This window comes from Musca autumnalis, unplaced genomic scaffold (assembly GCF_047663935.1).
Source record: "Musca autumnalis isolate F117 unplaced genomic scaffold, ASM4766393v1 scaffold_1, whole genome shotgun sequence".
Taxonomy (NCBI): domain Eukaryota; kingdom Metazoa; phylum Arthropoda; class Insecta; order Diptera; family Muscidae; genus Musca; species Musca autumnalis.
In genome coordinates this window covers 61965115-62099474 of record NW_027411644.1, presented here as the reverse complement: position 1 = coordinate 62099474, position 134360 = coordinate 61965115, and the positions used below count along the sequence as shown (strand labels likewise).

The window sequence follows — 134360 nt, the reverse complement described above, 5'->3', positions numbered from 1 at the left end:
TACTAAAAAGAAATTGGATATAGATAGGAGACCTCTTTAAAGCCTCCAAAAAGGGGCTCTCCTATAGACAGAAGACCGCCTAAGAGGGTCTTTTATAGATAGAGGACGACCTAAAGGGATTCTTCTATTAATAGAACACCTTGTAAAGGCGTATATCTATAGGAGTCTTTTACATATAGAAGACTTCACAAAATGCCTTTCAATAAGTAGAAGACCTTCTAAAGGATTACATATTTTCTTGATGGAACACCTAAGTGAGCCTTTTTTATATATTAGACATCCTAAATGGGTCTTCTGTAGATAGAAGAACTCCAAGAACTATTTTTTATAGATAGAACACCTCCTGCTGGAGATATATGTAGATAGAAGAACTCGTAAAACGATTTATAAATAGAATACCTCCTGAAGGGACCTTCCGTAGACCAAAGACTTCCCGAAGTGGTATTCTATAGATAAAAGACCTCCTAAAGAGTCTTTTTATAGACAGAAAGGGTAATCTACTGATGGAATACCTCCTAAAGCTAAAAACACATCCAACGTTTGAGTAAAGTTTTGTATCATTTCTGGTAGAAGAATAAAGACAAATTGATGCAAGTATGATTAATATGATTAAGCAGTGCAAGTATGATTAGATGCTCATGGAGCAAGTATGATTAATATGATTAAGCAACAATACGGGTAAAAAACTGGTAAAAAAGTGCAAGTATGATTAGATGCTCATGGAGCAACAATACGATAAAAAAAATGGTAAAAAAGTGCAAGTATGATTAGTTGCTCACGGAGCACAGAACGGGTAAAAAAGTGCAAGTATGATTAGATGCTCATGGAGCAAGTATGATTAGTATGAATAAGCAACAATACGGGTAAAACTGGTAAAAAGTATTTTGAGTATTTTGTATAGATGGAACCAATGTCGGATTTGAACTCAATTTATTTGTTTTGTCGTTATGTTCACCATATTTTTGATTAATAATTAGACAGCGGAATCCTATGCAAATGCATATATGAAATCCGTCCGCATAGGTCCACGTCTTCATATAGCCCCCATAGAACGGTACATACCGATATTCGGTATTTTGAAAGTTGTAGCCTCAATATCCCATCGAAATGACTGAAAATTGATATTTAGTCTTCGTTACGTGTATAAAACACTCCACCTGAAATTTGTCGGCATAGGTCCACGTCTTCATATAGTCCCCATAGAATGGGACCTCCCGATTTTCGGTATTTTGAAGGTTGTATTCTCAATATCCCACCGAAATGACTGAAATTTGGTATTTAGTTTTCGTTGGGGGTATGAAACTTCCTACCTGATATTTGTCGGCATAGGTTCACGTCTTCATATAGCCCCCCTTGAACGGTACCTCCGGATTTCTGGTATTTTGAACGTAGTGGCCTCAATATCCCTCCAAAATGGCTGAAATTTGACTTGTCTGAAGAGAATTTTAAACAGAAAAATTGTAAACACAAACATTTTTGTACCTATTATTGAAATATTTGTTGCATAATTTTGCATATGTCATATGTTTCGATTGCAATGTAATCAGAAGCCATAAATATGCCCAGTCTCAAAATTTGACATAAATCGGACCAAAAAATTCCATAAAATTCCGCTGTCTATTAATAATGCAAAGAATCGACAATTGCCTCTCTACTTACTTCTTGTTTCTTCTTGGTGTTTCGTGAACTGAGATTCTCTTCAGTTGAAAGTTGCCATACATAAAACTACCAACGCCACTCAACCATAATAGCTATCGATAATCGACCTCAAAATTTAAAAAAAAATAATTTTTTGTAATACATATAACATTAGGTTTGTCCTTGTACTTTCTCAGTAAATATTACTCAGCAACTTCTTTTTAGAGAGTTAAGCATTTTATACTCTTTCAAAGTAAAAAATTTAAAAAAGTAAAAAAACAACATTCAGTAAAAATTTTCAATTTGATTAATATTTACGGTTATGATATTTGAATATTTTAAACTTTTGACAACTGCCTAAAGCTACAAAATGTTACTGAACAAAATTCCTTCAGTAAAAATTATATGTTCTCAGTAATAAAAATTTCAAAACAAGTTTCTCAATTCATTCTCTTTTACTGAACATTTGTGTAAAAAAACAACATTCAGTAATAATTTGTAATAATTATTACAAATTATCGAGTACGCAGACACACTTATTTATGGTCTTTAGAACATCTCCCCAAAGGTATGCAATATAATATAATTTCGATTTTTTTCTGACAGGTATAAAGGGTATTTCCAAAAATACAAATAACAACGTTGTTTGTTGTTTTTCAAAATTAATTAATTGGCAGCCCTTGTCTTTTATTAATCTACCAGAAATGGCACAAAACTTTACTCAAACGTTGGATGTGTTTTCAGCTTAATTGTCTAAAATATGAATATGATACCTTCTACGGGGGAGATCTTCTATCAATATATTTTGAAACTCTTTTAGTCGATCAGCAGAAGGTCTTTTTATCGTCTATCTAGAAAAGACCCTTTAGAAGGTATTCTATCATGAAGTGGTCTTCTATTAATAGAAAACGTTTCTGTTTCCGGCTTGACAATTTTGAAGGTGTTTTATAGAATTTAGTGCGTGCGGAGCTCTTGTAGGCCTTGGCGTAAAGTTAGTGCCGAGGAAACTATCATCAGTACCGTAGCATGTCCGTCTGGTTACCCTAAAATTTGTAACAATTTGTACCAACTGTTGCTGGAAGTCGTCTGTTAACACAAAAAACCAGCAAAAGATAGCGATTCGAGAGAGACATTTTGACAGTTCTTTCACTGAAAGTTTGATAATTCTTGCTGGACAAATTTCTTCTAGCAGCAATTAGCAATTCTTCTTCTTCCTGAAAACAATCAATCATCTGTTTTTAATTTGTTGTTGATTTATGTTTGTGAAAATTAAAAACAATTTTATTGTGGAAATAACATAGTCTAATTGTATTGTTTTATGGAGAACAAATTTGTAAAGTGGAAAAATACTTTTGTGTTTCATTTTCTTTTTTTATTTTTAATAAAATACAACGTGCTTGCTTCCTTTATTGGCGGACTTGCTTTCTGGTTTTTGCTGGGAAGGTGTCTGATTAATTTTTACAATTTTCTAGCAAAAAAAAATAAAAACCCCTTACTCTCTGAGAAAGTTCTTGCTGGAAAATTCTTGCTGGGAAAGTAACCAGACAGACTTATTGATTACCTAAAACGGCTGTTAGTCCCAATTTACATTGGGCGAGTTTACTTGCGGCAATTGTCATTTTGTAGGAGAGAGAGGTGAGGCATATGGTAACCCTTTGCCTCTCAGCACCCTCTCTCACCTACAAACTGACAATTGCCGCAAGTAAACTCGCCTAATGTAAATTGGGACTTATGTTTGGTTTACATTCGGCGTCTTTTCGTGATTTCGAAGGCGTTTCGTGATTTCGCGTGGAATCAAGCAAAAATTATCATGATTTCGCATACAAAAATGAAATCATCTCATTTCGTGATTTCAGCGAAATCAACATCGAAATCGCAGTACACATGATATACAACCCTGTTATTGCCTGAAAAACTACCAAAAGTTGCAACACTTTTCACGTATCACAATAAACAAGGTAGATAGTCAATTGATGCAACAAAAAAATTTAGTATCAAAATTTGTAAACTATGTGAAAAAATATTAAATTACTTTGTCACAATGCTATTTTTCAGTGTGTTATTGCACTTTTTTTTAATGGTAATGCTAGAAAAAAGATCGAATTGTCAAAAATTGATTCCCCATACAAATTGCAAAAACTGCAGCAAATCAACGTATCAGCTATCGTATTTAAATGATAATGAACATGTTGCTAGTTTCTACTATGCCAAAATTGTACGGCAAAAAACATTAGAATAGGGTTTTATTCGGCGCTGTTTTTGTTTAAAGAGAAGTGCAAGTCTTGCTAAATTTCGGAGTACGGGAACGCATTTTTAGCACTAAACGGGAAAACTGCTGCAAGTTCTGAACACAACTTTTATCTATCAAAATTTATTATTTTGATGTCTCAACGATAAAATCATTTTTTATTTTTTCATTTGTTATTACTATACACAATTAATACGATATATAGATAATTTTACGATAATTTTCGAAATAAAGTTGTAAAGTTCTATATTGTCGTATATTTTTGATGACTAATTCAATTTACAACAACTTGTTTTGAAAATTCATGTTCGATCAGCTGCGCATATGCATCTACCTTGATCATTGTGATATGTTTGAAATCAACAAAAAAATAAGTGTAAGCACCCTGATGTATTTCAGGATTTCGTGAAATCCAGTGGATTTTAGAGCGCAAGTGTAAACTTGGAATTAGACTATACAGTTATAACATGTTTAAGTGCATTATCTCGATTTATTTGACGTACATATATTAGGTCTGTTCGTTTACTCAATAATTTGTACAAATTCGTACAAGTCCAGTAACTTCTTTTAATCGCATTGTACTGTAGAGTAAACGAACAACATCCAGTAACAATTTGTACAAATTGTAAGTAAACGAACACACATATTGTATGAAAATGACAACTTAATTCGACTGGATTTGCTAAATCCACAATAGTATAGTCTAATATGCTGTTTATATTAGAGCTTTTTGCAGGGTTAACCTTCTTTATGAGGATTTGTTTGAAATATAAGCAATGGAATTGACATTTAAAACCCAGTCGGTTTGTTAAATCCGGTTATATATAAACGGGGTATAAACCAGAGATGGCCAGCAACAACAACTTTCCTATGCCCGCAGGTATAGGCAAAGCGATCGTACTCACACGTATAGAATAAACATCTTCGTGTGGCTTCGTTAGGTTGGCGTGTTGTTTACGTTGGTTTTGTAATGTAATGCTAAGTTTACATTTACGAAATCCACTCGATTTCAACTGTGAATTCCATAGCTCAAACGTCAAATGAAATCTCATCTCGATTTCATTTGACGTTTAACCTATGGATTTGACAATTGAAATCGAGTGGATTTCGTAAATGTAAACCAAGCATAATACTAATGTTGGTCGTTCGCATTTTTTACTCACACAAGCGCAATGTATAATCTGCAAATGTGCGTTTTTGGCCATCAATGGTCTAAACCTTGGTGGAATAAGAAAGTGTTACATCAAATCATGTCAAACGTCAAATTTGCACACAATAATGCATTACCGTGAATTGCTTGTTTACATTTTGTATGTGATTTTATTCAAAATAACGCATTTTGACAACTGGAATGAAGATCAGCTGTTTTGGCGTTACACCTTAATATTCCACCATGGTCTAAACGTACTATAACGTTTCAAACGTGACCGGAGGATAGCTGCTCGACAGTATCAAAGGCTTTTGAGCCGAGCGCCACCATCAGTATTCTATCACACGGCGGTTTCTGGTCGAGTCCTTGACAAATATATGTGGAGATGGCGTGCAGCGCTGTTGTCGTGCTGTGCTGCTACGGAACCCATACTGATGATCGCCAACTGGATAAAAAATATTACGGGCGACAAAAACGAAATAGGCCAGTACGATTCATCTTCCTTCCTTGCCTGGTATCACCGTGTCCATTTTCTAGACTTCTGGAACTATGTGAGTGGTTAGCGACAGGTTAAGAACTTTTGTGAGATACTCCACTCCCGGCACATCCAGCTGTTTCAGCATTACCATGGAGATTCTATCAGGGTCCAACGCTTTGAAATAACTTGCGCACCTCTTCGGATCAGGCAGCATAACGTCGCCAAACTTCCAGGGTTTTACTTCAAGACCATTGTTGTGTGCCCACCTCGATAGTTTAACTAGATCTCCTTGTATGAGTTTCGATACTGTTTATGGGAACTTCCTGCTGATCATTATGGTCATGTCATCAGCATAAGCTATCGATTTTATTCGTAGTTTATCAAATTTCTTAAGTATTTCGTTCAACACCAGAAGCCACAGCAGTACAGCAGTGGCGGTAGAACGCCGCCATGTGGTGTACCCCTGGTGACAGACTTCCGAATGGAGTTCTCACCGATTTTTGGGTAGATTATCCTGCTGTTGAGCATTCCGTCAATCCAATTAATCAGTATAGAGAAAACACTTAAGTTAGAGAGTGCAGTATAGATGGATTTAAAATATTCAATAAAATGTGAAAAATTATTATTTTTTTTAAATTCCAATAATTTATATACATTTCCTTATTTGTTTACATTTTCCGGTGACAATAACATTACAAACAAAAACAATTTTCTATGTGGTTGTTGTTGAGTTGTATTTGTTGTAGTATTTACTTTACCCTCTTTGTTCTACCATGTACGTATAAGGAGCATAAGGCCATATCATGTTTAAGCGCAGGGAATATCTGAATATGGAATCCCGGCAAAAAAAGTTTGGAAGTAGTGCAATGCAGAGTTATGATTTCATTACATCTTTCAATGCAATCCACACGGAGTTATGAAAAATGCACTCCGTTCGACATATTTTAGAAGCACTAGCTTAAAGATTCCTATACGTAAGACATTTTGTTGATCCCTACAAAATACAGTGAGTGTCAAAAATATTCGGTTTAAAATTTCACCAATAATAACATATCAGTATTTTAGAAGCCCATGCCCAATATCCAAAAAACCAAATACTTCAAAAAATGTTGGTCCTGTGGCAATTAAAATGTGTATGTAACATGGACCCATGGCAACCCTATAAGCGAGAATAACAAAGAAAACGTTGTTAACTATTTTTTCAATGCGTCAAAAATATTCGGTTTTTGCAACTTTTGTTAAATATTTTGCCAAAAAACAGGTCTTTATCGAACCTTTTGCGCAATATTAGTATACATTTTAATAATTGCGAGCAGAATCTTTATAAGGAGAAACGCTATCTCAGAAAAGGGAAAACTGGTCATATTTCATTATAAAAACAGGAGAAATAAAAGGAAATTTTGCTTATTTTTGAATATTTAGTCGAATAAGTTGAAATAATGTGCAAAAGTCACGAAAATATAGAAATAATCGATTTCGTGAAACACATAAGCCAGCCAAAACCAAGATCTGGGAGGGAAGGTAGAGTTTCTTGAAATTGGTCACTGAGTCCTAAATGACTTTCAGAAGATAGAAAATATGCACTTACATTCCAAAAAATCGTAAGAATAAAGCCTTTCCTTTTATTTCTGCTGTTTTTATAATGAAATATGACCAGTTTTCCCTTTTCTGGGATAGCATTTTTCCTTAGCGCTAAATTTTAATAATTTGCTATAAAATATAATATTTTTGTACGCAGGAACAATGATTCTGCTCGCAATTATTAAAATGTATACTAATATTACGCAAAAGTTCGATAATGACCTGTTTTTTGGCAAAATATTTAACAAAAGTTACAAAAACCGAATATTTTTGACGCATAGAAAACAGGGTTAACAACGTTTTCTTTTTTATTCTCGCTTATAGGGTTGCCATGGACCCATGTTGCATACACTTTTTAATTGCCACAGGACCAACATTTTTTTAAGTATTTGGTTTTTTGAATATTGGGCATGGGCTTCTAAAATACTGAAGTGTTATTATTGGTGAAATTGAAAACCGAATATTTTTTGACACTCACTGTATGTCGCAGTCTTTTTTCCAAATACAGAAAAGGGTGTCTAAAATTCTAAGTATTAGTTAAAAAATAAAGAAATACAAAAAAAGTTGGAGAATTTTTATAATTTGTGTTAATATAATAAAGTTCTTAATATTGTTGTACGCAAATAATAAATGCATTTTATTTATTCTGGAATATTTTGAAGTGGCTTGCATTTTTATAGCATCTTTAGACTGCATTTAAATTCAATCCAAAGCACCGCATTAAAAGCCGTGATTTGGATCGAAAATTGAGTGCATCTTAGCTGTGTGCTGTGGAAGCAAAATGGAGTGCATCCTAGCTGCGCGCTCTCTTGTAAAATTCATAAGTGAATTCATTTTCGATCCAAATCACAGCTTTTGATGTAGTGTTTTGGATTGAATTTAAAGGCACTCTTCGGAATGCATTTTTAGTCAGTCTAAAGATGCAATAAAAATGCAAGCCATTGTAAAATATCCCAGAATAAATAAAATGAATTTATTATTTGTGTAAAACAATAATACAAAAAAAATTATTATAGCTCTGTTCTAGAACTAAAAAGTTTTTACAATTTTTACCATTTTTACACCTTTTGCGTTCCCGTACACAAAATTTATATGAAAATTGTTTACGACTTTTACAACTTTTACCACTTTATAAAGTACAGGAACAGGCCATATATAAACACAAATAAAAAAAGTTTCCATTAAATTCAATCACATTTGAGTTTACTTTTTCCGTTCTCCAATCAATCCATGCTCATCTGATTGTGCTTCATCATCCATTTCTGTCACTTGAATTACAGCAAAAATGTTCGCAACTTAAGTTTTTATTTCTTTAATTAACAAATTCTTAGAAATGTATACACTCTCTTATGTTTAGAATAAATGATTTCACCAGCGGTGGGTAGGGATCAACCAACTATTTTTTTTTTTTTTTTTTTTGTAGGGATCTCTAAAATAAATCTTATAAATTGTATCCAACGGAGTGCATTTTTCATTTTGTGAAATCATAACTCCACATGCACAACTTCCAAATTTTTTTGCTGGGTACATAAGCACAATTTATACAAATTCTCCGTTAAATTTAACGACGCCGAATGTAAACCAAGCATAACTCTGCATTGCACTACTTCCAAACTTATTAATTATATATATATATATATATATATATATATAATATATATTTAAACATTTATTTCAAGTCTCATTTATGTATATCAAACTTGTTTTAATTGCGGTATTCTATTCCTCTATCTCCTCTTCTACCTGCATATACTCAAATAAATTCTCGTCATAAAAACAGTAGATTCTATTTGATGTATACGGTATGTGCTTGATATTTGAAATCGAGTGAAATACGTAAATCTAAACGTACTACTTTTTTCCCAATAATATTACGTTTACATTTACGAAATCCACTCGATTGTAACTGTCAATTCCATTGATAAAACGTCAAATGAAATCCAATGTATTTCAGATGAGTTTGACAGTGGAAATCGAGTGGATTTCGTAAATGTAAACATGGTATAACAAAAGATGTTGGTTTGTTTATTTATGAGCAATGGCAACTCTAAACGTTGTAAACACATTGAACCGGCATTGGCGGCATTGGCATTGACAAATCAAATGAGTCACTCTCACCTTCAACAACAACGACTGAGTTTCAGCAACTTCATTTCAGAAACCACAAAGGAAGTCAAACTGTTTCACAAGTACAGCATTAAAGTAATAATTAAACAAAGAAAAGGTAATTTTAGTACGAATTTCATATATTTAAGGCAAAAATAATGAAATAACATTGACATTTAGTATAATCATGGCAGATCCACGTCTGAGGCAATTAACTATTAAAACGGGTGTTGTCAAACGGTTGACAAAAGAAAGGACCGTCTACGAAAGAGAAATTACAACAGAACGTAATCGTTTGGAAAAATTCAGGGCAGAAGGAGCAGATGATCATGTATTGAAGAAGCAGGAAGAAGTTATACAGGAGTGTCTTATGATGATACCAGATGCACTGAGAAGGTGAGCGAATTGTGTGGTTTAAAAGATCATATTTTTGTAATCAAAAATCATGGAGCAATTTGAATGTTCCCATTAAGCTCTGATCAGGGCCAGTTTTTTCCACAGGCATGATTACAATATATATAACATTTATTGCAGAAGTCCATACTTCCCGAGATATGGGCCTCTGAAGTTCCGAAGATTGCTTTGTATGTAACTTCGCTATTTTTGAACGGATAATGATAATATGGTACTATTGTAAAGCTTAAGGAATATACTATCATATTTATATATTTTACTATAAATAGACGGCCTTCGGCCGGAGATTTAAGACTTTCTCCTATGGACAGGTGCAAATCTAGGGAACGGGAACAAAATTTACTTTAAAATCATAAAATTTTGTGTAAATTGTCGGCCTTTAACAAGGGAATTTTCGGAACTTCAGAGGCCCCTATCTCTGGAAGTATGGAGTTCCGCAATAAATGTTAAATACATATATTTGTGATCAGGGTGACGAGACCTACCTGTGAAAAAAATTTGGTCCCGATCCCAGCTTAATGAAAACATTCAACTTAAGCCAAAATCATTATTAATATTTCAGATTAAAGGAACAGGTGGAAGTTTTGGAAAAATTCTTGGCAGACGAAAAGGAATTGGAAGAGTCAAAGGAATATCAAGCAGCTGCACAAGTCTTAGCGGAAGCAAAAGAAGTCATAAGCAAATCATAATCCATAAAACCCTGATTTTTTTAGTGTTTCTACTTAAACTATTATATTTTAATGTTTAATTTAAATGAACATTTAACAAAGGAAAGAACTCTAATTAATACTTAAAAAAAAAAACATTCAAACATGTCTTCTACTCACAAATCAGACAATTGCACAACTCAGGTTAAATTGGAACTCAAAAAAATCATTGAAAATATAGCATTACTTGAACAAGCTCAAAACGAATTAGATCATCAGGATAGCCTAGAAGTGCTAAGGAATCAAACAGAAGAACTTCTAAGGAATCTCGAAACAAAGCCTTTGGAAAAATGTGCAGATAAAATAAAGAAAATTCAAAAAGCAAGGATACGGAAAAAGTTTAAAAAGAAACAATGGCAGGGAAAATTCAAAAAACAAGAGCCTACTGATGAGGTCACCGACGTAAAACCATCAGTTAGCCAAATTAACAAAAAATATGCACCACCCATTTCACAGTCTCAAAAATCTCATTACCACTTAAAAAGTCTACATGAATGTCAACGATTTCTAAAAACCTTCGAACTTTTGGAAGAATTACATTTGTCACGTGGTCAAGATCCCTCCAAGACACGTGAATTTTCCCAAAAATTGCAATATTTAAAAATTGTTTGGAACTCATTGTTACAAGAAAAACAAAATGACAAATTAAATACCGAACAACAAGTTCAAGAACAATGGAATCGTGTACTATTTGGAATGTCAGAAAAAGCTATATAGAGGGTAAACCAAATGTGAAATATTTCCTAAGAAAAAGGTATGATTGTAGATGAATTGAATTTGCGTTATTTCTTTAAGTTAATTTTCTTTTGTTACAGGCATATTTGGGATTCTTATATTAATAAAGAACATGGTACTTCCATACCCATTGGCTGGGTTTTGCCACCTAGCAATCCTAATCCAAAATGGGCTGAATATTTGGAAAAATGTTAATGTTAAATATAAAAAAGAAATAAAAACAATTGTTTTGTTCTGAATAACCATTACATCAGATCTGAAGGAAGTCTTAATTACAATGGGTGAGTACATAGTACCTTTATTGATTGAGTATCATTAGGTCGATGCCATATTGGCGGTTATTTCCGGTCACAAGAGAGTATATATTAGTTTGCTGAGTCATTTAGGGATTTCTTCGCAGCTTACCAAAAGGTTGTTATCCCACACGGGATTGTAGCAACAGTATCGGTCTCCAGGTACATGCCTTGCAAAATTGTCCCAATGCTCTTAACTGATTTCATAAATAAATCGAGCGATTCATTCTTCTCAATTAACAGATGACTATATTTAATATTCCCATTGGGATCAGCCCTATCAATAATCACATCATTCGGGACTAAGCGTCGCACATCATTGTTCATATGCAAGGTTCCTGCGAAGATCCGGGCTTTCCACTGACTTTGCACGCCTTCGCAGACTTACAAGATTGCTGCGAAAATGCAGCAGAAGGTCTCAACACCTACTTAACATCCACAAGTTGAGATTGAGTTACCAGCGAAACTGTTTTCTTAAGACACTTTCCAAAGGAAAGGGTGCTTCTTAAGACACTTTCCAAAGGAAAGGGTGCTTCTTAAGACACTTTCCAAAGGAAAGGGTGCTTCTTAAGACACTTTCCAAAGGAAAGGGTGCTTCTTAAGACACTTTCCAAAGGAAAGGGTGCTTCTTAAGACACTTTCCAAAGGAAAGGGTGCTTCTTAAGACACTTTCCAAAGGAAAGGGTGCTTCTTAAGACACTTTCCAAAGGAAAGGGTGCTTCTTAAGACACTTTCCAAAGGAAAGGGTGCTTCTTAAGACACTTTCCAAAGGAAAGGGTGCTTCTTAAGACACTTTCCAAAGGAAAGGGTGCTTCTTAAGACACTTTCCAAAGGAAAGGGTGCTTCTTAAGACACTTTCCAAAGGAAAGGGTGCTTCTTAAGACACTTTCCAAAGGAAAGGGTGCTTCTTAAGACACTTTCCAAAGGAAAGGGTGCTTCTTAAGACACTTTCCAAAGGAAAGGGTGCTTCTTAAGACACTTTCCAAAGGAAAGGGTGCTTCTTAAGACACTTTCCAAAGGAAAGGGTGCTTCTTAAGACACTTTCCAAAGGAAAGGGTGCTTCTTAAGACACTTTCCAAAGGAAAGGGTGTTTCTTAAGACACTTTCCAAAGGAAAGGGTGCTTCTTAAGACACTTTCCAAAGGAAAGGGTGTTTCTTAAGACACTTTCCAAAGGAAAGGGTGCTTCTTAAGACACTTTCCAAAGGAAAGGGTGCTTCTTAAGACACTTTCCAAAGGAAAGGGTGCTTCTTAAGACACTTTCCAAAGGAAAGGGTGCTTCTTAAGACACTTTCCAAAGGAAAGGGTGCTTCTTAAGACACTTTCCAAAGGAAAGGGTGCTTCTTAAGACACTTTCCAAAGGAAAGGGTGCTTCTTAAGACACTTTCCAAAGGAAAGGGTGCTTCTTAAGACACTTTCCAAAGGAAAGGGTGCTTCTTAAGACACTTTCCAAAGGAAAGGGTGCTTCTTAAGACACTTTCCAAAGGAAAGGGTGCTTCTTAAGACACTTTCCAAAGGAAAGGGTGCATCTTAAGACACTTTCCAAAGGAAAGGGTGCTTCTTAAGACACTTTCCAAAGGAAAGGGTGCATCTTAAGACACTTTCCAAAGGAAAGGGTGCTTCTTAAGACACTTTCCAAAGGAAAGGGTGCTTCTTAAGACACTTTCCAAAGGAAAGGGTGCTTCTTAAGACACTTTCCAAAGGAAAGGGTGCTTCTTAAGACACTTTCCAAAGGAAAGGGTGCTTCTTAAGACACTTTCCAAAGGAAAGGGTGCTTCTTAAGACACTTTCCAAAGGAAAGGGTGCTTCTTAAGACACTTTCCAAAGGAAAGGGTGCTTCTTAAGACACTTTCCAAAGGAAAGGGTGCTTCTTAAGACACTTTCCAAAGGAAAGGGTGCTTCTTAAGACACTTTCCAAAGGAAAGGGTGCTTCTTAAGACACTTTCCAAAGGAAAGGGTGCTTCTTAAGACACTTTCCAAAGGAAAGGGTGTTTCTTAAGACACTTTCCAAAGGAAAGGGTGCTTCTTAAGACACTTTCCAAAGGAAAGGGTGCTTCTTAAGACACTTTCCAAAGGAAAGGGTGCTTCTTAAGACACTTTCCAAAGGAAAGGGTGCTTCTTAAGACACTTTCCAAAGGAAAGGGTGCTTCTTAAGACACTTTCCAAAGGAAAGGGTGCTTCTTAAGACACTTTCCAAAGGAAAGGGTGCTTCTTAAGACACTTTCCAAAGGAAAGGGTGCTTCTTAAGACACTTTCCAAAGGAAAGGGTGCTTCTTAAGACACTTTCCAAAGGAAAGGGTGCTTCTTAAGACACTTTCCAAAGGAAAGGGTGCTTCTTAAGACACTTTCCAAAGGAAAGGGTGCTTCTTAAGACACTTTCCAAAGGAAAGGGTGCTTCTTAAGACACTTTCCAAAGGAAAGGGTGCTTCTTAAGACACTTTCCAAAGGAAAGGGTGCTTCTTAAGACACTTTCCAAAGGAAAGGGTGCTTCTTAAGACACTTTCCAAAGGAAAGGGTGCTTCTTAAGACACTTTCCAAAGGAAAGGGTGCTTCTTAAGACACTTTCCAAAGGAAAGGGTGCTTCTTAAGACACTTTCCAAAGGAAAGGGTGCTTCTTAAGACACTTTCCAAAGGAAAGGGTGCTTCTTAAGACACTTTCCAAAGGAAAGGGTGCTTCTTAAGACACTTTCCAAAGGAAAGGGTGCTTCTTAAGACACTTTCCAAAGGAAAGGGTGCTTCTTAAGACACTTTCCAAAGGAAAGGGTGCTTCTTAAGACACTTTCCAAAGGAAAGGGTGCTTCTTAAGACACTTTCCAAAGGAAAGGGTGCTTCTTAAGACACTTTCCAAAGGAAAGGGTGCTTCTTAAGACACTTTCCAAAGGAAAGGGTGCTTCTTAAGACACTTTCCAAAGGAAAGGGTGCTTCTTAAGACACTTTCCAAAGGAAAGGGTGCTTCTTAAGACACTTTCCAAAGGAAAGGGTGCTTCTTAAGACACTTTCCAAAGGAAAGGGTGCTTCTTAAGACACTTTCCAAAGGAAAGGGTGCTTCTTAAGACACTTTCCAAAGGAAAGGGTGCTTCTTAAGACACTTTCCAAAGGAAAGGGTGCTTCTTAAGACACTTTCCAAAGGAAAGGGTGCTTCTTAAGACACTTTCCAAAGGAAAGGGTGCTTCTTAAGACACTTTCCAAAGGAAAGGGTGCTTCTTAAGACACTTTCCAAAGGAAAGGGTGCTTCTTAAGACACTTTCCAAAGGAAAGGGTGCTTCTTAAGACACTTTCCAAAGGAAAGGGTGCTTCTTAAGACACTTTCCAAAGGAAAGGGTGCTTCTTAAGACACTTTCCAAAGGAAAGGGTGCTTCTTAAGACACTTTCCAAAGGAAAGGGTGCTTCTTAAGACACTTTCCAAAGGAAAGGGTGCTTCTTAAGACACTTTCCAAAGGAAAGGGTGCTTCTTAAGACACTTTCCAAAGGAAAGGGTGCTTCTTAAGACACTTTCCAAAGGAAAGGGTGCTTCTTAAGACACTTTCCAAAGGAAAGGGTGCTTCTTAAGACACTTTCCAAAGGAAAGGGTGCTTCTTAAGACACTTTCCAAAGGAAAGGGTGCTTCTTAAGACACTTTCCAAAGGAAAGGGTGCTTCTTAAGACACTTTCCAAAGGAAAGGGTGCTTCTTAAGACACTTTCCAAAGGAAAGGGTGCTTCTTAAGACACTTTCCAAAGGAAAGGGTGCTTCTTAAGACACTTTCCAAAGGAAAGGGTGCTTCTTAAGACACTTTCCAAAGGAAAGGGTGCTTCTTAAGACACTTTCCAAAGGAAAGGGTGCTTCTTAAGACACTTTCCAAAGGAAAGGGTGCTTCTTAAGACACTTTCCAAAGGAAAGGGTGCTTCTTAAGACACTTTCCAAAGGAAAGGGTGCTTCTTAAGACACTTTCCAAAGGAAAGGGTGCTTCTTAAGACACTTTCCAAAGGAAAGGGTGCTTCTTAAGACACTTTCCAAAGGAAAGGGTGCTTCTTAAGACTTTTCCAAAGGAAAGGGTGCTTCTTAAGACACTTTCCAAAGGAAAGGGTGCTTCTTAAGACACTTTCCAAAGGAAAGGGTGCTTCTTAAGACACTTTCCAAAGGAAAGGGTGCTTCTTAAGACACTTTCCAAAGGAAAGGGTGCTTCTTAAGACACTTTCCAAAGGAAAGGGTGCTTCTTAAGACACTTTCCAAAGGAAAGGGTGCTTCTTAAGACACTTTCCAAAGGAAAGGGTGCTTCTTAAGACACTTTCCAAAGGAAAGGGTGCTTCTTAAGACACTTTCCAAAGGAAAGGGTGCTTCTTAAGACACTTTCCAAAGGAAAGGGTGCTTCTTAAGACACTTTCCAAAGGAAAGGGTGCTTCTTAAGACACTTTCCAAAGGAAAGGGTGCTTCTTAAGACACTTTCCAAAGGAAAGGGTGCTTCTTAAGACACTTTCCAAAGGAAAGGGTGCTTCTTAAGACACTTTCCAAAGGAAAGGGTGCTTCTTAAGACACTTTCCAAAGGAAAGGGTGCTTCTTAAGACACTTTCCAAAGGAAAGGGTGCTTCTTAAGACACTTTCCAAAGGAAAGGGTGCTTCTTAAGACACTTTCCAAAGGAAAGGGTGCTTCTTAAGACACTTCCAAAGGAAAGGGTGCTTCTTAAGACACTTTCCAAAGGAAAGGGTGCTTCTTAAGACACTTTCCAAAGGAAAGGGTGCTTCTTAAGACACTTTCCAAAGGAAAGGGTGCTTCTTAAGACACTTTCCAAAGGAAAGGGTGCTTCTTAAGACACTTTCCAAAGGAAAGGGTGCTTCTTAAGACACTTTCCAAAGGAAAGGGTGCTTCTTAAGACACTTTCCAAAGGAAAGGGTGCTTCTTAAGACACTTTCCAAAGGAAAGGGTGCTTCTTAAGACACTTTCCAAAGGAAAGGGTGCTTCTTAAGACACTTTCCAAAGGAAAGGGTGCTTCTTAAGACACTTTCCAAAGGAAAGGGTGCTTCTTAAGACACTTTCCAAAGGAAAGGGTGCTTCTTAAGACACTTTCCAAAGGAAAGGGTGCTTCTTAAGACACTTTCCAAAGGAAAGGGTGCTTCTTAAGACACTTTCCAAAGGAAAGGGTGCTTCTTAAGACACTTTCCAAAGGAAAGGGTGCTTCTTAAGACACTTTCCAAAGGAAAGGGTGCTTCTTAAGACACTTTCCAAAGGAAAGGGTGCTTCTTAAGACACTTTCCAAAGGAAAGGGTGCTTCTTAAGACACTTTCCAAAGGAAAGGGTGCTTCTTAAGACACTTTCCAAAGGAAAGGGTGCTTCTTAAGACACTTTCCAAAGGAAAGGGTGCTTCTTAAGACACTTTCCAAAGGAAAGGGTGCTTCTTAAGACACTTTCCAAAGGAAAGGGTGCTTCTTAAGACACTTTCCAAAGGAAAGGGTGCTTCTTAAGACACTTTCCAAAGGAAAGGGTGCTTCTTAAGACACTTTCCAAAGGAAAGGGTGCTTCTTAAGACACTTTCCAAAGGAAAGGGTGCTTCTTAAGACACTTTCCAAAGGAAAGGGTGCTTCTTAAGACACTTTCCAAAGGAAAGGGTGCTTCTTAAGACACTTTCCAAAGGAAAGGGTGCTTCTTAAGACACTTTCCAAAGGAAAGGGTGCTTCTTAAGACACTTTCCAAAGGAAAGGGTGCTTCTTAAGACACTTTCCAAAGGAAAGGGTGCTTCTTAAGACACTTTCCAAAGGAAAGGGTGCTTCTTAAGACACTTTCCAAAGGAAAGGGTGCTTCTTAAGACACTTTCCAAAGGAAAGGGTGCTTCTTAAGACACTTTCCAAAGGAAAGGGTGCTTCTTAAGACACTTTCCAAAGGAAAGGGTGCTTCTTAAGACACTTTCCAAAGGAAAGGGTGCTTCTTAAGACACTTTCCAAAGGAAAGGGTGCTTCTTAAGACACTTTCCAAAGGAAAGGGTGCTTCTTAAGACACTTTCCAAAGGAAAGGGTGCTTCTTAAGACACTTTCCAAAGGAAAGGGTGCTTCTTAAGACACTTTCCAAAGGAAAGGGTGCTTCTTAAGACACTTTCCAAAGGAAAGGGTGCTTCTTAAGACACTTTCCAAAGGAAAGGGTGCTTCTTAAGACACTTTCCAAAGGAAAGGGTGCTTCTTAAGACACTTTCCAAAGGAAAGGGTGCTTCTTAAGACACTTTCCAAAGGAAAGGGTGCTTCTTAAGACACTTTCCAAAGGAAAGGGTGCTTCTTAAGACACTTTCCAAAGGAAAGGGTGCTTCTTAAGACACTTTCCAAAGGAAAGGGTGCTTCTTAAGACACTTTCCAAAGGAAAGGGTGCTTCTTAAGACACTTTCCAAAGGAAAGGGTGCTTCTTAAGACACTTTCCAAAGGAAAGGGTGCTTCTTAAGACACTTTCCAAAGGAAAGGGTGCTTCTTAAGACACTTTCCAAAGGAAAGGGTGCTTCTTAAGACACTTTCCAAAGGAAAGGGTGCTTCTTAAGACACTTTCCAAAGGAAAGGGTGCTTCTTAAGACACTTTCCAAAGGAAAGGGTGCTTCTTAAGACACTTTCCAAAGGAAAGGGTGCTTCTTAAGACACTTTCCAAAGGAAAGGGTGCTTCTTAAGACACTTTCCAAAGGAAAGGGTGCTTCTTAAGACACTTTCCAAAGGAAAGGGTGCTTCTTAAGACACTTTCCAAAGGAAAGGGTGCTTCTTAAGACACTTTCCAAAGGAAAGGGTGCTTCTTAAGACACTTTCCAAAGGAAAGGGTGCTTCTTAAGACACTTTCCAAAGGAAAGGGTGCTTCTTAAGACACTTTCCAAAGGAAAGGGTGCTTCTTAAGACACTTTCCAAAGGAAAGGGTGCTTCTTAAGACACTTTCCAAAGGAAAGGGTGCTTCTTAAGACACTTTCCAAAGGAAAGGGTGCTTCTTAAGACACTTTCCAAAGGAAAGGGTGCTTCTTAAGACACTTTCCAAAGGAAAGGGTGCTTCTTAAGACACTTTCCAAAGGAAAGGGTGCTTCTTAAGACACTTTCCAAAGGAAAGGGTGCTTCTTAAGACACTTTCCAAAGGAAAGGGTGCTTCTTAAGACACTTTCCAAAGGAAAGGGTGCTTCTTAAGACACTTTCCAAAGGAAAGGGTGCTTCTTAAGACACTTTCCAAAGGAAAGGGTGCTTCTTAAGACACTTTCCAAAGGAAAGGGTGCTTCTTAAGACACTTTCCAAAGGAAAGGGTGCTTCTTAAGACACTTTCCAAAGGAAAGGGTGCTTCTTAAGACACTTTCCAAAGGAAAGGGTGCTTCTTAAGACACTTTCCAAAGGAAAGGGTGCTTCTTAAGACACTTTCCAAAGGAAAGGGTGCTTCTTAAGACACTTTCCAAAGGAAAGGGTGCTTCTTAAGACACTTTCCAAAGGAAAGGGTGCTTCTTAAGACACTTTCCAAAGGAAAGGGTGCTTCTTAAGACACTTTCCAAAGGAAAGGGTGCTTCTTAAGACACTTTCCAAAGGAAAGGGTGCTTCTTAAGACACTTTCCAAAGGAAAGGGTGCTTCTTAAGACACTTTCCAAAGGAAAGGGTGCTTCTTAAGACACTTTCCAAAGGAAAGGGTGCTTCTTAAGACACTTTCCAAAGGAAAGGGTGCTTCTTAAGACACTTTCCAAAGGAAAGGGTGCTTCTTAAGACACTTTCCAAAGGAAAGGGTGCTTCTTAAGACACTTTCCAAAGGAAAGGGTGCTTCTTAAGACACTTTCCAAAGGAAAGGGTGCTTCTTAAGACACTTTCCAAAGGAAAGGGTGCTTCTTAAGACACTTTCCAAAGGAAAGGGTGCTTCTTAAGACACTTTCCAAAGGAAAGGGTGCTTCTTAAGACACTTTCCAAAGGAAAGGGTGCTTCTTAAGACACTTTCCAAAGGGAAAGGGTGCTTCTTAAGACACTTTCCAAAGGAAAGGGTGCTTCTTAAGACACTTTCCAAAGGAAAGGGTGCTTCTTAAGACACTTTCCAAAGGAAAGGGTGCTTCTTAAGACACTTTCCAAAGGAAAGGGTGCTTCTTAAGACACTTTCCAAAGGAAAGGGTGCTTCTTAAGACACTTTCCAAAGGAAAGGGTGCTTCTTAAGACACTTTCCAAAGGAAAGGGTGCTTCTTAAGACACTTTCCAAAGGAAAGGGTGCTTCTTAAGACACTTTCCAAAGGAAAGGGTGCTTCTTAAGACACTTTCCAAAGGAAAGGGTGCTTCTTAAGACACTTTCCAAAGGAAAGGGTGCTTCTTAAGACACTTTCCAAAGGAAAGGGTGCTTCTTAAGACACTTTCCAAAGGAAAGGGTGCTTCTTAAGACACTTTCCAAAGGAAAGGGTGCTTCTTAAGACACTTTCCAAAGGAAAGGGTGCTTCTTAAGACACTTTCCAAAGGAAAGGGTGCTTCTTAAGACACTTTCCAAAGGAAAGGGTGCTTCTTAAGACACTTTCCAAAGGAAAGGGTGCTTCTTAAGACACTTTCCAAAGGAAAGGGTGCTTCTTAAGACACTTTCCAAAGGAAAGGGTGCTTCTTAAGACACTTTCCAAAGGAAAGGGTGCTTCTTAAGACACTTTCCAAAGGAAAGGGTGCTTCTTAAGACACTTTCCAAAGGAAAGGGTGCTTCTTAAGACACTTTCCAAAGGAAAGGGTGCTTCTTAAGACACTTTCCAAAGGAAAGGGTGCTTCTTAAGACACTTTCCAAAGGAAAGGGTGCTTCTTAAGACACTTTCCAAAGGAAAGGGTGCTTCTTAAGACACTTTCCAAAGGAAAGGGTGCTTCTTAAGACACTTTCCAAAGGAAAGGGTGCTTCTTAAGACACTTTCCAAAGGAAAGGGTGCTTCTTAAGACACTTTCCAAAGGAAAGGGTGCTTCTTAAGACACTTTCCAAAGGAAAGGGTGCTTCTTAAGACACTTTCCAAAGGAAAGGGTGCTTCTTAAGACACTTTCCAAAGGAAAGGGTGCTTCTTAAGACACTTTCCAAAGGAAAGGGTGCTTCTTAAGACACTTTCCAAAGGAAAGGGTGCTTCTTAAGACACTTTCCAAAGGAAAGGGTGCTTCTTAAGACACTTTCCAAAGGAAAGGGTGCTTCTTAAGACACTTTCCAAAGGAAAGGGTGCTTCTTAAGACACTTTCCAAAGGAAAGGGTGCTTCTTAAGACACTTTCCAAAGGAAAGGGTGCTTCTTAAGACACTTTCCAAAGGAAAGGGTGCTTCTTAAGACACTTTCCAAAGGAAAGGGTGCTTCTTAAGACACTTTCCAAAGGAAAGGGTGCTTCTTAAGACACTTTCCAAAGGAAAGGGTGCTTCTTAAGACACTTTCCAAAGGAAAGGGTGCTTCTTAAGACACTTTCCAAAGGAAAGGGTGCTTCTTAAGACACTTTCCAAAGGAAAGGGTGCTTCTTAAGACACTTTCCAAAGGAAAGGGTGCTTCTTAAGACACTTTCCAAAGGAAAGGGTGCTTCTTAAGACACTTTCCAAAGGAAAGGGTGCTTCTTAAGACACTTTCCAAAGGAAAGGGTGCTTCTTAAGACACTTTCCAAAGGAAAGGGTGCTTCTTAAGACACTTTCCAAAGGAAAGGGTGCTTCTTAAGACACTTTCCAAAGGAAAGGGTGCTTCTTAAGACACTTTCCAAAGGAAAGGGTGCTTCTTAAGACACTTTCCAAAGGAAAGGGTGCTTCTTAAGACACTTTCCAAAGGAAAGGGTGCTTCTTAAGACACTTTCCAAAGGAAAGGGTGCTTCTTAAGACACTTTCCAAAGGAAAGGGTGCTTCTTAAGACACTTTCCAAAGGAAAGGGTGCTTCTTAAGACACTTTCCAAAGGAAAGGGTGCTTCTTAAGACACTTTCCAAAGGAAAGGGTGCTTCTTAAGACACTTTCCAAAGGAAAGGGTGCTTTCTTAAGACACTTTCCAAAGAAAAGGTGCTTCTTAAGACACTTTCCAAAGAAAGAAAGCTTCAGGGTGCTTCTTAAAACACTTTCCGGAAAGGGTGCTTCTTAAAGACCTTTCCAAGGAAGTGCTTTAAGCTTTAAAAAGTCTTCATGTTAAGGTCTTCCAAATGGTTATAGGCTGCTCTTAAGATTGGCATTCGGAATACTTCCAAAGGAAAGGTGACTTCTTAAGACACTCAAGAAAAGGGTGCTTCTTAAGACCACTTCAAAGAAAAGGGTGCTTCTTAAGACACTTTCCAAAGAAAGGAGCTTCAGGGTGCTTCTTAAACACTTTCTGGAAAGTTCGATATAAAGGCTTTTTAAAGGCTTATGTTTTATTTGTTAAAATCCATGATTTGAAGGTCTCCAAATGGTTATAGACTCACCATTTGTATGCCTATGATTGGCATTCGACTAAGAAAAGGGAGCTTCAGGGTGCTTCTTAAAACACTTTCTGGAATAGTTGCGATATAAAGGCCTTTTTAAAAGGCTTATGTTTTATTTGGTTTAAAAATCCATGATTTGAAGGTCTTCCAAATGGTTATAGGACTCACCATTTGTATGCCTATGATTGGCATTCGGACTTAAAATCGACGACATTATTTTGTTCTTATGTCTTATATTGAGAGGACATTAGGGTAAATATTAGAATCCACTATTAAAAAGTCATTATCTTAGTCTTAAAATTCTCTAAAGGCATTTTTGTTTTCAGCTATTTTGGGTTAGAATTCTTTAATTGAAGAGCTTATTTGTTTATCCTAAAGTTTTAAACATCTATAAAGGTCTTTAGTAGTTCTGAAAGTATACAATTTAGATTGACTTTTCGCCCTTAGTCTGTCTAATAAAAAATAGTTGTGGATTACTTAGAATCTAATTTATGTAGGCACCCAACGCGAGTCTAGACTAGCACGAGGAAATCTTATAGCAGCGCAGAAATGGGTGGTATAAATGGATGTACTGATAATCGTTTTAACATTTAAACCCCTTTCAACATCATGTTTGGGAAGTCCACTACATGCAAGCCACAAATAAACACCCCTTTACATACCACCCTATTATACTGTTTATAATTGTTCTATAATCCCATTGATAATAGACTGAGAAGAAGGAGGGAGGATATGTACGTAATGTAATTATTGATAAAGAAAACTAATGACCTTCACCAAATTCAATTATTGCGTGTTGAAAATTGTGGCATGTGTTCAATACTTATTATTGTATATGTAAACGCTTTTTCCACAAAAACTTCTAGACATATCAAAGCAGGGACATCAATTCTAAATCGTCACATTTTTATTTTATAAGATAAAACTAACTACATATATGATCATCCATCAATCATCACCCCAATTGTCGATAGATAAAATCCAAGAAATTCTTTTAACATACAATGTACAACTATACATTCTCAAACAACTTTGTTTTTGCCCAACATCAAACACACCTCAATAGTTCTATAAGAAATACATATAGCTAGTAGTCATAACCTACAACATTCCCATCGACTAGAAATAGTTGCTAAATTTAAATCCACACAGAAAAACTTGTTTGGTTTTTTTTATAAGTATATTTTTTAAGTTATCTCTTGATTTCATGGAATTATTGAGAACATGTATTTTTCTTTTTCTTATAAACTAAACACAAAATGCCTGCAATTATTGTGCCGAGTCTATTTCAAACAGACCAACCGGCAACAATTACAGCAATGAATGTATTAATGCTGTTGTTTTAGTTTAGGAGTTTATTCATAAACCCAGTCAACGGCAGCTGGTTTCCAGTTGACAAGTTCATCTTCTTTGAACCACAAGGCGATTTCCTTGTTGGCAGATTCAACGGCATCGGAACCGTGGATGATGTTGCGACCAACTTGGATGCAGTAGTCACCACGGATGGTTCCAGGCATGGAGTCAGCAGGGTTGGTGGCACCCAACATTTGACGGCCGGTCTTGACAACATTCAAACCCTCCCACACCATGGGAACCACTGGGCCGGAGCTCATGTAGTTGACCAAACCGGGGAAGAAGGGACGAGCAGACAAATCGGCATAGTGTTTCTCCAACAATTCCTTGGAGGCCTACAATAAAAACAAAATATTGATTAGTATAATTGTTGTTAAACAGAAAATGCACATTGGTTTTTTCGCACACAACATAACCTAACATTTTATGTCGAACACACACACAATTTTGCAAATTATACCAAGGTTATATCACACAACTGAAACACTTTCTTTTTGCAGTTAATTGGATTATTAAGGTGCAATTATTTTATCTCAACTTACCCACATGAACTTCATGGCAACTAATTTGAAGCCCTTTTGTTCAAAACGTTCGATGATTTTTCCAACGAGGCCACGTTGGACACCATCGGGCTTAACCATGATAAAAGTACGTTCAGTATTGCCAGCCATTGCGCTTGAAATCAACGAGAAGAATGCTAGAAGTGATGCGATCATGAACAAAAATTTTAGCTTGCTTTTTCCGCTGCCTCGTCTCTGCTGCCGGTTTAATGACGTCGACTTCGATGACGTGCTAAAATTTGTCATGTTTTGTAATTGTGATTGACTGGCAGTGGTTGATTTTTGCGAAATGCCAAATTTTGTTATTGTGAACGATTAAGGAATACTTTAAGACAGACGCAAGGTCTATTTAAAAGTAGAGTTTTATAGTTCATGAACGAACAATTTCAATTGAACGATTTAGGCCCGTTCTTAACCCAGATAAAGCCACTGGTCGTTTAAACGCCACAAAAAATGGTTGCAAAAATTGACGTAAAACTTTGGTTTTTTCAAATATTTTTGTGGGGTTTTTTGCATTTTGTTATGATATTGTCTGTTATCTGTAATTTCGCGGTGATAAAGCGCTTGGCACATACGGTGCGTTGAGCGTCCCGCTACAACCACCACATGAAAAATGTGTAAGTGATGCCAAGTTTTTTGAAAAACAATATGGCTGACGCATTAAAGTTAAACATAATTTAACTGTTTTGTTCACGCGTTGTCCCAAAACAGTTAAATTATGTTTAACTTTAATGCGTCAGCCATATTGTTGTTTTTCACTTAAGCCCTCGGCACATACGGTCCGTTTAGTGACACGTTGGGACATGCGTTGTCCCAAAACAGTTAAATTATGTTAAACTTTAATGCGCCAGCCATGTTGTTGTTTTTCAAAATACTTGGCATCACTTACACATTTTTCATATGGTTGTTGTAGCGCGTCGCACAACGCACCGTATGTGCCGATCGCTTTACACTTTTTTCATGTGCTTGTTGTAACGCAACGCACCGTATGTGCCTGCATTTGACCTACGCATTTCCAGGCAATTGGCCAAAAACCCGAGCTATTCACAAAATTCTACTTCTTTGTAATTTTCGTCTTTTGATGAAAAATTTAAATATGCGATAAAAATTTAATCTGTTTTTTTTTTTTTGTAATTTTCGTCTTTTGATGAAAAATTTAAATATGCGATAAAAATTTAATCAAAAATGTTAGAATCATATAAAGTCAGGGATTTGTTAAGATTATAGTAAGAGTATTTTCCCAATCAAAAACCAAGGGATTGGCATGTAAGGATACATCTATATTACCCTTCAAAGTTTTTGGAACTTTTAAAAGAAAGTCCGATTGCTGGAAAACTATACGTTTTAGGGAAAAAAGTTATTTTTTAAAAAATGCTTAAAAAATCTCAAAAATATAATTTTTATAAAAAAGTTTATGTAAGTTTTCTCGCAAAAAATCTCGGCGCTGAGTGGGCTAAGGCCTGTGTACATAAGCTGCCTTGCCCGATTGCCTTGCTTTCCTGCTTCATTTCTTACATAATAAAAATAAAAGAATAAAGAAGGCCGAGCAAATTTCGAACTGGGTTGCCGTCCTTTTCTTTTTTATTCTTTTATCAGAAGCAAGCAAGGCATGGTAGAACAAGAAAAGGTAGCAGCAATACCCAGCTGACTGAACTGGGTTGTAGTGTTAGTGTCAAATTCCATTCGACATTTTATGTATTTATTTCTATGTTCGATGTATATTAGGGATATATATTTTTGAAGAACAAATTTATTCATCAGAAAAAAAAACTATTTCCCATAAAGACGGCTTCATATCATTGACATGTAACCTCCTCCAGGTCCGAACGACATGCCGCACACTAAAACACCGCTTATAGAGGCGGTACAATATTTGTTAATATGTGTGGTATTTTGTTAAACTTGAAAAGAATAAAGCCCTAATAAACATGTGCTTTTTTGTTTTCAAAAGCAAATGATTGAAACATCTTCTCTTTTTTCAATGAATTACCAGCGACCCGAAACATTTTTGCAAGTATTCTACTTTCTGCGAGAAATTATGCATTTAGTGGAATGATATGGAAACATTCAAATTGAAAATCTAACGAGTTTTCATTCATGTTTTCCAAAATATTCAATCAAATGTGAAAAATTATTAGTTTTTTAAATTCCAATAATTTATAGACATTTCCTTGTTTTGTTTACATTTACGTTGACACTAAAGCCCTCGGCACATACGGTCCGTTTAAGCGATCGGCACATACGGTGCGTTGTGCGACGCGCTACAACAACCATATGAAAAATGTGTAAGTGATGCCAAGTATTTTGAAAAACAACAACATGGCTGGCGCATTAAAGTTTAACATAATTTAACTGTTTTGGGACAACGCATGTCCCAACGTGTCACTAAACGGACCGTATGTGCCGAGGGCTTTAGTGACACGTTGCGACACGCGTTGTCCCAAAACAGTTAAATTATGTTTAACTTTAATGCGTCAGCCACATTGTTGTTTTTCAAAAAACTTGGCTTCACTTACACATTTTTCATGTGGTTGTTGTAACGCAACGCAGAACGCACCGTATGTGCCGAGCGCTTAAGGTTTACAAACAAAAACAAATTCCTTTGTGGTTGTTGTTCGAGTTGTATTTGTTGTAGTATTAACTTTACATTGTATTTGTTCTACCATGCAAGCAAGGTAAGCAGGCCAGGCAGCAAAGCATTACCAGAGATTTATTATTACATCTGCCATTTTTCGATGTTTAGACGTTCAAAGTTAATGGGAAAGAAAATTGAGTTTATGGGTGAGGGGGTACAGAGGAATAAGAAGGGGGTACACACACCCCTGTACTCGCAAATTCTGTTTTGTTTCTTTATTCTTTCCAATTTTTTTTCATTTTCTTTCATTTTATTTTCTCCGCCGGCAAACAAACAACGACGCATACATTTGAATTAAAAACTTTAGTGATGAAAAATAAATTGAACAAAAAATTATCTGTAAAAATTAATAGTAAACATATCCATATGTATAATAATAATACATATGCATAATTAAGCACTGGATACTACGTGAATAACAGCGGTGATATGGAACATTTATCTTATCGAAGAATGACTTCACCGTCCTCAGCCGTGACATCTTCTCTTGGTACGATGCAACATCATCTTCAGTGAGTAATTTGCAGAGGACATTCATGTTCTCGACAACTTTTCGAGTCGGTCGCAATGTTCTGTCCAGCTGCTGCTCTCTTCGCTGTCGCACTTCTTTACCAACCAGATGTTGTGCTACACCTCCAAAAAATGATCAATTTGAACTCCTCATAGCTGTATTTTGCTTTTAAGGATGATAGGTGTGAGGAGAAATCCCTGACGTGTTGAAATTTGATGCGCTGTCCTTCAAAAGTTGTCCTAGACGTCGCAGTTTGGGCAAATGCCCATGATACGGAGCACAATATGTGGGCGAGATCAATTCCCCAAGTGACGTGTCGTACTATGTCCAAATAAAAATAGTTCGCCATTTTCAAACGGAACGAATAATGGGAAATGTGTTGCGGCAGCATCACACACAACGTGCACGATACGCAAATTCAGGCGGTTGGCTGCAGCATAAACTACTGGAAGGCATTGTTGCAATTCCGCCGCTGAGTACGTTGGTCTGGCGAAAATGCCGACAATTATTTCCCATTGCCCAGTCAGTAACGACAGCATGAACAAATACTCCGACTTTATTTCCTCATGTTCCACTTTCAACGCGTCGAAGCTGAGGACGCAATACTTCGGTGCTTTTGCATTAAAAATTTTTTGCAACTCTACAGTGGTTGGCTCCTCAAACCCCATTTGCTGCTGTGGGTACACATTAGCCTCTATTAATTCGAGAGGGGGTAAATCGAAACGTATGTACGTGCTGCTGTTTTTTCTGGTAACCTATCCGGGAACCAAAGACATCTATAGCCAGTACCTTTCGGTATTCCCGGTCCCTCCCGGCGGCGTCCCATTATCAATTGGAAATACTTTCCTTGGTAGCTGTTTTCCATATTGCTGTAAAGAAATTTAAAGTGAATCACAGTCAAAAGTATCCACTTCAATTTCTTTCATTAAAACTATGATTTCTAAGAGTTGATTAATGATAGCGATTTCATTCTTTTTATATTGTTACATTAGTGTCTTGGGTTTTGATTTTATTTTTAACAGTTGCAACAAAAATTGCTTCTAAAATGTCAGGTTCTCTTTGTCGAATTAACTAAAAAGCTATTTATGAACTTTGAAAAAAAATCCTCGATCTATGATTGTTAATAAAACAAATGAAATGCAATTAAGGCAATTAAGTATTTTTTCAGTAGTTTTTAAAGCAAAAGAAAATTTTATCCAATTTATATTATTCATTTAATTATATTTTGCTTCATTAATATTTTTATTTTACTCATTTATTTATTACTTTTTTTTTATTCATTCATTCATCCATTCGTTCATATATTTATTATTATTTTTTTTTTTATTTATTTCATTAAATTTTTTAATGAAATTCATGCTAGTGCGGACCAAAACTATTTATAAAATCCACAAGAAAAGGATATATTTGAAATAAAAATACGAAAATTGAACCAAAGTTCATTTATGGAAGTTTGAACCTTAAATTAGAGACCAATGTGGGTTTTGATTTCATTTTTAACAGTTTCAACAAAAATTGCATCTAAAATGTCAGGTTCTCTTTGTCGAATTAACTAAAAAGCTATTTATGAACTTTGAAAAAAATCCTCGATCCATGATTGTTAATAAAACGAACGAAATGCCATTAAGGCAATTAAGTATTAATTCGGTAGTTTTTAAAGCAAAAGAAAATTTTATCCAATTTATATTATTCATTTAATTATATTTTGATTCATTAATATTATTATTTTACTCATTTATTTATTTATTATTTTTATTCATCCATTCCTTGATTCATTCATATATGTATTTTTATTATTATTTTTTTTTTTTATTTTATTCAACGTGGAAAATCATGTTCCGACCAATATAATTCCATATCGAGGTCAGCGTACTCGATGATCGCATCGTACCTCGATTTTGCATACTGCAGGGTCTTCACGGTTGGTTTGCCTTTGCAGTGCTGTCGCAGTTCTCCAAAGAACTTTTCGACAGTTCCATGGGTTGTCAGCCGCATTATTTTGACGTTTCCATAATTATACATATGCATAATTAAGCACTGGGTGCTACGTGAATAACAGCGGTGATATGGAACATTTATCTTATCGAAGAATGACTTCACCGTCCTCAGCCGTGACATCTTCTCTTGGTACGATGCAACATAATCTTCAGTGAGTAATTTGCAGAGGACATTCATGTTCTCGACAAATTTTCGAGTCGGTCGCAATGTTTTGTCCAGCTGCTGCTCTCTTCTCTGTCGCTCTTCTTTACGAAGCAGATGTTGTCCTACACCTCCAAAAAATGATCAATTTTGAATTCCTCATAGCTGTATTTTGCTTTTAAGGATGATAGGTGTGAGGAGAAATCCCGGACGTGTTGAAATTTGATGCGCTGTCCTTCAAAAGTTATCCTAGACGTCGCAGGTTGGAAAATTCGATACGGAGCACAACATGTGGGCGAGATCAATTCCCCAAGTGACGTGTCGTTCTATGTCCAAATATACATAGTTCGCCATTTTCAAACGGAAAGAATAATGGGAAATGTGTTGCGGCAGCATCACACACAATGTGCACGATACGCAAATTCAGGCGGTTGGCTGCAGCATAAACTACTGGAAGGCATTGTTGCAATTCCGCCGCTGAGTACTTTGGTCTGGCGAAAATGCCGACACTTATTTCCCGTTGTCCAGTCAGTGACGACAGCATGAACAAATACTCCGATTTTATTTCCTCATGTTCCACTTTCAACGCGTCGAAGCTGAGGACGCAATACTTCCCCTTCGGCGCTTTTGCATTAAAAAAAATTGACTCCTCAAACCTTATTTGCTGCTGTGGGGGTACACATTAGCCTTTATTAATTCGAGAGTGGGTAAAACGAACCGTATGTACGTGCTGCTGTTTTTTCTGGTAACCTATCCGGGAAACAAAGACATCTATAGCCAGTACCTTTCGGTATTCCCGGTGCCATGGTCCCTCCCGGCGGTGTCCCTTTGTCAATTGGAAATACTTTCCTTGGTAGCTGTTTTCCATATTACTGTAAAGAAATGTATGTAATAGTTGTTGAATTGTTACAAGTATTAAAAGTTTTTATTCCTTATAATTATGCATTAATACCCCGTTTATATATAACCGGATTTAACAAACCGATTGGGTTTTAAATGTCAATTCCATTGTTTATATTTAAAACAAATCCTCATGAAGAAGGTTAACCCTGCAAAAGGTTATAATATAAACATGGCCTTAGAATCTAGAATCTTGGAAACTAGAATCAAGGTTGTGTAGTGCTACTTATAAAAGGATGTGGTTCGTAATATTCCGCATACGAAGTAGCGGACACTTTGCTAATACAATTATATTGTATTCTGTATCAGCAGATTATATAGCTGTACTAAGAAAAGCAGCGTTTAAAACAATGGTCAGTTCATCCTTCAGATGTCTAATTTCCGAACAACTAAGCTGTCATTAAAAAATTAATATACATACAGTTAGGCAAGAAAAGTATTGCAAAAACCAAAATTGTAGAAAATTTCATATCAATTGTTCGTTTATGGCAACAAATTATGTAAAAACTATACGGTTTTTTGTGCAAATCTGTTGCTACAGGTCCTTACAACAATATTGCGTCAAAATATGCAAAGGTTATTTGCGTTTTATAACAAATACGGTCAAAAATAAGAATTAACTACTACTTGGGGGTGACAATAAAAGTATTGCAACGGGAAAATCAGTACTTTAAACTATAAAATTTTTGCAATTTTTTGCGGTCATTATGCATTTTTATGACTTTTGCGGCTAATAATAGATTAATAGTATTGAATGTAATAAAGTTCAGTGATAAAAAATGCGGTCATGGAGGGTCTTCAGACTGGTAAAAAACGCATGGGTCCATATTAACAATAAACAATGACGAATCGGCCACAGGCAAGTATGCCAAGAATGAATATTTGACTCAATATGCATTGTAGGATAATGGAACAATGCAAAACAGTCCGATTTTGGCTTTGAGAACATCGAAATACCTCTGGAAAGTATATGCAAAAAATTGACACCAGTGTAGTATTTTGAAGCAACCTACGACAGAGCACTAGTTCGTCTCTCAATGGTATTGATATGATTTAATTTTTACTAAGTGGATAGATATTATCCTCTGCTATCATAATAAATCCAAAAAAAGCGCCAAATCCAATAAAACCCATCAAATATGGAAATTAAACCGCTACTGGAGAAGCTGGAATACCGAGTATTTTGGTACTATATTCTTTACCATGGAAAATAGTATGCCAAATTGGGTTCACGGATATAATAATGATTGGGAAGACATCCCCACTGACATAATTAAGAAATATTTAATAGTCATTAGTCTGAAAGTCAGAAAAATCGATCCCGAAAGCTCAAACAAAGTCTACTACCACCATTCCAAAGACCAGATCATGACATGTTAATCTTATTTGTGTAAATTGCCGATGTAATATAACAACACAAAACTCTTAAATACATCGGGCCAACATCCTGATATCAATCCTCATAAAATGTTTGGGTCCAATTTAAGAAAAAACTCCAAAAACATCCTCCAACGAAGGATCAAGATTTACTAAAAATTGGGGAACCAGTATCCTTAGAGTGGAACATACCGAACCTTAATTTTTGATTTAACTAAGCTCATTAATGCTCCAATGAATGTCCAAAGTGGATAGACGACGCATTAAGGAACATACCTTTGGTAATTCTCGAAGAAACCCTCGATTTGGCAATTTTTGCAATACTTTTATTGTCACCCCCAAATAGTAGTTAATTCTTATTTTTGACCGCATTTGTTATAAATCGCAAATAACCTTTGCATATTTTGACGGAATATTGTTGTAAGGACCTATAGCAAGAGATTGCACAAAAAACCGTATAGTTTTTACATAATTTTTTGCCATAAACGAACAATTAATATGAAATTTTCTACAATTTTGGTTTTTGCAATACATTTCTTGCCTAACTGTATGTATTTTCACGTAATTTTCATTCTAAAAGCGCTGATAAATACTTTTCGCTTCTCCTGTTTAGAATGCACGAAAATAAGAAGAGCAGTATAAATATTTTTTAATTTTCATTTATTGTGTAATTAATGAGAAAAAGTTCGACAAAATTTTTGGGGAAAATTATCACTTTTGCATAACAAGAAAAAGCGTTAAGTTCGGCCGGGTCGAATTTTTTATATTATAATAATAATAATTATTTTCTTTCCTGTCCACAATTTTAGGCGGAGATATTTTGCGACCACTGATACCTAGAAGAAACTGTATTCAATCGGTCGGAAACCTTATATGGAGCTATATCAAAGTGTGGATCTATGTTCTTGGTGAAGAAGTTTTGTATCACTGGCAACCTCAAATGTCGAATTACATATACATATACTTGGATAAAAAAACGGAAATGGGGGAGCCGCTATATGGGGCTTTACCAAAAAGTGGTCCGATATAGCCCATCTTCGAACTTCACCTGCCTATGGAAAAAGTAAAACAAAACAGAAAAACTAACTTAATACACCCTCCATAGTATCAAGAGAAGTTGGTTATAGAGAGGTACAAAGAGGTGAAAATGGACTGAGCTCAAAAAGCTCAATTTTTCTTCCTAATAGAGCAAAATTTATTATAGGAAAGTTCGAATGTATTTATCTTCGAGACTTGTTTCCTCAATTGCAATTTTTTTAGATTCTAAAGCGTTGTGATTAGGATCAAAGCAATAACCTAGTAAACTGCAATTTTAATATGTATGTTTTTATTCCGTTTGGTTTAAAACAGCATCCGGCAAAAAGGGGCACACGTGCCCTTGATGAGAATAACAACAGAACAACCACCACTCAGTCTTCATTCAGAAGTCAATGAAGAAGGTTCTGTTGTCGGTTGTTTCAATGATTTTTATTTTTAGCAATGCATTAACGCACAAGCTGTTTGTGAAGAGAGCGCGAGAGAGTCGTATGCGTGAGGGCGCAAACAATGCGTTTGTATTGGTGCCGATACCTGGTTTAAAATATCAAAAAAAAACAAAAACAGATTTCATACATTCATTTTCGGAAACAGCTGACTTTCTTGCAAGTTTTTGCAAAATGTTGTTCGACAACTTTCTGCAATTTTTCTTGCTTGAGAGAGTAAAATTCGCTGAGAGACGTTGCTGGAACTGACTGAGTAATTATTGCTGGGAAAGTTATCGTATATAATATGCTAATGGTCAGTTGCTCAATGTTTATCTTATTTTTGTGGAAAAATACTATGATTATTACAATTCAGCTATATTTATTATGTTATTAATATATTAACTATTTTTTATTATTACTTAAGTATGAGGCATTCCCCCATTGGCTTAACTTCATCAATGCCCTCTTTGCAGAAAGTATTGTTTACAAAACGCACTGACAGCTCGCAAAATTTTACTGATCGATACCAATATCATGATTTCATCCCGGCGAAGGAAATTATCAATTGGCTTTTTCAGTTTTGAAATGATGATTTTTCCAACAACATACCCACAGGCAACTGTGATGATGGGGGTTATCATGAATGAAATTTCCCCGTGAGTTTTGTCTTTCCGCCGTTGCAACTTAAGGGAGAAAGTGAAAAAATTCACGGGGAATTGCCGTTCATGATAACCCCCTATGTTATTTCAACTTAATAGAAATCGATGATTTCTTAGTTGAATCGTGCTGTCAGCTTGCAAATATTTTGTTCTGGTGTTTTTTTTTTTTTTTTTTTTTTTTTTTTGGGGGAAAGCCGAAAAGTGAGCATCATTCTCATTAACATGAGAATACTCGATGCTTAAAGAGTTTAGGGTTTCAAAAAAAATCATCATTTCATAAACTGAAAAAGCCAATTGATAATTCCCTTCGCCGGGATGAAATCATGATATTGGTAGCGATCAGTAAAATTTTGCAAGCTGTCAGTGCGTTTTGTAAACAATACTTTCTGCAAAGAAAGCATTGATGAAGTTAAGCCAATGGGGGAATACCTCATACTTAAGTAATCGTATGGTTGAATCTTCAACTAAAACAAAACAAATTTTTTATTATTTTTGCTTAAAATGTAAGAACTTGTTCATTTGATTTAGTTTTTTTTTCATACATTCGCCCTAGATAATCAACTGTTACTTTGCTAAAGATTACTGAATAAATTTTACTAAAAATCCCAGCAAAATTTGAAGGAAGGGGTTCCATGCGATGACGTGGTTTCATAGCATCTTTTGCATTGGTTCAAACCATGTCGTGAAAGATCCGATTTTTTCATTAGCATTTGAACCAATGCAAAGGAAGTCGTGAAAGATCCGATCTTTTCATCAGCATTTGAACCCATGCAAAGGAAGAAGTGAAAGATCCGATCTTTTCATCAGTATTTGAACCCATTCCATCGATCCAATAGAGATGAATTTTGTGTTTTTATGTTTTCTAAATATATAAGATTAATTATTTAAAATAGGCTTGATGTTGTCGGAGACTCGACACCACAACCAACGTTGTAAAAACTCTCGTCGTAATGATAATGTCATTGCAAAGGGTTGGTGAAAATGACATGCCAAAGCATTGGTGTAAATGAAATGTCAAAGCATTGGTGTAAATGATATGCTTTGGATCCAAAAATGAATAGCACCTTTGGGTTCCACGCTCATATAAAATTCATCGATGAAGATGCTAAAAAGATGACATGCCAGATTACTTGCACCCATGATTGAATGACATCTTTGGCATCGAACATTTTGCTGGGATGTAAAAAGACACAACTGCTATCTTGAGAAGTATGGATTTGCGCCAGAAAACATTACGCAGTTCACGAAGAAGTCGGCCGATATAGTATTATAATATATAATTCTTCCACAATGTGGAAAACTACTAGAATCGCCTAATTATGGAATATTTTCGCTTAATCGGCAATATTATTCGCTTTTTGGACATACGGATAACAAAATTGTGAAATTGGGGAAAGGGGACAAATTCCGCACGGAGTTTTTATTCATGATTGCCCTGAATATGTATGAAGTATACCTTGTCCATTCGGGGATGTTGGGAAAATATGTACATGAGGACGATCCATTTTCGTTTTGAAACTAAAATGTTTCCATTTAATCCAAAAACCTTATATGAAATCGGTTAGTCCCAGTCCATGCTAGCCTTATTTCTATAAAATATATACATGAAATTGGGCGTTCTAATATCCAGTTCCCCACTGCAGCAATTTGATAGATTTTTTATTTTCATGAAATTATTTCATTGGAATCGCTATAGTGTGGACCGGGATTTAATGTTAATCCGTACTACCCGAACGATCTTTGTTTCGATAGTGAATGACGACATTGAAAAAACGGTGCCACGAAAACTATTCTACAAGTGGTGTCTTAAGACGCCGTTCGGACTCGGCAATAAAAAGAGCCAATATGAAATGGGGGCATTCATTAAGAGAGAGATAAGCCTCCCTCGAACCTTCAAGGATATTTATTGAACAATGTTTGTCCTAATCCATTAACTGTGTATTTCTCAATCCACGATCGCCATCCCATCTACTACATTCATCAGCATTAATTGCCTCGCATTATTTATTTATTTTTTTAGTTATATTTAATCAGTAACGCAGCAAAAATTCGGATCCGTTAGTCATTATAGCTGTGTTCCAGAACTAAAAAGTTTTTACAATTTTTACGACTTTTACACAAAAAAGTTGTAAAATGTTCACTTCTCTTTAAACATAAATGGCGCTAAATGACGCTCTCTTTAAAACCTTTTTACTCGACAAATTTGAGCGTTTAAAAAATAGTAACATGGATGTCGGCGTCTTTTTTGACGTTTTTTCCATTTTTGCGTTCCCGAACTTTTTGAAAAAACTTTTGTGTGACAACAATTTTTCTCTCTTTTACGAGTTTTAGTAGTACGGGAACAAAGCTAATATTCCGTCAAAGAGATTTGCACAAAAAAAACGTATAGTTATTACATATTTGTTCCATAAACGAACAATTAATATGAAATTTTCTACAATTTTACAGTAAAATGAAATGAATGGAAGAAATAATATGATGAATACGATGGGTTCCTTATAAAATTCTTTAAAAATCCACATTTAGAAAATGGAATGGGTTCCTTATAAAAATCGTTAAAAATTCACGTTTAGAAATGGGAAACCCACTGGATCTATTAAATCCAGTAGGTTAACCTTCAATAGTGTAACCGGGGTATAAGTCCATATTTACATTAGGCAATTTTCCTTGCGGTAATTGTCAGTTTGTTGGTGAGCGAGGATGTTGAGGGGCAAAGGGTTACTTATGCCTCTCCTCTCTCTCTCCTTCAAACTGACAATTGCGGCAAGGAAAATTGTCTAATATAAGGGGTAGATTATGGATAGCAACCCAACTCCAGTTGCGTTGTCGACAGCAAATTTAATGATTGAACTTTTTGTTTCAGCATTGAAATTCATACTTTTTTAAATTCAATTTATAGTTAAAGTTCAAAACACTGATATTGAATGAATTTGATACAATTTCTGTCGTTTCACATATTTTAATTGTATGATTTTCTCTTCTGGCAACGCAGCTACAGTTGAGTTGCTATACATAATCGACCCATAAATATGGACTATTAGGGGCTGTACACGTGTAATAAAGATGATCTACGACAGTTCTGAATGCTTTATATATACATTTTGATTGAAGTTTGGTCTATTTTGGAGGATTTTCAAAAGGTATTTATGTTTTTCCTGAGAACATTTTTAGAACGACCCTATTATTCAATATTATCTTTGACATGTAATTTTCAAAAAATAGACGGCCGAAGGCCGTAAAATTAATACTTTCTCCTATAGATAGGTTCAGATCTCTGCTACGTGATGTGGGTGAAATAGTCGGAAACTGTGATCGTCACTCTGTGTTTAACCACCTTCAAAACTTATTATCTGTACCTCTAAAAATACTTAATTAGTCAATGCTTGGACGCACACTATTCCATGGCGACTTCAAGGATATAGGAAAGACGAGTGCGAGTCTTACTTTTGACATAATGTTGTCCCCGTCCACCACTACACTTCACTACATAAAGCTGATACAATGCAGGGCAAAATTTATGGAACTGGATTTGATGTCTCAGGTAACATGAAAAATTCATTAAATAGTACTTATTTATTTAGTGTTCATTTAATTTTAAATGTACATACATACTTAAAATTACATATATTGTTCCATTTGCTATGAAACATACTGTCGTCCGTCATTGTGTCGTTTTACTTTGCACCGTAGTGTCTAATCTAAGCATATCCATTTCTCCTTGAAACATAATTTCCCCTATAAGTCGCTGAGCAAGTTTACTTTGTAGGGGTGGCATTTTTCGTAGTTTCTCAGCCCATGCTAAACCCAAATGCTCATAGCTGTCAAGGTTTTGATGTAGATGATATCTTTTATTCGCTGTATCTACTTCTTTTTCTTGGTGTCCTTGCTGTTCTTTTTTGAATTTTTTGTTACTTTTATTTAGTGGATCGCTTGTGCTGTAATATTCTTCATTATTATCATTTAAGTCATCTTCATCCTTATCTTGATCGTAAGTGATTCGTTTATAATCGTTAAGCGTTTCATTTAGAATATCTTCATTGTTGTCATAGATGTTTTCATAATCGTCAAGGGTTTCATTGATATTATCCCTGATCACTGGTTTTGCTTCCTTGAGCTAGAAAGAAATATCATGGTTGTTAAGATTGTATTATTAATAAAGAAAAGGACATTTTGAATAAAAAATGTATTTTGAATATACGTTAATGGGATCTGATTCGTCAGATTCGTGTTTGACACATCTTTCAGTAGATATGATACGGTCAATGTGGGTAAGTGATGACACGGGCGCCTTAGTCACCCCTAGCACGCACACGAGCACGAAACAACTTGTTTAGGCCATGTTATCTATTTCCTGAGTAGCCAGAGCCAATTATGAATCTTTGTAAAATGAAAAAAAAGCTTCCACCTTCATATGATTTGTTTTCACGCTTTGCAACCAGAGCGGATGGATGCCTTACAAATCCAAATCCCTTGTAAAACGAGTGCGTTTTTTAGCTAGATGGCAGTATTTATTGACACTGGCCAGTTCAATAGAACCACTTACTTTAACACTGCTTTGTCTACTTTGTTCTTCCGCACATTTATGGCGGGCTAAAGATCCGGTTCCATGTTTACTGAGATGAGCCAAAACAGTTTTACATTCAATGCACGCAACATAACTAACAATGACATTATTATACTCAATAAGTCTGAACCTTTTCCACACATTGCTTTTTCCATCTTCCTTTGGCAAAAGCCTTATACTTGGATCATTATTTCGCACTGCTGCTTTAATTTCTTCTTTTGACATTGTAATTAATTATTTTTTCGTGAAAAACAAAAGAGACAAACAAACCGCAAGTAAATAATGCAATGTTTGAATCTTCTTCTTATCCACAAATTGTAATGTACTGAGAATGATGACGTCATCGCACACACTAACACACACTAGGCATTTATATAAGGTAGAAGTGACAATCAGCTGTATTTTTACTTTTTTGTAAATTTGGTAAATATATAAATGTAATAGGGTCTACTTATGAAATTTGAAAATTCGAAATTTTCTACCGTAAAATACTTTGGTCTGTTCAGAACTGCAAGAATCTACTAATTTTTACTATTTTCTTCGATAAAATAAAGGGAAAATTGTTAGTCGAAGGTCACACTAGAGTGGTTTCACTGAAACTTTTAGGGATTCGTAAATTGAGTTCCCCTCTACAGCAACTTCATGATTTCACTCTAGTATTGACATCGACCTAGGAGCCCTGGATTTCATGAAATTGTTTCAATGAAACCATCTAGTGTGACCAAGGACTTATCGTAGTAAAAATTAGTAACTTCTTGCAGGTTCTGGAACAGAGCACTTATTTTCTCCTAAACGTGTAAAAAAAAGACCTACGACAGTTCTAAATGCTTTATATTAATATTATGATTCAAATTTGTTCTATTTTAGAGGATTTTTAAAATGTATTTATGTTTTTTTCCTGAGAACATTATTAGAACGACTCTATTATTCAATATTTTCTTTGACATTTAGTTTTCAATAACAACAATGTTGTTTTTGTAAATTTGGTAGTTGTTGTAATTCATGCATATACCTTATATAAATGTGCCTCGGTAGGCAACATCATGGTACAATAATACAGGTAGCATTATCAAACCAGCTGATGGATATGTGTCAATTGCATTGAATTGATGTCAAATTTTGACATCTTACGTTACCAACAATTGCCGATACGGCTACCTGTGTATTTGTACCATGGGCAACATGTTCAACATTATCTCTGTTCCTTTACGTTTTTAATGCTAAAAGTGGTAAAAAAGAATACTGTCAAAATTGCTTTCCCATGACCAGTTTTACCACAAAAGTTAGTCCCGGTCCACACTAGCATGAATTTCATTAACAACTTTCATGAAAATAGGCGTTCTTAGATCGAATTCCCCACTACAGCAATTTTATGATCTTACTCTACTATGGAACTCAATCTGGAAACGCATAATTTCATGAACTTTTTTAATGAAATTCACGCTAGTGTGGACCGGGACTTAAGGAACGGAAAAATGGTAGATCTGGCAACAACGTCAAAAAGAACCAAAAAAATCAAATTCCTTTTTTATTTCACGGTTTTTAATTTTGTTTTGTCAGCGTTCATTTTTTTCTTTTGGATTTGTTAATTTTTTCATCATTTTTTTTCCGAAGAAATTTGTCTGGTAGCCTGTGGTAGAAGAGAACGAAATTTTTGTTCTCTCTCTTAAAAATTGCCAAAATTTTTTCCACTTTTTGTGGCTAAGGAACGCTTTGCTGCTTAAAAATGGTAACCTCAGGCAAGTAAAGGAACACAACTATGTATCTCTATAGTCCTTGGTCACACTAGATGGTTTCATTGAAACAATTTCATGAAATCCAAGGTTCCTAGGTCGATGTCCATACTAGAGTGAAATCATGAAGTTGCTGTAGTGGGAAACTCGATTTAAGAATCCCTAAATGTTTCAGTGAAACCACTCTAGTGTGCCCTTCGACATAGCTACACGCTGAAACTTTTATACGAAACTTTCCCATTATTTTGGCGTTTATAGATTGAGTTCCATACTAAAGCGATTTTATGAAATCACTGTATTGGGAAACTCGACCTAAAGGCCTGGGTACATAAATTGCTTCGCCTAGTTGCCTTGCTTTCCTGCTTCATTTCTGACATAATAAAAATAAAAAAATAAAGAAGGCCGAGCAAATTTCGAACTGGGTTGCCCTTTTCTTTTTTTATTCTTTTATCAGGTAAGTAAGGTAAGCAGGCAAGGCAGCTTATGTACTCAGCCCTTAAAAATGCCAAAATAATGTGAAAGTTTCGCATGAAAGTTTCAGCGTGTGGCTTTAGGGTATGCAATGGTATTTTACATGGCGCAATAAAGCCTTCGGCACATACGGTCCGTTTAGTGACACGTTGGGACACGCGTTGTCCCAAAACAGTTAAATTATGTTTAACTTTAATGCGTCAAAAAACTTGGATTCACTTACACTTTTTTAATGTGGTTGTTGTACCGCGACGCTCAACGCATCGTATGTGCCGAGCGCTTAAGGACGTGTCCTGTTAAGCTGAAAACACATACTACGTTTGAGTAAAGTTTTGTGTCATTTCTGGTACAAGAATAAAGAAGAATTGGCAGCACTTGGTCTTTTATTCATCTACCAGAAATGACACAAAACTTTACTCAATCGTTGGATGTGTTTTCAGCTTTAAAGAGACAGCAACATCAAAAAAATCCTTCAAGCTATCAACATTTTTGTTTGCTTTATTCACAATAATGCATTTAGACAATTAGAATGATATTTTTTTGTGCTATGAAACGATACTCCACTTTCGCAGTGAGAGATTAATGTGGCGATCCTGAAGATACAAAACGCTAGGTTAAGACCTCTGCACATACGGCGCGTTGAGCGTCGCGTTACAACAACCACATGAAAACTTCAAGAACAAACATGGCATCACTTATGGGCAAAATACATACGGTCCGTTGTGCGACGCGTTGAGCGTTGAAAACAACCACATGAAAAATGTGTAAGTGATGCCAAGTTTGTTCTTGCAGTTTTCATGTGGTTGTTGTAACGCAACGCTCAACGCGCCGTATGTGCCGGGGCCATTACACATTTTTTCATATGGCTAGTGTAAACTACATCTAAGCGATACATTTGTCTGTATAAACCACAGGATTTACTAAATCCAGTTATATGTAAACGTAATTTAATATAAAAAGATGCTGGGTCTGACAATTCAACCAGTCGCCAGGGCGCTTTAGTTTTAGTTTAATTATTGTGAAAAAAGAAGAAGAGTGTGAACCATTCAAAATACCGCCTTTTTGTTTGTTTATTTGCAAATCGGGCAAATTGGAACGGATAGTGAACAAACATGCAAGCATTCCTAAAGACCGGCAAAACTACAGCTCCAAGCGAAAGATCCCAAGCCAGTACCTCGTCTGGTCAACAGAGTGGAGAAAGGCGTAAACCTCCGGCACCATGGGTTGAAAAATAGTAAGACTTTTTTTGTGCTTAAAAGTTGTGTTGTTCCCTTAGGGCTTTTTGGTCATAAATAGAATACTCTCCCACCTGGCGGAAAAATCTGGAAAAATTACCACAGGTAGATCTTGTTGTCCTGATCACAAATATATAAACTTTTCCGGGGGGAAGTCCATACTTCCCGAGATATGGGCCTCTTAAGTTCCGAAAATTCCCTTGATAAAGTAAGAAAAAATTTTAACTTAAAAAAATGTTGTTTTCGTGCCCTAAATTGGCTCCTGTCCATAGGAGAAAGTCTTTAATCTCCGGCCGAAGGCCGGGTACTTAGGAAAAACTTACAATTTAAAAAAAAATTTCAAATTTTTTCCGTCAGGTGGTAGAGTATTCAATTTGTTCCCATATTCAATTTGTTCCATTTCTTTTCCCATCACTCCAATAGCCGTCCTAAAAGCGTTGATGATGTCGTGGAACAGTCCGAAGTTGTGGCAGTACTACGAAAATGTGTAGAAGGTGCTGATTTGCCGAATATGTTACTCTATGGGCCACCTGGAACTGGAAAGACAAGTACCATATTGGCGGCGGCCAGGCAAATATTTGGTGATATGTTTCGTGAACGTATCTTGGAGTTGAATGCTTCCGATGAGAGAGGCATTAATGTGGTGCGTTCGAAAATTAAAAATTTCGCCCAACTTACTGCCAGTGGAACGCGTCCCGATGGTCGCCCATGTCCACCATTCAAAATAATCATACTCGATGAGGCGGATTCTATGACACACGCTGCCCAAGCTGCCTTACGTCGTACCATGGAAAAGGAAAGCCGTAGTACTCGCTTCTGTTTGGTATGCAATTATGTGTCACGCATTATTGAACCGATTACCTCCAGATGTACTAAATTTCGCTTCAAACCATTGGGTGAGGTACAAATTATTGAACGTTTAAAACATATTTGTGAATTGGAGGGTGTCAGCATTGAAGAAGATGCATTTAAATCGATTGTCAATATATCCGGAGGTGATATGCGTAGAGCAATAACCACTTTGCAATCGTGTTATCGTTTAAAGGGTGCCCAGCACAAAATACAAACTGCCGATTTGTTGGAAATGTCTGGGATAATTCCCGAGTCATATTTATGTGAATACTTGGAAGTTTGTCGTTCGGGGGATTATCGAAAATTGGAAGATTTTGTACGCAACATTGGCTATGAGGCTTATAGTATTGGTCAAATGTTGGAACAATTTAATGATTATATCCTCAGATGTCCCACACTAACACATATGCAAAAGGCTAAAATATGTGATAAACTTGGGGTAAGTTGTAAGGAATGGTGGATTAAAATATTCTGATTTTCTTTTATTATTTAGGAATGCTCTTTCCGCCTACAAGATGGTGGCTCGGAGTATCTACAAATTATGGATCTGGGATGTGCTATTATTTTGGCTTTGAAAGACAAGTAGAATTCCAGTTTCGGTTTAAAAATATATTTTATTGTTAAGTTATATTACAAAGAATAAAACGAAATTACCAAAAAGTTAATGCTAGCTATTGTCCCCACATATTATTTTCATTATTGTAACTTGTCACAGAATACTCTTCCACTGTTATTTCCTCACTTGCTGGTTCGGTTTTGATGACAGTGGTTGCGATATGTTTGTCAGGACTTTCTTCGCGTGAAGTGGATCTTCCTGTTGTCGATAATTTCAATTTTTTGCTCTGAATAACAGTGTTTGCCGTAAGCATATCCATTTCTCCCTGGAAAATAATTTCAGCTATTAGCCGCTCAGCAAGTTTACTTTGTAGTGGTTTCATTTTTCGTAGTTTCTTAGCCCACGCTAAACCCATTAGATCACTACTATCGACATCTTCATGCAAAATGCTCTTCGCGATATTCTGTGCGTCATCTTTTTCTTCATTTATTTTTTGAAATTTCTTTGGCGGTTCATTGGTATATCTCATTATTACCTCATTATTGGCTACATCATGATAGGTTTTCTGAATTTCATCAAGCGTTTCATTGGAGCAATTTGAGGAATTTGTGTCATGGAGCTGCAATAAAGGAATTAAAAGAAATTGAGTTGTTAAGCTATATTTACATATATATATGTATGTATGTACTTGATTGCAAATGTTTAAGTCTTGTTTAATGTCGGGTCTAATCTTCAGAACAATAGTTCTACGGTCAGCGGTTAGTATTATAGGAAAAGTGTTTGGCTTTCCTCCTTGAATGGCGTTTTGCCTAGAGAATGTGTATTGTCTGTCATATCGGCCTGTGGCGATAGCGGCACAGGAAAAAGTTGTGTCCGATCAAACAGGAATCATGGTTTTGCCCATTCTCCCATTTTGCAGTCTTTTATTATGGGTACGTTTGAGTACAGTTTTGTGTAATTTCTGGTAGATGAATAAAGGACAAAGTGCTACCAAGTTTCAATTTTTTTATTTCTGAAGCACTTAACCGGATTTAATAAACCCACTGGGTTTCAAATGTCAATTCCATAGCGCAAACGTCAAATAACTCCTCAAAAAGCTCTAATGCAAACGCAATTGAAATATTTTGACGAAGTTTAAACAACACAAACAACTGACGGTACGGAAGTCTGCCAGACATATCGTGTAAAGGCCTGGGTACATAAGCTGCCTCGCCTGGTTGCCTTGCTTTCCTGCTTCATTTCTGACATAACAAAAGAATAAAGAAGAAAAGGGCAACCTAGTTCGAAATTGGCTCGGTCTTCTTTATTCTTTCATTTTATGTTATGTCAGAAATGAAGCAGGTAAGCAAGGCAACCAGGCGAAGTAACTTATGTACCCAGGCCTTAAAGTACCCATTAGAAATTGTTCAACCCCATGGACAGGTGAAAACACGGTCAAAAGTACGTTTACGCTTTTGTTTATTATCATGGGCTCTATCTTTATTTGGTTGACAAAATTGTTCATACATTTTACCTTCAATGAAAACGAGGTAGACCTGTTATTATGATAATAAACGTTAATGTAAACATGACATTTTCTGTGAGTTTTGGGGATATTTTTAAAGGGAAGCAATCCCAGATCTTCGGCTACAAATCATTGGTCTTATAGGCCCATACCTATATACGTCCGTATGCCCAGAGCGTGTGTGGGGAAAAAAGTAGAACACATGTATTCTTATGAGAACTACCGAAATACGTCGAGCGTATAATTTTTGTAAGTTGAAAAAATTCAAATATGACAGAACGTTTTGTATGCATGTATGTGTGTGTTTTGTATTTCAAAAACAAAAGCCCAACAAAACCTGAAATGCAATTCATTGCAAAGGAAAATTATTTATTTTACGAATGAAAACATTTAACTAAGTTTTGATCGCGGATTTTGTGTTTGAAATGTGATTTTGGACTCAACGTATTTGGGTAATACGGACGCTCAGAGAGCGTTGTTGTGGTAGGTTGGTGAATAATTTTTGTACGTCGCGCTTAGAGTTAGGTATTGCTGATAGATTTTCCAATGTGTGTGATTGCAAGTAGTGGACAATTCAAGTGGAATAGCCAAACATTACATTATTATTACATTATTCACAGGTAAGAAAATCTATTATTAAAAAAATCATTAAAAGTGACACCTACTCTCCCTTGATTCACAAAGCATGTATGGCGGGCCAATGATCCTGTTCCTTGTTTAGATTGGTACGTCAAGACGGATTTGCACTTAATACAGCAAGCAAAATCAACCAGGACATTGTCGTACTCTATACGTTGGTAATTTTTCCAAACATCGCTTCTTCCGTCATAATTGGTAACAAGTCGTATTCTTGGATCTTTATTACGAATTGCAATCTGTATTTCGTGCTTGGACATTTGATTTTTTTAACTTTTTGCAAAACACAACAAATTATTACAAATTCTTTACAAGACAGATGAAAAAAAAAACTTTCGTAAACAATATAGGGATTTGCAGATCTAATTTTACAATGACATGCGTGACACGAACAATTGATGTGTCCACTTGTTGATGTTTGTGGTATACTACGTTTACATTTACGAAATCCACTCGATTTCAACTGTCAATTCCTTTGCGCATACGTCAAATGAAAACTCATCTGAAATACATTGGATTTCATTTGACGTTTAATTGACAGTTGAAATCGTGTGGATTTCGTAAATGTAAACCTAACATAATGACTGAAATGCCATACATTAAATAGGACATATGTGTGTTGTGTTATTCTATTAATGACTCAATTAAAAAATCCCATAGACAAAAAAAAAGGTGATCATGAATAACAGTACAAAAAGTAAACAAATGACTACAAAACTTTGACATTTACAAAGACAAATCATGATCAGCTGTATTTGCTGGAAGACTGGGACATGAATAGACTAATTTGGTCTGTTCCATTACCTTTTAAAAAGGGTAAAACTGGCAGAAGTAGTAAAAATTGTGAAGTGTCTAATATCAGGGTGAAATTATAAGGTGGCGTAACACGCCAGCATCGTGGTTTCACGTAAACAAACATTTTGACATCTTGAAGAATTTTCGGCCAACCATATTAATTGTATGATTTTTGAGGCGATTCTGATTATCTTTTTTTGATTTAGAAATGCTCGTTCCGCCTACAAGATGGTGGCTCGGAGTATCTACTTGTTATGAATCTGGGATGTTTGCTTTTGAAAGGCAAATAGAGTTCCAGTTACGGTTTAAAAATAAATTCCTACTATTTATTATATTACAAAAAATAAAATTACAATTAAATTGCCCTCACATATCATTTTCAAAATTATAACTTGTCACAGAATACTCTTCCACAGTTATTTCCTCACTTGTTGGTTCGGCTTTTATGACAGTGGTTGCGACATGTTTGTCAGGACTTTCTTCGCGAGAAGTGGATCTTCCTGTTGTCGATAATTTCATTTGATTGCTGTGAATAGCAGTGTTTGTAGTAAGCATATCCATTTCTCCTTGGAAAATTATTTCAGCTATTAGCCGCTCAGCAAGTTTACTTTGTAGTGGTTTCATTTTTCGTAGTTTCTTAGCCCAAGCTAAACTCATTAGATCATTACTATCGACGTCTTGATGCAAAATATTCTTCACGATATTCTGTGCGTCAACTTTTTCTTCAATTATTTTTTTAATTTTCTTTGGCGGTTCATTGAGGTATACCTCATCATTAGTTAGGTCATAGAAGATTGTCTGAATTTCATCAAGCGTGTCATTGGAGCAATGAGAGGAGTTTGTGTCATGGAGCTGCAATGAAGGAATTAAAAAAATTAAATAAATGCCACAATTTTTGTTATGAAGTTCTAAAGCTACATTAAGTTCGGGCCCACTGTTAGCGATTAGGGCTTAAGTTGAATGTTTTCATTAAGCTCGGATCGGGACCAAATTTTTTTCACAGGTAGGTCTCGTCACCCTGATCACAAATGTATATAACATTTATTGCGGAACTCCATACTTCCAGAGATAGGGGCCTCTGAAGTTTCAAAAATTCCCTTGTTAAAGGCCCACTATTTAGACAAAAATTTATGATTTTAAAGGAAATTTTGTTCCCGTTCCCTAGATTTGCACCTGTCCATAGGAGAAAGTCTTAAATCCACGGCCGAAGGCCGGCTATTTAGACAAAAATTTATGATTTTAAAGGAAATTTTGTTCCCGTTCCCTAGATTTGCACCTGTCCATAGGAGAAAGTCTTAAATCCCCGGCCGAAAGCCGGCTATTTAGAGAAAAATTTGTGATTTTAAAGAAAATTTTGTTTCCGTTCCCTAGATTTGCACCTGTCCATAGAGAAAGTCTTAAATCCCCGGCCGAAGGTCGGCTATTTAAAGAAAAATTTGTGATTTTAAAGAAAATTGTTTCCGTTCCCTAGATTTGCACCTGTCCATAGGAGAAAGTCTTAAATTCCCGGTCAAAGGCCGGCTATTTAGAGAAAAATTTGTGATTTTAAAGAAAATGTTGTTTCCGTTCCCTAGATTTGCACCTTTCCATAGGAGAAAGTCTTAAATCCCGGGTCGAAGGCCGGCTTTTTAGAGAAAATGTATGATTTTAAAGAAAAAAAATTTGGTTCCCGTTCCCTAGATTAGCATCTGTCCATAGGAGGAAGTCTTAAATCCCCGTCCGAAGGCCGGCTATTTAGAGAAAATGTATGCTTTTAAAGAAAATTTTGTCGCCGTTCCCGAGATTTGCACATGTCCATAGAAAAAGTCTTAAATCCTCGGCCGAAGACCGTCTATTTATAATGTATAAATATGATAGTATATTCCTTAAGCTTACAATAGTATCCATATTATCATTATCCGTTCAAAAATAGTTCAGAGGCCCATATCTCGGGAAGTATGGACTTCCGCAATAAATGTTATATATATTTGTGATCAGGGTGACGAGACCTACGTGTGAAAAAGAAATTTAGTCCCGATCAGAGCTTAATGAAAACATTAACTTGCTCCGCGATTAGTATTTATTGGTTGCCTTGCTTTCCTGCTTCATAATAAAAATAAAAGAATAAAGAAGGCCGAGCAAATTTCAAACTGGGTTGCCCTTTTCTTTTTTATTCTTTTATCAGAAGCCAGCAAGGTAAGCAGGCAAGGCAGCTTATGTACGCAGCCCTTTATTAGAAAAAGGGAAATGAGAAGTAGTGTATGGATCAGCAACCCTGTAGCAATCTGGTGGAAGCCTTCGCACCCATCAAACACATCTCCGCGTCATATACATACATACATATGTAAAGGGTGTTTTTTTAGAACTTTAAATTGTAAAAAGTAACACAAAAAATTAAATTTTGATGAAACTTTTTTTTATTTGTTTCAGTATACTCTGACAAATCATCATGAATAGACTCACGCTTGAACAACGCTACGAAATTATCCAAATTTACTTTAAAAATCAGTCGTCGATTCGCGCAACTTATAGACGACTTCGTCATTTGTATGGCGTACATAATCGTCCATCTGAACAAGCCATTCGTCGAACTGTGGATAGATTTCGTACCACATACTCTCTAGAGGATGCAATAACAATAAGAAATAACAAGAAAAATGCACCGTATGGTGCGGTTTTCACGCTGGTGGCATCATCGGACCTTATTTCTTCAAAAATGAGGCCGGAGCTCGCGTTACGGTCAATGGAGATCGTTACCGCACCATGATCAATGATTTTTTGTTTGAAAATATGGATGACATTGATCCGGAGGAGATGTGGTTTCAACAGGATGGCGCTACGTGCCATACGGCGAACGCAACCATCGACTTATTGAAATCTAAATTTGGCGATAAGTTGATTTCGAGAAGTGGACCTGTCAATTGGCCTCCAAGGTCGTGCGATTTGACACCTCTCTATTATTTCCTGTGGGGCTACGTGAAGTCACTGGTTTATGGTGATAAACCAGCAACAATTGATGCCTTGGAGGCCAGCATTGTTCGTGTTATTCGTGACATACGGCCAGCAGAGCTCGAAAAAGTGTCCAAAAATTGCACGTCCAGAATGCACTTCGTCAAGAACAGCCGCGGTGCCCATATGCCCGAAATCATTTTCAAATGTTAATGTCACGTATTGATCTTTCGAATAAAAAAAATTTTTGATTACAATTTAATTTTTTGTGTTATTTTTTACAATTTCAAGTTCTATCGCGCTTAAAAAAACACCCTTTACATAGGATGTTCCTCTAACAGAAAATCAGTCGTGATACTCACATTGGTGTCTTCATCATCTGACAATGTTGTTGCTGGCGACATTCCTTGGCTATGTTTATCGGTTGTTGTCAAAAATTTACAGTAATCATACCACCATATTTTCGGTTGATACAAATTGTCATCTCCACATGCTTCCGACTGCATAATTTTTCTCAATTCCCTTTTGTAACTTGAACGAATTGTGTTTATTTTCTTTCTGACATCGTACAGAGAAGAAGGTTTATTGTATTTTTCCATGATTTTTGATAACGTTTTATATGATTCGTTTCGTTCATCACGCCGTGTATATCCCGGATGCGCTGTATCCCAAAGACATCTTTGTTTTTCATAGCAAAGTAGAAATTCTTTTAAATATGCTGAGTCCGAGTCCATTTTTTCTTCTCACAACAAAAACAACAAAAATTTGTGACTGAATGTTGTATGACTGACTGACTGTTGTATGACTGTCAATCAAACACATTCACACAAACATGTTTTGTGATTGACTGATGAAAAATACCGATTACTCATTTACACCATGATGCAATTAACAAGGTGAACCCATGGTGGAATAAGAAGGTGTTACATCAATAACAATCAGCCTTATTACGGTTGGCGTAGTCGTATCCAAAATTGCAAGTTGACGTGTCGAAACGACTGATTGGTATTATGAATATATTCGTTCTTAAAACTTAAAATATCACATTTTAAAGAATTCTTTTGGTTAAAAAATTAATAGAATTGTTAGTAGATCATGTTTAAGCTTTTAATCCAGAAGAAAAACCAACCCTACAGTTTTTACAATCAAAATAATTGTTCGGCGTAGACGTTTTTGTAGTCATTGGCGTAGTCGTTGTCGTAGGGCTATTTTATGGTATCACGAAAAATTTACGACAACGACAATTTTTTTCTAATACAAAATTAAAAAAAAATATTTTTTTAATTGTAAAATAATTCGTTCGAAATCATGGTTTAATAAGAAAGGTTAGCCAAAGCTTTATGTCAATTTAAATTTTTTCATTCGAGTATTCCTAAAACTTCAAAACAATATACACAAACTGTGTATGTGTGTGTGGTGTTTGAATAATATGTCAAACAATTTTAAAAACAATCGAATTCAATGATTTTTAAAATTATTTTTGGAACATTTGTATGGAAATAATTCGTCAGGTTATCATTGAAACAAACATTTTATCATATCCACAACTTGATTATGCGGAGAAACATTGGTCCTTCATTCATTTTTCGCGATTTTTATAAAATGCTCATAATTGGTGTTGTAAACAAACCCACTTGTTGCTTAATTTTGAAGTTTTAGGAATTCAGGAAAAACAAGGGTTCTATAGATTTTTTTCATTTAAATCTACCTCTTTACTTATACCATGTTCGAAATCATCTTTTGAACAAGAACTAAGAAATTTGCATTGCTGGAATCTTTATACGAGGACTCCAACAGATTTTCAATAGGAAGTTTGTCATCTGATAAAAACACGAAAGTTGTCATACGAAAATGAATTAAAGAAGTAAAATTTGTATTTATTTTAGTTATTTTCCAATATATTTCATTAATCATTGCCAAAAAATTCTTTTGAAATTGATTTGTTTTTATTTTTATATGCAGTCGTTAAAAAAATCGGTCACGACTCTTTCCTCGCATTTCAACGCCATACGTGATACCGATTTGTCGTATCAAAAAAATAAATTTTATTTATAGCTTAAGAAATCCGTCCAGGGAATGATGAATGTGTTTCTTTCGATATTTTATGGATCTATGATACTGTAAAATAAAAAAAAATGTTCGTAGTATATAATTTTTCATCATATAAAAAATGCAAACTACGACTACGCCTACGACATTTGAATGCATACGACTACGCCAACCTTAATAAGGGGGAATAGCTGTGTTCCTTTACTTAACCTGCAAAGCGTCCCTTAACCCTGAAAAGTGTCAAAACTGGAAGCAATTTTTAAGAGAGTGAGAGGGGAGAGAGAGCGAAAATGGCTTTCTCTTCTACCACAGGCTACCAGCAAAATTTCTGCAAGTAAAAAATGGCAGAACTGAATTTTCGACTTTTGTTTGACGATTATTTCACAATGAAGAAGAAAATGGACGAAAAAAAGAATAAAAAGTCAAACGCTGACAAAACTAAATTAAAAACTGTGAAATAAAAGACGAAAATTGATTTTTTTATGTTTTTTTGACATTGCTGCCAGATCTACCATTTTTCCGTTCCTTTACTTTACTGGTAAAAATGTCCATGAGAGAGCAATTTTGAGCAATTTTGACACTTTCCTCTTTTACCACTCTTACCATTAAAAAATCATACCAAACGTCAAATGTGGTCACAATAATGTATTATTGTGAATTGCTTGTTTACATTTTATATGTGTTTTTATTCACAATAATGCATTTTGACAACTAGTGTGATAACCAGCTGTTTTTGCCGCTGTACCTGTATTACCTGGTTGAGCCTTTTCACAATTGGCCTGTGGTAAAAGTTGTAAAAGTCGTAAACGATTTTCATATAAATTTTGTGTACGGGAACGTAAAATGTGTAAAAGTGGTAAAAATTGTAAAAACTTTTTAGTTCTGGAACAGAGCTAATAATGCACATGGTACAATAATACAGGTACTGCGGCAAAAACAGCTGGTTATCACACTAGTTGTCAAAATGCATTATTGTGAATAAAAACACATGTAAAATGTAAACAAGCAATTCACAATAATACACTATTGTGACCAAATTTGACGTTTGGTATGATTTGATGAAATAGTACGTTTATATATAACCGGATTTAACAAAACCACTGGGTTTCAAATGTCAACTCCTTTGCGTATACGTCAAATAAATCCTTATTAAGAAGGTTAACCCTGTAATGCTACCCAGCAAAAAGTTTGCATCCGCGGATGCAGTTAAATCACTAGAACAATTGCCGCTGAGTACAGTTTTTCCTATGAATTTTACAAGAGAGCGCGCATCTAGGATGCACTCCATTTTGCTTCCACGGCACACAGCTGGATGCACTCCATTTTCGATCCAAATCACAGCCTTTGATGTAGTGTTTTGGATTGAATTTAAATGCAGTCTAAAGATGCTATAAAATGCAAGCCATGGCAAATATCCCAAAATAAATAAAATACATTGCTGATTCGTGTAAACAAAAATATTAACTTTATTACACTAATACAAATTATAAAAACTTTCCATTAAATTTGATCATAACTGAGTTTACTTCCTCTGCTCTGCTTTTTGTGACACCGCAACTGATATTGCTTCATCATCCAAATGGTTTTTCATTTTCCCTCCAACTTCAGTTCAGATTTCCAAAAAAACTCTAAATCCACTTCAAAAATAATTTGCGTCTCGCGAATTACAGAAATGTTCGTATCCTTAGTTTGTATTTCTTTATTTTTTAAACAAATTCTTAAGGCCTGCGTACATAAGCTGCCTTGCCTGCTTACTTCTGATAAAAGAATGAAAAAGAAAAGGGCAACCCAGTTCGACATTTCCTCGGCCTTCTTTATTCTTTTATTATGTCAAAAATGAAGAAGGAAAGCAAGGCAATCAGGCAGAGCAGCTTATGTACGCAGGCCTTTACTATTTTTGCAGGTTTTACCATTTTCAAAAGTAAGGGAACAGACCGCTTTTGTTTCTTCTTGTATTCCTGGAATGCGAAATTGTTTCTAATCAATACTTTCAGTTTGGAAACGTATACGATGCCATTATCCGATATTATGGATCAATTTCAAAAGAAACAACAAATGGAAACGGTTTTTTAAGAAATTATAATCTTAAGTATGCATTTATTATTGAATTTATTCTTTTCAATATAATTTCTTTCTAACTTATGGAACTACTTCAAATTCATCCTCATCACGTTCACGTTTCACACCTGCCGAAGAATTCGATGATTGGACTGTCGTTATAGAACCAACAACAGTATTTGTATCAGTATCGACTTCCATTTTTACCTCACCCACAGTATCTGAAATACCACCACCTGCCGCACCAGATGAGCCCGACATAACCTTACTACCGTCCACCGATACAGTTTTGGGTGTTGTAGTAAATTTAATCACCGGTTTAGGTATGGTAACAACTTGTGCCTTTGGAGTTACCACTGTTTGACGTTTTACCGAACTACCGGCACCACCTTTTACTTGTGCCTTAATAGTACTACGATTATCCAAAGCTGATTTGGTCATCTTTTTTGCTTGGTTAGCAGCTCGTAGTTTATAATTACAGGCCGAAAGACAATAACGATCCGGTGGAAGACGTAGACCACAGTGTGGCTTAATGGGAGGCAGGGGCATACTGTTGCGAACTTCAGCGAGCTTTGAAATTACCTATGAAAGAAATTAAAGAAAATTAATGTAATTAATAAAGCAAAAAATAAACTAATGATAAGCTCAGTTCAAGGGCTCCACCGTAGTATTAAGGGCTTTTAAAGATCCGCAAATACAAACAACTATGACTACAATTAGAATTTGTACGGAGTAGCCGGTTTTGAATCTGTGGACTGCTGAAAATTCCAAAGCCGACAACCAAGACATTCCCAATTAAATGAACTAGAGCCCCTAATCTAAACATATTCCATTAATTCCCATCTTACATGTCTGGGTGGTGGACAAGTAAATGCCTTATCCAATACCACTTCGGTGGCCAATTTAACATCATCCAAATCAATGGTCTTTTTGCGTGCATGATTAGCAAATACCTTGGCGTCATCCAGTATACACGTTACATATCCTGTAAGAATGAGTAAATATATAAATATCCCTGTGGTCAGGTTGGAAACATTTCAACAAAATACAACGGACTTACTATAACAAAATTCCAACAACTGATTGATAACTCTTGGCTCATATTCATGTATGCCCAAATCTTTTAATATTGACATAATCACCTGGGCATCTTTAGGTACATGTTTCACCTGAGCATTGATTTTAGTTTTTTCCAATTTATCCTTTTCTGTGGACATAATTTTGTAAAAATACTTCCAGAAGAGGAAATACGATGTAAACAAAAGCAATCGGTGCTTCTTCTTCTAATGCAAAGTGTGCTCCACTAAATGATAGCGTAATAAATTTATGTATACATAAGCTGACAACTGTGTAAATCGTGTAGGGTATTATTGTGACTTGTCATTTTTAAGGGAAGAGGGATATTTTTTAGATTATTATAGTACGTTAATATATTTCCAGATTTAACAAACCCACTGGGTTTCAAATGTCAATTCCATTGCTTATATTTCAAATAAACCCTCATAAAGAAGGTTAACCCTGCAAAAGGCTATAATATAAACATGGTCTTACGGTTGAAAGTTAAAATTTCCAGATTTTCCTTATGTAAGCCACATTAGTTTTATTTGGAAACAGACGTAGTAGCATTTACCTTACTAGGCGTTTGCACCAGACGATTTATTTTAAAAACAACCCTGTAGTGGAATTATGTAACTCATTTTTCGAGTTATAGCATGGAGCTTTTTGCCGGTTTTTTTTTACGTTTTCGCTGTTGAATTGACATTTGAAACCCAAACCCACTGGGTTAATCTGGTAAAGTGTAACCGGAGTATTACCGACAAATATCGGTAAAATTAAATTGTTTATAATTTGGGTAATTAACGAAAATGTTCGCGTAAGTTAACAACCAAAATCAAGCTGTTGTTCAATCCTACCGATAGCAACAGTGTTGCCAACTTTTTTGATATTTTTCATTCATAATTTTGCGTTTTAATTTTACTGATTTTTGTCGGTCAAAAAATGGGTTACAGCATAGACTAGTAAGTATATAGACAGAATAAGCTCCGTTCCAGTACCTTTTAATGGTAAAATGTGCAAAAGAGAGAACCGTCAAAAATGAGTTCAACGCACACACTTTTCCAAAATGTACGGGAACGGAAAAATGGCAGAAACGCCAAAAAAACTGGAACAAATGTCAAAGTCGGCGTGTCAGCCAATCGGCAAACATGTTGCACATTTTTGCTCGCTCAAATTTGTCGTGTAAAAAGTTTCTAAAGAGAGAGCCATTCAGCGCCATTTTTGTTAAAAGAGAAGTGAACATTTTGCAAGTTTTTTGGTGTACGGGAACGAATTTCTGGGAAAAATGTTCAAAATGTGTTAAATGTGTAAAAGCTTTTTAGTTCTGGAACGAAGGTGCCCCCTTACGGAAACTGCGCAGCGTTTTCACTCAATTGCACAATGTTTTGGGGTAAATTGCAATATATCGTCGAATATTTTTATATGAGGATGTAGATACGGCAAAATAATACCAAAGTATTGTCTTTTACCAGAATAAATAGTTTAAAAATTTATTGTTATGGCCATTTTAAAAATTGAGTGCGTAGCCAACAGACTCAATTCACACTCAATATGAGGATTTGTTTGACATATAAGCAATGGAATTGCCATTTAAAACCCAGTGGGTTTGTTAAATCCGGTTATATGTAAACGTACTATAACACCCAGCTTTTCATTATTTTTTCTCAGACAGGTGCTCAATTCTGTGTCTATGAAAAAGTGAAATAAAAACGTTTATAAAGGAAAATACTGTCAAATGAAAAAAATCAGAAAGGAAATATTTTTCCTATCATATTTTCATAGAACAAGGGAGAGGATTTATTTGACGTTTGCGCTATGGAATTGACATTTGAAATCCAAACCCACTTGTTTACCTTCTGTATGTGATTTTATTCAGTAGGTACCTTCTGTATGTGATTTTATTCAGTAGGTAGTTTACACTATCTATCAATGTCATATGATACGAAATAAAAACATTCCATATCTACCCACGCAGGCAATGTGTAGACGTAATTTTATTACAATTTTGCTGGTGTGGACGCACAAAGTAAATGGCGTAAGGAAAATCCCCAATATTGCACATATAAGCCACTATATAATGATGGAAAATTGCATGCCATAGGACATTTACATATAGTGTAAACAACCCCTAAGGGCCCATTACAGAACATTTGTTCCATAGGCCGAACTAAGAAAAGATCTCCATTCCTCTCTGTTATTCGCTTGACTTTTTGGAATACCGCGCCTTTCCATTTCTTCATCCACTTGTTTGCTCCATCGAAGCTTAGGCCTGCCGATTCTGCGTGCACCGCCATGTGGCATGTATTCATACGCCTTTTTAGCGGGTTCATCATCGCTCATTCTCATGATATGGCCCAGCCAACGCAATCGTTGCATCTCGATACGTTTAACTATATTCATGTCTTTGTATAGCTGATAGAGCTCGTGGTTCATACGACGTCGATATTCACCGTCAACGCAAATCGGCCCGTAGATCTTTCGAAGAATTTTCCTCTTAAACACACCAAGCACTGCCTTATCTGCTTGCGCAGGTACCCATGCTTCGGAGCCATACATTAGCACGGGTAGTATCAGCGTTTTGTATAGTGTTATTTTTGTTTGATGTTATGCATTTTGACTACTAGTGCGATAATCAGCTGTTTTTCCCGTTGTACCTGTATTATTGTGCCATGCAATCAATACATGAACTCAACTGTCCTGTGATGTGTAAACGCAGGTTTATATCTTTTTGTCGGGTTATAGTACGTTTAGACTATGATGAATTTAGCAAATCCAGTCGATTTAACTTGTCATTTTCATACAATATCTGTCAAATAGTCTAACAGGCGTTCTATACTACGTTTACATAGTCCCGGGCCACACTAGAATAATTTCTGAAATTTTAACTTGAAATTATGAGTCTCTAGATAGAGTTCCAGTAGAGTAAAATCATGAAATTGCTGTAATGGGGAAATCGGCCTAAGCACACCTAATTCAATGAAATTTTTTAATGAAATTTACTCTAGTGTGGACCGGGACATATAACCCGATTTACTTAATCCAGCGGGTTTCAACTGTCAACTACATTGTGTATGCGTTATATAAATCTTAATTAAGGAGGTAAAGGCCTGCGTACATAAGCTACTTTGCCTGATTGCCTTGCTTTGCTGCTTCAATAAAAAAATAAAAGATCAAAGAAGGCCGACCCAATTTCCAACTGATGGCAACCCAGTTCGAAATTTCGTCTTTATTCTATTATTTTTATTACGTCAGAAATGAAGCAGGAAAGCAAGGCCTGATTGCCTTGCTTTCCTGCTTCATTTTTGACATAATAAAAATAAAAGAATAAAGAAGGCCGAGGAAATTTCGCACTGGGTTGCCCTTTTCTTTTTTATTCTTTTATCAGAAGTAAGCAAGGTAAGCAGGTAAGGCAGCTTATGTACCCAGGCCTTTAAGGTCTGGGTACATAAGCAGCCTCGTTGGACGGCTTCATAGCCTTGCTTCTTTTCTGACATAATAAAAATAAAATAATAAAGAAGAAAAGGGCAGCCTAGTTCAAAATTGGCACGGCCTTCTTTGTTCCTTTAATTTTTTATTATGTCAAAAATGAAGTAGGCAAGCAAGGTAAACAGGCGAGGCTGCTTATGTACCCAGGGCTTTAATCCGACAAAGGGCTTTAATGTAATCAGGGTGTTATTTTCCTTAATGCATTGGAATTGGCAATTTCTACCATTGTATTTACATGTCCTAGCACAATGTAAGCGAAATATAGGTCGTGCAAAACAAAAAGTTTACATCGCTCAAAACGTAGACAAACTTTTTGACGGCTTGAATTTCAGGCATAGTTGTCATTTTAGTTTACTCTTTACGTGACCTTGTTCAATAGACCTTGGAATAAGTCTTGGAGGAATAAGAAAGTGTTCATTGGACCATGGAAAAAATTATAACTTATGCTGCTATAGAGGTCTACGAGTAGGCTTTTAAGCAAACTAATTTATTGCCTATGTATGATTTAAAGGCGTGTTAAAACTATACCATACCCAGCAAAAAAGTTTGGAAGTAGTGCAATGCAGAGTTATGATTTCAATACATCTTTCGATGCAGTCCACACGGAGTTATGAAAATGCACTCTGCTCGATACATTTCAGAAGCACTCGCTTATAGATCCCTAGCCAAGCAAGCCAATTTTTTGATCCCTACAGTCGCAGACTTTTTTCTGAACACAAGAAAGAGTGTCTAAAATTATAAGGATTTGTGTAAAAAAATAAAGAAATACAAACTAAAGATACGAACATTGCTGTAATTCACGAGACGCAAATTATTTTTGAAGTGGAGTTGGAGTTTTTTGGAAATCTGAACTGAAGTAGGAGAAAAAATTAAAAACCATTTGGATGATGAAGCAATATCAGTTGCGGTGTCACAAAAAGCAGAGCAGAGGAAGTAAACGCAGTTATGATCAAATTTAATGGAGACTTAGTTTTTATAATTTGTATTAGTGTAATAAAGTTAATATTCTTGTTTACACGAATAAGCAATGTATTTTATTTATTTTGGGATATTTGCAATGGCTTGCATTTTATAGCATCTTTAGACTGCATTTAAATTCAATCCAAAACACTACATCAAAGGCTGTGATTTGGATCGAAAATGGAGTGCATCCTAGCTGTGTGCCGTGGAAGCAAAATGGAGTGCATCCTAGCTGCGCGCTCTCTTGTAAAGTTCATAGGTGAACTCATAGGAAAAGATGTACTCCAGCGGCAATTGTTCTAGTGATTTAACTGCATCCGCGGATGCAAACTTTTTGCTGGGTAGTGAAATAAGATGTTACATCAAATCATACCAAACGTCAAATTTGGTCACAATCATGGTACAATAATACAGGTACTACACCAAAAATGCTGATTATCATTATAGTGAATAAAATGACATACAAAACGTAAACAATCAATTCACAGTAATGCATTATTGTAAACAAATTTTGACATTTAGACTGATTGTGAGCAACTGATGTAACACCTTCTTATTCCGCCATTAAAAATATTTTGTTTAGACTATGTTTTAGCTAATCTAGTGGGTTTAAGCTGTCATTATCATACAATATTTATCAAAAAATCGAGATAATGCTTTTAATCATCGTAAAACTGCATAGTCGAAACCGAGTTATAGGCCATGCTCTAGTCTACACCATGGCACAATAATACAGGTACAGCGGCAAAAACAGCTGATTATCACACCAGTTGTCAAAATTCATTGTTATGAATAATATCATATACAAAATGTAAACAAGCAATTCACAATAATACATTATTGTAGCCAAATTTGACGTTTGGTATGATTTGATGTAACACCTTCTTAACGTAGTATTAGACTATGAAATTATACTATGATTTAAACTGTCAATCCCATACAATAAACGTCAAATAAAATCCAGTGGATTTAGAACTACGATTTATTTGACGTATATACTATGGAATTGACATTTGAAATCGAGTGGATTTATAAGTCTAAATGTACTATTATGGGTATTTTACAAGATATATTTTTTACATATGAGTTGTCACTTTGCATATACATTTTGTATGGGAGAAGTGACAACTCATATGTAAAAAACATATCGTGTAAAGTACCCATTAGGCCCTTTCTTACATCTTGTCTTTAAAATCCATTTTTGTTATCGCTTACTTAAAGAAATGTAAGGAATAAAGTTCGCATTACCAGTGATTTGTTATTACATCTTCCATTTAAACTAGAAGTTGTATTTTGTAAAAATATGGCAATATAAAGCAAAAAATCTGTATACTTCAAGTTTTCTCAAATCTGATTGGTTGATTTGAATTTGCTGACATTTTTTCTTGCTTTTGGTGCAGCATACTCTCGGGCGCAGTTTAAATTTTAAAAGGAACACAAAGTTCCTTTTATTTTATCTGAAATTTATTCTTATAAGAATAAATATTCTAATAAGAATAAAAACCGGATTATCCGTCCGATAACGACCAATATTTAACTACCGAAAGGATGTAATAATGGACCTTATTCCACCATGGACTACACTTACCCCAAGCATTTTGTGCAATACTATTCAATAACATTATTTTTTGTTGTTTTATATATGACTAGTTTATTTAATAATATTATAATAATTACATACATGCATTTTCAATTATTTTATATTAACTTAACAAATAGCACATAACATACATACAAAAAATTAGTTACCTACATTCATATATATAGTACATACAGTTTAAATATTATTTACTTAAATTTGAATTATTTTTATAATAAAATATAGAATAATGTTTACATTTGTTAATATTTCTAGGGAAAATAACATTATTATTTTCTCTCAAAAGATATGAATTTATCAAAAAACACTTTGGTCAAATTACTTTTCTTTTGTAATAAATGGATTGCTGAAATAAAAATAAAATGAAAGAAAAAGTTCTGATATTAAAGGATGTGATAGTCATATAAACGATCGATGTGTTTGAACTTTAGAGATGAATAAGAAGGAGTTCCAGTAGTTTCTCAAATGCAAACCAAACGTCAAAATTTGTTTAGTATTGTTTTCATTTTGTATGTGATTTCATTCACAATAATGCATTTTGACGTAAAAAGTGTTTACTGCGCCGTGATAAAGGCCTCGGCACATACGGCGCGTTGAGCGTTGTGTTACAACAACCACATGAAAACTTCAAGAACAAACTTGGCATCACTTACACATTTTTCATGTGGTTGTTGTTTTCAACGTACCGTATGTGCCGGGGGCTTAAAGCCCTCGGCACATACGGTCCGTTTAGTGACACGTTGGGACACGCGTTGTCCCAAAACAGTTAAATTATGTTTAACTTTAATGCGTCAGCCATGTTGTTGTTTTTCAAAAAACTTGGCTTCACTTAAACTTTTTTCATGTGGTTGTTGTAGCGCAACGCTCAACGCATCGTATGTGCCGAGCGCTTAATTGCTTTATCCCGATTCGTTTTACACATACATATTTTCATTCTCAAAATAATCGAGATATCAGCCTATACTATTGTGATTGAAATACCAAAAAATACTATTGGTGGAACACTCTAATACCACGTTTGCATTACAGCTTTTTACCGGGTTAACCTTCATTATGAGGATTTATTTGGATGTATAGGCAATAGACATTTGAAACCCTGTGGGTTTATAAAATCTGGTTATATGCAAACGTAGCAAGATCTATTTATAAGGTCACATAAGGAGAAAAAGTACAACTCTGATTTGACCGAAAATTCTTCAATCTGTCAAAATGTTTGTTTACGTTTTCATACAATTAATTCACAATAACAAAAAATGACAGATTGAAATCAATCAGCTGGTCGTTTTACGCCACCTTATTATTTCATCATGCAAACGTAGTATAACATTGCTCTCTTATAGCTGGTTTATATTTACGAAATGTACTCGATTTCAACTGTCAATTCCACTATTTAAACGTCAAATGAAATCCATTGGATTTTAGATGAGATTTCATTTGACGTATACAGGAATCCACTAGATTTCGTAAATGTAAATGTACTATTATTTCGTTTCAATAAGTCAATTTTATTAAACAAATGAAGTATATCTCCAAAAACTGTTCTGTTGCAAATATCTTTAGTAGTGCCTAAGGATGACTGGCCACACATCATGTAACATGTTTCAAAATCGACATGTCTTCAGTTTCTCGTTCATATTATTATTTTTCAAAGTATATTAAGTAATCGTTTACATGCCATCAAATCATTTAATATTTTTTTTATAAAACAATCACAATTTACAACTTCATCATACAATTACTAATATTTATATAACACTTAATAATTAAACAAAAAATAGTAGATCGTCTAAATTTAATATAACAATATGATGTTTTTGTATAAAGAGGAAAGAGTGTGACGTATAGGAAATGAAAAAAGAAAAACAAAATTAAGAAAATAGATAGTCAAAGAGAATAAAAAGAAAACAAACTAAAGGAAACTATGTTTCCACATTTAAAAATAATGAAACGTTACGAAAATAGCAATAGAAGTATAATTTAAAATTAATCATTTCTTTTTGTTGTTGTTATTTTAGTTATTATAAACTAAAGTATTTTGGAAAAAATACTTGTTCTATGCATCATCATCTTCTAAACCGTGCTTTTTTAATAGTTTTGTTTTTTATGGGCACCATTTAACTAAACTCTATAGGAAAGTACATTTATGTGGACTACTTTTGGGTTTCTTTTCGACTGCGCGTACCGCTTCTTCAAATACTGATTCTAGATTGACCTTCTTTTTGGCTGAACATTCGACTAATGAATGGGCATGAATCTCTTTTCGCAAGCGTCTACCTTCTTCTGTGGTAACAAATTTCTCCGATTTGGGTACACGTAAATCCAACTTGGTGCCCACCAATACTACCGGAACATTATTGGAGAAATGTCGTATTTCAGGCCACCATTTACTTTTGATATTCTCAAAAGAGGCACGACTACTTATCGAATAGCAAAGAAGGAAACAACTTGTCTGCAAAGAAGAAGAAGAACAAGAAAGAATACGATAAATTGTAATCATTATTGGCTTAAGTTTCATTTGCCACTTACATTGGGATAACTTAGTGGCCGTAAACGTTCATAATCTTCCTGACCGGCAGTATCCCACAGTGTCAAACTGTATTCTTTATTGTCCACCGTAATGTTACAGGCATGATTATCGAACACTGTTGGTATATATTCTTCGGGAAATTCGTTTTGTGTATAGGTTATAAGTAGACAGGTCTTGCCGACCATACCATCACCGACTATGGTTATTTTAAGGGGACGTACACTGTTTGTCATTGTGCTGAAATTATAAAAAAATAATTAATATATATTTAACAGAAAATTTTTATAAAAATACAAGTTTTACTCGGAAAATGGTTCATGATAATTGAAAAGAAAGAAATTGTTGGTCATAAAGTGTATTGCAATTTACATTAGAGCTTTTTGTCGTGATAACCTCCTTTATGCTAAGTTTACATTTACGAAATCAACTCGATTTCAACTGTCAATTCCATAGCTCAAACGTCAAATGAAATCTCATCTGGATTTCATTTGACGTGTAACCTATGGATTTGACAGTTGAAATCGAGTGGATTTCGTAAATGTAAACCAAGCATTAGGAGGATTTATTTGAGGTATAAGTCCCAATTTACATTAGGCGAGTTTACTTGCGGCAATTGTCAGTTTGTAGGTGAGAGAGGGGACTGAGAGGCAAAGGGTTACCATATGCCTCACCTCTCTCTCCATCAAACTAACAATTGCCGCAAGTAAACTCGCCTAATGTAAATTGGGACTATGCAATGAAATTGGCAATTTTTCGTTCGACATAGTGAAACAGGCTGTAAAACTGAAAACACATCCAACGTTTGAGTAATGTTTTGTGTCAGTTCTGGTAGAAGAATAAAAGACAATGCGCTGGCAAGTTTTAATTTTTCTTTATTCTTCTACATGAAATGACACAGAACTTTACTCAAACTTTGGATGTGTTTTCAGCTTTATTGCTTCACCAAACCGCTTTTTTGGTACCACACATCGAAGCGTGACATTTTTGGCGCCGGCGATCATATGTTTTGAGTAAACAAAAATGTTTTTTGCAATTTATTAATTTTTCCTCAAACATCGTATAGTTTTTGTTATAATTTATCGGAAAAATATAATTTAAAATGAAAATAAGCAAGTCACCGCCAATTGTTGTTGTTAAAATTGATTGTGTTCTGTCAAATGAAATGTCAAATATCAAGCCGAATACGAATTCCAAAGTTACACAATTTTTAACTTTGGGACCTGAAACCTTGCTTCGTTGTGGGCTGTTCTATTGAAAACAGTACAATTTAATATCTCGCTTTCACGCCAAGCAAGCTTTTTGTCGGGTTAATATTCTTTATGAGGATTTATTTTACGTTTGGGCTTTGTAATTGACAGTTGAAACCCATTGGGTTTATTAAATTCGGTTAAGGCCATGTTTATATTAAGGCGAGAACACAATGGATTTTTGTTGCTTATTCTTTCCGCCTCGCTTCAAAGCTCAAAAGTGAAATTGTGAAATTGTACTGTTTTCAATAAGACTGACCACAACTAAGCGAGGCTTTAGCCCACAAAGTTGAAAATTGTTGAACTTTTGAATTCTTCTCCTGGCTTCATTTAGTTTCGACATTCAATTTGATATAAACACGTGTTCAATCTGAAAAATAGAATTTGGTTGTAATTTGTATGTTCGGTACTAATTATTTACGAACAATTCATATTAAAAAATTTAATTGTATTTGATATATTGAAATAATTATGTTTTCAGCGCCCATGAATTTTACGCTTCTATGTTTGATACCATGGCACAATAATAAAGGTACAACGGCAAAAGCAGCTGATCATCACACTAGTTGTCTAAATGCATTATTGTGAATAAAATCACATACAAAATGTAAACAAACAATTCACAGTGATGCATTATTGTGAACAAATATTTGGTCTGTTCCTTTACTTTTGAAAGTGGTAAAACCGGCAAAAGTAGCAAAAGTTGTAATCTGCTTCCATATGAATTGTATGGTGTCTAAAGTAAAGGAACGCTTTTCGAGTAAAAAGTTGTAAAACTTGAAGATTCTTGCACGTAAAGGAACAGAGCTATTGACGTTTGGTATGGTAAATGGCCCGATTATTGTTATTGATGTAATGCTTGGTTTACATTTACGAAATCCACTCGATTTCAACTGCCAATTCCATTGATTAAACGTCAAACGAAATTCAATGGATTTCAGATGAGTTTTCATTTGACGCATACACAAAGTCCCGGTCCACACTAGCGTGAATTTCATTAAAAATTTCATGAAATTAGGTGTTCTTAAATCGAATTCCCCACTACAGCAATTTTATGATTTTACTCTACCATGGAGGTCGATATAGAGACGCATAATTTCATGCAACTTTTTCAATGAAATCACTCTAGTGTGGACCGGGACAAAGGAATTGACAGTTGAAATCAAGTGGATTTCGTAATGTCAACCAAGCATAACACCTTCTTATTCCGCCATGTGTGATACCATGAAATAAGCGGCCTAGTGAAGAAATAAGCTAAGCAGGAAAATTAAGCAATGAGGATTTAATGAGGATTTATTTGACGTATAGGCAAAGTAAGTGACATTTGAAACCCTGTGGTTTTGTTAAATCCGGTTATATATAAACGTACTATAAGTGCTAACGGGGTATTAGGTGTGTTTTATTTACAAATACCATATTTTAACTCAAATATTTTCTAGACTATATAGACATAATAATAAAAAAAGAAACAAAAAAAGTAATTTCGAATGACAAATGTCAATATAAAAATTCAACAGAATCTGACAAAGGCAACGACTGCATGTAGAAAAGAAACATAATTCGCTTTAATGAAATTTGAAGAATATCAATGTCGAAAAATAGTTCATTGTTTTGTTATTTACCTTTTATATTTTCTCACATAAGTTTATCGACCCCCCAGTTTTTGTAGTTTATTTGGTAGGGTTACATCACATACATCTGTATGTATATAAACAAATAAACTTTGTATGTAAATTGACTAAAGTTTGTTTTTTTTTTTGCCTGTATGCATGGTAGAATAAAGTAAAGGTAGGCCACAGCTAACAGCTGATTACAATTTTTTTCTTTTTATGGCCTAATCTGTCAAAAGCAGGGTTGACATTTTGTACTGTTTTTGACATTATGCAATCATAAAGGTAGATGTATCGCTGAATTGTTCCAACAAAAAACTTCTGCTGTAACACTATATCTTAAAATTGAAAACAATGACAAATAATGTGTATTCGCGTGGTAAAATAAAATTTTTGATTTTTTAGCAAAACATACGAATGAACAATTTATCAAATATTGATATTAATTTAAATTTGTTCCATAAGTACGGGAATGTAAAAATTACAATTATTGTATAAATTCTGCTGACATTTATCTGCAAATCGGATGCAAGCAATCACGACGTCAGATTAGCCAAACTTGTCAAGTAGAAAATAAGTGAATGACATTTTGTTCATTGTCATAAGTTTGGGAAGAACTTTTGCTATTTTTGGAACACTTTTCCAACACGAATATTCTGGAGCCTAGCTAAAGAAATTTTTAACATATAAAAAGTGAAGCTCTATGTTCCATATGTTTATGTAATACGGGATAGCTATGCAGGTACATCTACCATTATTATTGTACCATGCCATTTGACGTTTTAAGCCATGGCTGCAGGTTGGCATTTCTCAGTGATTTTCATACCTGGCCTACCTCTACTTTATTGTACCATGCCTGTATGTTTGTAATAATTATCTATTTGCTAATTACTGTCTGTTTGTGGAATTTTAAATATTTCGTCATATAGATGTAAAAAATTGAGAATAGTGAAAAACTACATAAGCGAAAAGTTTTTAAGATTTTTATTATTTTTGAAAGGCGATAGTAATCTTCACAGAATTGTCTAATGAATTCTCACTAGGCGTTTACACCAGACAATTTCTCTCCAATTTGTCGGGACGCCTACCTCACACAGACAAGTTTTGGTTTTTTGACAATCAATACATGTTTTCTGTCATGTATAAACGCAGGGTAAATGCGTATTATGTCCAAAATGGGAATATTTTTGTCGATTCGGCGAGAATATTCCGCTATTAAGTGATTATAGTAGTTTTCAACATTGATTTTAAAAGAATTTCACTTATTAAAATTATTTTACGTGCGGAAAATTCCGATGGAAATATTCATGATTGCCCTGATTGTCTAAAGGCCCGCGTACATAAGCTGCCTTGCCTGCTTACCTTGCTTACTTCTGATAAAAGAATAAAAAAAGAAAAGGGCAACCCAGTTCGAAATTTCCTCGGCCTTCTTTATTCTTTTATTTTTATTATGTCAGAAATGAAGCAGGAAAGCAAGGCAATCAGGCAGAGCAGCTTATGTACGCAGGCCTTTACAACTTCCAGGGCGCTTGCATTAAGGCCTGCGTACATAAGCTGCTCTGCCTGATTGCCATGCTTTCCTGCTTCATTTTTGGCATAATAAAATAAAAGAATAAAGGAGGCCGAGAAAATTTCGAACTGGGTTGCCCTTTTCTTTTTTATTCTTTTATCAGAAGCAAGCAAGGCAGCTTATTTACTCACCCCTTTAGAGCTTTTTGTCGTGCTAACCTTCTTTATGAGGACTTATTTACACTGGAGCGATTCCATTGAAAAAAAACATTATGAAATTAGGCGTTCCTAGATCGATTTCCCACTACAGCAGTTTTATGATATTACTCTACAATGGAACTCGATCTAGGGACGCATAATTTCATGAAATTTGTGCAATGAAATCACTCTAGTGTGGACCGGGACTTGCGCTATGTAAATGACATTTGAGACCCAGTGGGTTTGTTAAATCCGATTAAGTGCAAACGGCGTGTGCATTAGAGCATTTTGCCGGGTTAATCTTCTTTATGAGGATTTATTTGACGTTTGCGCTATGGAATTGATATTTGAAACCCAGTGGGTTTATTAAATCCAGTTATGTATAAACGGGGTATAATTATCGAATTGAGCGGATTTGTTTTAATCCGGCTTAAATCCTCGTGTTTGTACCAAAAATTTCCAACTGTTGCAATATGTTTACATTTTTGACGGCCAGCTGATAGAGTTAAACCCATGGTGCAATAATACAGGTACTACATCAACAACAGCTGATTATCACACTAGTTGTAAAAATTCATTATTGTGAATAAAGTCACATACAAAAGGTAAACAAGCAATTCACAGTAATTCCTAAGCCTATTTTGGCCCAAAATTCTTCAATATGTCAAAATGTTTGTTTACGTTTTCATACAATTAATTCACAATAACAAAAAATTGACAGATTGAAACCAATCAGCTGGTAGTTTTACGCCACCTTATAATTTCATCACGAGCAGGTGGAAACTGTAAACAAAACTTTTGACAGAATAGTCTGTTTTTATTTGACCTTGTTAATTCATTAAGTCCCGGTCCACACTAGCGTGAATTTCATTAAAAAATTTCATGAAATTAGGCGTTCTTAAATCGAATTCCCCACTACAGCAATTTTATGATTGTACTCTACTGTGGAAGTCGATCTAGAGACGCATAATTTCATGCAATTTTTTCAATGAAATCACTCTAGGATGGACCGGGACTTGCAAATCTATAATTAATTGACATTTGCCTATAAATGCAAGTTATCATTGTCGTACTGTTTTTTTAGATAGATGACTGTTCAGACTTGTTGGTTAGTTACATATTAGAGTTGTAATCAGCAATTAAACATAGTAATAATGTACACATAAATTTAGTTGGAAATGATAAAGTATATAACACGTTTCCCCCACTTGGCGCATTACTGTTGTGATTTACATGGGGGAAATGGTTAAATGGTGTATTCACACTCCCCCATTTTGTAGATTTAATTGGGATTTTTTTGTTGGTGCTTTGCGAAACCCACAATACCTGGTTTATCTCTATGGATAAGGATGGTTGGTAATAAATACGATAAGCGCGAACTATGGAAAGGTGGACCTTTTGCCAATATTTATTAATATTTTCCCTGCCTTTTGGAACATTGCAAAAGAAATGCGGAACCAACAAATTTTGCAATTCTTTCCTGTGCCTATAATAGTATTGTCGTGTAGTTGAAGGTAATAATCAGATTGCATATGAAATTCCACAAATATTGCGAAAAAAAGAACGAAAACAAACAGGTAAGTAATGCGTGTGTGTGGTTGACACAATATATATGAAATCATACTTTTGTAGGTACGTTGTGTCGTTCCACTTATCTTATCATCGTCGTAAACCTCTTTACTCTGTTCTGAAATATAACAAAATAAAGGTATGGAGATAGGCGAATGAATATCAAGTAAAATAACATCGAAATGAAGAAATATTTTTGTAGCTGAGTAAAATCTTATCGTATAAATTCGATTGTAAAGGTCACATAGCGCAGGGGTTGAATATACAACCCTGAAAAAATGTTGGCAGCATACAGGGTTATATTTTACCGTTAAAAAAATATATAATAGGACAAGTGAAAGATAACCGTTGTGAAGTTGCTAAAAGAAAGCGAAAGAGAGTGAGAGATAAATGAGATTTATTGAGTTTCAAACGCCAATTTCATTACATACGCGTCAAATAAATCCTCATAAAGAAGTTTAACCCCCAAGATCTATTCGCCAGTAGTGGAATTCTGCAACTCATTTTTTGAGTTACCGACATGAGTCGGTAAAATTAAAACGGAAAATTATGAATGAAAAGTATCAAGAAATGTTGACATCACTCTTTCTATCGATAGGACTTTACGACTACTTTTTATTGATCGCTACAGGCCTGGGTACATAAGCTGCCTCACCTTCTTGCCTTGCTTTCCTGCTTCATTTCTGACATAATAGAAATAAAAGAACGTTTTTCGATTTTTGCCGGTAACTCAAAAAAATGAGTTAGAGAATCACACTACAGGGCATGTAAGTAGCACTATAACAACTCTATTTTGGTCGAAAATTCTTCAGTATGTCAAAATGTTTGTTTACGTTTTCATACGATTTATTCACAATAACAAAAAATTGACAGACTGAAACCACGACGCTGGTGTTTTACGTCCCGTTATAATTTCATCATGGTTAACCTGGCAAAAAACTATAACATAAACAGGCTATTATATAATATTTTTTCGATTTATAGATTAATTTTGAATGAACTCATAAGCTTTGTTCCAGAACTAAACAGTTTTTACATTTTTGACAATTTTTGCACATTTTACCCGAAAACTCGTTCCCGTACACAAAAAATAAAGTAAAAACTTTTTACTCGACAAATTTGAGCTTGTAAAAAATAGTAACATGACATTTGTTCCATCTTTTTTGACGTTTGTTTTCATTTTTGCGTTCCCGAACTTTAAAAAAAAACCTTTTGTGTTACAACAATTTTTCTCTCCTTTACGAGTTTTACTATTAAAAAGTAGAAAAACAATGCTATAATTGATGGAATATCTTTCAATTGTGCCATGGATCGGGTACTCGATCTACAACAGCTGATCAATAAAGCCGCATTTACATCATATATATTTTAATAAACGGTGTTATTTTATATTCTATTCTATGGAATTGACCATGGCACAATAAAGGCCAGAACAGAATCAATCGTCGTTTGCTTTGCTTGCTTCCCAAATGTCAAATTATAAAGGATGGCAGAGCCTCCTAAAGGGGAACGAATGCGGATTTGCAAAGAGGCTCTGGCATTCCTTTATAATTTGACATTTGGGGAAGCAAGCGTGATTCTGTTCTGGCCTTAATACAGGTACAGCGGCAAAAACAGCTGATCTTCATACCAGTTGTCAAAATGCATCATTGTGAATAAAATCACATACAAAATGTAAACAAGCAATTCACAGTAATGCATTATTGTGAGCAAATTTGACGTTTGGTATGATTTCATTTAATACCTTCTTATTCCACCATGGAATTGACAACTTAAATAACGCATGTTTTATATAACACGTTAGATGTAAATTGCGTTTAAGTTGTCAATTCCTTTGAAAAGTCCCAATTTACATTAGGCGAGTTTACTTGCGGCAATTGTCAGTTTGTGGGTGAGAGAGGGTGTTGAGAGGCAAAGGGCTACCATATACCTCACCTCTCTCTCCATCAAACTGACAATTGCCGCAAGTAAACTCGCCTAATGTAAATTGGGACAAATCTGTCTAATAATTGATCTATTTTTCCAAAACACTTTTGAAATGTTTTATAGTACGTTTACATATAACCGGATAAACCTACTGGCTTTTTAATATCAATTAAGTGGGGTACACACGATCAGTTTTGACTGTCAGTTTTGCTCAAAAAATCGGTTGCTTGCCAGTGTGGCCGTTCATTTTTGTCAGTCATCAGGCAACCACAAAATATTTTGTGGTTGCTGGACAGTTTGGCAGTTATCGATATTTCCGAAAAATCGGCAGTCAAAACTGATCGTGTGTACCCCGCTTTACAGTGCGCATATGTCAAATAAATCCTAATAGAGAAATTTAAAACGGTGTTTGCATTAGAGCTATTTCCGGGTTAACCTTCTCTATGAGGATTTATTTGACGTTTGCGCTATGGAAATGATATTTGAAATCCAGTGGATTTATTAAATCCGGTTAAGTCCAAACAGGGTATAATATAAACATGCTATTAGGTGCAAGTGAAATTAGATTTATGTTAACGCATTATAAACAAAATATAAATAAATATTGACATTTATTTATTTGATTTTGAGACATATTTATGTGACCAGGGAACAACGTTCTTTTTTGGACCACCAATGTAACAGAGATATCTTAAAGCGGCCTTACATCTAACATGTTTTATAAAACATGCGTCATTTAAGTTGTCAATTCCATAGAATATCTGTCAAAAAAATTACGTAAATTTCCAAAACACCTGTTTTAAATGCAAGTGTAAACAATCTTTAATATTTTATCAAAATACGTTCTTTCAAGATCTCCTAAATAAACAAAACTCCGTGATTAATCGGATATTTTGTAACGTTACACTTTGTAACAATTATTAAAAATATTTCTCCATTAATATTAATTTACACAAAACAATAATTATAACATAATAATCATGTCGATATGTATGTTACGATATGATTATAAAGTCTAACCGCGCACTTCGTGAGCAATAAATGTAGTCACATTCTTTGGGGCAACCAGGGAGGAGGGGTTATATTTATAAATGGATAGATCGATGATTCATCGACGAAGTTCAGGCAGCAAAAAAATCAGACTTTGAATAGCGCGCTGATGACTCTTTCAGAAAGGTTTTTTGTTTGACATTTATTTGTTGTTACTGTTTTTTTTTCTTATAGCAGAAAAAAAGGTAATCATTTCACTTATGAGCATGCAGGCTACTGTGATTAAGCGTATGGGCAATTTAATTGTCTATTTGTTATAATATTTTAGCAAACAACAACAAAATAACTAGTGTACTTGTATTTGTTGCTAATAACCCAACAATAAACAGCATCTTTTGTGCGTCAAAGTTCCGTTCGTGTTATTGTTTGTTTTGTTTATTTAACGTGATTTTTTTGTTTGACGATGACGACGAGTGTGGCGGCCAGCTAGAATGAATGACTCATCTGTTCAACTGCGATGTTTGAAAGGTAAGTAGTCACTTTCGACTTGGAGAAATATCAATTTCGGTTGTTGTTGTTGCTGCTTTCTTGGAATTTAAATGAGTTTTAGGTGGAATTAATCAACCTCAGCGTTACAACAAAACAAAAACATTCCACAAAACCCAAAATCAGCTGGCCAATAAACCGGACTAACAACCATTAGTAATGTGCGTGAGAGAATTTGTGTGTGCGAGTGCGCTCGCGCAACAAAAGACCAAGTCACGCATGCTGCGCCGTCACTTTAACGACAAAAACACAACAATTGATGCTGTCCAAACCAGAGTGAACTGACTGACCTCTTTGCCATACATGCCTGCATTGCCGATAAAACTTCCAAACCATAATGTCTGCTGTTGTCCTCACATCTTTGACATGTATCTCACACACAGATATAAGGTAACGGTTTTCTGTGTAGAATTCTCTTGAAAACTTGTCGTTAGTTGGGTATCTGTGGAATGCAACAGGTTGCCTTTCATTCGTTTTAGAATTCCGAATCATTACCTTTCTCTCTCTTTGTCTTTCCGCCTTTTGTTATTATTCGAGACCATCACTGGGTGACATAGTTTATTTTCCGGATAACTTTCTGTTGTGATTTGAGGTCTGTGTGTGGTCTAATATTGATTATCTATATCAAGGTAAGTCATGATGAAATTAAAAGGTGGCGTAAAACGCCAGCATCGTGGTTTCAATCTGTCAAATTTGTTGTAATTGTGAATAAATTGTATGAAAAAGTAAACAAACATTTTGACATATTGAAGAATTCTCGGCCAAAAATGAGTTTTTGTTTTGCTACTTACGTAAACTGTAGTGGAATTCTGTAACTCATTTTTTGAGTTACCTACAAAAATCGGTAAAATTCCAATTCCTTTGCGTATACGTCAAATGAAAACTCATCCGAAATCCATTGGATTTCATTTGACGTTTAAACAATGGAATTGACAGTTGATATCGAGCGGATTTCGTAAATGTAAACCAAGCATTAATCTTTTTTACCCTGCGTTTACATATGACAGAACAGTTGAGTACATGTATTGATTGTCAAAAACCCAAAACTTGCCCGTGTGACGTAGGCGTCCAGACAACTGCAAAAACAGTTCCAAAATTATGAATGAAAATAATCGATTTCTTTTTATTTCCATTCACATATTTTGTTTTTGTTCATGTTCTTTTGTTGTCAACACATTTCAATAATTATCTCCCTTATTTTTACAAAAATGTCAAAAATTTGTTAACCCCACTGTCTGTGAAAAAACGATGGACAGCTGGAAGACAGCCGACAAATGTATGTATGTGTTAGTAAATCAGAGTTGTATTTCAAGACAAACTGTCTGGTGAAAACGCCTAGTTATGAAGATTTATTTGACACATGTCACAATGATACAGGCACAGCGACAAAAACAGCTGGTTATCACACTAGTTGTCAAAATTCATTATTGTGAATAAAAACATATACAAAATGTAAACAAGCAATTCACAATGTATGCATCTACCTTAATTGACAATAAAGAAATTAGCCTCAAACATATTCCGTGTCGGCGAAAACAAATTTTTCGCCTTTGTTTATGAATTTTGACATTTCAAATCTTTGTTTTTGTTTGAATTCGCTTGAGATAGGACCTGTATAATTGGGCCATGATGTCGGAATAAGAAGGTGTTACATCGATAACAATATTCGGTCAATTTACCACACCAAACGTCAAAATATCGCATTACTGTGAATTGCATGTTTACCTTTTGTATGTAATTTTATTCACAATAATGCACTTCACAACTAATGTCATAATCAGCTGTTTTTGCCGTTCTACCTGTATTATTGTGCATGGATTTGATGTAACACCTTATTCCACCAGGATTTGACGTATTCACAATGGAATTTACACTTGAAATCCGGGGGATTTATTAAATCCGGTTATATGTAAAAAAATAAAATTAAATAAAATTAGTCGCACAATAATAAAGGTGTTATACCATAAACAACTGATTAGCATACTTGTTGTCAAAATGCATTACCGCAAATAAAATCACATACAAAAGGTAAACAATAATTCACAATAATGCGCTATTGTGAACAAATTTTGAAGTTTGGTCTGAATTTTGTAGTATGGCATGGCACAACAATACAGGTACAGCGGCAAAAACAGCCGATCTTCTTACTAGTTGTCGAAATTCATTATTGTGAATAAAATCACATAAAAAATGTAAACAAGCAATTCGCAGTAATGCATTATTGTGAGCAAATTTGACGTTTGACCCGATTTGATGTAACACCTTCTTATTCCACCATGTAGTACGGTGTCAAATGAACTATATGGAACTATCTAGTTCATTATGCAGTTCCAATGGCCGACGTCATTTGTATAAAAACTGTATATACGTAATATCAAACTTTATGGCGGTATCATACGTTTGGGTAAAGTTTTGTGTAATTTCAAGTAGAAGAATAAAAGAGAAGTTTCAAATTTGCCACCAGAAATGACGCAAAACTTTATTAAAGCTTTGGATGTGTTTTCAGCTTTATTCCGCCATGATATAATTCAAGTTTTTGTTTTGCTTTAACTACCAGATCTGATATCGATCTTCTTCGTTCCACTAACATTTCCCACTTCAATAAGCAGCCATCGTTTTTTAGTTCATTTCTCCAGAGATTTTTTCAAGAGAAGTAAAAGAAGAAATTATTTGCTGTCGTCATTTGTTTATCTCGACATAAGTAAAAAAAGAAAAAGCAATAACAAATCTCCCAAACAAAACAACAAAAACTATTTAAAATTAGCAAGGTAAACATTTGGTTAGCAGACCGAGAAAAAAACATTTCAAAATAAACTATGAAAACTTTGTTAAAAGTTGAGACTAAAGAAATACAATGCCATGCAAGAAAGTTTTGGGGGAAAAGGCCTATAAATTATGTGTAAATGTTGTTTTTTAACTTTTAATTTATAGGCTTTAAAGAATTAAATAAAAATATTAAAACTTTATTTTGCTTTTTTTGTGAACTAAACGGAAGTACTTTATCATATTTGCTTTTGCTTGCTCACTTTTCTTCCTCATTTTGTTTGCCCATTCCATTCCCTTTCAATTATTACATATTTTACACAATGTAATTAATATGATTTGTAATTGTTGTATGTACATTATTGTTGTAATCAACTCAAACAGAAATCTTTATTTAAATAAATTTATCTTTAAACAAATGTCACAATGCAAGCGTCGAAGCCCAGCCTGGATGTGCATATGTATGTAGCTTGTCTTGAAGTATTGGGAAAGAAGGCTGGTTGGGCTTGACTGGCTGGCTTCTCTTTTCCTGTTTAAAGAAATACGCTTTGCAACATGCATGTGTACTTTAATAAATAATCTTATAAATTCAATGAAATTGTGAGGGTGTGACATATTGTTGTTCGATAAGGTTTTGTAAGCAGATTACATACGCAACATCAACAATAAAAAAAAAAAAATTCCGAAAGGTCAAAATTTTCTGGGAAAATGTTTGGGTAATTGACAATTTAGTTATTGTGATATAAAATAGCAATCGCGATTTCGAACTGGGTTGCCTTTTTCTTCTTTATTCATTTATTTTTATTGTCAGAAATGAAGCAAGGCTGCTTATGCACCCAGGCCTTTAAGGCCAGAACAGAATCAATCGTCGCTTGCTTTGCTTGCTTCCCAAATGGCAAATTATAAAGGAATGCCAGAGCCTCCTAAAGGAGAACGCAGGCGGATTTGCAAATATGCTCTGGCATTCCTTTATAATTTGACATTTTGGGAAGCAAGCAAAGCAAGCGACGATTGATTCTGTTCTGGCCTTTACAGCTTTCTGCAAACATATTCATCATGGCGCAATATACCAGGTGGAACACTAATAGTGCATTTACATTTACGAAATCGAGTGGATTTCAACGGTCAATTCCTTTGCGTATACGTCAAATGAAATCTCATCTGAAATCCATTGGATTTCATTTGACGTTTAAGCAATGGAATTGACTGTTGAAATCGAGTGTATTTCGTAAATGTAAACCTAGCATAAGGCCAGCTGTTTTCATCCAATTTGTTAAATTAATCGTTATTGTGAATTATTCGTATGAAAATGTAAACAACAATGTCCCGGTCCACACTAGCGTGAATTTCATTACAAAATTTCATGAAATTAGGTGTTCCTAAATCGAATTCCCCACTACAGCAATTTTATGATTTTAAGTATGGTACACATTGACAAGCAAAACTGACAGTCATCGAGGTCTATTTCGTGAATATCAAAGCCTAACTGATAAAAATGTCTTTTGTAATCTCTAAATAATACCGTATATATTGTATTTCAAACGTTTTTAGCTAAATAAAAGTTGTTATTTGCCGGAAAATCGTCCTAAAAGTACGTTGACTGTCAGTTTTGAATGATAGTGTGTACTCCCCTTTACTCTACTATGGACGTCGATCTAGAGACGCATAATTTCATATCGAAATTTCAGTGAAATTACTGTAGCGTGGCCCGGGACAATTTTGACAACTTGAAGAACTTTCAATCAAAATAGTCTTGTTGTTTTAATTTTAAATTAAATAATTGCATCATGATATTCATGATGAAGTTTTCATCCGTAGGGTAACACTTATTCAGTTATTTATTTTTGGCAAAAGTCTTTATCAACACTTTAAACTTATTCTAGAAGAAGCAAATTGCAACGGGCCAGCGAAATCTAATCTTATCTCGTTTAGCCAGAAATTGGCATTAATAGACGATAACGGTAGTTACGTGTGAATTCGCTAAGGTTATCTAATCACAAGATGCTGGATTACGGTAGACGATAATGAAGAAATCGAAATAAAAATATTCAAAAAGGACGACCAAAACTATTATCTTACAGAATTCCAAGAATTCAAAAAAAAAAAAAACTAACGCCAAGTTTACATTAGAGCTTTTTGTAGAATTAATCTCCTTTTTGTAGATCTATTTGACGTATATCCCAAGAAATTGACAGTTGAAACCCACTGTAATAATATGTAAACGTACTGTATGTACCACGTCTAAAATGGCGTTTGCATTAGAGCTTTTTGATGGGTTAAACTTCTTTAGTCCGTGTTTAGACACACAAATTTATCGGGAACGTAAATTCAGTTTTTAGGCAATAGGGGGTAGGAAAGAGTATTGAGGAGCTCTTTCCTCTCTGCTCTCTCCCAAAAAACTCAATTTACTTTCCCGAGAAATGTGTGTCTAAACACAGACATATGAGGATTTATTTGACGTTTGCGCTATGGAATTTACCATGGTGGAATAAGAAGGTGTTACATCAAATCATACCAAACGTCAAAATTGGTCACAATAATGTATTACTGTGAATTGCTTGTTTACATTTTGTAAGTGTTTTTATTCACAATAATGAATTTTGACAACTAGTGTGATAGCCAGCTGTTTTTGCCGCTGTACCTGTATTATTTTGCCATGGAATTGACATTTGAAACCCAGTGGGTTTCATAAATCCGATTAAGTGCAAACGGGGTATAAAGGCCACGGCAAAATTGGTCCATTGATTGTCATTTTACGCGTTAATGCTAGGTTTACATTTACGAAATCCACTCGATTTCAACTGTCAATTCCATTGCTTAAACGTCAAATGAAATCGAATGGATTTCAGATGCGATTTCATTTGACGTACACACAAAGCAATTGACAGTTGAAATCGAGTGGATTTCGTAAATGTAAACCTAGCATAAGTTTACATTTACGAAATCCACTCGATTTCAACTGTCAATTCCATTGCATAAACGTCAAATGAAATCGAATGGATTTCAGATGAGATTTCATTTGACGTATACACAAAGGAATTGACAGTTGAAATCGAGTGGATTTCGTAAATGTAAACTTACTTTTACTATAAAAGACAACAGCCACATGGGTTAATCTTTGCTGGTTACACTTAGCTTTTCGAGGATATAAACTGTCAGCTGATGTTTGTTTACGTATACATACAAAATAACACATAACTATAAAAAAAATAGTTTCCAAAAATTAAAATGGTAACTATTGACAAGTATTTAAACAGTATTGTGATTGATTGGAAAAAAATATGGGACAAAATGCATAAATAGTGAGCAAAGAAAACATTTACGGAAAATGTAATAAAGTCGTGTTTACACTTGTACGGTTTCTCGTATGAAATAGGGTCCCCTCTTTGCTCATATTCGTATGTTTTACACGCAGTGATACATTTTTGTATCAAGGTACTTTTTGTTAAACAAGTGTCTAATGTAAAAAAATAAATAATTTTATGATTTTAAAATAAGTTTAGATTTATAAAGGCCATAATATCTCATACGACCAATCGTAAAAGTGTAAAACACGACAAACTCTGTTGTAAAAACAGTTGCAACTTTTTGTACTATATGAGCATAGTCGATTGTTTTGCACATACATCAAATACAACACTGCATGTTCGGTGGATTTGTGGCGGATTTAAAATAAACCCAGCCGTGAGAGGATTTAATTTTTGTATGGCAAATCTGGTCAGATTTGACCAGATTAAGCAAATAAATCCTCATGAAGTGGGTTAACCCGGCAAAAAGCTGTAGTGTAACCGTGCTATAACGCGGCACTCAACGATGCCATTGTGCTGAGGCCTTAAAAGTTATCCAAGTGCATGTTTTCCTTGACAAATTAAATCACAATGGAAATCGACATTAATGCAGTTTTTGGAAAAAGCGAAAACACAAAAATCAAATCTTTGTAAAAAGTCTACAGATTAAACATTTAAATCATCAATTTGAATACACTTTTTTATTTTTTTGTAATACTGATTAAAGAAGAATAAGAAATTTATGAGAACAACAAAAAAAGACGAAGATGAAGAAAATATATGGAATTGATAAGAAAACTACAGGCGAACTCCCAAGACTTCGTTCGACAGAAGAGAAAACTGAAAAAAAATGAAATTGTACACAAAGTTATGGAAGAAACCACAAATGTTTAAAGATTAAGATGACAGACAACGAACTTTAAGATGAAGATGGCGATGACAGTAGGAACAGCTGCAGCAGCAACAGCAATATTGTTATTGTGCTGCTGATAGAATGGCCTTATAGAACTTTTCCCCGCCCTCAGCTTTCAATAATTAAAGTTCAACTATATTGTTGACATTTCCTCCTCCTTGCCACTTGACAATCAAATAACAATAACAAACAATATGACAAGAAATGTCGAAGAAAAATTCATTCAATTGAAATTAAAATAAATGGTAAATGGAAATTTATTTACTATGTGGTTGGTTTTACTAGCAGGTTACCGGAGGTCATAATAAATTGTTTTCGAAAAATAAAATGAACATAAATTTGAAACAAATTATTATAAACAATTAAGAGTAGTTTAAAATAAGAAAATTTAGAATAGAGGGTACAGAGTCGGAATATCTCTTTTTTTTTGGTAAGATAAAAAGAGAGCATAACATTGTTAACGGCATACATATGTTTTGACTTCCTCCGCTTATTCTTTATCGAAATACTGACTCAGCCTGTTTTGTTGTTGTTGTGGAATGAACTACATTCCTGACATTTGTAATTTGATAGGTTATTGTCGTGAAACACTTTTTTATAATAAATTATGGAATTCAAAAACATGCCTCAGACACGACAGATACCATCAATAAATTATGTTTGATGTTGACACAACATAACCCAGTAAAACTTTGGGATTTAAATAGTAAGAGGTAATCGGAAATTATACGTATGATTGTGGGAAGCTGAAAATTTGAAGCATTGTGGCGTTTTTTTTATTGGGATAGCGTTTGCAATTTTGTTTTTTCAAAATATTCTGGCTTAATCCCATTGTTGTTGTTTTAATATTTTAAAACAACTATTTTATTAGTGGAAAAGATTTGGCATTGTTCGCCAAGGGGTAAGGCAGGGAAATGGGATTGATGTTTGGGTATAAAAAGTTTCTTGTTGAAGAAGTTATTGAAAAATAACTTCGGTGGAGAATATCCACAAACAAGAAACAAGGGAACTGATGAGATCCAGTGGCGTGGATCGAAACTATAGTATTCCCTGCCTTACCCCTTGGCGAACAATGCCAAATCTTTTCCACTAATAAAATAGTTATTTTAAAATATTAAAACAACAACAATGGGATTAAGCCAGAATATTTTGAAAAAAAACAAAAAAGGAAGCTGAAAATTTTAGAAAAAATTATAGTATCTGCATCAAATTGCCAGCTGGCATTGTTTATGTTTAGAACTAGGACGGTATCTGAAGGTCTCGGTACATAAGAAGCCGCGCCGCCTAAAGCTGAAAACACATCCAACGTTTGAGTAAAGTTTTGTGTCATTTCTGGTAGAAGAATAAAGAAAAATAGAAACTTGGCAGTCTTTTCGAAATTTGCTCGGCCTTCTTTATTCTTTTATTTTTATTATGTCAGAAATGAAGCAGGAAAGCAAGGCAATCAGGTGAGGCAGCTTATGTACGCAGGCCTTTAGATCGTCTCGATTCTGATGGCAGCTACATACCTTATATGAATTCAAATTAATATAAAGAAATCATCTGTTAATAGCAGACCAGTTTTATTCTCATAGCATAGGAGACTTTTTGGAAAACATCTATCGATGTAAGAGCTCATATACGGCCCGTCGAGTGCCGCGTTACAACAACCACATGAAAACTGCAAGAAAAAACTTGGCATCACTTACACGTTTTTCATGTGGCACAACGGACCGTGTGTGCCGAAGCCTTAAGGCTCTCCTGGTGGTGTCCTTTCGTCAATTCCTTTGAGTTTCAGCTTTGAAACGTGGGGCTTGATTCTTGTTCTATGAAAATTTGAAATGAAAACTAATTCCTTTATAATTTTGTTCATTGGACAGTTTTTTCCTTTATAAAAGTTTTCATTTCACATTTTCATAGAAACAGAATTAAGCCCCTGTAGTGCAGTTCCCTAATTCATTTTTGAGTTACCGACACTTGTCGTTAAAATTAAAATGCTTATAATTTCGGTAATTACCGATATTTCTCGGTAAGTTAGCGACGAATAAAAAGCGGTCGTACAGTTCTACCGATAGCAAGAGTGTTGTCAACATTTATTTGTACTTTTCATTCATAATTTTGCGTTTTAATCTAACCGATTTTTGTCGGTAAGTCAAGAAATGAGTTAGAGAATCGCACTACTGGAGTCCAAAAACTTTGGTTTCCCCGAAAGCGACGACGGCAGAAACACCCTATTGCCCCTATCAGATCGCCTTCGAACCTCTAACTTTCGTTCTTGATTTGTAAAAACATCTTTGGCAAATGTTTTTGCTAAAGCTAGTTTTATAGTACGTGTATATATAACCGGATTTAATAAACCCACTGGGTTTTAAATGTCAATTCCATTGAGAATATGTCAAATAAACCCTCGTAAAGAAGGTTATTCCGGAAAAAAGCTATAATATAAACAGGCTGTAACGCTGGTTCAAGAATTTCATCTTTTGCTAGCTGGTTTCATTTGCGGTTGGAACTAGGACATCTAACTTTCGTTCTTGATTTATGAAAACACTTTTTGGAATTGTTTTTGCTTATGTTAGTCTTATACCCCGATTGAACTTAACCGGATTAACCCAGTGGGTTTGGGTTTCAAATGTCAATTCCATAGCGCAAATGACAAATAAATCCTCATAAAGTGGGTTAAACCCGCAAAAAGATCTAGTTTAACCGCGCTATTACGCTGGTCCAAGAACTTCACCTTTTGTTCCACTCACTTAAACGTAGCAACACCCAATTGCTAGCTGGTTTTGTTTACGGTTAGAACTAGGGCGGCTCTGATCATCTTCGAACCTCTAATTTTCGTTCTTGATTCATGAAAACATCATTGACAAATGTGTTGCTTAAGTTAGTCCTGGGTACATAAACTGCCACGCCTGCTTGCCTTGGTGTCCTGCTTCATTTCTAAAATAATAAAAAAGAAAAGAAAGACCGAGCAAATTTCGAACTGTGTTGCCCTTTTCTTTTTTATTCTTTTATCAGAAGCAATCAAGGCAAAGGTAGCTTATGTACCTAGGCCTTTAGTCTAATGGCAGCTTCATACCGTATCAGAATTTGCATCGTCTGCTAATTGCAGACTAATTTTATCCTCATATGTATAATAAAAGACCTCTAAGGCCCTATTGGGCACACCAATTCAGTCATTTCCTTTAAGTTTCAATTTTGCAACCACCGAATTCCAAAAGATTTGGTTTCCCTGGAAGAGGCTGAGAGAACCATGATAGTAGCTAAAGGCCAGAACAGAATCAATTGTCGCTTGCCGTGCTTGCTTCCCAAATATCAAATTATAAAGGAATGCCAGAGACTCATAAAGGGTAACGCAGGCGGATTTGCAAAGAGGCTCTGGCATTCCTTTATAATTTGACATTGGGGAAGCAGTCAAAGCAAGCGACAATTGATTCTGTTCTGGCCTTAAATCCATTTCATCGCTTACCCTGCGTTTACACATGACAGGACAGTTGGGTTCATGTAATGATGTCAAAAACGCAAAACTTGCATGTGTGACGTAGGCGTCCCGACCACTGCAAAAACAGTTGTAAAATTATGAATGAAAATTATCGATTTCTTTTTGTTTTCCGTTCACATATTTTGTTTTTGTTCATGTTCTTTTGTTTTCAACACATTTCAATTATTATCTCATGTATTTTTATAAAAAATGTCAACAATTTTTTTAGCCCGGCTGTCTGCGAAAAAATGATTGACAGCTGGGAGTCAGCCGACAAATGTATGTATGTGTAATGGATACTTTACACGGTATGCTTTTTACATATGAGTTGTCACTTCTCCTATACAAAATGTATATGCAAAGTGACAACTCATATGTAAAAAACATACCGTGTAAAGTACCCATAAGTAACTCAGAGTTGTATTTGCAGATAGACTATCTTGTGTAAACGCCTAGTTATGATTGAAATTAGGACAGTATCTGACGTTTGTTCTTGATTAATGAAAACAAATTTTTGCAAATTTTTTCCTTAAGTTAGTCTTACGCTGGTACAAGAGTTTCACGTCTTATTTTGTAATAGTAACGCTTACAAATTGATTGTTTAGCCACGGTCCACACTAACGTGAATTTCATTAAATAATTGCATGAGATTAGGCGTTTCTAGATCGAATTTCCCACTACAGCAATTTCGTGATTTTACTCTAGTATTGAACTCGATCTAGAAACGCCTAATTTCATTCAATTTTTTAATGAAATTCACGCTTGTGTGGACCTAGACTTAGAACATTACATCATGATTTAAAAACCAATAAAAGTAGTTCATATGTCTTATTTCATTATTTCTTATCATTTTATAATATAAGGCCATGTTTATATTATAGCCTTTTGCAGGGTTAACCTCCTTCATAATGAGGATTTATTTGACGCATGGCACAATTACCCAGGTAGTGGCATCGTAAAATTTTGAATATGTTATGTCAAAACTTTCTTTATGTTGTTGGGGAAATTACAACAAAAATATTTTTTTATAAAGGGATTTGACTTTTCATATTCGATCAGCTGGTGTGATACCACTACCTGGTAGTTCTGCCATGATTTGACGTATACGCAAAGGAATTGATATTTGAAACCCAGTGGGTTTGTTAAATCCGGTTATATATAAACGACCTATAAGACCTTTTAGAAAACTTCTGTCGATTGACGACCCTATAAGTTCGTTTTCTTCCGTTATTGGAATGCACTCACCATAGCTACTAGTTTGTCTGGTATTTCTTAAAATTGTTTGCGGTTACATTCTGGTATTTCCATGGCCATAATGAGATGCTTCCATAAAATGTATATCAGATTAATTTGTATTCATCGCAAGGTAATACTATTTTTCGCCCATGTCCCTCTTTCTCTATGTGGTGAATCATTTACCCAATATGGGGTAATTAATCTTTCAAAACAAATAAATTAACCAAAACTCGAGTCAGCTCGGCAGAGAAGATATTAAAGATTTCTGGCATGACTCTTGCCACATTTCAAATGCAAATAATAGAGATAGCAAAAAAAGTGAAAGGACTTATAGGGAGAAATAAAAAAATCATCTCAACAAATCCATTTAAATAGCAAATCATGTGCAGGCTGGATATTTTTTAAAAACATGTTTGCAAACCGGCAATGGATCAAACGTGGGAATATCTTGGTTCCAAATTCATAGATTTCAATAGGCCACAGGTTATATGACATTACAAATTCTCCGACCATATTTCTTCCCCTTGGAGGGAGAGACCCAACCGTCAATTAATAATAATCAACTCACGTCACCACATTGTAACCAAATCATGCCATTGGAATTTCTAATGAACTACAATTCGTTCGTTTATTTTTTTGTGGTAATGATGATGATGTTCCAGTCAGTCATACCAGGCAAGTCCGATTTGTAATAAAAAAAAGAAATTATTCAACAGCCTGGATTTTATTACTCCGTTTTCGTGGCTATTTGTTGAGTTGATCTTTTGTTGTAAATGTTTTTTGTTTAATTATAGAGACTAAAATTGAAACAAATGTGGTTTACTGGTTAAAGATGGATGTGTGGATGGGTAGTTGTGTTACGGTTTGGAATGTTTGGTTTTTTTTTCAAGACCAGAATAGATCTTTTGTGTGGTATTTAAAAGAAAAAATAAATTCTAGAGAAATGTTTTTAATAAAATATGTTTCTTGGTAATAAAAAAGAAAGATCCTATGGTCTAGACCAAGAGAATAATAATAACTTATTTTGTAGTCTCCTTTTATGGGACTAAATGTGGAGCCGTTCTATAGCAGAGCTTTTATTTTTTGCCGTAGAGATCTAAATCACGTCTTGTAAACATCCTGAAAAACAACTAATTCTACATGACGATTTCAATATCCATAAAATAATTAAAATAGATATCTAGAAGATACCCAAAAGACTACTTAAATGTATATTCGATAAAAATTATACCGCCATATTAAGAATTGTAGAAAAGGAGAAATATTTGAGAAAATCGCCAAAACAATGGGACAGTTTCGTGCGAAAGTTTCAGTGTGTGATTCAAAGTTACAAAATATACGAAACATATAGTACGTTTACATATAACCTGATTTAACAAACCCACTGGGTTTCAAATGTCAATTCCATGGCATATATTTCAAAAAAAATCATCATGAAGAAGGTATAATACAAACATGGCCATACCGTGGTTATTTAACGCACATAAGAACAAAAATTTCCAAAAACAATCCTAATCTTCAACCATATTGACAAGTGTTTGTTTCAATTTGTTTGCACTGCTGCTACATTTGTTCACAAACTTTGTTTGGTTGATTTCAAAGAATTTATTAATTTAATTGTAAACTTTCGATTTTCATTTATTGAAATTCATAGAACCCATAACTTCCACGAATAGGAAGTTTGAAATTTTTATAAATTTTCAGGAAATTTGCTCTCGTAAATTGACATTGTGATTGATTAAATGTTTGTTCTGTTGTTTGACATTTATTAAATTTTGCGTTTTTGCAAATTACTTTTATTTCTATTGTCTAAATTTAAAATAATTGGCGTTAAATATCAAAATATAATTAGCTTACAGCATACCAGTTTTTTTTTCACAGAATAGAAGACAATTTAAGAACTCCTATCGATGGAAAACTCTCTGGTTGTTGTGCCCTTCCGTCAATACATTTAAGTATCAGCTTTGCAACCATACTTCCACTAGATTCCAAAAGCTTTGGTTTTCTTTGGAAGAGACAGAGAGAATCATGATAGTAACTACGTCCGATTGCTAACTGGGAACTAGGACGGTTCATCTTATCTTAAGTTCATCTTACGAAGGTCCATGAATTTCACCTATCTCTTCTTAATACATATGCCCCCAAACTGCTTCCACATCAGTCATTAAATCATGGTCTAAAAACCAAAGAAAGTCGAACGGAAGTCCTATTTCATTATTCCGTGCCCAAAATTTCTTATGATTGCTTCATATCTGAGTTTACCAACTGCTAATAGCAGACCAATTTCATCTTCATAAATCGATTATAATTGGAACCACGACGGAGTCTTTTAACCTCTAACTTTGCTTCTTAATTAATGAAAACATATTTGGTAAATGCTTGCGTCTAAGTTAGTCTTACGATGGTCCAAGTATTTAACCTCTCACTTCGTAATACTAATGTTCTCAAACTGGTTCCACATCAATCATTAACTCTTTATTATTCCACCAATCGCCTTGAGTGAACTTACCAGCAGCTAATAGCAGATCAGTTTTATCCTTATATATCATTTAAAAATTGGCACTACGACGGTATCTGATCGCCTTTAGACCTCTAACTTTCGTTCTTAATTAATGAAAACATCTTTGGCAAATGCCTGCGCTTATGTTAAACGTATTTTACTCTTGCACTTAAAACAGCTGTTTTGGGAGTTTACGTCATTTACTTGATTGTACCCAGCAAAAAGTTTGCATCCGCGGATGCAGTTAAATCACAGAACAATTGCCGCTGGAGTACATCTTTTCCTATGAATTCACCTATGAATTTTACAAGAGAGCGCGCAGCTAGGATGCACTCCATTTTGCTTCCACGGAACACAGCTAGGATGCACTCCATTTTCGATCCAAATCACAGCCTTTGATGTAGTGTTTTGGATTGAATTTAAATGCAGTCTAAAGATGTTATAAAATGCAAGCCATTGCAAATATCCCAAAATAAATAAAATACATTGCTTATTCGTGTAAAACAAGAATATTGACTTTATTACATTAAAACAAATTATAAAAACGCTCCATTAAATTTGATCGTAACTAAGTTTACTTCCTCTACTCTGTTTTTTATAACATCGAAATTGATATTGCTTCATCATCGAAATGGTTTTTCATTTTTCCTCCTAGTACTTCAGTTCAGATTTCCAAAAAACTCCAACTCCACTTCAAAAATAATTTGCGTCTCGTGAATTACAGCAATGTTCATAACTTTAGTTTGTATTTCTTTATTTTTTATAAAACAAATTCTTAGAATTTTAACACTCTTGTGTTCAGAAAAAAAGATTGCGACTGTAGGGATCAAAAAATTGGCTTGCTTTGCTAGGGATCTTTAAGCGAGTGCTTCCAAAATGTATCGAGCGCAGTGCATTTTGTATGTATTGAAATCATAACTCAGCATTGCACTACTTCCAAACTTTTTTGCTGGGTATGGAATTGGCAACTTAAATGATGTATTTGTTATAAAACATGTTGAATGTAAAATGCGTTTTAGTCTCACTACACTCCAACAATTTCACCTTTCGCTTTGTAATACTAATGCCCCCTAAATGCTTCAACATTATTATATTTTCATCTTACAACTTTGTTGGATATTTCCAAAGAATTTATTGATTTTATTATAAATTATCCACAGCTAACTTCCACGAATCGGAAGTTTGAAACGTATATTGATTTTCAGGAAAATTTGTTCTCATATATTGCCACTGTGATTGATGAAATGTTGTTTGTTCTTTTGATTGACATTTATGTTGTTTTGTGCTCGCGGAATTTATGTACTTTTTTTCTATTAATAACAGGTGAGGTGTTGAAATATGGCAAATAATAATTTCTTGAAATTATGTGTTTTCCCAAAAAAACGCAAAATTTCAGTGAAATTGCTCTATTGCATTACTTCGGTTGACTTTTGTGATGCATTTTATAAAAAAAACGGCTTGATGTAAATACGGCCTTAGTTAATTCCTTAGTGCTTAATTTGCAATTGAATAAACAAAACATTTAAAAAAACTTGTTATTTTCACAAACATGGAAGTTTAACAATACAAATTAAAACAAGTTTAAATGAAAAAGAAGAGCGGCTTAATTTCAATTCGCAGTCATCAAATTTGGAGAGATAATTATTATTTTGACAAGCAATAACCAGAGATATAGAATAATTATATCTCTCATACTCTAACGTTTAATTTGTCAACAAGTATGTGGCATCCAGCCATACTCTGAATGTCATCAAAGTGTCTGAGACAGAAAGGGAGAACAAAAGACTCCCACCCATTCAAATGAACCGATAAGCAAGGTGTCACTGATTAGCTGATATCGGTTTTTATTATTGCGGAGCGAATAAAAAGAGAGCGAAAAATTGAGAAAAAGGGCACCCAATAATGATGTATTCCAATTGGGGACTTAACTGGTATTTACCTGATAATATTGGTATGTCAGGTGGAAATGTTGTTGCGACTGAAACGCCGAAATACCAGGAAAAAGGTAAACAACAAATTGGAATTTTATTATATGAAAAACAAAATTGCAACAAAAGCAAAAAAAACAACAACACATAGCCACAGAGTCAGTCAGCCACACAACAATTCAGTTAACCAAAACTAAACAAACACAACAATGGCAACAAAAACACAAGGTCATCACTAACTACTAGCTACGAAAAACAAAACACCCACTTTACACTCTTCTCACTCTCCACTCTCGGTCACACAATTTCTTTCTCTATTTCACTGGATTACGTTTTGCCGAATGAATTTTTGTAGAGATACTGGGCAATTCGATGATGTATTCGCATTGGATTCGCATTTATAAAACAAAAACAACACCAACAATCAGCCAGCCAGCAGCACACAAGTTTGGATAATTAAAATTGTTAATACAGTGGAATCACTATAATTCATTATCATGGCACAATTAACAGGTAGATGCATCAGCAAACAACTACAACAAAACCGAGTTCAGTACTGTGAAATGTCAAAAATGTTTTACAAAAATAAAGCGATTCACACATTTTTTTCAACAAAATTTTGTTAGGCAGTTATTAATAAACACATTATAACAAAAATCCGTCAAAAATTCACAGTTTTTCTTTTAAATTTTTGTTTTTTTAATTTTGTGTTTTCAATTACAACAACTTTTTTGACAGCTCACAGTACATCAGCTGGGCTGATGCGGGTACCTGTATGATTGTGCCATGTTCATTATGACAAAGGGACAAGCAATGCTTTTTTAAGGAATTCGATTGGAAGGTTTTCAACTTTAAAGGAACGATTAAACCTCAACGAAACTGCAAGGTGGGTCAAAAGTGTCATGTGATTTAATAATTTTTCGTTTATAAATATTTTTTTTTTATTTTTTCAGCTTATATAAATAACACTTGAAGAATAAATAATGGAGAGATGATACATTGCTGACGGAAATAATATAATATACTCGAAAGAGAACAACGGACTGGTGGTGAAGGAAAGTGGAAAATCTCAACTCTCCACATCATCACAGATCTTTATGATCTTATCTGAAGCACTTTCAGACATAAATATTTTGACGGCATGATCCCTATTCACAGATCGTGCCTTAATTATCGCACATTGGGCAAACTGTTGTATGGTGATGTCAACTACGAAATCTTACCGAATACTTTTTCTCGTGAAAGATAGACCTCATTCCCCTTATCATAAGGAAAGTGAAAAACATACATTAGATGTTCGACTTGGTGACTGTGGGATAGATCTGGAAGCTCTGTGGTAGGCAATCACTCTCTAGGAGAGCTTTATGATCTTTCACACGTGAATATGTTGCCCTTTACCAGCATTGAGAAAGCTTTTCCCATGTAATTGTGGTGATTAGACAGATCCATCATTGTACCATTTGTGTTACATGCTCCCAATTCACTGATCGTTCTAAGTTATCGCACATTAGGCCAACAGTCCCATGTTGTATAGAATTGGAATAACAACAAAGTCTTACCAGAAACTTTTTTCTGGTAAAATATATATCTCATCCCCCTTACCAAAAGGAAAGTGAAACCCATACAGCGGATCTTCGAATTGGTGACTGTGGGATAGACCTGGAAGGACTGTGAAGGGCAACCATTCTCTAGTAGCTCTCTAAGTAAGTCCATATTTACATTACGCAATTTTCCATGCGGCAATTGTCAGTTTGATGGAGAGAGAGGTGAGGTATATGGTATCCCTTTGCCTCTCAACACCCTCTCTCACCCATAAACTGACAATTGCCGCAAGGAAAATTGCCTAATGTAAATATGGACTAATCCCAAAGGCATCACTGCCTCATTGTAGATCCGTCAAGGCGAGAATCATGTAAAATACAAATGCCATAGTAAACATCATTTTTTCGTAAGTGAAATCTAGAAATAAATTTAGCTGAGTCTGATTTCAGAAGTAGCGGCAGTAACCCATCTTTTCTCCTTTATTGGCATTGATCGAGACCAGTACAATCTTAATTCGGAACACGAAATATTACGTTAATTGCTCTCTTGGCCTGGCAGTTGTTGCACTCTGGTACTTGAGTAAGTTGAGTAAGAACTAACTGAAATGGCTTTCCTACTAAAACCTTGCAGGTCTTGAAGAAAGCTCAATCCTGTTGGGAATTCATAGACTGATTGTTTTGGTATTCTGGAACCTGAATAAGTGGAGAAAAATCCTAAAATGGCTTCTTCTTCCATTCTATTAAAATTTAGGAAGTCTTGAAGAACTCTCTCAGTTTTGTGTTGATCTCCTGTCCAGGCAGTTGTAGTATGTATTCTGGAACCTGAGTAATGGAGCGAAATCTTACTGAAATGGCTTCTGCCTCCGTCGTTTCAAAACCTAGGAAGTCTTGAATAACGCCTTTAGTTTTGTCTTGATCTCCTGGCCAGGCAGTTGTAGTATTTTGGAAACTGAGTGAGTGGACCGAAATTTAAATGAAATGGGTTTGACTCGGTCCTTTCAAAACCTAGGAAGTCTTGAATAACGCTTTCAGTTTTGTCTTGATCTACTGTCCAGGCAGTTGTAGTATTCTGGAACCTGAGTAAGTGGAGCGAAATCTTAATGAAATGGCTTCTGCTTCCGTCCTTTCAAAACCTCGGAAGTCTTGAATAACGCTTTCAGTTTTGTCTTGATCTCCTGTCCAGACAGTTGTAGTATTCTGGAACCTGGGTAAGTGAAATGGTTTATGCCCCGTTCTCTCAAAATCTAGAAAGTCTTGAAGAATGCTCTACATTCTGGAACCTGAATAGGTGCCTCTGTCCTATTAAAACATAGGATGTCTTGAAGTTGGGATCAAATTACAATGAATCACGATAACGCAAACGAGTGGAAGAAGGACAAAGAGCTCCAAGAATTCTTTCAAAACCAGGGAATGGCAAAACGCAGCCTACCCAAGTTTGTTAACGCCACAGCGAATTTCTTTCAAAAAAGAAACAACAAGGGAGGCCAAAATGGAGAAGATGACGATTAACATATTGCTCATCCAAAATTGGAAGCAGAAGCGGCTTTCGCTACAGAATACATGATAACTCTGGAACTGCCTCAATTTCACTGGAGAATGCAAAAGTGAACAAAAAGTTGGCACATCTGAGTTTGAAACGATTGTAGGGCCTGTGGAAAATAACACTCAATGGACCACAGTAAGAGAATAAAAGAAAAACATTATTTAGACAAAGACGTAGGAGAACCCGTTTTGAACGAACGGTACAGACCAAGCACGATACAATCCAACCTTCTATTGAGGCCAGAACAGGATTTTCTACAGAAGACCACAAGGTCTCCAAATAGAAACCAACAACTTCTTTTAGAGAAGGCCGAATGGTATACTTGTAGAAGGGCACGAGTAGATCATATGGAAAAGCTCGTGGTGTATTTCCATAGATTGTCAGAAAGTATTTTTTCAGAAGCCCAGTAGTCTTCTTATCAAAGACCACAAGATTAGAAGGCCAGAGGGTCATCACATAGATGACAACGAAGTCTTCCTGGAACTAAAACATTTTTTCTAAAATAAGTATAGAAGATTTTCATATGGAAAAATGCCTTCGAAACACCTTCATTTGATACAAGATCTGTCAAAGGTCTTCTATAAAAGAGGAACTCCTGAGAATATCGCCTAAATCTCTCCATACCAATATGGAGAGGGTTAAAAGTTTCAAATATCTAGGAATTACAATAACTGAACTGGCCAGAGAAGCATTTTCAAAATACAGGCGAGTATTTACGAGTCATGACATTAATCTTGAAACAGTGCTATTGTACGCAATGGAAGTATGGACCATAAAAACTGCTGATATAAGAAGACTTGAAGCTTTTGAAATGTGGATTTATAGGAGAGTTCTGAAAATTCCTTGGACAGCCCATGTGACAAATGCCGATGTTCTAAGAAGGATGCACTGCGAAAGAGAACTTACCTCAGTTATAAAAAGACGAAAGACAGCGTATTTGGGGCATATAATGCGAAATCAAAAATATAAATTACTGCAAATTGTAATCCGCACAAAGATAGAAGGAAGGCCTGTTAGTCTCAGACGTCGACTAAAGACAGAAGACCTCATAAAGATATTCTATAGATAGTAAAACTTCTACGTACAGAAGACCTGTCAAAGGTGTTCTATATGTTGCAGACCTGTCAGAGGCTTTCTATAGATAGAATATCTCTCAAAGGTCTTCTGTATATAGCAGACCTCGTAAAGATATTCAATAGATAGAAGATCTCTCAACGGTTTTCTAAAGATAGAAGACCTCCCAAAGGTCTTCTAAAGGTAGAAGACCTTTAAAAGGTGTTCCAAAGATAGCAGACCTCTCAAAGATCTTCAATTGATAGTAGACCTCTCAAAAGTCTTCTATATATAGAAGACCTTTCAAAGGTTTTCTGTTGATAGAAGACCTTTCAAATGTCCTCTAAAGACAGAAGACCTTTCAAAGTTTTTCTATAGATAGAAGACCTTTCAAAGTTTTTCTATAGATAGAAGACGTTTCAAAGGTCCTCTAAAGACAGAAGACCTTTTAAAGGTATTCTAAAGATAGACGACCAGTAAAAGGTCTTCTAAAGATAGATGACCTCTTGAAAGTCATATAAAGACTCTCAATGGTTTTCTATAGATACGAAACCTCTCAAAGGTTTTCTGTAGATAGAAGGCATTTCAAATGTCTTCTATAGATGGACGACATCTCAAAGATCTTCTATGGATAGAAGACCTTCTACAGAAAGAAGACCTTCTAAAGGTCCTATACAGATAGAATACCTTCTAAATGTCTTCTACAGAAGACTTTCTAAAGGTCTTCTAAAGATAGAAGACTCCGTAAAAGTCTTGTGTAGTTATAAGACTTTCTACAGATCATAAAATAGTCTTCTAAATGTTGAAGGGCCCTTAGACGTCTTTTGCTGCCTATAGGAGATCTTAAGAAGTCTTCTGTTCTCTATTGAATACTTAAAAGAAGTCTTATTATGTCTATAGGAGACCTGAGGAGGCCTTCTTGCCTATAGAAGACATCAAGAGGCCTTCTGTCGCCTATACAAGACCTCAAGAGGATTCTGTTGTCTATGGAAGATCTCCAGAAGACTTCTGTTGTGTAGAGAATATCCCAAAACGTCTTCAAGATGCGTTCTGTTGTCTATATAAGATGACAAGAGGTCTTCTAAGGATAGACGACATCTCAAAGGTCTTTTGTAAATAGAAAATAGGTCTTCTGTAGATACACGACCTCTTAAAGATCTTCTAAAGATAGAAGATCGTCTACAGAATGAACCTTCCATACATAGAAGACTTTCTAAAAGTCTTCTATAGATCGAAGATCTCCTAAAGGTCCGTCATAGATATAAGACTGCGTAAAAGTCTTGTGTAGAATAAGGACCTTCTACAGATCTTAAAAAAGACTTCTAAATGTTGAAGGTCCGCTGTGTCTTTTAACCACGTTCGCCTGTAATTTATTAATTTCGATTTGTTAGGCTGCTGCTGCTGGTGTGGCTTCTGCTTTCTGTAAGTTTTGATTATGAATATGATGGGAAGGCGCTGCCGGACGTATAGTAAAAGATATTCATAAATAATTTATATACATATGTATGGACAATATGTACACACGTACATACATACATCAATCTATTACTGAACACACGATCTGTACAAACCATAAAATAATTAATTTTTGCACTCAATAAAATACATATGGGATTTTTTTCGTTTTTCTTTCTTTTCAATACACACATCGACACAAACATATAAATTATTTTTTTTATATAATTTAATTATTGTTGTTGTTTTTTTTAATATAATTTTTCATTGGTTTCTTAGATAAAATATTAATTGTTTAGTTAAGAAAAATTAGAGAAAGAGAAAAACACACATAACAAATAAAATAAACATACATTATTTCTTCTATTTCGTTTCAGCAACTCAGAAATAAAATCAAATTTATTGCAAATTCACAATTTTTTCACTTTCTCACGGAAAAAACGTGTTTTTATTTCACTTTATTTTTTTCTTCTTTTTTGCAAAAAATGTGTTTGAAATTTTTGTGACGTTTTGTTTTTAAATTATTTTTTCCTTTTGACCGTATTTTTTTGTTGGGTTTTATCCGCTTTGCCGTTTTTGTTATCGCTTTTATTTCAAACTTTTTACAAACCGCTACGCTATTCTGATCAAGCGCTTTAACGTACCGATCGCTTACACAGTCACTTAACAACTCCCCATTGAGTGGCTGTCGTTTTTGGTCATTCACTTGTAGCGAGCTGTTGCTTGGTGGTTTTCTGCTGGTGTCTGTTGTTGTTGTTGTTGCAGTTGTGTATTTTTCAGATACTCTTGCTGAGTATGAGTATCTGATAGATATGAAAAAAAATCTCTCATATCTGTGAATGGGACTCTTTTGTTAAAGAATTGTTAGAGAATTGTGTTCTCTTAAATTAGATATTTAAAAAAGAGCGGTGTAAATACGCCTTTTGTGGAAAATACCCTAGCATCAGCATCAAGGTCTTTCCTAAGAAGACCTGATGTCCTCCATACGAAGACCTTGTGGACTTATATGAGAAGACTTTTGGTATATGGAATACTACAAGATGTCTTATGTTGTTACAAGAAGAAGTCTTCTGTGGTTTACAGAAGACTTCGAGTAGTCTTCTGCTGACCTCGAAAGGTCTTCTGCTGTCTACAGGAGACTTAAAGAGGTCTCTGGGGTCTACTGTTGTCTGTAGAGGACTTCAAAGGGTCTTCATTTGTCTATAGGACACCTCACGAGGCCTTCTGTTGTCAATGGAAGACATGAAGAGGTCTCCAGTGGTCAATAGAAGACTTCAAGAGGCCTTCAAGAGATCTTCTGTGTTCTATAGAAGAGGTTTTCTGTTGTCTATAGAAGTTTCAAGAGGTCTTCCAATGTCTGTAGAAGACTTCAAGAGGTCTTTTGTTGTCAATAGAAGACGTCAGGAGGTCTTCTTTTGTCTACAGAAGATCTCAGGAGGTCTTCTTTTGTCTAAAGAAGACATCAAGAGGTCTTATATTTTTTTTATAAGAGCTCTTGCGGTCTTCTGTGGTCTACAGAACACCTAGAGAGGTGCTCTGCTGTCTATAGAAACATAAAGACTTCTTTTGTCTATAGGAGACCTGAGTAGTTCTTCCGTAAGCTTTAGAAGACCTGAGTAGCCTTCTGTGGTTTATAGAAGACCTTTAGAGGTTTGCCGTTGTCTATAGAGAACCTCGAGGGGTCTTCTGCTGTCTATGGGAGACCTGAAGAGGCGTTAATTTGTATATCGGAGATCAGAAGAGTTCTTCTGTTGTTATGGAAGACTTCAAGAGTACGAACTTCAGAGGTATTTTGCGGTCTTTAGACGACCTCCAGATGTCTTCTATTGTCTATACTACATTTTAGAGATCTGTAGGAGACCTGAAGAGGTCTTCTCTTGTCAATAGAAGACCTTAGGAGGTCTTCTGTTGTCTGTAGAAGACTTCGGGAGGCCTTCCGTTGTTTGTAGGAGACCTGAAGAGATCTTCTCCTGTCAATAGAGGACCTCAAAAGTTCAAGAGGTCTTCTGTTGTTCTCAAGAGATTTTTTGTTGTCCATAGAAGATCTCAAGAAGTCTTCAGCTGTCTATAGGACACCATAAGAAGTCTTCTTTTATTTTTAGGACGCCTCAATAGGCCTGCTGATGTTTATAGAAGACTTCAAGTGTTCTTTTGTCTCTAGAAGACCTCAAGAGGTCTTCTGTTGTCTGCAGGAGACCTGAGAATACCTTATTTTGTATTTAGGAGAATTTAATAAGGTATTCTCAGGTCTCCTGCAGACAACAGAAGACCTCTTGAGGTCTTCTAGAGACAAAAGAACACTTGAAGTCTTCTATAAACATCAGCAGGCCTATTGAGGCGTCCTAAAAATAAAAGAAGACTTCTTATGGTCTCCTATAGACAGCTGAAGACTTCTTGAGATCTTCTATGGACAACAAAAAATCTCTTGAGAACAACAGAAGACCTCTTGAACTTTTGAGGTCCTCTATTGGCAGGAGAAGATCTCTTCAGGTCTCCTACAAACAACGGAAGGCCTCCCGAAGTCTTCTACAGACAACAGAACACCTCCTAAGGTCTTCTATTGACAAGAGAAGACCTTATCTAAAAAGACCTCAGGTTGTCTTCAGCTGTCTCTGGAAAACCTCAGGGTGTCTTCTGTTGTCTATAGAATACTTCGAGAGCCTTCCGTTGCCTGCAGGGAGACTTGAAGTAGTCTTCTCTTGTCGATATAAGACCTGAAGTAGAATTCTGTTGTCAATAAAGACGTCTTATATTGGCTATAGAAAACTACCTGAGGTCTTCTGTTGTCTATAGAAGACCTTAAAAGGTCTTCTGTTGGGTTGAGTTGCCTTCAGAAGAACTCTATAGAAGATATCAAGAGCTCTTCTGTTGTCTATAGAAGACTTCTAGGGGTCTTCTGGGGTCCATAGCAGACTTAAGGCCGCGAAACATACTGTCCGTTGAGTGTCGTGTTACAACAACCACATGAAAACTTCAGGAAAAAACTTGGCATCACTTACACATTTTTCATGTGGTTGTTGTTTTTAACGTGTGACGCGACTCACAGCAGACCGTATGTGCCGCGGCCTTTAAAGAGGTCTTCTTCTGTCTATAGAACACCCGAAGAGGCCTTTATCCGTAGAAGACATCAAGAGGTCTTCCGTGGTCTATAGAAGACCTCTGCCGTCTTTAGGAGACCTGTAGAGGCCTTCTGGTGTCAATGGAAGACTTACGCAAGTCTATAGATTGTTATAGACGACCTCAAAAGATGTTCTATGGTCTATAGAAGACCTCAAGATGTCTTCTGCTGTCTATAGAATATTTCGAGAGGCCATCTGTGGTCAATAAAAAATGGAAAGGGGTTCTCATGTCAATAGAAGACCTCAAGAGGTCTTCGGTGATCTATGGAAGACCTCGAGAGGTCTTCTCTTGTCTATAGACGACATAAAGAGAACTTCTATTGTCAATAAAAAACTTGAAGAGGTCTTATAGAAGACCACATGAAAGATTTTCTGTTGTATACAGAACACAAAAATAGGTCTTCTGTTGCCTATAGAAGACGTCTAGGCGCCTTCTGTTATCTAGCGGTCTTCTGTTATCTATAGAAGACCTCAAGTGGTCTTCTATTGTGCCCAGAATACCTCAAGAGGTCCTCTGCTGTCTATAGAATACTTCAAGAGGTTTAGAAGACCACATGACGAGGAAATAGTAGAAGAACATCAAGGTCGCGGCGATGCAAGAAACCCGGCTCAACAACAACTGTAGTGTTAAGGAAGGATCGCACCTGAAGTGGAGGTGGGGGATTAGCTTTCCTATTGCACCAGTCTGTCCAATACAGACCTATCTCGCTTGAGCCCGTCTCTAATTACCCGTACATGGAATGTATGGGGGTAGCAGTCAGGTGTGGAACTGCCGAGATAGAGTTGCTGAACGTATACATCCCGCCGAGAAATAGCTGTATCTCAGATTACATTGGCCCGTTTTTAAGGTCATAATCGTCTGGTCCTGGGGGACTTTAATGCGCATCATGAGATGTGGCCCTCGGAAACGACCAGAGGGGTACTGCGCTGGCTGAGCAGATTGATAGCTCTACGTTTTGCATGGTCAATGAGGACGACCCTACCAGAATTAGAGGCCATACATAACCACCGTGTCACCTGGTCTGACAAATGACGTCACCTGGCAACCCGCCATTTTCCTTGCATCAGACCATCTCCCCATAATTGTCTCCATTAGCAGACCAACCGATTTCATCACCTTCGTCAATCATAGGAAAGCTGATTGGCCGAGTTTCAGAGAGTTCAACAATCACCGCTTCAGAGAACTGCCCAATTCTTCTGATGTTCGGGTAGCGGAAAGGACGTTCCGAGACATAATCACTGCTGCAGGCGCTCGCCATATCCCTGCTGGTCGAATACACGAAGTAAGACCAAACTTTCCAGGAGAGGCGACGGGATTAGCAAATGAGCGTGATGAGCTTCGTCGTGCCCAACCCCAATGACCCCAGAGTCTGGGAGCTGACACTGGAAGTTAACAGGCTGGTCGGCGAACATAAGCGGAACAAGTGTTTAAATCATCTGAAGAGTTGCAACATTGGAGCCGGTATAAGTGAATTGTGGGCAAAGGTTAAGTCACTCTCGAACCCTGGAAGGATGGAAGATAGGAGCTCAGTCATGTTTGGCAACGTAACGTTGACTAACCCGAAGAGCTGCGCAAGTTATTTCAATCGACAGGGCGAAGAGGAGAGTATTACGTCGCCTCAGATTTCTTCCTGCAGGGGATGAACCACCACAGTTTACAATGGATGATGTTGCGAATGCCATCAGTAACGCTAAATCATCCAAAGCGTTGGGCCCTGATGGAATCTCCATGGAAATGCTGAAGCAGCTGGATGAGCCGGGAGTGGAGTATCTCACTAAAGTTCTCAACTTGTCGCTAGCCACCCTCTTTGTTCCCGAAGTCTGGAAAATGGACAGGGTGGTCCCCCTACGGAAGCCAGGCAAGGATGCCAGCAAAAGTTAATCGTACAGGCCGATTTCGCTTTTGCCGCCCGTAGCAAGGACCCTTGAGGTCTTAAGGTAGAAACACAATGAAATACGCCGCTTTTTGCTCGCTCAGTTTCATGTAAAGGATTAAAGGCCAAGTACTACCTAATTCAAATGCTACCTAATACATTTGAATTAGGTAGTACTTGGCCTTTAATCTTTCACATGAAACTGAGCGTGAAAAAGCGGCGTATTTCATTGTGTTTCTACCTTTAGTCCTCCCCAGTATCAGGAATAGCTATCAAGTTGCCGATCATCAGCATGGATTCCGTAAGCAGCACAGCACTCCACATATATTCGTCAAGGACTCAACCAGAGGCAGCCGTGTGATATAACAGTGATGGTGGCGCTTCACTTATCAAAAGCCTTTTATACAGTCAGGCACTCCACGTTGTTTGAGGACATTGAGCAGACAACCCTCGGGCAAGCTTGAAACGTTGGATAGTATGTGCGGACGCTAGTCGTACGTGGAATTCAGGAAACCCAAACTGGGAGTTCCCCAAGGTGGGTTGATATCTCCGGAACTGTTTAACCTCTACCTCTTCTGTATTCCGTATGCGTATGATTGCACTATCCTGGCGTCAGGTACCTTCCCTGATGACATCTGCGAGAGACTGAACTCCTATTTAACCGATCTTACCACCTTTTTCCACTCGAGGAATATGCAAATTTCCGCCATAAAATCTACAGCCACCCTGTTCTCCACATGGACATCGCAGTTTGGAAAAGAATTGAATGTCGTGGTCGATTGTAGCAGAATTCCGGCCACAAACTGCCCCAAAAATGTTAGGGGTCACATTCGACACTACTTTCAAGTCGTGTGCGCACTCCACATCTATCTGCGATAAACTGATAAGTAGGAACAAGGTCCTCAAGTCCCTAGCCGGCAGAACTTGGGGTGCAGATAAAGAAACCTTGTTGGCCACATATAAAGCGATAAGTCGGTCTGTGGTAAGCTATGCCTGGCACCGCATTATGTTGTACGAATTGGAAAATGATTCAAACCTGTCAGAATGCCGCCCTGAGAACAGCAACTGGGTACCTTCTCAAGTCTTCAGTGCACCATCTACATGAGGAGGCAAAGATTCTTCCAATAAAGCAACACAATGATATGCTTTCGTTGTAGTACTTGCTTGGGTGTTACCGTGTGAGCCATCCCAATCACCATCTGTTGGCTAGGCCCGACACATTCAGGCATATCAGAAAGGATATTCATGCTCCAGAGAGGGAGGTCCAACAATATAGGGGAGAACCCCTAGATCAACAGATATATCAAGCAGGTTTAAATAGTATTCACACGGATGCAGTTGCTAAGGCCATAAGCAAATATAGTGTAAATAAAGTCCTCGGAGTACATCCCCCATCTATCGCAGCTGAGGAGCGTTAGCTGCCACGACAAACTAGAGTAGTTTTGGCTCAACTACGGTCGGGATATTGCAGTCACCTAAATTCTTATTGGGCGGAAATCGACAACGCCGTGTAAGACATCTGCCCAGTATGCGGCATGGGCCCGCACGACACAAAACACCTGTTCAACTGCCCCGCCAAACCTACTCATCTAACTCCAGTGGATCTGTGGTTACATCCCGTCGAAGCAGTCACTTTCCTGAACTGTGTTCTGTTGCCTATCTATATAAGATCTCAAGATGCCTTGTGTTGTCTTTAGGAGACTTCAACATGTCTTCTGCTGCCCGTAGAATAAGAAGACCTTGTTGTTCTCTATGAGAAGAATTTAGAGGAAAGACCTTATAGGCATTTGTGTGAAGTTATTTCTTTCTGGTCTTCTTGGGAAGACTTTCAGGTCTTCTGGTGAATATATTTGGCGCTATTTGGAATTTCAGCAAATGTCAAAAGTCACTGAAAAATAAACAAACTCCATCTCCTTTAGTTGCACTAACTTTCTCTTTGCCCTTGTGTCATTATCAGCTACATAAACCTTTATTTGTGTACTTGCGGTATGTTGTGTTCTCATCTGGATAGGCATTATGTACTCCTAACTCTCACTGTACCAAGCCAAATATCAACAACCATGAAAAATGATGCCCAATCACCCTCTGAGTGATAAGAAGTCGTATTTGTTATTATTATTGTGATTATTGAGGATGGCGGTAAATAGTCTTTCAAAATTTCGTGCTGTTCTTGTTCGTTTCGTAAATGTGCCATCATCTCAAAAACGACATCATTGATATGCCACTCTCCATATGGGTTTTTTTCCTGAGGATATTTTGTTGTTGATTGTTTAAGAAGGTGATAAGCTGGGTTTATAGTCGGAGACAGGCGACAGTAGCAGGAATTATGATGATGATGGTGATTATCGCAAGAAACCCAAATAAACAAACAATGGGTGGGAGTTTCTCTTTGCATCATAACAAGACTATGAGATTCTGTGTAACTTATTGTGCCGACAATAACGGAGAGCGGGAGAGAGCAACCGAGTATCCTAACCATTTGTTGTACAATTAGTAGCCGATAAAAATAAATGTCTGCCCAGCAGAGTGCAGTGATTACAGAGGCGGCATAGTGAGGGAGGCTATGGCCGGCCGTTTTGAGATAAGATATCAATGAAGTATTATTTGAATTTTTCGTATTTGGGAAAGGGATAAGTATTTTTAGCAAAATGTTTTTTTTTTTATTTTGTTTTCTTCCATAAAATAGGGGTCACTTGAAGTGCACACACGATTATTATTAGAATTCTCTAATGGGTTATACGATTAGATGCGATAACAGTTCCATGCAAAAGGTTTGGTTTGTGGAAAATAAGCTGGGGGAAAACCACCAAATGATACCTATGTATAAAATAAAACAAAAAAATGTCGTACATTTTAACACCATCGACTATCGACTTTTAATTGGTAAAAAAAGGCATGGTGACCAAAGTGTCAGTAGGCAGTAAGGAAATATTTATGGATACATGAGGACAGCTCCGCACCTCAATAAGGTGGTCACTAAGTCTTCAGTCTTCCTCAGATGGTCTTCTTTTGCTTATAGAAGACTTCAACTGGTCTTCTGTGGTCTACAGAAAACCTCAAGAAGCCCTTTTTGTCTATAGAAGACCTTAAGAGACCTTCTGTTGGCTAAAGAAGACCTCAAGATGCATTCTGTTGCCTATGAAGACTTCTAGAGCAGTGCCGACCACGAAGAGGGCAGCCAAAAATGTGAATGTGTTCAAAACAATAGCAATTTATGACAGTGTGTTAGTAAGTTTGTATGCACGCAAGCTACAAAACAAAAACAAATAAAAACATTTGCTCTTTCGTACGCTCTTTCTTTGCGTGCGGGTCGTGTGTGTGAATTGCCGAAAAACTTCGTAAGCAGCGACAAGGGTATGTTCGGCACTGCTCTAGAGGCCTTCCGCTTACTAAAGTTTACCTTATGAGATCTTCTATTGTCTAAATAACACCCAAGAGGTCTAGTGCTGTCCATAGAAGACCTCATAGGGTCTGCTGTTGTCTAGAGACGACCTCAGGAGGCCTTATGTTATCTAAAGAAGACCTTAAGAAGTCTTCTGTTGTCTAAAGAAGTACCCAAATGGTATTCTGTCTATAGAATTCCTGAAGACATCTTCTGCCTACGGAAGGCCTCAATATGTCTAAGCTTTCTATAGAAGACCTCAACAGGTTCTCTATCGTCTAAAAATAATATCAGTAGGTATTCTGTTTTCAATGCCTTCCGTTGTCTATAGAAGTACTCAATGTGTTTTCTGTCTACAGAAGCCTCTAAAGGAGTACCATTGTTTATAGAAGACTTCAAAAGGTCTTTTGTTATCATTAAAAGGCCTTAAAAGGTCTCCTGTTGCATACAGAAAACTTCAAGAAATATTCTGTTGTTTATAGAGGAGCTAAAGAGGTTTTCTATAGAGGTATTCTGTTACTTATAGAAGACCTCAAGAGGTCTCCGGTTATCTATAAAAGGTCTCAATATGTCTTCTATTGTCTATATACGACCTCAAGTGGTATAGAGTTGTCTATAGAAGACCAACAGAAGTCTTCTATTGCCTATAAACGACCTTAGGAAGTATTCTGCTGTCCATAGAAGACCTCAAAGGGTCTTCGGTTGTCTGTAGAAGATATCAAAAGATGTCGGTTGCTTATAGAAGGCCTAAAAAGGTCTTCGGTTATCTATAGAAGGCCTCAAGAGGTCTTCTGTTGTCTATATGTCGAAAGAAGGTCTCAAAAGGGCTTCTATTGTATATAGAAGACCTCAAGAAGTCTACTGTTTCCTCTGGAATACTTCAGGAGGTCTTCTATAGGCAACAGAAGACCTCTTGAGGTCTACTATATGCAACAGAAGACCTCTTGAGGTCTTCTATTGGCAACAGAAGGCCTCCTGAGGTAGTCCTAAGGCAACAGAAGACTTCTTTCGGTCGCCTATAAAGAACAGAGCACCGCTTGATATCTTCTATAGACAACCAAAGGTCTCTTGAGGTCTTCTGTAGACAACAGAAAAAGATCTCTAGCGGTGTCCTGTTCTTTTTAGGCGATCGAAAGAAGTCTTCTGTTGCCTTAGGACTCGTCAGGAGGCCTTCTGTTACCTACAGAAAACCTCAGAGGTATTCTGTTGCCTATAGAAGACTTCAAGAGGTCTTCTGTTGCCTATAGAATACCTCAAGAGGTCTTCTGTTGCCTATAGAGGACCTCAAGAGGTCTTCTGTTGCCTATAAAAGACCTCATGAGGTCTTCTGTTGCCTATAGAAGACCTCAAAATGTCTTCTGTTGCCTATAGAAGACCTCAAGAGGTCTTTTGTTGCATATAGAAGACATTAAGATGTCTTCTGATTTATATAGAAGACCTCAAGACTTTAACTGTTTCCTATAGAATACCTCAAGAGATCTTCTGTTGCCTTTGGACGACCTCAGGAGGCCTTCTGTTGCCTATAGAAGACTTCAAGAGGTCTTCTGTTGCCTATAGAAAACCTCAAATGGCCTTGGTTGTCCATAAAAGACCTCAAGAGGTCATCTGCTGCCTTGGTTGCCCATAGAAGACCTCAAGAGGTTTGCTTTTGCATATAGAACACCGCAAAAGGTCTTCTGTTGCCTATAGAAAACCTCAAGAGGTCTTCCGTTGCTTATAGAAGATCTCAAGAGGTCTTTTGTTGCATATAGAAGACCTTAAGATGTCTTCTGATGTATATAGAAGACCTCAAGACGTTAACTGTTTCCTATAGAATACCTCAAGAGATCTTCTGTTGCCTTAGGACGACCTCAGGAGGCCTTCTGTTGCCTATAGAAGACCTCAAGAGGTCTTCTGTTGCCTATAGAAAACCTCAAATGGCCTTGGTTGTCCATAAAAGACCTCAAGAGGTCATCTGCTGCCTTGGTTGCCCATAGAAGACCTCAAGAGGTCTGCTTTTGCCTATAGAACACCGCAAAAGGTCTTCTGTTGCCTATAGAAGACCTCAAGAGGTCTTCTATTGCCTTAGGACGACCTCAGGAGGCCTTCTGTTGCCTATAGAAAACCTCAACAGGTCTTCTGTTGCGTATAGATGGCCTCAAGAGGTCTTCTGTTGCCTATAGAAGACCTCAAGAGGTCTTCTGTTGCCTATAGATGGCCTCAATAGGTCTTCTGTTTTGTCTATAGAAGACCTTAAGAGGTCTTTTGTTTTGTCTATAGAAGACCTCAAGATGTATTCTGTTGCCTATAGATGGCCTCTAGAGGTCTTCTGTTGCCTACAGAAGACCTCAAGAGGCCTTCTTTTGCCTATAGATGGCCTCAAGATGTCTTCTGTTGCCTAAATAAAACCTCAAATGGCCTTGGTTGTCCATAGAAGACCGCAAGAGGCCTTCTGTTTCCTATAGAATACCTCAAGAGGTCTTCTTTTGCCTCAAGAGGTCTTCTTTTGCCTCAAGAGGTCTTCTGTTGCCTACAGAAAACCTCAAATGGCCTTGGTTGTCCATAGAAGACCTCAAGAGGTCATCTGTTGCCTTGGTTGTCCATAGAAGACCACTAGAGGCCTTCTGTTTCCTATAGAATACCTCAAGAGGTCTTATGTTGCAAAAAGAAGACCTCAAGAGGACTTCTGTCGCCTTTAGAAGGCCTCAAGAGGTCTTCTGTTGCCCCTTTAGAAGACCTCAAGAAGCCTTCTGTTGCCTTGGTTGTCCATAGAAGACCACAAGAGGCCTCCTGTTTACTATAGAATACCTCAAGACGTCTTCTGTTGACTATAGAAGACCTCAAGAGGTCTTCTGTTGCCTTTAGAAGACCTCAAGAGGTCTTCTATTGCCTTAGGACGACCTCAGGATGCCTTCTGTTGCCTATAGAAAACCTCAACAAGTCTTCTGTTGCCTATAGATGGCCTCAAGAGGTCTTCTGTTGCCTATAGAAGACCTCAAGAGGTCTTCTGTTGCCTATAGATGGCCTCAATAGGTCTTCTGTTTTGTCTATAGAAGACCTTAAGAGGTCTTTTGTTTTGTCTATAGAAGACCTCAAGATGTATTCTGTTGCCTATAGATGGCCTCAAGGGGTCTTCTGTTGCCTACAGAAGACCTCAAGAGGCCTTCTTTTGCCTATAGATGGCCTCAAGATGTCTTCTGTTGCCTAAATAAAACCTCAAATGGCCTTGGTTGTCCATAGAAGACCGCAAGAGGCCTTCTGTTTCCTATAGAATACTTCAAGAGGTCTTCTTTTGCCTCTAGAGGTCTTCTTTTGCCTCAAGAGGTCTTCTTTTGCCTCAAGAGGTCTTCTGTTGCCTACAGAAAACCTCAAATGGCCTTGGTTGTCCACAGAAGACCTCAAGAGGTCATCTGTTGCCTTGGTTGTCCATAGAAGACCACTAGAGGCCTTCTGTTTCCTATAGAATACCTCAAGAGGTCTTATGTTGCAAAAAGAAGACCTCAAGAGGGCTTCTGTCGCCTTTAGAAGGCCTCAAGAGGTCTTCTGTTGCCCCTTTAGAAGACCTCAAGAAGCCTTCTGTTGCCTTGGTTGTCCATAGAAGACCACAAGAGGCCTCCTGTTTACTATAGAATACCTCAAGACGTCTTCTGTTGACTATAGAAGACCTCAAGAGGTCTTCTGTTGCCTTTAGAAGACCTCAAGAGGTCTTCGGTTGCCTTTAGAAGACCTCCAGAGGTCTTCTGTTGCCTATAGAAGACCTCAAGAGGTCTTCTGTTGCCTATAGAAGACCTCAAGAGGTCTTCTGTTGCCTATAGAAGACCTCAAGAGAACTGAGGTCTTCTGCTGCCTATAAAAGACCTCAAGAGGTCTTCTGTTGCCTTTAGAAGGCCTCTAGAGGTCTTCTGTTGCCTTGGTTGTCCATAGAAGACCACAAGAGGCCTCCTGTTTACTAAAGAATACCTCAAGAAGTCTTCTGTTGCCTTTGAAGACCTCAAGAGGTATACTGTTGCCTATAGAAGACTTTAAGAGGTCTTCGGTTGCCTTTAGAAGACCTCAAGAGGTCTTCTGTTGCCTTTAGAAGACCTCAAGAGGTCTTCTGTGGCCTAAAGAAGACCTCAAGAGGTCATCTGTTCCCTATAGAAGACCTCAAGAGGTTTTCTGTTGCCTATAGAAAACCTCAAGAGGTCTTCTGTTGCGTATAAGAGACCTCAAGAGGTCATCTGTTGCCTATAGAAGACCTCAAGAGGTCTTCTGTTGCCTACAGAATACCTCAAGAGGTCTTCTGTTTTGTCTATAGAAGACCTCAAGAGGTCTTTTGTTATATATAAAAGACCTCAACAGGTCTTCTGTTTTAAATAGATGACCTCACGAGGTTTTCTGTTGCCTATAAAAGACCTCAAGATATCTTCTGTTTCCTATAGAAGACCTCAAGATGTAGTCTGTTGCCTATAGATGGCCTCAAGAGGTCTTCAGTTGCCTATAGAAGACCTCAAGGGGTCTTCTGTTGCCTATAGATGGCCTCAAGAGGTCTTCCGTTGCCTATAGAAAACCTCAAATGGCCTTGGTTGTCCATAGAAGACCTCAAGAGGTCATCTGTTGCCTTGGTTGTCTATAGAAGACTACAAGAGGCCTCCTGTTTCCTATAGAATACCTCAAGAGATCTTCTGTTGCCTTTAGAAGACTTTAAGAGGTCTTCTGTTGCCTTTAGAAGACCTCAAGAGGTCTTCTGTGGCCTATAGAAGACCTCAAAACGTTTTCTGTTGCCTATAGAAAACCTCAAGAGGTCTTCTGTTGCCTATAGAAGACCTCAAGAGGTCTTCTGTTGCCTATAGAAGACCTCAAGAGGTCTTCTGTTGCCTATAGAAGACCTCAAGAGGTCTTCTGTTGCCTTTAGAGGACCTTAAGAGGACTTCAACAGGTCTTCTATTGCCTGTAGAAGACCTCAAGCGGTCTTCTGTTGCCTATAGAAGACCTCAAGAGGTCTTCTGTTGCCAATAGAAAACCTCAAGAAGTCTTCTGTTGCCTATAGAAGACCTCAAATGACCTTTTGTTGTCCATAGAAGATCTCAATCGGTGTTCTCTTTATAGGCGACCGCAAGAGGTCTTCTGTTGCCTTAGGACGACCTCAGGAAGCCTTCTGTTGCCTATAGAAGACCTCAAGAGATCTTATGTTGCCTATAAATGACCTCAAACTGTCTTCTGTTGCCTATAGTAGAACAAGGCCTATAAAATACCTCAAGAGGTCATCTGTTGCCTTAGGACGACCTCGGGAAGCCTTCTGTTGCCTTTAAAAGACCTCAGCAGGTCTTCTATTGCCTTTAAAAGACCTCAACAGGTCTTCTGTTGCCTATAGAAGACCTCAAGAGGTCTGCTGTTGCCTATAGAAGACCTCAAGAGATCTGCTGTTGCCTACAGAAGACCTCAAGAGATCTTCTGTTGCCCCTTCTGTTGCCTATAGAAGACCTCAAGAGGTCTTCTGTTGCCTATAACAGACCTCAAACTGTCTTCTGTTGCCTATAGAAGATCAAGGCCTATAAAATACCTCAAGAGGTCATCTGTTGCCTTAGGACGACCTTAGGAAGCCTTCTGTTGCCTTTAAAAGACTTCAACAGGTCTTCTGTTGCCTATAGAAGACCACAAGAGGGCTGCTGTTGCCTATAGAAGACCTAAAGAGATCTTCTGTTGCCTATAGAAAACCTCAAGAGATCTTCTGTTGCCTATAGAAAACCTCAAGAGGTTTTCTGTCGCCTATAGAAGACCTCAAGAGGTCTTCTGTTGCCTATAGAAAACCTCAAGAGATCTTCTGTTGCCTATAGAAAACCTCAAGAGGTCTTCTGTTGCCTATAGAAAACCTTAAATGGCTTTTTGTTGTCCATTGAAGACCTCAAGAGGTCTTCTGTTATCTACAGGAAACCGCAAGAGGTCTTCTGTTGCCTGTAGAAAACCTCAAATGGCCTTGGTTGCTTATAGAAGACCTAAAGACGCTTTCTGTTATCTATAGAAAACTTCAAGAGGTCTTCTGTTGTCAAAAAAGACCTTAAGAGTTCTTCTGTTGTCCTGTTGTTGTCTGTCCTCAAGAGGAGTTGTAATTGAAGACCATTTGATCTTCTCTAAGATGTCCAGTTGATATTGATATTCTACTAGTCCAACTCATGGAAGGTAAATAGATTCTTTCAGAGGTAACAAGTTCAGTTTTGAAGTTTATTTGTGGCCTGCCATAGTTTAGCTGTTTGTTTAAATCTCAGAAATATCATGAAACAGATTTCACATAGAAAGCCTGACCAGTTTGTATGCCTATAGACGACAAACAGATTCTACCGGTCCTCGGAGTTATTAAGTTCCTCTGTTATATTCTTATATTCTCACGTGAAATGCACTAGAAATTGCGACTGCAATTCCTTCGTTGTCAATAGAAAACCTAACATTATTAAATATAGAACAAGCCCATCCGCCAGACAAGCATCGCACTTCACTCGCTCTTCCTCTTGAACAACAAATGAACCAATGCAACATTTATCATATAACGGGAATCTCCATCCATATTTGTCTGTCCCTCCAAAGTTCCCTCCGTTTTTGCATTTTGACATAATTCATTCAACACTTTGCGGTTTGGTTGCAGGTTGTGTACCTCAAATATCAGAATTCTATACAATGTCTTGGATTTGATTTTTGAGTAGAAAAAGCTGTGGCATGTTTGTCATCGGCAGGTCTCATATTTATGTTTGGCTGGCGGCAGTAGCAAACGGAAGCAGCTTCCTCAGTCATTTGACGACGACGAAGAATGGCAAATTGGGATAAAAATAGCTTTCACTTTCTGTGTGAGCTCCGATGTTTACTGCAGCTTGTTGCATGCTTCTTGTTCTTCTTATGATCCAAAGCAGGGGAAATATGAGTATGGGAAGCGAAGTGCAACAAGATGTTGTTGTGACAAGGATTTATTCTTTGTTTTTGTAATAGGAGCACTGTTGTGTGTTGAGGTTAGAGTAGAATAAGTGGCAAGAAGAGGGAGGGATAGTGCACTTAGGGTGGATTCTTTGTTTTCCAATGATTTTGAGTTAAGTATTCTTTTTTAATATGAATGAAATATTTGTTGTTGTTATCGACACCAAGGACATGTTTGTGAGAGAATTTGAACAATGTTCAATATCCTGTTGTTGCAGGTGCCCCTTTAGTGGATGATGCAATGAGAAATTTATTGAGGAATTTTTGGAAAATATTTTCGAAGCAATTTTCCCATGGATTTTTGGCTTTTCAATGGAATTTTGGAGAAGATCTCTTGATCATGTAAAGAAGTCCTTGTTTGATCTTACACGACAGATCGCCCAGGAGAAAATATGTAGATCTTCCTGATCTTCTGTATTGTTATAAGAACAACTTTCGGCCATAATATCTCTCACCTCTTAGTCTGAGCCCATAAATATAAAACGTGCCACTCCTCCCCTCTCTCCGCCCTCCACATTTTATTTCTGTTCGTAATTATGAATCTCTGTTTTTGTTTTTTTGGCGGATATGTGCATTCAGATATGGTTTGTTGATGTCTGTTTCTGTTTCATTTGCAATGCACTGCACACATTTTCCAATAAGACTCACTTCGCCACAGGCAGGACGGACAGACATGAAAACGCTCTGATGATGTTCATCAGTAAATTATACACACGTCTTGCCACAGCCATTCATCCTGCTCCGAAAAGTCTATGAGTGAGTGGGCATGAATGATTTCACAAAATAGGAGAGAGTTCAGTGTACCTCTGAATAGCCATCTCAACATCATGCCATGACCATAGTTGGAGGAGTCATTTACCATGGCAGCCGTACACCACCTTCATAGCCATAATGATGGTAATGCCGAATCGACAACTGTTTTTGGAGATTGACTTGTTTTTTATTGTTGCTGTTGTTGTCTGTCTCTTATAAATGTCAATGTGGTGTCATTTTTGTTTCTTTTTTTGTTTGGGTTTCGCAGAGGTGTAGAAGAATTCAAGACTGAATGCATTTCGAAAATGTTGGAATAAAAACAAAAACCTAAATCTGGTTTGAGTGCAGTCAAACAACCACGCATTTTGGAATTTTGTTTTGTTTTTAATTCAGTTTTTGTTATTAGGACAGCCTAAAAGGTGAAGAAATATTCAAAAGAAACGGGTTTATTGTAAGATGTAAAAAAAATTCAAAATCTTTAATACTGGAGAAACACTAAACTGTCAAATTTACACAAGTGGAAGTGCGGTAGAGAATTGGACGCAGAAGATCAAACATTCTGCTTAACACACAGAATATGCGAAGCTCTTCCTATAAAATTCTGAAACGCCAAAATCGTTTTCCAAAAAATAATTACAAGATAATTCGGCCAGATTATTAAAGAAGACCGAAAAAAAGAAGACACGTGTATCGGCGTTCTGAAAGTTTACGTCGGGAAGTAACCTAAATAGGTGTGGCAAGTTCCGATCATTTCTACAGGTTGTGAAATATTCGACATCAGATTCCTTGGAATCCTTGCATTTTTGGTATAAAGTGTCTTTGGCAATATTACTGACAACAATGCGGGGTATGTTTTTATGAAAAAAATTAACCCTCATGCGAGTCACTAAACGGCTCTTTTTGGTCCCTTTTTTCAAAAACGTTTAAAAACTCCTTTAAACTGTGATCGTATCAGATCAAAATATTCTACAAAAATTGTACTATAAGTCCCCGAATACACCAAAACTCTAAATCGTACCTAAACACCAGGAATTTGCCAAAAATAAAATCCCGTTTTAGGGTTAATGTTGTACTTTCTCTGAGTTTATTATGTTTTGTCCCACAAAACTTCATTCTAGATAGAAGACGTCAAAGACAAAAATATTCTCCATCAAATTTCAATATAAGTCGCCGAATAAATGAAATATGTATTTACAATATATAGCAAGAAAATATATACATCAAATTTGTCAACAAAATACCCACATATTTTTTTTTTCAATAAATTTGTTTTGTTCTTTTTTCGAGTTGATGCATGAAAGTAACATGAAATATAGTTTTAGACGAAAGGTGTTAAAAGAAGAAATATTCTGTACAAAATTTCACTCTAACTCCCAGAACAAACTAGATATCTAAGTAAAATACTTTGTTAAGAAAATGACGTTACAAAATTAGATCACATTTTAGAGTTAATGTTGTACTTTGTCTGAGTTTATTAAGTTTTGTCCCTCAAAACTTCATTCTAGATAGAAGACGTCAAATACAAAAATGTTCTCCATCAAATTTCAATATTAGTTGACGAATAAATGAAATATGTATTTACTATATATATTAAGAAAATATATACATCAAGTTTGTAAACAAAACAACCAACTGTTTTTTTTTTTTGAATAAATTTATTTTGTTCTTTTTTCGAGTTGATGCATGAAAGTAACATGAAATTTAGTTTTAGACGAAAGGTGTTAAAAGAAGAAATATTCTACACAAAATTTCACTGTAAGTTCCAGAACAAACTAGATATCTAAGTTAAATACTTTGTTAAGAAAATGACGTTACAAAATTAGGTATTAGATATTATTTGTTAAACTTTTGCACTCTTAATTAAAATTTATTCCATACTGAGTCAAAATCTCCTAAAATACCGCACTTTTTTGGGATTGTGTCAAAGGAAGAAATGTTCCAAATCACATTTCATTATGAGCCGCTGAACAAAAGAAATTTGTAGCTATAGTATTTAACATCTCCAGAAGCGTTCGCTTTTTATATATGATTTAGGACCATATTCTACCGTTTTTATTCACATTTTCGTTATCTGCGGTCACAAAATATATTTTATTGAGGTTTTTTCATAATAAATTCTTTCAAAAGATTACGTGTGCCCGATCCAAACTGTTTCTGGAATATCTATGGTGAATATATATAGGGAAAATATTGATAACCCAGATCGGACTTTGTAAAATTACGTTTTCTAGTACTACAAAGTAAAATAACGTCGTCAGGATAAGTCATAGGTTCCTGATATTGCATGTGAAAATGCGGGGATAGTCTACGGCTATTGTCCAGTGAATATATATCTGACATACGAATCTTAACATCCAAATACTAAATCCTAAATACTATAATAATGGCAACTACTCCTGCTCTGACAAACTTGTCTCAATTAACCCTATATTTTTCCCTGAGTAGTTTCATCGATTTTCGCAAAAGGTATTCGATGCACTAAACACTCAATGTATGTGAAATATTGAATAAATTAGGCAAATGTGCAGTAGTTATTCATAATTGAGTGACATCGGGCGAAATTATATATGAAAGCTATATTCAAACCTGATCCGATATGGACCAAAGTTGATATTTTCCATTTTTCATAGTAGAAGAGAAGATCTTCCCATTGAAAAGCAGAAGGTCTTCCCATAGAAGAGCAGAATGTCTTCTCATAAATGAGAAGAACGTCTTCTTCTCATAAAAGAGCAGAAGGTCTTCCAATAAGATAGTAGAGGGTCTTCTCATAGATGTGAAAAAAGGTCTTCTCATAGATGAGATTGAGATATTCTCATAGATGAGAAGAAGGTATTTTCATAAATGAGAATGAGATCTTTTCATAGATGGGAAGAAGTTATCTTCTCATAGATGAGAAGAAGTTCTCTTCTCATAGAAAAGAATAATGTTTTCTCATAGAAAAGAAGAAGGTCTTCTCATAGATTAGAATGAGATCTTCTCATAGATGAGAAGAAGGTCTTCTCATAGATAAGAAGAAGGTATTTTCATAGATGAGAAGAAGATATCTTCTCATAGATGAGAAGAAGGTCTTCTCGTAGATGAGAATGAGATTTTCTCATAGATGAGAAGAAGGTCTTCTCATAGATGAGAAGAAGGTCTTCTCATAGATGAGAAGAAGGTCTTCTCATAGATGAGAAGAAGGTCTTCTCATAGATGAGAAGAAGGTCTTCTCATAAATTTGAATGAGATCTTCTCATAGATGAAAAAAGGTCTTCTCATAGATGAGAAGGAGGTCACTTCTCATACATGAGAAGAAGGTCTCTTCTCATAGATGAGAAAAAGGTCACTTCTCATACATGAGAAGAAGGTCTCTTCTCATAGATGAGAAGAAGGCCTCTTCTCATAGATGAGAAGAAGGTCTCTTCTCATACATGAGAAGAAGGTCTCTTCTCATAGATGAGAAGAAGGTCACTTCTCATGCATGAGAAGAAGGTATCTTCTCATAGATGAGAAGAAGGTCTCTTCTCATAGATTAGAAGAAGGTCTTCTCAAAAATGAGAAGAAGGTCTCTTCTCATACATGAGAAGAAGGTCTCTTCTCATAGATGAGAAGAATGTCTAAGAATGTCTCTTCTCATAGATGAGAAGAAGGTCTTCTCATAGATTAGAATGAGATCTTCTCATAGATGAAAAAAGGTCTTCTCATAGATGAGAAGAAGGTCACTTCTCATAGATGAGAAGAAGGCCTCTTCTCATACATGAGAAAAAGCTCTCTTCTCATAGATGAGAAGAAGCTCTCTTCTCATAGATGAGAAGAAGGCCTCTTCTCATAGATGAGAAGAAGGTCTCTTCTCATACATGAGAAGAAGGTCTCTTCTCATAGATGAGAAGAAGGTCACTTCTCATGCATGAGAAGAAGGTATCTTCTCATAGATGAGAAGAAGGTCTCTTCTCATAGATTAGAAGAAGGTCTTCTCAAAAATGAGAAGAAGGTCTCTTCTCATAGATGAGAAGAAAGTCTCTTCTCAAAGATGAGAAGAAGGTCTCTTCTCATACATGAGAAGAAGGTCTCTTCTCATAGATTAGAAGAAGGTCTTCTCATAGATGAGAAGAAAGTCGCTTCTCATAGATGAGGAGAAGGCCATTTCTCATAGATGAGAAGAAGGTCTCTTCTTAAAGATGAGAAGAAGGTCACTTCTCAAACATAAGAAGAAGGTCATTTCTCATAGATGAGAAGAAGGTCTCTTCCCATAGATGAGAAAAAGGTCTTCTCATAGATGAGAAGAAGGTCTTCCCATAGATAAGAAGAAGGTCTTCTCTTAGATGAGAAGAAGGTCTTCTCATAGATGAGAAGAACGTCTTCTCATAGATGAGAAGAAGGTCTTCTCATAGATGAGAAGAAGATCTCTTTTCATAGATAAGAAAAAGATTACTTCTCATAAATGAGAAGAAGGTCTCTTCTCATACATGAGAAGAAGGTCTTTTCCCATAGATGAGAAGAAGGTCTTCTCATAGAAAAGAAGAAGGTCTCTTCTCATATCTGTGAAGAAGGTCTCTTCTCATAGATGAGAAGAAGGTCTTCTCATAGATGAGAAGAAGGTCTTCTCATAGATGAGAAGAAGGTCTTCTCATAGATGAGAAGAAGTTCTTCTCATAGATGAGAAGAAGGTCTTCTCATAGAAAAGAATAATGTTTTCTCATAGATAAGAAGAAGGTCTTCTCATAGATTAGAATGAGATCTTCTCATAGATGAGAAGAAGGTCTTCTCGTAGATAAGAAGAAGGTATTTTCATAGATGAGAAGAAGTTCTCTTCTCATAGATGAGAAGAATTTCTCTTCTCATAGATGAGAAGATGGTCTTCTCATAGAAAAGAATAATCTTGGATGAGAAGGAGGTCTTCTCATAGATGAGAAGAGGGTGTTCTCATAGAAAAGAAACATGTTCTCTCATAGATATAAATAAGAAGGTCTTCTCATAGATGAGAAGAAGGTCTTCTCACAGATGAGAAGAAGGTCTTCTCATAGAAAAGAATAATGTTTTTTCATAGATAAGAAGAAGGTCTTCTCATAGATTAGAATGAGATCTTCTCATAGATGAGAAGAAGGTCTTCTCATAGATGAGAAGAAGGTCTTCTCATAGATGAGAAGAAGGTCTTCTCATAGATGAGAATAATGTTTTCTCATAGATGAGAAAAAGGTCTTCTCATAGATGAGAAGAAGGTCTTCTCATATATGAGAAGAAGTTCTTCTCATAGATGAGAAGAAGGTCTTCTCATAGAAAAGAATAATGTTTTCTCATAGATGAGAATGAGATCTTCTCATAGATGAGAAGAAGTCCTTCTCCTAGATGAGAAGTAGGTATTCTCATTGATGAGAATAAGATCTCCCATAGATGAAAAGAAGGTCTTCTCATGGATAAGATCACGAGGTACAAGGTCTTCTCATAGAAAACCAAACGGTCCTCCCATAGAAGGCCTCAAAGTCTTCTCATATAATACCACAAAGTCAAAGTCTTAGATGAGAGGAGGGTCTCTTCTCATAGATGAGAAGGTTTCTTCTTATAGATGAGAAGAAGGTATCTTTTCATAGATAAGAAAAAGGTCTCTTTTCATAGATGAGAAGAAGATCTCTTCTCACAGATGAGAAGAAGGCCTCTTCTCATAGATGAGAAGAAGGTCTTCTCGTAGAGGAGAAAAAGGTCTTCTCATAGATGAGAAGAAGGTGTTCTCATAGAAAAGAATAATGTTTTCTCATAGATACGAATAAGAAGGTCTTCTCGTAGATAAGAAGAAGGTCTTCTCATAGATGAGAAGAAGGTCTTCTCATAGATGAGAAGAAGGTCTTCTCATAGATGAGAAGAAGGTCTTCTCATAGATGAGAAGAAGGTCTTCTCATAGATGAGAAGAAGGTCTTCTCATAGATGAGAAGAAGGTCTTCTCATAGATGAGAAGAAGGTCTTCTCATAGATGAGAAGAAGGTCTTCTCATAGATGAGAAGAAGGTCTTCTCATAGATGAGAAGAAGGTCTTCTCATAGATGAGAAGAAGGTCTTCTCATAGATGAGAAGAAGGTCTTCTCATAGATGAGTAGAAGGTCTTCTCATAGATGAGTAGAAGGTCTTCTCATAAATGAGAAGAAGGTCTTCTCATAGATGAGAAGAAGGACTTCTCATAGATAAGAAGAAGGTCTTCTCATAGATGAGAAGAAGGTCTTCTCATAGATGAGAAGAAGGTCTTCTCATAGAAAAGAATAATGTTTTCTTATAGATACGAATAAGAATGTCTTCTCATAGATTAGAAGAGGGTCTTCTAATAGATGAGAAGAAGGTCTTCTCATGGATTAGAATGAGATCTTCTCATAGATGAGAATAAAGTCTCTCATAGATGAAAAGAAGGTCTTCTCATAGACAAGATCACGAGTTACAAGGTCTTCTCATAGAAAACCAAACGGTCTTCCCATAGAAGGCCTCAAAGTCTCCTCATAGAAGACCACAAAGTCTTTTCATAGAAGACCACTAGAACTTTTCATAGAAGGCAAGAAGGTCTTCTCGTAAAAGACCATAAGGTCTTCTCATGGAAGATGAGAATGTATTTTCATAAAAGAGAATAAGGTCTTCTTATAGGAGAGCAGAAGCTCTTCTCATAGAAAACCAGAAGGTCTTCTCCTTTCAATCATCATTTCATTATTGTTTTTTTTTTTTTGGTTTCAAATTGTTTAATTCCAGAGCCGTGTCCATTTCAACCTTTTGTCCATCACTGCTCACGTTCATAGATCACATTACATGTTCCATTGGATTCTCATAATTTGCAGTGGTGATCTCGATTTTACAATTCTCAAAAACAATAACAACAATTCATTAGATCATTTTAATGTTGCTGTTGTTGTTGTGGCAGTTGTTCGGTTCATTTGGGTTATTTCATCTATTTGAAATTCTTGACCCTATTAATTTTTTTTAAACAAAATATTCTTTCTTGTCTTAATGTTGTTGAAGCTTGTTTTTTAGTTGAAAATTGTTCTAAACTTAAATTTATGTTTGTCGTTATTTTTGAGCTCATAAATTAGCGTCGTTGACTTGGCAAAGTCATTCTGAGGAAGCAGCAGCAGCAGAAGAGGAATTATGACAATTAATTATTACAAGCGACAGTTTTTATGTAATAATATTTTTGTTTTCTCTTTTTCTTCAACTGGAAGGCAGGCAGGGGAATTGAGTTTAGAATTAGGAATTTTTGTATTGACATTTTACAAAGTTCCGCCATGTCTCCAAAGGTTAGTTGCCAGGCCATTGCATGTTGACTTTTCCCTCAATTGCATAATTCAATTAATTGCATGACCAACAACAGCAACAACAACAACAGTACAAGAAGTTACTTATCATCGCATTAATAATTTAAAAGAAGTTCAGCATAATTGTGTTTAATGGCTTTTCAGAGGTTTCTGCTAAGGAAGATGGAAAGGGGTGGGAGCTAATAATGAAAATTATGCCTATAATGTATTCTACAAAATGTTGAAATTATTAATTGATTAACCGACGGACGAGTAACATGGCAGAACGATAGCCACAAACTGGGGGTTCAGTTGAGTCAATGTGTGCAACAAAATGTCAGCTCTAAATTATAACCTCACTTATTAAGAACAGTTATGTGGTCAATTAAGGAAAAAAAAAAAAGAACAACAAAACTCATTGACAGAGATTAAAATCTCATTCACAATTGTTGATTATGAGATGGAGAACTTTATTCCTATAGAAATCACTATTCAGCCAGGCTGAATAGAAGATTTCCTATAGAAATCACTATTCAGCCAGGCCGAATAGAAGATTTCCTATAGAAATCACAATTCAGCCAGGCTGCATAGAAGATTTTCTATAGAAATCACAATTCAGCCAGGCTGAATCGAAGATTTCCTATAGAAATCACTATTCAGCCAGGCTGAATCGAAGATTTCCTTTAGAAATCACTATTCAGCCAGGCTGAATAGAAGATTTCCTATAGAAATCACAATTCAGCCAGGCTGCATAGAAGATTTCCTATAGAAATCACAATTCAGCCAGGCTGCATAGAAGATTTCCTATAGAAATCACAATTCAGCCAGGCTGCATAGAAGATTTTCTATAGAAATCACAATTCAGCCAGGCTGAATCGAAGATTTCCTATAGAAATCACTATTCAGCCAGGCTGAATCGAAGATTTCCTATAGAAATCACTATTCAGCCAGGCTGAATAGAAGATTTCCTATAGAAATCACTATTCAGCCAGGCTGAATAGAAGATTTCCTATAGAAATCACTATTCAGCCAGGCTGAATAGAAGATTTCCTATAGAAATCACTATTCAGCCAGGCTGAATAGAAGATTTCCTATAGAAATCACTATTCAGCCAGGCTGAATAGAAGATTTCCTATAGAAATCACTATTGAGCCAGGCTGAATAGATGATTTCCTTTAGAAATCACTATTCAGCCAGGCTGAATAGAAGATTTCCTATAGAAATCACTATTCAGCCAGGCTGAATAGAAGATTTTCTATAGAAATCACTATTCAGCCAGGCTGAATAGAAGATTTCCTATAGAAATCACTATTCAGCCAGGCTGAATAGAAGATTTCCTAAAGAAATCACTATTCAGCCAGGCTGAATAGAAGATTTCCTATAGAAATCACTATTCAGCCAGGCTGAATAGAAGATTTCCTATAGAAATCACTATTCAGCCAGGCTGAATAGAAGATTTCCTATAGAAATCACTATTCAGCCAGGCTGAAAAGAAGATTTCCTATAGAAATCACAATACATCCAGGCTGAATAGAAGATTTCCTATAGAAATCACAATACAGCCAGGCTGAATAGAAAATTTCCTATAGAAATCACAATACATCCAGGCTGAATAGAAGATTTCCTATAGAAATCACAATTCAGTCAGGCTGAATAGAAGATTTCCTATAGAAATCACAATACATCCAGGCGGAATAGAAGATTTCCTATAGAAATCACAATACAGCCAGGCTGAATAGAAGATTTCCTAAAGAAATCACAATTCAGCCAGGCTGAATAGAAGATTTCCTATAGAAATCACTATTCAGCCAGGCTGAATAAAAGATTTCCTATAGAAATCACAATACAGCCAGGCTGAATAGAAGATTTCCTAAAGAAATCACAATTCTGCCAAGCTGAATAGAAGATTTCCTATAGAAATCACTATTCAGCCTGGCTGAATAGAAGATTTCCTATAGAAATCACTATTCAGCCTGGCTGAATCGAAGATTTCCTATAGAAATCACTATTCAGCCAGGCTGAATCGAAGATTTCCTATAGAAATCACTATTCAGCCAGGCTGAATCGAAGATTTCCTATAGAAATCACTATTCAGCCAGGCTGAATCGAAGATTTCCTATAGAAATCACTATTCAGCCAGGCTGAATCGAAGATTTCCTATAGAAATCACTATTCAGCCAGGCTGAATCGAAGATTTCCTATAGAAATCACTATTCAGCCAGGCTGAATCGAAGATTTCCTATAGAAATCACTATTCAGCCAGGCTGAATCGAAGATTTCCTATAGAAATCACTATTCAGCCAGGCTGAATCGAAGATTTCCTATAGAAATCACTATTCAGCCAGGCTGAATCGAAGATTTCCTATAGAAATCACTATTCAGCCAGGCTGAATCGAAGATTTCCTATAGAAATCACTATTCAGCCAGGCTAAATCGAAGATTTCCTATAGAAATCACTATTCAGCCAGGCTGAATCGAAGATTTTCTATAGAAATCACTATTCAGCCAGGCTGAATCGAAGATTTCCTGTAGAAATCACTATTCAGCCAGGCTGAATTGAAGATTTCATATAGAAATCACTATTCAGCCAGGCTGAATTGAAGATTTCATATAGAAATCACTATTCAGCCAGGCTGAATAGACGATTTCCTATAGAAATCACAATTCAGTCAGGCTAAATAGAAGATTTCCTATGAAATCGCAATACATCCAGGCTGAATAGAAGATTTCCTATAGAAATCACAATACAGCCAGGCTGAATAGAAGATTTCCTAAAGAAATCACAATTCTGCCAAGCTGAATAGAAGATTTCCTATAGAAATCACTATTCAGCCAGGCTAAATAGCATATTTCCTATAGAAATCACTATTCAGCCAGGCTAAATAGCATATTTCCTATAGAAATCACTATTCAGCCAGGCTAAATAGCATATTTCCTATAGAAATCACTATTCAGCCAGGCTAAATAGCATATTTCCTATAGAAATCACTATTCAGCCAGGCTAAATAGCATATTTCCTATAGAAATCACTATTCAGCCAGGCTGAATAGAAGATTTCCTATAGAAATCACTATTCAGCCAGGCTGAATCGAAGATTTCCTATAGAAATCACTATTCAGCCAGGCTGAATCGAAGATTTCCTATAGAAATCACTATTCAGCCAGGCTGAATCGAAGATTTCCTATAGAAATCACTATTCAGCCAGGCTGAATCGAAGATTTCCTATAGAAATCACTATTCAGCCAGGCTGAATCGAAGATTTCCTATAGAAATCGCAATTCAGCCGGGCTGAATATAAGGCTTCCTATAGAAATCACTATTCAGCCTGGCTGAATAGAAGATTTCCTATAGAAATCACTATTTAGCCAGGCTGAATAGAAGATTTCTTATAGAAATCAGGCAAGTTTTCCTATAGAAAATTCCTCTTCATTACGGAAGAATTCATTACCTCAGTGACCCACTTAGAATAGGTGATGATGACGTTCTTTGTGCCATAAACCCAACCTAAAGAAGACATTTTAGCACCGATTTTATGACGGTTACGAAACCGTTAATAAATGCCAATGGCTTTCAATGTTCGCACCGGCTAATGTCGCCAAATAAAGGCGAATTAAATTCTCTTTCCAATAACCAAAAGTCGAATTTGCGAAGCACACTCTAAAAAAATAAAACAACCAAAACCATAACTAACACCCCCAACCCCATAAATTAGCATAGAAAACAAGAACTATAAACAACGCACACAAACACACAACTCACCTGAATGGAAGTTCATACCATAAACAATAACAACAACAGCAAAGCATCACATGTTCAAACAGGTAAGAATAACAGCAAACTTCGATCATTTCATTCTCATTATGACGTCACCAATTTAATGCTAATTCAAAGCAAACAAAATTAAGCACAAACACTATTGATCCGATACAATAACAACAACAAGAACGACATTCTCCACCCAGTACAGCTGATTACTTAGAGAATGGGGGGAGAGCAAATCAATGAGTTCTAATCAAAAAAATCATGCTACCTGTCCGACTGTTGTTTTTTTTTCACTCTGAGAGTAATTTTTTGTTTGATTCCATCGCTCTCTCTCTCTCAATTTTCCTGCCCTTCTAATTTCATTAACAAAATTTAATGAACTCAGAAGCAATTTATTCGTTTGTTTTGCATTGACTTTGATCGTGAATTTTTGTTGGACTGGTTTTGTTTGTTTTTCTTTTTGATGGGTGTGTTAACAGAATCAAGGTCAGAATGTTGTTGTTACCGCCACTGTACTTTCGATGATTATTACATCGACTTATTAGCCACAAATCTTTTGGGGTCTTCTCAGTGCTGTGTTACTTCCTCCATCTATCAAGTTAATTAATAGCTACGTGGTGATGATTTTGATACGATGGAAAGGGAAGGAAGAAATTAAATACTTACTTAGAAACTTCCGTTCCTCAAAGGTAATATTGTTCCACAGTATCCAATTTTCTATTCAGCCTGGCTGAATAGTGATTTCTATAGGAAATCTTCTATTCAGCCTGGCTGAATAGTGATTTCTATAGGAAATCTTCTATTCAGCCTGGCTGAATAGTGATTTCTATAGGAAATCTTCTATTCAGCCTGGCTGAATAGTGATTTCTATAGGAAATCTTCTATTCAGCCTGGCTGAATAGTGATTTCTATAGGAAATCTTCTATTCAGCCTGGCTGAATAGTGATTTCTATAGGAAATCTTCTATTCAGCCTGGCTGAATAGTGATTTCTATAGGAAATCTTCTATTCAGCCTGGCTGAATAGTGATTTCTATAGGAAATCTTCTATTCAGCCTGGCTGAATAGTGATTTCTATAGGAAATCTTCTATTCAGCCTGGCTGAATAGTGATTTCTATAGGAAATCTTCTATTCAGCCTGGCTGAATAGTGATTTCTATAGGAAATCTTCTATTCAGCCTGGCTGAATAGTGATTTCTATAGGAAATCTTCTATTCAGCCTGGCTGAATAGTGATTTCTATAGGAAATCTTCTATTCAGCCTGGCTGAATAGTGATTTCTATAGGAAATCTTCTATTCAGCCTGGCTGAATAGTGATTTCTATAGGAAATCTTCTATTCAGCCTGGCTGAATAGTGATTTCTATAGGAAATCTTCTATTCAGCCTGGCTGAATAGTGATTTCTATAGGAAATCTTCTATTCAGCCTGGCTGAATAGTGATTTCTATAGGAAATCTTCTATTCAGCCTGGCTGAATAGTGATTTCTATAGGAAATCTTCTATTCAGCCTGGCTGAATAGTGATTTCTATAGGAAATCTTCTATTCAGCCTGGCTGAATAGTGATTTCTATAGGAAATCTTCTATTCAGCCTGGCTGAATAGTGATTTCTATAGGAAATCTTCTATTCAGCCTGGCTGAATAGTGATTTCTATAGGAAATCTTCTATTCAGCCTGGCTGAATAGTGATTTCTATAGGAAATCTTCTATTCAGCCTGGCTGAATAGTGATTTCTATAGGAAATCTTCTATTCAGCCTGGCTGAATAGTGATTTCTATAGGAAATCTTCTATTCAGCCTGGCTGAATAGTGATTTCTATAGGAAATCTTCTATTCAGCCTGGCTGAATAGTGATTTCTATAGGAAATCTTCTATTCAGCCTGGCTGAATAGTGATTTCTATAGGAAAACTTCTATTCAGCCTGGCTGAATAGTGATTTCTATAGGAAATCTTCTATTCAGCCTGGCTGAATAGTGATTTCTATAGGAAATCTTCTATTCAGCCTGGCTGAATAGTGATTTCTATAGGAAATCTTCTATTCAGCCTGGCTGAATAGTGATTTCTATAGGAAATCTTCTATTCAGCCTGGCTGAATAGTGATTTCTATAGGAAATCTTCTATTCAGCCTGGCTGAATAGTGATTTCTATAGGAAATCTTCTATTCAGCCTGGCTGAATAGTGATTTCTATAGGAAATCTTCTATTCAGCCTGGCTGAATAGTGATTTCTATAGGAAATCTTCTATTCAGCCTGGCTGAATAGTGATTTCTATAGGAAATCTTCTATTCAGCCTGGCTGATTAGTGATTTCTATAGGAAATCTTCTATTCAGCCTGGCTGAATAGTGATTTCTATAGGAAATCTTCTATTCAGCCTGGCTGAATAGTGATTTCTATAGGAAATCTTCTATTCAGCCTGGCTGAATAGTGATTTCTATAGGAAATCTTCTATTCAGCCTGGCTGAATAGTGATTTCTATAGGAAATCTTCTATTCAGCCTGGCTGAATAGTGATTTCTATAGGAAATCTTCTATTCAGCCTGGCTGAATAGTGATTTCTATAGGAAATCTTCTATTCAGCCAGGCTGAATAGAAGATTTCCTATAGAAATCACTATAGGAAATCTTCTATTCAGCCTGGCTGAATAGTGATTTCTATAGGAAATCTTCTATTCAGCCTGGCTGAATAGTGATTTCTATAGGAAATCTTCTATTCAGCCTGGCTGATTAGTGATTTCTATAGGAAATCTTCTATTCAGCCTGGCTGATTAGTGATTTCTATAGGAAATCTTCTATTCAGCCTGGCTGAATAGTGATTTCTATAGCAAAACTTCTATTCAGCCTGGGTGAATGGTGATTTCTGTAGGAAATCTTCTATTCAGCCTGGCTGAAAAGTCATTTCTATTGGAAATCTTCTATTCAGCCTGGCTGAAAAGTCATTTCTATTGGAAATCTTCTACTCCGCATGGCTGAATAGTGATTTCTATAGGAAATCTTCTATTCAGCCTGGCTGAATAGTGATTTCTATAGGAAATCTTCTATTCAGCCTGGCTGAATAGTGATTTCTATAGGAAAAGGAAGGAAGAAATTAAATACTTACTTAGAAACTTCCGTTCCTCAAAGGTAATATTGTTCCACAGTATCCAATTTTCTATTCAGCCTGGCTGAATTGTGATTTCTATACGAAATCTTCTAATCAGCCTGGCTGAATAGTGATTTCTATAGGAAATCATCTATTCAGCCTGGCTGAATTGTGATTTCTATAGGAAATCATCTATTCAGCCTGGCTGAATTGTGATTTCTATAGGAAATCTTCTATTCAGCCTGGCTGAATAGTGATTTCTATAGGAAATCTTCTATTCAGCCTGGCTGAATAGTGATTTCTATAGGAAATCTTCTATTCAGCCTGGCTGAATAGTGATTTCTATAGGAAATCTTCTATTCAGCCTGGCTGAATAGTGATTTCTATAGGAAATCTTCTATTCAGCCTGGCTGAATAGTGATTTCTATAGGAAATCTTCTATTCAGCCTGGCTGAATAGTGATTTCTATAGGAAATCTTCTATTCAGCCTGGCTGAATAGTGATTTCTATAGGAAATCTTCTATTCAGCCTGGCTGAATAGTGATTTCTATAGGAAATCTTCTATTAGCCTGGCTGAATAGTGATTTCTATAGGAAATCTTCTATTCAGCCTGGCTGAATATTGATTTCTATAGGAAATCTTCTATTCAGCCTGGCTGATTAGTGATTTCTATAGGAAATCTTCTATTCAGCCTGGCTGAATAGTGATTTCTATAGGAAAACTTCTATTCAGCCTGGGTGAATGGTGATTTCTGTAGGAAATCTTCTATTCAGCCTGGCTGAAAAGTCATTTCTATTGGAAATCTTCTATTCAGCCTGGCTGAATAGTGATTTCTATAGGAAAACTTCTATTCAGCCTGGCTGAAAAGTCATTTCTATTGGAAATCTTCTACTCCGCATGGCTGAATAGTGATTTCTATAGGAAATCTTCTACTCCGCATGGCTGAATAGTGATTTCTATAGGAAATCTTCTATTCAGCCTGGCTGAATAGTGATTTCTATAGGAAATCTTCTATTCAGCCTGGCTGAATAGTGATTTCTATAGGAAAAGGAAGGAAGAAATTAAATACTTACTTAGAAACTTCCGTTCCTCAAAGGTAATATTGTTCCACAGTATCCAATTTTCTATTCAGCCTGGCTGAATTGTGATTTCTATACGAAATCTTCTAATCAGCCTGGCTGAATAGTGATTTCTATAGGAAATCATCTATTCAGCCTGGCTGAATTGTGATTTCTATAGGAAATCATCTATTCCTGGCTGAATTGTGATTTCTATAGGAAATCATCTATTCAGCCTGGCTGAATTGTGATTTCTATAGGAAATCATCTATTCAGCCTGGCTGAATTGTGATTTCTATAGGAAATCTTCTATTCAGCCTGGCTGATTAGTGATTTCTATAGGAAATCTTCTATTCAGCCTGGCTGAATAGTGATTTCTATAGGAAAACTTCTATTCAGCCTGGGTGAATGGTGATTTCTGTAGGAAATCTTCTATTCAGCCTGGCTGAAAAGTCATTTCTATTGGAAATCTTCTATTCAGCCTGGCTGAATAGTGATTTCTATAGGAAAACTTCTATTCAGCCTGGCTGAAAAGTCATTTCTATTGGAAATCTTCTACTCCGCATGGCTGAATAGTGATTTCTATAGGAAATCTTCTATTCAGCCTGGCTGAATAGTGATTTCTATAGGAAATCTTCTATTCAGCCTGGCTGAATAGTGATTTCTATAGGAAATCTTCTATTCAGCCTGGCTGAATAGTGATTTCTATAGGAAAAGGAAGGAAGAAATTAAATACTTACTTAGAAACTTCCGTTCCTCAAAGGTAATATTGTTCCACAGTATCCAATTTTCTATTCAGCCTGGCTGAATTGTGATTTCTATACGAAATCTTCTAATCAGCCTGGCTGAATAGTGATTTCTATAGGAAATCATCTATTCAGCCTGGCTGAATTGTGATTTCTATAGGAAATCATCTATTCAGCCTGGCTGAATTGTGATTTCTATAGGAAATCATCTATTCAGCCTGGCTGAATAGTGATTTCTATAGGAAATCTTCTATTCAGCCTGGCTGAATAGTGATTTCTATAGGAAATCTTCTATTCAGCCTGGCTGAATAGTGATTTCTATAGGAAATCTTCTATTCAGCCTGGCTGAATAGTGATTTCTATAGGAAATCTTCTATTCAGCCTGGCTGAATAGTGATTTCTATAGGAAATCTTCTATTCAGCCTGGCTGAATAGTGATTTCTATAGGAAATCGTCTATTCAGCCTGGCTGAATAGTGATTTCTATAGGAAATCGTCTATTCAGCCTGGCTGAATAGTGATTTCTATAGGAAATCGTCTATTCAGCCTGGCTGAATAGTGATTTCTATAGGAAATCGTCTATTCAGCCTGGCTGAATAGTGATTTCTATAAGAATGGCTGAATAGTGATTTCTATAGGAAATCTTCTATTCAGCCTGGCTGAATAGTGATTTCTATAGGAAATCTTCTATTCAGCCTGGCTGAATAGTGATTTCTTTAGGAAATCTTCTATTCAGCCTGGCTGAATAGTGATTTCTTTAGGAAATCTTCTATTCAGCCTGGCTGAATAGTGATTTCTTTAGGAAATCTTCTATTCAGCCTGGCTGAATAGTGATTTCTTTAGGAAATCTTCTATTCAGCCTGGCTGAATAGTGATTTCTTTAGGAAATCTTCTATTCAGCCTACGGAGGAAGTCTTCTGTGAGAATAACTTCAGGGGCTGGATTCTTGTTCTATGAAAATTTGAAATGACATCTATTTTCTTTATAATTTTTTTTCATTTGACATTTAATTCCTTTATAATTTTTTTCATTTCACATTTTCATAGAAACAGAATCGAGCCCCTGGTCTTGAATCAGGAGAAGGTGTCCCTCAATCAGGAAAGCCTTATAGGCGTTTGCAAAAAGCTCTTACGCTGTTTGGGCTTCTCCTTGAAAACCTTGTGGCCGTCCATGATAATACTTTCTTGGTGGGTGTCCTACAGGAGCCAGAATGAAGTCCGAAAATTCTACCAAGGAGTGAAACATCAAACTGATAGCTTTGGTACAGGCACACCAGCAAAGTAATTTGGTAACTGATAGTGTGCTTCGGATATGGAATCAGAATTTTTCCAAACTGTTGGTTCCCAATACTAGCGAAGACGTTGAAGATACCACAGATCCAATTCCAGAAGATGGTACTGAATGTATACCGCCCGGCCAAGATGAGGTAAAGACAGCAATAAACCAGCTGAAGAAAAATAACCCATTCTTTCCTGCTTGGAAATGTAACTTTAAAAGGCTGATCCAAAGTTATGGCAGGTGTGCAGTAATCAGCATTAGTTGCTATTTTTCCCGGTAGTTTGAGAAGCACGCAGGCATGTCCGTAAGCTCTACCTTTCCACGCAGTTGCTTTGATGTGTAGATCCATTAGCAGTATATGCATCATTGTATTGAGGGCTTCAGCCGGACAAGTTCTCATTGCCCCTGTCACCCCGATGCATGCGGATCTTTGTATGCTATATAGTTTTCTCTGAATTGTTTTCTTTACCACTGTTGGCCACCAAACTAGTGCTCCATACGTGAGTATTGGTCTTATTATGCTGGTGTACATCCATAACACCATTTTGAGTTTGAGGCCCCAGCGGCTCCCAAACATTTTGCGACATGTGTAGTATGCAACGGTTGCTTTATGAGCACCATGTTCCATGTTACGTTTCCATGACAGTTTTGAATTTAGGATAACGCCTAGGTATTTGGCGTGATCTGATAGAGGTATTTCTTGAACTCGTAGTCAAGTCAAGGCCCAAGTATTCAGTGATTTCAGGGCTCCGCTCATGATGTCACTCAGCACGGACGGAAATAAACCAGAGACGAGCATTACCACATCGTCCCCATAAGCAACCACCTTAATCCCCATATGGTCAAGTTTGCTTAGGATTTCATTAATCACAAGGAGCCAAAGCAGTGGCGAGATCACCCCTCCCTGTGTAGTTTCTCGATTTACGTGCTTCGACAGCATGCTATTTCCCAGTGTGACATTAATGACTCACTCTGCAGCATGGTGGTTATCCAACCACCGATGAATGGTTCCACGCCGAAGTTATATAGAGCTTGTTCTATTGCTGAGGTGCTAACGTTGTTAAAAGCGCATTCTATATCCAAAAAGGCGTCTAAGGTGTATTGCTCCAAGGACATTTCAATAGTCCTAAAGACTTCATGTAGGGCTGTGTCTGTCGAGCGTCCTTTAAGGAAAGCGTGTTGACTTGAAGATATTTTATTTGAGTTCTCTATCTTTTCTCGAATATACACGTCGATGAGCCTTTCGAGTGTTTTAAGCAGAAATGATGAGAGACTTATGTGTCTAAAGTCTGTAGCATTTTCGTGACTACGTTTTCCAGCTTTGGGTATGAAAACAACCTTTATCTGTCTCCAAATCGTAGCGACGTAGTTTAGGGATAGACATCTACTGTACATGTGTACTAACCAAGGGTTAATTATGCTCTCCGCGCTTTGAAGCATTTTTGGTATAACACCATATGTCCCCGTAGATTTGTAGGGAGAGAAGCTGTTAATAACCCATGTGACTTTACTCGGACTTATTATCTTTTCGGCTTCAATGTTGTCTTTATTTATAGCTGTATTGGTTTGCTCTTCGATGGTTCTATCCGTGCAACCGGGGAAGTGCGTCGTAAGAAGGATTACAAGAGATTCGGCCGAGTTTTCTGACCAGGTACCGTTATTTCTCTTTATGTAGGTGGGATTTGAGTGACCCTTTGCCATAACTTTGCTTAGTCTGGTTGTATCTTTGGTGATATCTAGAGATCCACAGAATTCAATCCAGGATTGCTTTTTTGCCTTGGCTATTGCTTTTTTGGCTATTGCTTAAGCTTATCCTTATATGGCTGCCAGGATCCGCTTTGGTAGCTGACATTGAATGCTTTTCGTGATTGTTTTCTTAGCTTTGAGAGCTCGGTCGTCCACCATGGTGGATAATGTTTCTTTGGGAGCGTCAATGGGCATGAGACTTTAAAAACTGTATCTAAGGATTTCTCTAGAATGGATACAGCCTTTTCTATATCTGCTGTGGTTTCAACTGCATGTGGAATATTTGGAAATTTGTCTTTCAGAACCCTTTTGAACTTTTCCCAGTTAGTTCTTTTAGGATTGCGAAAACATTTAGTGGGCGTTGCCTTTTCAGATATGTTGAATAGTATCCAATTGTGATCTGAGAAGGACCTCTTATAGGATACTACCCAGCTATCTATTTCAATATGTCGTCTGTCTGATACTAGCGTGAGATCGATGACCTCCTGCCACCCCCTAAAGTTCTCCGAGCTTGGAAATACAAAAGTTGGGTTAGTACCTCTGTTGCATATTATGAGGTTTTTAGTATTTATGAAATCTAAAACTGACTCACCTCTGTCGTTTGTTTCAGTGCTGCCACACAGGGTATGTCTTGCGTTAGCGTCACAAACAATGATTATAGTGTCGTGTGGTAGAATGACTCCCATGAAGCTCGAGACCTCGCATGGTGGAGCTTCTCTTGAGTGGGCCATGTAGCATAAGGCAACAAGGAACTGCTTACCGTTTTCCAGTTCCACTCTTGCAACGGTGAAGTCCGCTGTGCTAAACTGGGGACATAAGAAAGCGTTTATGGTGTTTTTAACAATTAAACATGATCTAGGCTTACCATTATCCTTCATGTATATGGTCTTGTAACCTCTGTTAAACGTAGGGCTCATGTATGATGCCTATGTCTAGATCCTACTCAACCAGAAGGATCCGCAGGTTATCTGAAGCGATTCTCGAGTGCTTCAGATTGATCTACACGACTTTGAACATAATTTTTATTGGGTGAAGATGTGGATGGCCCCTCTAGCTACATGTTGTCAAGCTGCTTACCGCCATCGTCGATGTCAACCTCATCGTTTTCTCCATTCGGGCCATGTGGGCGTAGTATTTTGACTTTGGCTTCCCTTATGCAAAATAACAACTTGTTCCCCAATCTTTCGAGAGCCTCTACTCCGGCCTCAGTAATTGAGAGAACTAAGCTCGGAACATCTTTGTACATTTTCGCCAGACATTTCAGCAGCTTGGTTCCGTCGCACTCTATTTTGGGCAACCAAACTCTGGCACGAGATCTCATTGGGATTTCTTGGGCCGGGATCAGCCTCAGGCCGATGTCATCCCAAGCATCGCTAAGCTTAGCTATGATTTTTTCTAGTAATTCCTTCGAGTACTCATCCATACATTTGATCACCCTGTAACCACGTTGTACCTCGCTAGAGTCGAAATGGGGTACAGGAGAATCCTCGTTTGCTAGAACGTGTTCCATAACAAGTTCCGACAATTTGGTTTCTACAGTACCCCATTCCGCAGTGGTGATAGGGGACAGCTTACCCTCCTTTTCGTTAGCTAAGGCAACCAACATGTTATTCTTAACAACTCCATTGAAGGGTCGTTTTGTTTTAGATGAGGTTGTGGTGTTGTGTTTTAAATTCTTTCGCTTTATGGACTTTGTATCATCCGTCCGGAAACGCTCTCGCTTGGAAGAAGATGGGCGATCGTTGAATTTTGAGATATTGGCTTTCTTATAATCCTCAACAATTTTTGTGTATTTGACCTTGTCCGCCCCATTCCGTTCATGCACTGTACCGTTAGCAGCATTCTTGGCTATCTTCCCGAGAATAAACTTTGCCTTTTGGTAGAGGGTCTTCCGAACGTCGGACGGACTTTTCTTTTTTTTTTTGGTTGGAGTCAATGGATTGTCCATCTTTCGGGACGGACAGAGTCGTTGCTTTTTGTTGTTGTTTGTTGTAGCAACGCATTTTTTCGTTCGTGTATTATTTCAGTTATCAAGTTCCTCTGTATCCAGACTCAAGAATTCTGCAACCTGGACTGGTTGCGTCCATAAAGAATGAGGAGACAGGTGAGTGGGGTTAGCTGGGCAGTTGAATAAATGCAGAGTATCGTGTGGTCCCAATCCACATGCTGGGCATATGTTGGGTATCGTGGCGCCAATTCTGGCCCAATACGAATTGAGGCGGCTGCATCGTCCGGATCTTAACTGAGCTAAAACCACTCGTGTTTGCCTTGGCAGCTGTCGTTCTTCTGCTGCGATGGATGGGGGATGGTTTCCAAGTACGGCATTCACACTGTATCTTCGTACTGCTTGCGCAACCATGTTGGTGTGAATGCGATTCAAGCCTGCCTGATAGGCTCGTTGATCTAGCGGTTCTCTTTTATACCTTTGGACCTCTCTCTCTAGATCATGAAGGTCTCTCCTGACGTGCCTGGGTGGGGGGCGCCTGTCCATTAAATCGTGACAGGGATGCTCACTGCGGTAACACCCAAGCAGGTACTGCATCGACAACATCTTATTGTGCTGACGCACCGGTAAAACCTTCGCCTCCTCATGAAGATGGTCCACTGTTGTCATGAGGAGGCACCCTGTTGCAGTCCTCAGGGCGGCATTCTGGCAGGTTTGAATCTTCTTCCACTGCGATGCGCTAACCTTTGCGGATCACGCTGGCGCCGCATAGCTTACCACAGACCGGCCTATTGCATTGTAGGTGGTCAACAAGGTTTCTTTATCAGCACCCCAAGTGCTGCCGGCCAGCGACTTGAGAACCTTGTTCCTACTTCTGATCTTATTGCAAATAGCTGTGGCATGCGCGGACGACTTGAAAATGCTATCGAACGTTACACCCAGTATTTTAGGGTAGTTGGTGGTCGGAATCAGTGCACCATCGACCAATATGTTCAGTGGGAGCCTCATCTCAGCCGTCCATGTGGTGAACAGCGTGGCTGTGGGTTTAGCGGCGGATATTTTCATATTCCTCAGATGGAAGAACTGCACTAGGTCAGCTATGTAGACATTTAACCTATCACATATGTCATCGACGATAGGACGCGACGCCAAGATCGTACAATCATCCGCATACATCACGATCTCTATGCCGTCTGGGGGGTGTGGAATTTCAGAAAGGTAGAGGTTAAACAGTTCCGGAGATATCACCCCTCCTTGGGGAACTCCCTGTTTCACTCTACGGGTTTTGGACTTCTTGTTTCTGAATTCTACAAACGACTGGCGTCCACACATATAGTTGATTACCCAACGTTTCAAACATGGCTGGAGATTAGTTTTCTCTATATCCTCGAACAGCTTGGCATGGTTGACGGTATCGAAGGCCTTCGATAGGTCAAGAGCCACCATGACTGTTCGGTCGCACGGCCTTTTCTGGTTCAGTCCTCTACTGATATGTGTGGATATGGCGTCTAATGCTGTTGTAGTACTATGCATTTTCCGAAATCCATGTTGATGTTGGGCAACTGGAAAACACCTTCTCATCGTGGGGAGGAGTAGCGCCTCTAGGATCTTTGCTACTGGCGACAGGAGTGAAATCGGCCTGTACGATTCACCTCTGCTGTCATCCTTGCCAGGCTTCAGTAGCGGGACCACCCTGCCAACTTTCCACGCATCCGGTACAACATGGGTGGCTAACGATAGGTTGATAACACTTGTTAAATACTCAACTCCAGGTTCATCCAGCTGCTTAAGCATTACCATCGATATTCGGTGCGGGCCCAACGCTTTGGATGATTTAGCGTTTCGGATGGCATCTGCAACATCGCTCATCGTAAATTGTGGTGGTACCTCCTCGGCTGGAAGAGTTCTTCTTATACGGCGTAGCACACTTCTCTTCGCCCTATCACTCTCGGGGTGCTCTATGAACTGCCGGTTAAAATAACACGCGCACCTCTTTGGGTCAGTTACTGTCACGCCGTTGAAAGTAACAGCCGTTCTGTCATCCTTCTTTTCCGGACTCGAGAGTGATTTAACCGTTGCCCACAATTTACTTATTCCTGCACCAATGTTGCACTGCTTCAGATGGTCTAGCCACTTTTTCCGCTTATGTTCGCCCACTAGCCTGTTGACTTCAAGAGTAAGTTCTCTAACTCTTGGGTCTTCGGGGTTCGTACGACGAAGCTCATCACGTTAATTTGCTAGTCCCGTCGCCTCTGCTGGGTCTTATTTCGGGTATTCGACCAGGAGGTATGTAGCGAGCGGCTGCTTTAGTGATGATGTCTCGGAAAGTTCTCTCAGCTACCCGAGGATCTGAGGGGGTGGGCAATTGACTGAAACGGTGATTGGTAAATTCTCTGAAACCTTGCCAAACAGCTTTCCCATGGTTCAGGAAAGTACGGCGTTCAGAGGTTATGAAGTCGGGTGGTCTGTTTACGGAGACGATGATAGGGAGGTGGTCCGAACTAAGGGAAATGACGGATTGCCAGGTTACGTCATTTATCAGACCTGGTGCCACAATGGTGATATCTGGCGAGCTGTGGCAGTTTCCTCTAATCCTCGTAGGAGCGTCTTCATTCACCGTGCAAAACGTGGAGCTATCGATTTGCTCTAACAGCGAACTAATATTGGGCATATAACGTCGGGCACAGCTATTCATCGGCGGTATGTACACATTAAGCAGCTTTACCTCGGCAGTACCACACTTTACTGCTACCCCCATACACTCCATGTATGGGCCACTAGAGCCAAGCTCAAGCGAGATAGGTCTGTACTGGACAGACTGGTGTATTAGGAAGGCAAGTCCTCCTCCTCCGCTTCTTGTGCGATCCTTCCGCAAAACGTTGTAACCATCTCAACGTAAGCTACAGTTGGCGGTGAGCTTTGTTTCCTGGATCGCGGCGACCATGATGTTTTTCCGACTCATAAAGTCCACAATTTCACTGACCTTATTGCGGAGACCGTTGCAATTGAATTGCAGGAATGATGCATTTCCGGGCCGTTGAACAACAACATGTGGTGTTAGATGCTGCATTTGTCGTTGTTGTTGGGGGGACTGCGGGGGCGTCTCGTATTCCGACGACGACGAAGAGTCAGACGAAGAAGAGTCAGACGACGACGTAGAAGACGCACTGGGTGATGCGCTTACGCAGCAAGCAGCAACATACCTGTCGCTGTAATCCCGGGTGCTACTAAGGCCAGAGCACCCACGAAAATGCACCCATTCCATACATTCATTACATCTCACCATTGTTGACATGTGGTGGATGCGGATCTGGCAAACGGAACAGATCCATACTGGCCCGGGGTTCATTTCTATCCCGGCACGGATCAGAAGAGCTCGGAGCAGACATTCCGGGATAAAATGCCGCTCCCATGGTGAAAAAAATACACGAACACAAACACATAATTGTTGAGGTGACGGCCCCTGGTCGAAGATTCCTCCGAGTCAATCCGGTGCATAGAACCGGCCGTCGCGGGATTGGTTGCTGGTTGCTTTTTGTGTATTTTGTTGCTGAAGTGAGTCAGAGCTGTTTGCAGAGCTGACAACACTTGGCTGGCTACCAGCTCCTGGCTTTATCCCAAAACATTGTGCAATTGAGTGAAACGATTAAGCAGTTTCCGTAAGGGCGACACCTACAATAAAAGAATCACACTACAATCTCTTTGTCTATACGATTCTGTCTAGCTATGGGCAAAGATGCAAAAACCCACCACATCACAGTTACAAACCAATTGTAACAATAAACACTTTAGTGGGGCACCCTGTTTATAGTTCTTTAGCAAAGGCTGAAACCACAATTTTTCTCGCACGCCATTCACAATAGAAATTGTGAAATATTTTTTGAAGTGAATATTTGGTATGTTCCTTTACTTTTGAAAATGG

General features: G+C 36.8%; 8 protein-coding genes across 9 annotated transcripts; 2 read left to right on the top strand and 6 right to left on the bottom strand.

Moving 5' to 3' along the window:
• Positions 1–9160: 9160 nt before the first annotated feature.
• Tbca (Tubulin binding cofactor A) lies at positions 9161–11296 on the top strand. Its single transcript, XM_073963522.1, has 4 exons — positions 9161–9319; positions 9382–9597; positions 10178–11076; positions 11138–11296. The coding sequence occupies exons 2-3, from the start codon at positions 9389–9391 to the stop codon at positions 10302–10304; spliced, it is 336 nt and encodes a 111-aa protein (XP_073819623.1). The 5' UTR covers positions 9161–9319; positions 9382–9388; the 3' UTR covers positions 10305–11076; positions 11138–11296.
• Positions 11297–22865: 11569 nt separating this feature from the next.
• On the bottom strand, positions 22866–23847 carry awd (nucleoside diphosphate kinase). The gene is made up of 2 exons (XM_073977781.1): positions 23562–23847; positions 22866–23354 (listed from the first exon to the last, which is right to left on the bottom strand). The coding sequence occupies exons 1-2, from the start codon at positions 23823–23825 to the stop codon at positions 23022–23024; spliced, it is 597 nt and encodes a 198-aa protein (XP_073833882.1). The 5' UTR covers positions 23826–23847; the 3' UTR covers positions 22866–23021.
• A 12970-nt stretch (positions 23848–36817) lies between these two features.
• On the bottom strand, positions 36818–38129 carry LOC141390570 (uncharacterized). The gene is made up of 2 exons (XM_073963520.1): positions 37807–38129; positions 36818–37377 (listed from the first exon to the last, which is right to left on the bottom strand). Exons 1-2 carry the CDS (start codon positions 38050–38052, stop codon positions 36925–36927), a joined length of 699 nt encoding a protein of 232 aa, XP_073819621.1. The 5' UTR covers positions 38053–38129; the 3' UTR covers positions 36818–36924.
• A 2917-nt stretch (positions 38130–41046) lies between these two features.
• LOC141399269 (replication factor C subunit 4) lies at positions 41047–42783 on the top strand. Its single transcript, XM_073977741.1, has 3 exons — positions 41047–41265; positions 41690–42557; positions 42612–42783. Exons 1-3 carry the CDS (start codon positions 41144–41146, stop codon positions 42702–42704), a joined length of 1083 nt encoding a protein of 360 aa, XP_073833842.1. The 5' UTR covers positions 41047–41143; the 3' UTR covers positions 42705–42783.
• On the bottom strand, positions 42713–45174 carry LOC141399282 (uncharacterized). The gene is made up of 2 exons (XM_073977769.1): positions 44844–45174; positions 42713–43293 (listed from the first exon to the last, which is right to left on the bottom strand). The coding sequence occupies exons 1-2, from the start codon at positions 45072–45074 to the stop codon at positions 42790–42792; spliced, it is 735 nt and encodes a 244-aa protein (XP_073833870.1). The 5' UTR covers positions 45075–45174; the 3' UTR covers positions 42713–42789.
• Positions 45175–45910: 736 nt separating this feature from the next.
• Positions 45911–49462, bottom strand: LOC141399277 (uncharacterized). The gene is made up of 2 exons (XM_073977756.1): positions 48900–49462; positions 45911–46461 (listed from the first exon to the last, which is right to left on the bottom strand). The coding sequence occupies exons 1-2, from the start codon at positions 49269–49271 to the stop codon at positions 45976–45978; spliced, it is 858 nt and encodes a 285-aa protein (XP_073833857.1). The 5' UTR covers positions 49272–49462; the 3' UTR covers positions 45911–45975.
• Positions 49463–52646: 3184 nt separating this feature from the next.
• Taf9 (TBP-associated factor 9) lies at positions 52647–53932 on the bottom strand. The gene is made up of 3 exons (XM_073963518.1): positions 53705–53932; positions 53493–53629; positions 52647–53226 (listed from the first exon to the last, which is right to left on the bottom strand). Exons 1-3 carry the CDS (start codon positions 53859–53861, stop codon positions 52726–52728), a joined length of 795 nt encoding a protein of 264 aa, XP_073819619.1. The 5' UTR covers positions 53862–53932; the 3' UTR covers positions 52647–52725.
• A 5838-nt stretch (positions 53933–59770) lies between these two features.
• RhoL (Ras-like GTP-binding protein RhoL) lies at positions 59771–94231 on the bottom strand. 2 transcript variants are annotated; one of them, XR_012411804.1, is made up of 5 exons: positions 93898–94227; positions 62273–62510; positions 61359–62195; positions 61040–61312; positions 59771–60859 (listed from the first exon to the last, which is right to left on the bottom strand). XR_012411804.1 is itself a non-coding variant. In XM_073977733.1 (3 exons), exons 2-3 carry the CDS (start codon positions 62504–62506, stop codon positions 61872–61874), a joined length of 558 nt encoding a protein of 185 aa, XP_073833834.1. In that variant the 5' UTR covers positions 62507–62510; positions 93898–94231; the 3' UTR covers positions 59771–61871. The 2 variants fall into 2 exon arrangements, 1 of the variants encoding a protein (XP_073833834.1); XM_073977733.1 differs by having other exon boundaries at positions 59771–62195; positions 93898–94231.
• Positions 94232–134360: the final 40129 nt, after the last annotated feature.

Excerpts from the sequence above, each read along its gene's own strand:
- Taf9 (XM_073963518.1), bottom strand. The coding sequence starts at position 53,861 with ATGTCCACAGAAAAGGATAAATTGGAAAAAACTAAAATCAATGCTCAG. Across the intron at positions 53,630-53,704 it reads GTTGTTGGAATTTTGTTATA|GATATGTAACGTGTATACTG; the intron begins GTAAGTCCGTTG and ends TCATTCTTACAG. Across the intron at positions 53,227-53,492 it reads CTTGTCCACCACCCAGACAT|GTAATTTCAAAGCTCGCTGA; the intron begins GTAAGATGGGAA and ends TTTCTTTCATAG.
- LOC141390570 (XM_073963520.1), bottom strand. The coding sequence starts at position 38,052 with ATGTCAAAAGAAGAAATTAAAGCAGCAGTGCGAAATAATGATCCAAGT. Across the intron at positions 37,378-37,806 it reads GTAGACAAAGCAGTGTTAAA|CTCAAGGAAGCAAAACCAGT; the intron begins GTAAGTGGTTCT and ends ATTTCTTTCTAG.
- Tbca (XM_073963522.1), top strand. The coding sequence starts at position 9,389 with ATGGCAGATCCACGTCTGAGGCAATTAACTATTAAAACGGGTGTTGTC. Across the intron at positions 9,598-10,177 it reads ATACCAGATGCACTGAGAAG|ATTAAAGGAACAGGTGGAAG; the intron begins GTGAGCGAATTG and ends TTAATATTTCAG.
- LOC141399277 (XM_073977756.1), bottom strand. The coding sequence starts at position 49,271 with ATGGACTCGGACTCAGCATATTTAAAAGAATTTCTACTTTGCTATGAA. Across the intron at positions 46,462-48,899 it reads CAGATGATGAAGACACCAAT|CTCCATGACACAAACTCCTC; the intron begins GTGAGTATCACG and ends CCTTCATTGCAG.
- LOC141399282 (XM_073977769.1), bottom strand. The coding sequence starts at position 45,074 with ATGTCCAAGCACGAAATACAGATTGCAATTCGTAATAAAGATCCAAGA. Across the intron at positions 43,294-44,843 it reads GCTTTGTGAATCAAGGGAGA|CTCCATGACACAAATTCCTC; the intron begins GTAGGTGTCACT and ends CCTTTATTGCAG.
- LOC141399269 (XM_073977741.1), top strand. The coding sequence starts at position 41,144 with ATGCAAGCATTCCTAAAGACCGGCAAAACTACAGCTCCAAGCGAAAGA. Across the intron at positions 41,266-41,689 it reads GCACCATGGGTTGAAAAATA|CCGTCCTAAAAGCGTTGATG; the intron begins GTAAGACTTTTT and ends TCACTCCAATAG. Across the intron at positions 42,558-42,611 it reads AAATATGTGATAAACTTGGG|GAATGCTCTTTCCGCCTACA; the intron begins GTAAGTTGTAAG and ends TTTATTATTTAG.
- RhoL (XM_073977733.1), bottom strand. The coding sequence starts at position 62,506 with ATGACAAACAGTGTACGTCCCCTTAAAATAACCATAGTCGGTGATGGT. Across the intron at positions 62,196-62,272 it reads GGCCACTAAGTTATCCCAAT|ACAAGTTGTTTCCTTCTTTG; the intron begins GTAAGTGGCAAA and ends TCTTCTTTGCAG.
- awd (XM_073977781.1), bottom strand. The coding sequence starts at position 23,825 with ATGACAAATTTTAGCACGTCATCGAAGTCGACGTCATTAAACCGGCAG. Across the intron at positions 23,355-23,561 it reads TTGCCATGAAGTTCATGTGG|GCCTCCAAGGAATTGTTGGA; the intron begins GTAAGTTGAGAT and ends TTTTTATTGTAG.